Below are 143,319 nucleotides of genomic sequence, written 5' to 3' on the forward strand. Positions count from 1 at the left end.
TTGGGGCCAGTCTTGTTTAATATCTTTATCAATGATCAGGACAAGGTGATCGAGTGCACCCTCAGTAAGTTTACAGATGACACCAAGTTGGGTGGGAGTGTTGATGTGCTTGAGGGTAGGAAGGCTCTGCAGAGGGACCTGGACAGGCTGGATTGATGGGCCAAGGCCAATTGTATGAGGTTTAACAAGGCCAAGTGCCAGGTCCTGCACTTTGGTCACAACAACCCCATGTAACGCTACAGGCTTGGGGAAGAGTGGCTGAAAAGCTGCCTGGCAGAGAAGGACCTGGGGGTGTTGGTCGACAGCCGGCTGAACATGAACCAGCAGTGTGGCCAGGTGGCCAAAAAGGCTGACAGTGTGGCCAGCAGGAGTAGGGAAGTGATAGTGCCCCTGTACCTGCCACTGGTGAGGCCATGCCTTGAATAATGTGTTCAGTTTTGGGCCCCTCACTACAAGAGGGACATTCAAGTAGCTGGAGTGTGTCCAGAGAAGGGCAACGAAGCTGGTGAAGGGTCTGGAGAGCAGGTCTTATGACGAGCGGCTGAGGGAACTGAGGTTGTTTAGCCTGAAGGAGACTGAGGGGAGGCCTTATTGCTCTCTACAACTACCTGAAAGGAGGTTGTAGCGAGACGGGTGTTGGTTTCTTCTCCCAAGTTACTAGCAATAGAGTGAGAGGAAACGGCTTTGAGCTGCGTCAGGTGAGGTTTAGATTGGATATTAGGAAAAATTTCTTCACTGAAAGAGTGGTTAGGCATTGGAACAGGCTGCCCAGAGAGGTGGTGGAGTTGCCATCCCTGGAGGTATTTAAAAGATGTGTAGATGTGGCACTTGAGGGCATGTTTTAGGCGACATGGTATTGTTGGGTTGACGGTTGGACTTGATGATCCTAGAGGTCTTTTCCAACCTTAATGATTCTATGATTCTTCTTTTTAAAGAAGAATCTAACTTTTAAGTTAGAAATACTTTTAATGGAGCCATGGAAGTTATGAGAACTTAATGGAAGAAATGAGAGCTTTTACTGTATTGGAATGGTATGTTGGGTTTCTTTTGATATGTCTACTTCAGAGACTTCAGGTGTGCCTGGCTTGCAGTGAAGTATTTTGCAAAATTCATTTGTACACTTTCTCCTCCAAACATCCACCTAAATACACTTGAATAAATTTTTAAATGGGAAAACAGACAAAAGGGCCTTTCCATAAGCATATTGGGCATAATTGGCTGGGTTTTGGGGGAGTGCGTGGTTGCAGGGGTGATTTGTGTAAGAGGAGATCAAGGACTATCCTGTGTCAGTCACAGCCAGTTCCAGTTGGCTTGGCAATGGACAAAACAGACCCACTGTGCACCAAAACAGAACCATACAACTTTATGGAACCTCTGCAAAAACATTTAAGAAAGGGTGGTAGCTGCTAGACAGGAGACACAAGTGAGATGCCAGAGCAGGTAGGGCAGTATAGCAGGAAAAACACCAAAGGAAAAGAGCTGCCCAGGCAGGGACAGAGAGGAGGAGGTGAAATTCTGAAGGGACTGTAGCTGATGGAGAAACCCACATGCTGGGGAATTTTTATTGTATCCCTTGAGGCAAATTAAACAGACGCTTCTACTTAAGTGTAAAGAGATCTAATTAACAAATGCATTGGACAGAGACCTCCTGCCATAAGTGGTTCTACAAGGAGTCTGCAAAGATGTGGCACCAGCTGATTCCTTATATACACTTGAACCCGAAACAATCACAGAATTACAGAATGGTAGGGATTGGAAGGGACCTCTGGAGATCATCTTGTCCAACTCCACTGCTTGAGCAGGGACACCTAGAGCAGGGTGCACAGGACCACATACAGGCAGGGTTTGAATGTCTCCAGGGAAGGAGACTTCACAACCTCTCTGGGCAGCCTGTTCCACTGCTCTGTCACCCTCATAGTAAAGACATTTTTTTCTCATATTGAGGTTGAACTTCCTATGTTCCAACTTGTGCCCATTGCCCCCTTGTCCTGTCATTGGGCACCATTGAAAAGAGCCTAGTCCCATCATCCTGACACCCACCCTTTAGATATTTATAGGTATTTATGAAATCCCCCCTCAGTCTTCTCTAGGCTGAACAAACCCAAGTCTCTCAGCCTTTCCTCACAAGGGAGATGCTCCAGTCCCCTGATCATCTTGGTAGCTCTCCGCTGGACTTGCTCAAGCAGTTCCCTGTCCTTCTTGAACTGGGGGACCCAAAACTGGACACAGTACTCCAAATGTGGTTTCACTAGGGCTGAGTAGAGGGGGAAGACACCCTCTCTTGATCTGCTGGCCACACTCCTTTTAATGCACCCCAGGATACCATTGGCCTTCTTGGCCACAAGGGCACATTGCTGGCTCATGTCGTGGTTTAGCGGCAGCTCAGCCCCACACAGTCGCTCGCTCACTCCCCACCGGTAGATGGGGGAGAGAATCAGAAGGATAACGCTCGTGGGTTGGGATAAGAACAGTTTAATAATTAAAATTAAAAGAAACAACAACAGAAATGCAATGTAAAGGAGAACAACGAGAGGCACAAAGCCCCGGGGGAGGGGGAAGGGGAACGAACTGCCGAAACAAACTGCACGCGCCGCAGCCACCCACTGTCCGCCGAACAGACGCAATGGTCCAGAGCTGCAAACTGCCCCCCATTAATGTACTGGTCATGGTGTCACATGGTATGGAATGGCCATCCCATTGGCCAGTCGGGGTCAGCTGCCCCCACCATGGCCCTGCCCCTCCCAGCCCTGCCCCTGACACGGGGCAGAGCATGGGAAGCTGGAAAGGTAGCCGACCCCCACAGTGAGGAGAATTAACCCCTTCTCAGCCAAAACCAGCACATTCTCCACCCCTTATTCCATACCATTTACACCATGCTCAGGTCCCATATGATGCAATACAACCGTACCAACCACCACCCCTCCCCTTCCCATCTTTTAACATAATACACAGACATCGTTCCCTTAGTCTATGGACCTTCCCTATAAACGTCCATTAAAGTTTCCATTGAGTTCACCCAGTCCATGACTCTGGGCTCCATCTGCCGCATCAGTCTGTCAGGGTGGGAGAAATGGTGCGTGTGGTGTTGGGTTGCTGCACACCGAGTCAGTCATCGTTCCATCACTGCTGCACTTTGCTTGTTTCACAGTCTATCTTCCATGGGTTGGGAGGCTCGTACTCTGATATCATTGATACAACACAGAGGTGACACACAGTATTATATAGCAGTTCGCATTGTGCCATTCAGTTCATTGGCTGTTTTCGCCCAAAATCAAATCCCCTTGAGGCACACATCGGAATTCTCCATCCTCCCGCATCACCCACCAAGTGCACCCAGGTCCTTGAGCAAAAGCAATCCCACGAACGGGTTTGCCTTTGCCGGAGGCAGGAAGAACCCAGACTGTTTTGCCCAGCATACTTTTTGTGTGCACTACAGGGACTCTATCCCCTTCCACAGTATGTAGGATTTCTGACTGGGCAGGGCCAGCTCGGTTGGCAGATCCCCTCGTGTTGACTAACCACATGGCTTTTGCTAAATGTGTATCCCAGTGCTTGAATGTCCCACCCCCCCACTGCTCTCAGTGTAGTTTTTAACAGTCCATTGTACCGTTCAATTTTCCCAGAGGCTGGTGCGTGATAGGGGATGTGATACACCCACTCAATGCCGTGCTCTTTGGCCCAGGTGTCTATGAGGCTATTTCGGAAATGAGTCCCGTTGTCTGACTCAATTCTCTCTGGGGTGCCATGTCGCCACAGGACTTGTTTCTCAAGACCCAGGATAGCGTTCCGGGCAGTGGCATGGGGGACAGGATACGTTTCCAGCCAGCCAGTCGTTGTTTCTACCATTGTAAGCACATGGTGCTTGCCTTGACGGGTTTGTGATATAGTCAATTTTCCAGGCCTCCCCATATTTAGATTTCAGCCATCGTCCCCCATACCACAGAGGCGTTACCTGCTTCGCTTGCTTGATTTGAGTGCATGTGTCACCTTCGTGGATAACCTGTGCAATAACATCCATGGTCAAGTCCACCCCTCGATCACGAGCCCACCTGTATGTTGCATCTCTCCCTTGATGGCCTGAGGTGTCATGGGCCCACCGAGCTAGAAATAGTTCACCCTTATGCTGCCAGTCCAGATCCACCTCAGCCACTTCAATCTCAGCAGCCTGATCTACCTGCTGGTTGTTCCGATGTTCTTCAGTGGCCCGACTCTTGGGGACGTGAGCATCCACATGCCGTACCTTTACAACCAGTTTCTCTACCCGGGCAGCAATATCTTGCCACAATGTGGCAGCCCAGATGGGTTTGCCTCTGCGCTGCCAGTTGCTTTGCTTCCACTGCTGCAGCCAGCCCCACAGGGCATTTGCCACCATCCAGGAGTCAGTACAGAGATAGAGCACTGGCCACTTTTCCCGTTCAGCAATGTCTAAGGCCAGCTGGATGGCCTTTACCTCTGCAAACTGGCTCGATTCACCTTCTCCTTCAGCAGTTTCTGCTACTTGTCGTGTAGGACTCCATACAGCAGCCTTCCATCTCCGGTGCTTTCCCACAAGGCGACAGGACCCATCAGTGAACAGGGCATATTGCTTCTCATCTTCTGACAGTTTGTTATAGAGTGGGGCTTCTTCAGCACGTGTCACCTCCTCCTCTGGTGATAATCCAAAATCTTTGCCTTCTGGCCAGTCCATAATCACTTCCAAGATTCCTGGGCGACTGGGGTTTCCTACTCGAGCCCGCTGGGTGATCAGTGCAACCCATTTACTCTATGTAGCATCAGTTGCATGGTGTGTAGAGGGGACGTTTCCTTTGAACATCCAGCCCAGCACTGGCAGTCGGGGTGCCAGGAGCAACTGTGCCTCAGTACCAACCACTTCTGAAGCAGCTCGGACCCCTTCATATGCTGCCAATATCTCTTTTTCAGTTGGAGTAGAGCAGGCTTCGGACCCTCTGCATCCCCGACTTCAAAAACCCTAGGGGTCAACCTTGAGTCTCCCCATGTGCTTTCTGCCAGAGGCTCCAGGTAGGGCCATTCTCCCCGGCTGCAGTGTAGAGCACATTTTTTACATCTTGTCCTGCCCGGACTGGCCCAAGAGCTACTGCATGAACTATTTCTCGTTTAATCTGTTCAAAGGCTTGTCGTTGCTCAGGGCCCCATTTGAAATAATTCTTTTTCCGGGTCACTTGATAGAGAGGGCTTACGATCATAGTGGAAAGGTAGCCGCCCCCCACGGTGAGGAGAATTAACCCCTTCTCAGCCAAAACCAGCACAAAGGTCCTTTTCAACGGAGCCGCTTTCCAGCAGGTCAACCCCCAACCTGTACTGGTGCATGGGGTTGTTCTTCCCCAGGTGCAGGACCTTCACTTGCTCTTGTTGAATTTAATCAGGTTCCCCTCGGCCCAGCTCTCCATCCTGTCCAGGTCTCGCTGGATGGCAGCACAGCTTTCTGGTGTATCATCCACTCCTCCCAGCTTGGTATCATCAGCAAACTTGCTGAGGTTACACTCTATCCCATAATCCAGGACATTGATGAATATGTTGAACAGGACTGGACCCAGCACAGACCCCTGGGGAACACCGCTAGTGACAGGCCTCCATACAGACTCTGCTCCATTGATCACGACCCTCTGAATTCTGTTGTTGAGCCAGTTCTCAATCCACCTCACTGTCCAGTCATCCAACCCACACTTCCTTAGCTTGTCTGTGAGGAGGCTATGGGAGACAGTGTCGAATGCCTTACTGAAGTCGAGATAAACAACATCCACTGCTCTCCCTTCATCGATCCAGCCAGTCACACCATTGTAGAAGGCTATCAGGTTGGTCTAGCATGATCTTCCCTTGGTGAATCCATGTTGACTACTTCTGACAACCTTCCTGTCCTCTACATGCCTTGGAGATGACCTCCAGGATGAACTGCTCCATCACCTTTCGGGGATGGAGGTGAGGCTGACTGGCCTATAGTTTCCTGGGTCCTCCTTTGTAGGGGAATAGACAGGGATCGGCGACCGGAAGATTACGGGATGTGACGGAAAGATAGACTCCTCCCCATAGGAGTGGCAGGAACAGGAACCGCAAGAGCTATATAAGCGTGTGACGCAGCCAAATAGACGGACATTTTGTATCCATCATATTGGTGTCTGTGCATCACTGTCCCCAGGGTGGGTAGAGCCCTGTGTCCCGGAGGTATGCGGCCCAAGATAAGTTCTCCCGTAGAAGCGTACAGCTACAAGTGGTGACCCCGACGTGATTAGCGGGGAGGCTTGGCAGGTTCGCCGGGGGGAAAAGAGAGCTTGGGGCAGGCAGGGGCGGGATGGGGAGCCGCAGGTTGGCAGGCGCGCCATGGATTCAGTCGTAAAGGTACTGAAGGGATTGGGGAAGGAATATGGAACTTCTATATCGAAGACGCCTACCTCAAAGGCCATCCAATGGATGATTACGCAGGGGCTCATACGAAGTCCCGCAGACATATTTAATAAGGATAAGTGGGTGAGGATTAAAGAGGAGTTAGCCGAAAGGGCTATGATGGGAAAAACCCAGTACATATAGCTCTGGGGAAAGATACACCGATTACTATTGAAAGCTCGGGATGATCAGGAGACGTGGCGGCAGGCGCGGCGGTGCCTGCACGGTGCTACAGGCGACAGTAGCCCGGAAATAGACCCAGGAGGGGCAGTGGGGACGCAGACAGGGGCAAGCATCGCGGGGGATGGGAAAGAAGGGGAGAGTTCGGACGGAGTAGCCTGGCCAGCGACTCAGTCTGAGGCTCCCAAAGAGGTGGATCGGGAAGCGGCGGTGTTCCCTGTTGAGCCAGCAGGACCTTTAGAGTGCCCCCCCCGCATACCCCTGGGATGATTTGGCACAGGCTCGGGAGCCCGCGCGCGGGGAGAGTGACGTGGCAGCGGACGCAGCGGGAGTGACGGAGCGGAAGGAGAAAGATGACCAGCGCCGGAAGCAGCGCCGGCAGCGGCGCCGCCCTCTGCCCGACCCTCGAGACTGGCTCCCGGGGCAACCCTTGAGATGGGAGTCGGACGAGGAGGGGGATTGGGGTGCCTGGAGGGGAGGGCAGGGGGAGTATCGAACAACTTCGAGTAGCAGCGAATCAGAAGTTGGGGGAGAAACCGATGCCCATATGTGGGAAGAGAGAGCAGCTTGCCTGCGGCGCGCAAAAAAGAGGCACAAAACAGCAGGGACTCGGAGGACCAATCAGAAGGAGGGAGGAGAGGGACCGTCAAAAGGGGAGGTCCGGGGCGCTGCAGCTCCGGAGGGGTCCGCGGAGGACGTGCTGCGGCAGCTGCAGCAGGCTATGCGCGCACTAGGGGAAGTAACTCGGCGGCAGACAGGACTCTCAACGAAGGGGGCGCCCCAGCGACAGTCAGTCGAGTTACCTAACTGGCGGCTGATAGCCAGAGATCGTAGCCTCGATGGAGTAAGGATAGAGATGCCCGGGATCTTCCCTGTCCGATTAGCTCCAGGAAGAGGAGTGGAGTGGACGCCGATAGATGCCAAACTAGTGCGAAGTTTATGGCGAGAAATTAGAGAAAAGGGGCTCGAAGTACCCAAGAATGGTGCAAAGCTTGGAATATTGTATTAAAACACGGCATTGCTTACAATAGCACAGGGCAGGCAATAGTAGAACGCACTCATCACACCTTGAAAGCAAAAATAATACAGCTTGGGGAGGGGGAGGGGTATAAGGGAACTATACCCATAGCAGCTCAGCAAACTATTTTAATGCGTGCATTATATTCGCTTAATCATTTTATACGCGGGCAGGAGCAAGTTACAGCAGTGGAGAAGCACTTTGGCAAAGCTCAAGCAGGCGAGCGCTATCCGCAGGTACGAGTAAGGTTCCCAGGCAGTGAGCAATGGGAGAGAGGATGGAAACTGAGATGCCTGGGGAGGGGCTACGCCGCGGTTAAGAATGAAGGGCGCATAGAATGAGTGCCTGCAAAGTGTGTGAAAGCAGAACTGTGCAAGGATGTACAATGAATAATCCCTTTCTGAGTTGTCTCTTGCAGGGTCTGCTGACATGGATCCTCATGCTAGCCGTACCATTGGGAAAAGAAATGAGCTCCTTGACAAGATCACAAGCAATATTGCAACGAGAGCGACACTGGGAAAGGGCGGCAAAAGAGAGATATAAACTGGAACTGGATAGTAATAACTGGGGGAATCTTGTTGTGTGTAGTAATCATGGTTACTTGTGGGCTACCATTGTTATGCTGTGTTATAAGACAAATCAAAGAGCACCTGCGAGCATTACATGAATATAGACCTGACCGCAATATGTATCCGCTTACGCAAGTAGCTTTGTAGAATTTTAGTAGCATGGGGAGGGGGAGATGTAGGGGAATAGACAGGGATCGGCGACCGGAAGATTACGGGATGTGACGGAAAGATAGACTCCTCCCCATAGGAGTGGCAGGAACAGGAACCGCAAGAGCTATATAAGCGTGTGACGCAGCCAAATAGACGGACATTTTGTATCCATCATATTGGTGTCTGTGCATCACTGTCCCCAGGGTGGGTAGAGCCCTGTGTCCCGGAGATATGCGGCCCAAGATAAGTTCTCCCGTAGAAGCGTACAGCTACACTCCTTCTTGCCCTTTTTGAAGACTGGAGTGACATTTGCTTTCCTCTAGTCCTCGGGCACCTCTCCTGTCCTCCACGACCTTTCAAAGATGATGGAGAGTGGCTCAGTAAGAACATCTGCCAGCTCCCTCAGCACTCACGGGTGCATCTCATTGGGGCCCATGGATTTGCGAGGATCCATTTTGCCTAGGTGACATCTGACCCAGTCTTTCTCAACCGATGGAAAGTCTTCCTTTGTCCCAATTTGTCCTCGCTTCTCTGGGGGGTGAGATGCCTAAGGGCCAGCCTTAGCAGTAAAGACCGAGGCCTTCTCTGTATCCTGCGTTACCAGGGCCCCTTCCTTGTTCAGCAGTGGGCCCACAGTTTCCCCAGTCTTCCTTTTACTGCTGATATAGTTAAAGAAGCCCTTCTTGTTATCCTTGACATTCCTTGCCAGATTTAGTTCCGAGTGGGCCTTGGCCTTCCTCGTTGCATCTCTGCACACCATGACAACATTCCTATATTCCTCCTAGGTGGCCAGTCCCTTTTCCCACATACTGTGATCCTCCCTCTTCCATTTGAGCTTCTCTAGAAGCTCTTTGGTCATCCATGCAGGCTTCCTGGCTCCTCTGCCTGACTTCTTCCTCCTGGGGTTGTACCGATCTTGAGCTCGGAGGAAGTGGTCCTTGAATATTGACCAGCTCTCTTGGACCCCCCTGCCTTCTAGAGCCCTAGCCCATGGGTTTCCTCTTAGCAGGTCTTTGAAGAGGCCAAATTTGGCCCTCTTGAAGTCCAAGGTTGTAACCCGACTCGTAGCCCTGCTTCTACCTTGCAGTATCCTAAACTCCACCATCTCATGGTCACTGCAGCCAAGGCTACCCCCAATTCTCACATCCTCAACCAGCCCTTCCTTGTTTGTTAGGATGAGGTCGAGCAGCACATCTCGCCTTGTTGGCTCCTCCACCACCTGCATCAAAAAGTTGCCCTTGATGCTCTGCAGGAACCTTCTGGATCATGCATGCCTCACCATGTTGCTTTTCCAGCAAATATCAGGGTGGTTGAAGTCCTCCATGAGGACCAGGGCCTGCGATTGCAAGGCTACTTCCAGCTGTCTGTAGAAGGCTTCATCAACTACCTCTTCCTGATCAGGTGGCCTGTAGCAAACGCCCACAACAGTGTCACCCATATTTGGCTGTCCTTTAATTTTTACCCACAAGCTCTCAACTTCTTCTTCTTCCACTCCAAGGCAGAGCTCAATGCATTCCAGTTGCTCCCTCACATAAAGAGGAACTCCCCCACCTCGCCTTGCTGGCCTGTCTTTCCCGAAAACCCTGTAGCCATCCATGACCACGTTCCAGTCATGTGAGCTATCCCACCATGTCTCTGTGATTGCAATGAGATCATGGACCTGTGACTGCACACAGACCTCTATTTCATCCTGTTTATTTCCCATGCTGCGTGCATTGGTGTACAGGCATTTCAGAAAGGTGCTTGAGCATACAGGTTTCCCTGGAGGGGTGCACGAGGACCAATTATAGCCATGCAAACTCTTGAGGTGGTTGGTCTCCTGGTTGCCATCGCATGAAGCAGCTACGGCACCTTTATCACTGCTCAGGTTGTTCTGTCTTATTCCCCCATTGAGTGTGATGGCATTAGCATTGCCAGTTTGTCCCCCTCCCCCCGAGTTCCTCAGTTTAAAGCCCTCCTTACCAAGTTTGCCAGCCTTCTGCCAAAGATTCCCTTGCCCCTTCCAGACAGGTGGAGTCCATCCCTCCCTAGCAGCTTATGGTTGTTGAAGAACATATCCCATTGTCATAAAAGTCAAAACACTCACGTTGACACCAGCCACGTAACCAGGAGTTGATTTGTATTATATGCCTATTTCTAGTCACCCATTTTTCTCCAACGGGTAGTATGGAGGAGAAGATGTCGTGGTTTAGCCCCAGTCAGCAACCAAGCACCACACAGCCACTTGCTCGCTCCCCCCTGGTGGGATGGGGAAAGAATCGGAAGAGTAAAAGTCAGGAAAGTCATGGTTTGAGATAAAGACAGTTTAATAGGCAAAGCAAAAGCCATGCGCAGAAGCAAAGCAAAACAAGGAATTCATTCACCACTTCCCATGGGCAGGCAGGCGTTCATCCATCTCCAGGAAAGCAGGGCTCCATCATGTGTAATGGTTACTTAGGAAGACAAACACCATCACTCTGAATGTCCCCCCTTCCTTCTTCTTCCCCCAGCTTTATATACTGAGCATGACATCATATGGTATGGAATATCCCTTTGGTCAGTTGGGGTCAGCTGTCCCGGCTGTGCCCCCTCCCAACTTCTTGTGCACCCAGCAGAGCACGGGGAGCTGAAAACGTCCTTGACTAGTGTAAGCACGACTTAGCAACAACTAAAACATCTCCACATTATCACCGCTGTTTCCAGAAAAAATCCAAAACATAGTCCCATACTAGCTACTACAAAGAAAATGAACTCTATCCCAGCTGAAAACAGGACAGTATCCACCTCTTATTCCATACCATTTATGTCATGCTCAGGTCCCACACTATCCAGTACAACCTCATTAACCTCCACCCTCCCTTCCCATCCTTTGATAAAATACACAGATATCATTTATCACTCCCTTAGTCTATGGACCACCCCTGTAAAATATCTGTAGAGGGTCCACAAATGCCCACAAAATGTCCATTGAGTTCATTTAGTCCATGACTTTGGGCTCCATCTGTTCTGGTGGTCACTCAGGACAGGAGAGATGGTGTGTTGCGTGGAGTTACTGGGCACCAAAGCCAGCTCAGGTCAGGTCACTGCTGCACTTGCACTGCTTCTTGAAAGGCTTGTCCTCCAGTGGTTCAAGTGGTTCCTGCTGTAGAACATGCAACTCAAATCACAGGTTACAACAGTTTAAAGGTAGAACCATTACAATCTCCACCTCTGGCCCCTTTGGGCCAGGTTATAGGTTTTAACATTGCAATGAACTCCTCCCCTTGCTCCCAGCCTGGCTTGGACTTATCCACAGACTGCAGTCCTTTAGGTTGTTCCTGCTCTGAGTGGAGCCTTACCCAGGAGCCACAGTCTCTCCAGGATTATACCTGCTGTAGCACTGAGTTATCCAGAGCCACAGTTGCTTTGAGATGCACCTGTTCCAGCGTGACCTTCTCCATGGGCCACAATGATTTCAGAGATATACCTGCTCCAGTGTGGCCTTACCCACAGTTGCAGTCCTTCCATAAGTAAAACTGCTCTGTTGTGGGCTTATCCATGGCCACACACTTTTTGGTGCTCCAGCATGACCTCATGCACAGCCACTGATGCTTCAAGGTGTACCTGCTGCAGCACGGATTTATCTACAGCCACAGGTGCTTCAAGGCATACCTTCTCCAACATGGACTTACCCTTGGCCCACAATTCCCTCAGCCCACAATTGCCTCAGAGGTATACCTGCTGTGGCACAGACATAACCAAGGCCACAGATGCTTCGAGATATACCTGCTCTGGCATGGGCTTAGCCATGGCCAAAGATGCTTCAGGGTGTCCTGCTCCCATGTTGTTTCATCCACAGGTCACAGTCCCTTTGACTCGAGTTCACACTGGTGTTCCAGCCTGTCCAGTACAGCAGCACAGAAACAGCAGCGATGCCCTGGCCATCTGCCAGCCCAGGCGCCTGGCCATTGCTGTTATCAGAAAGTTCCCAGGCACAGCAGAGTAAGTTGATAAGCAGTACAGCAAGCAGAGAAAGCAAAAAGCAGCCAGTAACAAGCACTAGACTTTAAGGCATACAGTGTATGTATATATAATAAGGCAAGCAAGCCCCATAGCAAGCACAGAAGCCTGCCAATTAATAGCTAAACAGCAATAACCGCTATAAATTCAATCTAGGGCATTCCAATCAAATCTGTTGTTATCTCAAACCTTTTGTGCCCCACGTTGGGTGCCAAAAAGGACTGTCATGGTTTAGCCCCAGTCAGCAACCAAGCACCACACAGCCGCTCGCTCGCTCCCCCCCTGGTGGGATGGGGGAGAGAATCGTTAGAGTAAAAGTCAGGAAAGTCATGGTTTGAGATAAAGACAGTTTAATAGGCAAAGCAAAAGCCATGTGCAGAAGCAAAGCAAAACAAGGAATTCATTCACCATTTCCCATGGGCAGGCAGGCGTTCATCCATCTCCAGGAAAGCAGGGCTCCATCATGTGTAATGGTTACTTAGGAAGACAAACACCATCACTCTGAATGTCCCCCCTTCCTTCTTCTTCCCCCAGCTTTATATACTGAGCATGATGTCATATGGTATGGAATATCCCTTTGGTCAGTTGGGGTCAGCTGCCCCGGCTGTGCCCCCTCCCAGTTTCTTGTGCACACAGCAGAGCATGGGGAGCTGAAAACGTCCTTGACTAGTGTAAGCACGACTTAGCGACAACTAAAACATCTCTGCATTATCACCACTGTTTCCAGAAAAAATCCAAAACATAGCCCCCTATTAACTACTATGAAGAAAATTAACCCTATCCCAGCTGAAACCAGGACAGAAGATAACTTGGGCACCAATATTTTTCACTTGCTTTCCCAGGACTTTATAGTCTTCCTTAGTTCTGCCCAGGCTCTGGCTTGCAGCGTCATTTGTGCCCACGTGGAAGAGTAACAGAGGATAGTAATCAGTGCTTCTGACAAGTTGTGGCACCCTCTCAGTGATGTCTCGGATCTTAGCTCCCGGAAGACAGCAAACCTCTCGTGACTCCCTGTCAGGTTGGCAGATGGGTGCCTCAGTGCCTTTTAACAGTCACCCACTACAAGTACTCGTGTCTTCTTTTTACGGTATCTACTCTGTGCTGCTGGTACAGTTGCACCTTGTAGACCTTGCTTGTGGGTGTCTGCAGCTGCTAAAGCTACAGATCTGTTGTTGCTGGTGATACTGGGAGGTGGGGGCTGAGGCAGAGGCCTGCTTTTGCAGGTCACCAGGGTCCAAGGTGCCTCCTCCTTCTCAGTGGTGTCTGCTGCAGGAGCGGGGTTCTAAGACCGCCTATCTCTGCCTCAGTTCTACTGATATTACTCAGCCTTCTGTCTCCTGCAACTCAGCCACCTGGCGCAGCAGATCATCAACCTGTGCACATCTTGTGCAGGTACTTACCTTCTCACCAGGTGAGGGGTCGGGGCACTCATTGCAACCTACCACCTGTACTGAAGCCTCCTTCCTTACCATTTCCACCTGGGTGGATGCATCAGACCTCTCTGGGGCATTTGCCATGGGAACACTGGTATTAGCTCTGCAGCGAGTGCTTACCATTCTGACAGAGACCTAGAGAACTTCCTGGGCTGTGGGCCTACAAGCCAGATGCAGCAATCATTGTTACAAGTCAATACTGAGGCATTTCTTATCTTATCAGCAAGGGAACTTTATATGGAGTTGTTCCACCTCCAGCATTCCTGCTTCTATTGCTTAACCTGGTTCTGCAGTTAGGCCTTCTTGCCTACCAGGCCAGATCATTCCTCAGTCTCAAATTACCATTGCTGAGCAGTTACAATTTTAATTTCCCCCTTCACACGCTGGAGCAATTGAGAAAGAAAGAAGGAATGGCAAAAAAAGAACCACAATGCACTGACCCCAAGCTCCTGTGCTGTCTGTCACTTCACTGAAGGGACCGAGTGTAATGTGTCAACAAGGCGAACGGAGACCAGGAAGAGGGGAGGGGAGGTGTCTGGAGAGGAACTGAGTTGTGTTTTCTCTAAGTGTTTATGTATTTGTTCAGTTTTATTTCCCAATACCAGAATCAGTAATCAACTGTTTGTTAATTGGCATTGGCAATAACTTCATCAAAATTCCCTAACTCAAAACTCTTTTTTGGCCTGCAACACACATGAGATCTCATATTTGTGTAGTTCTGTCCATTAAGATAATGCGAACAAGGAAAAGTTAGATTCTGCAAGACAAATCAAAACTCAGAGAAGAATAGATACACATACAAAGATGTACTGTACATGACCATAAATTAACAAGATACAGTGTTACCCTGATTTTATATTCACTATATATCTTTTAAAGGAGATTTTAAATGAAAGCAAAATGAAATTGTGTTGCGACTAGTTTTCAAGCTGTTGTGTAGTATCATGGTTTCAGCTGGGATAGAGTTAATTTTCTTCGCTGTAGCTGGCATAGTGGTGTGCTTTGGACTTAGTATGAAAATAATGTTGATAACACACAGATGTTTTGCTTGTTGCTGGGTAGTTCTTGTACTAGTCAAGGACCTTTCTAGCTTCCCCATGCTCTGCCAGGTGCCCAAGAAGCCGGGAGGGGAGGGGGCACAGCTAAGAGAGCGGATTCAAACTGGCCAAAGGGATATTCCCTATCATGTAACGTCATGCCCAGTATGTTAACTGGGAGGGGCTGGCTGGGGGAGGGAGGCAGCAATCGCGGCTCGGGGACCGGCAGCGTCGGTCGGCGGGTGGTGAGCGGTTGTATCGTTTGTTTCTTGGTTTTTCCCCTTTTTCCCTTTTCCTTTTAATTATATTATCATTATTGCTATTACTATAATAGTACTCATTATACTTATCTTATTCTAATTATTAAACTGTTCTTAGCTCAACCCACAAGTTTTTTTCCTTTAGCTTTTGCTCTTCTGATTCTCTCCCCCATCCCACAGGGGTGGGGGGAGTGAGCGAGCGGCTGCGTGGTGTTTAGTTGCTGACTGGGGCTGAACCACGACATGTAGTTACCAATTGAATGAGTGGTTTGTCATGGACCAGCAGAAGGCAAGTAGTTGATAAAGCCAGAACTCCTTTTTCTACTTTGGTTCGGAGGACCTCAACTCTGAAGAGGACTTCAGCTGGGAAAGGAAAATGCTTCTCCCTTGCAGGACAGCAATACTGTCAAGACACAGACACACAGATAACTTGTCATATAGCCACTAACACGAACATGGTCAAGCACATCCTCATGTACTTTCAGTGCTTACAACCAAGACCAACACCAGCAAAACACCGATAAAAACACTCTGCAAGAGAGGGTTCAACAGCCATTATGACAGATCTTTATTATGATTATTTTTAAAGGCACTGTAATTTGGGTTTAAATTATGTGTTTAGAATTACACTGTCCGTGCTCAGTTATTTGCTGCTATATTCCCAGCAGGAGCATTTGTCTACTTGATGAAAGGCTTGGAGGAGAAGTTACACATCTGTAAGTTGCACTGCATTCTCAGTTTTAGAGAAATCAACTTTAAATTCAATGACATCCCCTCCATTAATGAAAGTGAGAGAACCCCTTATTGGTCAGTCCCACTGGAAATCAAAGGCTATGATCCCAATTCACACCTCTGTACTGTATTAAATGCTTCTAAAGAAAAATAGGGTATTTGACTGTCACAGATTAATTATTAAGAGAAGTCATTGTTGTGGGGTTAACGAACAGGTTTTTATTAATGCCTAAATGATGATCAAATGATAATTACTTGATGATTGAATGACAATTAAATATTAATCAAATTGTGATTAAGCAAGAATTGAATGGTAATTAAAACACTGATTGGCAATGATTTGACAATGATTTAAATGATTTAAAAAATAATTTAGATGGTGATTAGATAGCCATCACTCTACTACTTACTACACTTCTAATAATTAAGCTATAGCTGGATATATAAATGTCCCTAGCATACAATATACCTTTAGGCCTAATGTAAAATGTCATTTACCTCATTGTAGATATCAGATGCCCGGTAAGGTGTCTCAACTTCAAGGAGTAACCTTGAGAGGTGTCCCTGCTCAAGGGGGAGATCATCGCCGTGCAGCCTGCTGCTGTACAGGATTGCTCAGTGGGCTTGAGGGGACTACAGATATTTATAGCGTGAAGTGATTGACTTGTAGTCAAACCCCTCCTTTGGTGTATGTGCAGGAGTGCAGCTGTAGCAATTGTAGTTTTGTCTAGTCCCAGCTCAAGCTGGTATTGTTAGCTCCTGATAAGATGTGGCCTAGATTCCTTAGTTCCTGAGAAGATATGGCCTAGCACAGTTTTCAAGGTTTGCACAGCAGGGCTGATTTCAGTCAGGCCTACTTGTCGGTGATGCCTGAACCAAAGTACTGTTCACTCAGTCAGAGTGAGGGCATCCATGATATTGACTGAAGCAAGTGTCTGTGCATGACTGACAAACACCTTGTATAAAACACATTTACAAACACGTTAAGGTTGACTATAGAAGAGTGGAGGAATTAGTCAAATCATACAGAACAAAGTAGCAGAGTCAAGATTCTGAAGATGTGCCCAATCACTGCAGACCACACAAAAGCTTTATATCTATGCTCAAGCAATTAATTTTTGCCTTCTGCACTTGAATATCAGGCCAATTGATTAACACAGGAATGAAAGTGATTATGCGTTACTTAGTACTTATTTGGGGGGAAAAAAACCCAACCACTATAGAACAAAAACCTTCAAAGCTCACCATTTTCTAGTTTGAGTATTGAATAGTACTGAGTATGAACACTTATCTGACAGAGACTGTAAACAGCTTGTAAATACACCAGAATTACTGCAGAGAACTGCGCGCCTAAGATAACACCTCCACCCTGCCTTTCTTATTGCTTGCCCTGATACCAACCACCTTAGTGCTTATGTAAGTAATGTTATTTGCATAACTCAAACTTATCAAACAAAGCTACTACATTTCCAGGTTGTACATGTCCCCAATTTAAGTTTCTTGCAAAGTCCCACCTAATTCAGCTCTAAAATGCTATTTGAAAGTGTGTGAGCCAGACACTGCCTTCACATTTTAGAGATTAAAAAGCAAGCAGATTCAACTGACGTGGAGCAGTTGTTACTGAATCACAGGAGATGGGCACTTGGTTTATCCACAGTCAACATCAAAAAAGGTTTTAGCATCATTACTGAGCCATAGGTCCAATTCAGTGCAAGCTCAGCTGCCTGAGGAGTTACAAGCTAAAACAAAAGAACAGGATGAACAACCTCCGTAATGTGTGTGCACAGTGTTCAAAGTTTATGTACTTTGCAATACTGAAGTGGAAACTGCCCCATTCAGGACAGATTGCCTCTGATTGGTCTCAATTATTTACCAGCTGGGACCAGTGCTGGGGCTATTCATGTTTTCTCAGACACACTAGGAAAAGAATCAGTATCTTCAAAAATTGTTCATGAAATTTCTTTACTGGCTGTTTGCAGCTACTGTAATAATACACCAGACAATACATTTAAAAAAACATATTTCAATTGTTTGTCAACCATGTTCTTTCAAACTGTGATAATCTAGTCAGTTTGATAGACAAACCCACATGCTCCAGACTATTTTGAAAGCTCAGTGTTTCACATGCCCAGAGTGAAGTCATTTTCTTATGCCATACTACCAAGATCTTATCAAACTGCTCACTGAAGAGGTGCATTTTTGCCACATCCACAAATCCTGTTTCACATATCTGCAATGTAAATTAACAAACAGTCAGAGGTAACCAATTCTGTAATTTTTTGACCTATTTGTTATTGTCATATAAATGACAGAGGGAAGAAGCAAAAATACTGTAATGAAGTAAAGTTTCAAACCGAATTAAAGGACAAATTAAGAGAGTACATACATTATTCCACACCAATCCTCTATCAGTCATAGCTAATAAGACTTATGATGCTAATCCAGTTCCTATTATTAGAGTACTGTATTGCTTTATATAGGAACACATGAAAGCTGTTCTGAATTAAAGAGTTTCCTCTTTCCCCATGGTGAGCTTCTCTCATTAAAGAAAAATGGTTTTAAGTCTTGCAGATAAAACAACACATGAAAATCCTCAGGCCTTCAGAGCACAAAATTGCTGAAATACAGCCAGTATGTGATGGTCCAGTTCAGCTGTAAACAGGAGGTTCTCCAGGGTTACCATGTACTGCTGAATTATCTGGTGATGCTGCAGATAAAAAGATAAACTTTTGTTGTTTTCATTCATCTTCATACACAAGAACAAGCAGAAGAGTCAAGACATACTGTATCACAGATCAAATGTTTTCACCAGAACTAACAAGCACATCTAATTTACACAACGCATTAATCATTGCCAACTGCAAGAATGGAGAGTACATTGAAATCCTGTTTTGAGAAGTACTGGGTTCCCTGTAGCTACTCAGTTCTAATCCTGATTCCAAATAGTGAGTAGAGGCAACTGCACAGATATGCTAGGACTCGGGACATTTGCTTTAGCATTAAGTCATTTTTATGATCAGGGTAGAGACTAACCCATAGAGGGAATTATGCCATTAATCCCATGCAGTTTCCTATCCTCTAACACAATTTATGTTCATGTAAACACAAATAATTTTCTATTACTCTGGCTGTTGCTTCCAGGCAGTTACTTAACTGGCTTTTTACATCTGTTGCCAGATTTAACATAGGAGTTCCAAGCTATATTTTTAAATAGCTATTCTTTATAATCAGATACATACATTTAAAACATTTTCATCCATTTGTTAGGCACTTATTTTGGTATACTTGTTCTCTCAGGACTCTACCCTTACTATAACATGTGGTAAGAAAAATTCAGCTACATTTACAACCACATCTTGATATTGTTTTGCACTATATTCACAATGCAAGAAACAAATCAAGGAGCTCACCCTCCAGTCATTTAGCAAGTCTGTAGCAAAGATGGGGTCAAAACCAGAGACAGACACAGCCAAAACTCACACTAGTCCCTGAAAAAGACTGGTGATGCCAGCTATGTCTGTTCTAATGGAACTGGTAAAAATAAGTGACCAAGCTCAGCTCTCAAATCATGTAAGCTTTTCTTTCCAGCACCTGCCCAAAGCCTTCCAAACCAAGAAGTGAAACTTACCTGTAGGAAGATTTGCTGCAACCTCTCTATACAGCTTTTGTACCAAGGTGTAAATACATCAATCCCACCAGTTTCACAGCGCACTAAGTGTTCAGTTAACAACATAATGAAACGCTATAGAAGAACACAAATAGAATGTTGGTTGAGCAAATCTTTTCAGATGAAAACAGGATACCAGCCTCAGATGAGACAATCCATAGAACATTTGACAGACAGAAGCTTTGAACAGCAACATCAGAATGAATATTTCACTTAGGAGACACTAAGTAGAGTAACTACTTACATTCAAAATACCTTTTTTTTTTTTTGTTTAGGAAATTGCATACTATCAAAAGAACTCATTTTCTCAGGCTCTTGATGCTGAAACAATTCTTGTTTAGGGGAGTTAGGCAGTTCTTGAATTCTTATCCAGAATAAGCCCATCTACCCCTTCCCATGTACTCACCCCAAGAAAATGTTTAAGATACAAATGATGCTGCAAAGACATCACCCATCATTACCTGGAATATAACAAGGAAGAGATTCTTCTGTTCACTCTGGGCTGATTCTACTCTCTCCTGCAAGCGTTCTATTTGCTCTTCTAGAGGTCCATCTTCCCTATCACTACTTTGGTCATCATCGTCATCATCTTCATCGCTTTCTCGCTGTAAGTAAAAATGAAACACAACTAACTGGAGATGTGACTACCTGTGGATTCTGCTAGTATCCATTGGAATGATAAACAGGCCTCTTGATTGACCAAACACAAAGTCTGCAGCACAACTGAAGCTGCTCTGTAGCCTTTCAAGTGCTATATGTTGAGGGATGCTTACTTTATAAATACAATTCATGAAGGAAATTTGGAAGGAAGGAGAATGAGAAGGTTAAGCTGAATCAACTTGAGACAGTGCCAGGATGGAAAAGGCCTGGAAGCAAACAAACAAACAAAGCCAAACAGAAGAACCATGGCAGGTTTGTACCGGGTCTGGCTTGAGTGGAGTTCATTTTCTTCATAGCAGCCCATATGGTGCTGTGTTTTGGATTTGTGACTAAAACAGCGTTGAAAACTGTATTGGGTTTATGTAGCAAGGTTTTGGCAGCAGGGGGGCTGCAGGGGTGGTATCTGTGAGAAGAGACTGGAGCCGCTCTGTGCTGGACACAACTGGTGCCAGCCAGCTCCAAAACAGACCCATCATTGGACAATGCTGAGCCCAACAGAGAAGCTGGTGGCACCTCTGGTGGCACCTCTGTGAAACATATTTAAGAAAGGGCAAAATGCTACACAGCGGAGAGAACTGAGGGAAAAAAAGTGTGAGAAAAAATCCTACAGACACCAAGATCGGAGATGAAGGAGGGGGAGAAGGTGCTCCAGGCACCGGAACAGAGATTCCCCTTCAGCCTGTGGGGAGATCATGGTGGAGCAGGTGGATGTTCCCTGAAGGACTGCAGCCAATGGAGAGGACCCATATTGGAGTAGAGGAAAAAGTGTGAGGAGGAAGGAGCAGTGGAGAGGAACTGTTATGAACTGACCACAACCCCCCATTCCCCATCCTTCCTGCGATGATGAGGGGAAAGAGGTAGAGGAGTCAGGAATGAAGGAGTGAAGTTGAACCTTGGATAAATGTTGGGGAGAAGGTGTTGTTTTAATTTTGTCTTTGTTTCTCACTACCCAAATTTATTTTAATTGGCAATAAATTTAATTTTCCCCAAGTTGAGTCTGTTTTGCCCATAATGGTAATTGGTAAGTGATCTCCCTGTCTTTATCTTGACCCATGAGATTTTCCATCTCTTTTATCCTCTTGTCCTGTTGAGGAGGGGGAGTGAGAGAGTGGCTGGATGGACATCTGGCTGCCAGCCAAGGTCAACCCACCACAACACCACATTAATGTTTTAGCTATTGCTGAGCAGTGCTTGCACAGCATCAAGGCCTTTTCTTTTTCCCACTTTGCCCCTCCAGTAACTAGGCTGGGGGTGGGCAAGAGGCTGGGAGGGGACATAGCTGAGACAGCTGACCCAAACTGACCAAAGGGATATTCCATGCCATATAACATCATGCTCAGCAATTAAAAAATATATATATATATGGAGGTTTGGTCTTCCAAGGTAGCCATTGCTCAGAGAGTGCCTGGGCATTGCTCTGCTGGTGGGAGGTGATGGATGACTGCCTTTGTATCACTTCTTTTTTTTTCCTCTTTCCTTCACTTATTAAACTGTCTTTATCTCAACCCAGTTTTTCTTGCTTTTGCTCTTCCTATTCTCTCCCCCATCTCACTGCAGGGGAAAGTGAGCGAGCAGATGTGTGCTGCTTGGCTGCTAGCTGGGGACAACCCACCACACAGGTTTGAAGACTTGCAAGATGGTTTTCTAGTGGAGCCACAAAAAGACAGTAGGCTGACTATCATCAACAGACAAATAGAAGCTCAGTAACATATGTGTGGCAGACCTTTTTAAAAACTTGTCTAAATACTGTTCCGGGACTCAGATTTCATTCAAGAATATATCAGATATATATCAAGATTATATCAGATCTGCTATCTAGTAATTGGATAAGGAAAAGTCCTACACAAGACAAGTCCTATACAAGGCTCCAAGATGCATGGAGCCTTTGTTGCAGCTGTCTCCTGATTAGGGAGGGTCAAGCACCCTTTTAGCCAGTGCTTGGGAGAGGCCAATGTAAGAGCCAGGCCTAGAAGGCAGCTCCCAGAGGGCATCTCACAGACAGCCAACAGGTGCAGCAGTTTGTACCGAAAGGTGTCACAGCTGAATTTGTAGCAGCATAACAGTCTCAGATATGGTGGTAACATGTCACAGGGCAGATTCCCTAGCAGTTGTTGTAACAGCTGTCCCTGCCAGGGCAGAGGCTTTGACACAGACAGAGCTCTGGATGGTAATAGCACCTCTCCAAGTCCCAAGCTGCAGGGAGAATGCCTGGGGCCTCTGTCTGACACCAGGGGAGAAGGCCCTCTGTTCTGCAAGAGGCATGCTGTCTTGGAGGAGCTGTGCTGCCCACTGGAAGAGTTATGGTAAGAAGTGAGCAGGCTGCGCAGCCTGTGTTCCTCAAACATTATTCCTTGAACCAATTAATCTCAGACTAGCTGATGATTCGTGGCTTGTGCCAATCCTTTATATCCATTGTGTTAGCAAGGGCCATGTTACCCATCTCCCAATATGTTGTCTGGATGTGTAAAAGCCTTACTGAAATTAATTAAAATAGACCTTCAAAGTTCTCTTCTTCCAAACAATGATTTAGATCAGGAGGAGGGAAGCTCAGGACAGGTGAGAAAATTTTGCGTCAGTGCTGGTAAACATTTGTGGTGCACATCTCAAATCAAGATGAGAAAAAAATTGCTTCCTCTGCCATGCTCCTAAGCATGGTGCCAAACCTAACTGTAACTGGTGTCTGATGTGACTCTGGTTTTCCTATTTGTTTGCAGTTAGAATCATACCAGGGAAACATCTGCCCCCTGGCTGCTGGAGTCCAGCCAGCACCGACAGCACAGGAGTAGCTGAATGGAATTAACGAAGGCTGGCATGAAGACAGCAGCCTGAACCTTTTTCAGTTGTCCAGTGTTTGTGTAAGGTGCTGTTAGTTCTTAGGTCCATTAACTTCCAGAGAAACAAGCAAGTAGAAAAATGATATGCATAAAAATTATAGATATAAACAAAAAATTATTTAATGGCTAAAATATTCCCCACAGTGAATAAACTCCAGAAATCTTTCCAGTCAAGTGCTTTAATATTTTCCCCTCCAGACTTTTTAATGGATTGTTTAATGCTGGTTTTTGAATGTCCTCTGTGAGTGCTAAACAGCTGCCTACTTCCCTTTGTAGGGCCTGTCCTGCTATGCTTGAGACCAGGCTCTGGAACTGTGAATTCCTTGCCACAATTTCTTGGGGAAAAGATATTTCAGAAAAACAGACACAAGCCAGTACCATGACTGGAGAGGAAGGATGCCCCTGGAGGAAATCCAGAAGCAAAGTAAGATCCAAGACAACAGAAAACAGATGAAAGTGGAGGAGGAAGTGCTGAAAGACAGGCAAACAAGCCTGTCAAGTGGCTTTGACATATTTGAGTGCCCACCAACAAAAAATGAAAGTGAGGTGTGAAAGCATGTGGGGGTCAAGGGTTGGGGCTATGGGGAGAAAAATCAGAGGCAGTTGGCAAAAAATACAATCTGTGAAGTTTTTCACAATAACAGGTCTTCACATAAGATACGAGGTACTAAATGACTACTTACTAGTAAAATCTGAAAGTAACTAACAGAACCTACAGTAAACTTGAGTATGAATTTGACTGTTCCTATTACTACCCAATAATGTAACAGAAACCAAGATTCAAAAAACAGAGTGAAAGAAGCTCATGTTGGAACAAAAACTTATAAGAAAAACCTCGAATGGTGCAAATGCATGTGAACTTCTTTAAAGGCTTCACTGAATTCTCAGGCTCTAACAGCCTTTAGAAAAACATACGAAAAATGTGTCAACTTTAGTGTCCTAGTACAGCATGTGTAGATATGCCTCCTGACAGTATTTTTATACAGCCCCTCCAAGAACCAATTGCATGTCAGTCTGAAACGTGACAGCCTGCAGGTTACTTAGTGTCAAATATATGTATAAAAAAAATTAAACAAATTACTCTTTTGTGCTGTCTTGCTAATCTTGCCTTGGTCTCCTCCAGTTCTTTGTGAATCTTCAGTACATGCTTGTTCATTTTACGAATTGTGGAATGTAAGATTTCCCAGACATACAACCTAGGAAAGATGCAGAACCCAAACCAGTAAATTGCATGCTGTTTCAAGACAGAAAATACACAGGTCTGCTATAACTCTCAACTCTTTTTATTCAAATCATCAGAAACAGGGCAACTTTCTATTGCTACAGAGCAAGTTAAATTAATAAACAAATAAAGAAGCACCCAACACTGATGTGGGGGAAATTTACAACATTTCATCATTATTACCCAGGATGTCTACTGGAGTGAGCAAACATTCAATATTAAGAAAGCATATCACTCACTTCTTACATGTACTTTGCACTGAATAACCAAACTAGTGCTTTATTTCAGAATAATTCTGTAACATTGCTAGCATCAAACTGCCAGGTCTAAGGATTTTTCCCACTCTCAGTAAGCAATATATCTGAGGGTGATGCAGGATACATGCCCTAGGTGCAAGCCAAGATTCCACCAGGCTAGCAGCTATATGATAGGGTTAATGGTTCTTGTCCAGAATCGGTCCTAGAGCTTCTCCTTCCATTTTGGCAAACTTACAGGCTTCTTGCATGAATCTTGCTAGCATAGCTTTTTGCAGGACATAGAGATGCATGCTGCAGCTCAGAGGAAAATACTAAAGCTTGTGTTTTAGGGAAGCAACACAATTTTATGTAGAGTTTAAAGCAAAATAATGAAAGTAAAAACTACAATTATTTTAAGTTAAAGGATTCTAACCATTTAAAATAAAAAATCAGATAAAAAGCAACTGAAGATAGAAATTCCACACTTATTACCTAGTAAAATCACGTGCAAGTTCTGAAGAGAAGATCCAGTTTGCTACTGCAGCACAATCAACAATCTGTGTTCGAATCATCTTATCCACAAGAACAGCAATCATCTACATTTTGGGAAAGACAAGATGGTCATTCCTACCACAAGAAACAGTTAAGTTTACCTGCTGCAACATGGAGTCTGTGAAATTACTGTGGGCTAAGGTACAGCCAATGCTGGGTTGTATGAAAAGCTATTAGAATCAAGTTTGGTTTTATGCAACTTTGCAAATACATTAGTCAAACTAACGGGTGATTTCAAACACTTTAGGAAGCTAGTACTGCTTAAAGCAGACATCTCATTTGCTGAACCTAAAAATGCTCAAACTAGGGGAGCTGTATCAATCATGCCAAGTATGCATTCACATTTTAACAAGTTGTCTTTACTCCTCATGAGAGTGGTGACTTCACTTTTCACTTAAGTGAGTACTTCTGCTATTCCCAAGAGCAAAAAAGAACTGAATTTTGAGACAAGGCATCAGAGAAGCAAGTCCCAGTAGTCAACATTGGAGTATCCAACCAGAAGACGTGTTCCTGTTACATAACCATAAGGTAACAGCAACTGCTAGCCTACTCTCCTTGGACTGCAACAGTCCCCAACCACAACTATATGCTCTTTCCTGCGGGACCTCTTCATTTTAGAATGAAACCAGCACTGTATATAAGTATTTACTACAGGACACTACCTTGATGAGGCTTATGGGAAAATCAAGCAGGTAGCTACAAAAACTATCTTGTGATTAGAACAGCTTTGTGCCATTCAGAAAAAGGGGCCCATCTTAATGATTCATGTACTCTATACCACAATACTCAAGAAACTCAACCTGCAATGTATTTATTCTCATAATCATCCTTTCTCAAATAGGGAAGTGTAACAAGGCTCAATTTAAGGCAGAAAACTAAATTAACAGAATGAATCAGAGAACTCATGACTCATCAATTTCCAAGATTGCTTCCTGTATGTATTCTTCCTGGCATTATCCAGATTACCTAGTTTGAGCCTTCATGTAACACAGACAGAGGAATTTGTGAAAGTATTCAATCTTGATGTCAAAGCTTCCCTTTATGACATTAAAGCCTTTGTGCCCCCAGAAAATAGTTGAGGCTGTGACCATCCATATTTTAAAGGTTGATATTTGAATATGTATATATATATTTAATCTCTGCTTTTTTTTGATCCTTTTATTTAAGAAGCTATTTTACAATACCTTACCTCTCTTTCAGGACATGACTTTTAAGAATATTAAAAGTAATCTTTTAGTAACCCTAGAAAATGGGCCTTAGGCCCAGTAGCAGATGCAAGGATTCTCCAGCACTCAATTAGATTACTTTTGGAAGTCTGGCTCATGCAACTCAGGCACCAATCACTTCCAGATGTAATATCATATATTACACACCAGGGAGAAATATGCAAATAACTAATGCAGAAAAATTGAACACAAATTTCTTACTGATCTCCATTTATAAAACAATGACAACATGGGGAAACAACTGCTGTAAAAAAATTGCATGTTTTAAACTGAGGTATTTTTCATAGTTCTTTCAGCACATTATTTCATCAGACTCAGGAATGAACTTTAACCCTTTAACCGCAGTAGTGTCACAGACAAATCTGTTCTGAGCATTGGTTGAGAGCAGATTTACTTGCTCTGTCTGTGCATAACACTGATTCCAACCTGGTATTTTTGGCTCATTGCAATTGCTAGTTAAAAACCATACAAGTGCTAAATAACCAGGTTCTCTCTTCAGCCTACTTCTGTGTTACAAGACCTACATCTTAAAAAGCATAAAGTATGAGAACGCTGTTCTAGTATTGAAATTTTGAAGAAAAATAGGGTTGGGTTTGTTTTGGTTTAAGTTATTCTCGTGTAAACCAGAGCATAGCATAAAGCTGAAAGTCTTCTACACTAAACTTTTAACGTGAAAGTTTCACCGATAGAGAATAAATTTGATGTCCAGTTTAAGGCACTTAATAGTAGTAAACACAACTTCAATTCTTTTAAATACAAATAGGCAGTAAACAGTATTTTTAAGTAAACAAAGGAAACTGTAATGCTTTATATTTTAACATGACTTTGTGTGAGTGGAAATGTCAACAAATATCTGCCGTTGATGCTCTTACCTGCGGATGATTCTTCCAAACCTCATATACAACTCTCAGGACATGGAGTTTCCCCTCATCACTTTCAGCAAGTACTTTGAAGACTTCATGAAACCTTTAAAGAAATATAAGTAATCAGTGGAGGGGTTAGGATCAGGGCAATGAAGCAGGAGACACATAGTAAGTGGTTTAGATGGTCCCAACATTTTCTTTTGGCCAATCTGCAACAATTCTGGAAAGGCTACCCCCTGACAAATAGAACTGTCCTGAGTTTAAAAGGTTGCAGAGGCAAGACAACTCCTAAAAGCAATGTAACCCTGCCTCAGGGCAAAATTACTCCTCAAAGCTAGGCTACAGTTCTCGTGCTTTTAAATGCAGGAGAGAACTCTGCTGCTCGATGTGCTTATCTATATGCAGGCAGAGTGAAATTTGCTGCTTTTTGTGCCTTGGACTTTACCTATTGATAAGTGTTTCCACAACCATAGACCATTATTCAATCTCCCCTCTACTGAGGAAAGCACTGAGAGCATCTACTTCAGTAGTTAGGCTGACTATTATGTCAGTATTCGCAGCCCAGTTTATGTAATGTAGCTATAAAGTTTCAATAGCTCCTTTTGACCTTAGAGATATCACTGTTGACATGTAGCAGTGAAACCACCAGAGCTCTGAATAGAGTCCTGCTCCTTATGTTACTGACTATAGGCTAGCAACCATCATTTGTTATAATCCATCATCATAAATCTTCCATGTGTAGACAAAATCAAGCTTTTACATTTGTAACTTATATAAAGTTGTATAAATAGAAAGATAATTCAGTAAGACACATGACCACCTCTTTCATACTGAGACAGTTTAACAGCATCAAATGTTAGATGTGCCAACCAGGAATGAGGCACTCCTGGACTTGCTATTCACAAACCGAGAAAACCTGCTTTGTAATATCTCGGTTAGTGATAGCCTTGGCTGCAGTGACCACAATATTGTGGAGTTCGGGATCCTGCTGAGTGCACTGAAGGTCAGTTCTAAGACAAGGATTCTGGATTTTAGAAGAGCAAACTTCAGTGCACTCAGGGTTCAGTTGGGAGGGATTCGATGGGAAGCTTCCATGGAAGACAAAGGAGCTAGTGAGAGCTGGGAATTCTTCAAGAACTCTCTATTGGAAGCACAAAGCCAGTTTATCCCCTACAAAGGAAAAGGAAGTAAGCGGAGCAAGAGGCCCCCATGGCTCAACCATGACCTCCTGGGTCTACTCAAATCCAAAAGGGAAGCACACCAGAGATGGAGAAGTGGAGGATTATCTATCGAGAGCTACAAGGGCATTGCCAGAGTGTGCAGAGATGCAGTTAGAAAAGCAAAAGCCCAACTCAAATTGAAACTGGTCATAGATGTCAAAAATAACAAGAAAGGTTTCTTCAGACATGTCAACCATAAGCAGAAAAAGAAGGAAAACATAGGCCCGCTGATAAACAGAATAGGAGAGTCAATCACCAACGATGCAGAAAAGGCAGAGGTCCTCAACACCTTCTTCACCTCTGTCTTTACCAACACTGTTGGGTCCCAGGCTTTGGGAACGAAATTGCCGGTTGAACCAAACACCGACCCACCAACAGTGAAGGAAGAGTTAGTACATGAATTACTACAGGAGCTTGACCCCTACAAATCAATGGGCCCTGACGCCATCCACCCGAGGGTGCTGGGAGAGATGGCTGACATCATCGCAAGGCCACTCTCCATAATCTTCGAGAAGTCATGGAGAATGGGGGATGTCCCAGAGGACTGGAGGAAGGCAAATGTTACCCCTATCTACAAGAAGGGCTCGAGGGAGGATCCGGGTAACTATAGGCCCATCAGCCTTACTTCAATCCCTGGGAAAGTTATGGAACGAATCCTCCTGGGGGCCATCATAAGTCAAATGAAGCACGTGATTGGGAAAAGCCAACATGGCTTCACTAAAGGCAGATCGTGCTTGACAAACCTGGTGGCCTTCTATGACAAAGTGACTTGCCTGGTTGACATGGGGCGGGCAGTGGACATTGTCTACATGGACGTCTCCAAGGCCTTTGATACAGTCTCCCCACAGTCTCCTCCTGGAGAAACTGATGCGTTATGGCCTAGACAAGTGGTCTGTGCAGTGGGTGGGGAACTGGCTGACAGGCCGCACCCAAAGGGTGGTGATAAATAGCTCCTTTTCCAAGTGGCAACCTGTCACAAGTGGAGTCCCCCAGGGATCGCTATCGGGCCCAATGTTATTCAATGTCTTTATAAGTGATCTGGATAACGGCATCAAGTGTAGCCTGATGAAGTTTGCGGATGACACCAAGTTGAGTGGGGAAGTAGATACTCCAGAAGGGAGAGCTGCTCTGCAGGGAGATCTGGATAGGCTGGAGGAGTGGGCCAGCAAGAACCTTATGAAGTTCAACAAGGAGAAGTGTAAGATCATGCACCTGGGAAAACATAATCCGGGAGTGCAGCACAGACTGGGATCCACCTGGCTGGAGAGCAGCTCTGTGGAAAGGGACCCGGGAGTCCTGGTGGACAGAAAGCTCAACATGAGTCAATAGTGTGCTGCTGCGGCCAAGAAGGCCAACAGGATGCTGGGTTGCATCAAAAAGGGCATCACCAGCAGAGAGAAAGAAGTCGTCATCCCGCTCTACTCAGCGCTTGTCAGGCCACACCTGGAGTACTGTGTACAGTTCTGGTCCCCTCTATACAAAAAGGATGTGGCCAGGCTGGAAGGGGTCCAGAGAAGGGCCACCAAGATGATCAAAGGACTGGGAAGCCTGCCATATGAGGGCAGGCTGGGAGAACTGGGTTTGTTCAGCCTTGAGAAAAGGAGGCTCAGAGGGGATCTCATCACCATGTACCAGTACTTAAGGGGTAGCTACAAAGAAGATGGAGACTCCCTTTTTACAAGGAGTCACATGGAGAGGACAAGGGGGAATGGATACAAATTGCTCTTGGGGAGATTCCGATTGGACACCAGAGGAAAATTTTTCACAGTGAGGACAGTCACCCATTGGAATAATCTCCCCAGGGAAGTGGTTGACTCGGCCACATTGGACACTTTCAAGAGTCGTCTGGACAGGGTGCTGGGCCATCTTGTCTAGACTGTGCTCTTCCTAGAAAGGTTAGACTAGATGATCCCTGAGGTCCCTTCCAACATTTGATTTTGTGATTCTGTGATCAAGTATGCTGTGTCAAAAATAAGTTATTTTCATCTCATTTTGCTTAAACAGTTGCAGTCAATCCTCTAGAAGTTAAAGCATGTCTTTAAGAGCGTGTGCTCCAAAAATATTCTAGAATAAATTTTATATTGCTTAGGTATATTTAAGAAGTTGTGAGTTGATTTTTTTGAAATTATTTTTTATTTAAAGAAAAGAAAAACACAATGACAACTGATTTTGAGTCATACTGGTTGTTGCAACACACTGTAGAAGACGTGATACTGTCATGAGAGGTATGCAGTCACTCAACATGAAGCAATATCACTTGCTCCTCAGGACACTCAGCAAATGATTAATTTTAAAATTAACTAATCTACCAGCTGTTCCTTCTCCATGATGCTCCAAAGTACATTATACTTGTGAACTCACAGATGGAGCCAGCCAAATGGGTTTAGGAAAGGTTCCCCCCATGCATACACTATATGGCTTTGTACATTTAAATATGCATCAGTCTTTGGAATACAGAATACACAGCAAAGAAACAAACCACCTGATCCACTCTATGGTGGCTTCCCAGCACTTCAGATACTAGTAGCATAATGTACTGTTGAACAGTTAAGGAAGAATAGGTAAGGCTTGATGTGAGAGAAAAAAAGCAGAGCAAACTACAGTAAGTACATTTTAAAGCCATCGGCAGCAGTATTCCTCTCCCATTATTCTTTGGGGTCTTCTAAACATAAAATTCATTAGCATCACAAAGTAGTCAAGTACTTGCAAGCACCTCCAGGACAGGCAATAAGCTGTCTGCTGCACTGTGACCATTATCAGCTCCAACTTTTCTTCCAGTCAGGTAACAGCTCTTTGTCTCATGGACTTTGTAAATCTAAATAAAGTTCAGTAATGCAAATGAAACCGAAAACAGAGAAATGCATGGCTTGAGCAATAACTTTCCTCTTTCAAAGGAAAGCATAGATGGAGTGCCTCGTTTGTTTGATTTAGAAACTATCATTAAGAGGATGTAATGGATTTACAAGTAGCTAATCCAGTCACTACCTAGGATGTTTTTCATTACACAGTGGGTGTTTCTCAAGACTTTGCAGTAGTATGCAGAAAGAATCATAACACACCACACTTGTTAGAAAGATTACTTAAGACTTCCTATTAACTCTATATTTTAGATAAATTAAATTTTCATAATTAGGAGTCACATACAGAAATATCTACACACTTAATGAGTTGATGAACTGCCACACAAATGATCTCCTTCCTGTTTGTTTTTTTTTGTTTGTTTTGTTGAACCAACTGACTAACCTGCATGTTATCGATTGATTTAAACACAACAGCACAACCCAACAGCAGTATGCTTGTGCAGGCAACTAACTCATAGCACAATACCTTTTGTTACTAACAAAAGCAAGGTGAGAGCTGGGTTAAAGGACATCTTTGTAGGCTATAATGAAGGGTACAAGGGGATTTATTTCAGCTCAATTTCTTACACTTACTTAGCCAGAGCACTGAAGGAGTGGCTGAAAGACTTCGCAGCTAGGTGGAGCAGAGTCTGTACAAAAACTTCTATTTTCAAAGGACTGAAGGTGAATCCTTCATCTGCAACTTTAAATAAAGTTAAAACAATAAGTAATTCAAGTAGAGGTTTTAAGTTGCTCCAAAATATTTAAAGATAATTTTTGTAAAGTGAATTAAAACAATAAATGCAGTTTCAGCAACTGGATTTTGCAAGGCTGAACAGGGAGTTAGTAATTATCTTCTAAAAGGGGCAGATCTTGGGACTTCCATCTATCATGGAGAAAACATGTAAAAATAGTTCCAGGTTAATGAGAAATAGCAGCAGAGAGACAGCTATGCTAGCGGCATCTAACAGCACTGATGGAGAGAAGCAGGAAACAACAGCTGAAGACACTGCAGAAATCTGCATTGGGCCAGAGACAAGGCAGGCCATAGAGAATGGGAAAGGGGGAATGGATGAGAAGAGAGGAAGCTGTAGATTATTATAATACAGAGGTTGGATATTTGTAGTGGTTGGGGAAGGGAGGCACCAATTGTGCATAGGGAATGTGGAACATGAAGTGAATGGTTCTGAATCCCCTGGACACCGCTGTAGACCTGCTGGCAACAATGGGTAAGAAAAGGAACATTGATTACTATGTGGTCTTTATAGCAAATCAAGGAAAACAATACTGGCTCTCAAGCAAAAAAAGGCTCACTGCTGTTCTGTGCCTGCATAACAGAACACTTACAAGTATTGCAGTATTACCCAAACTGTCCCTATGTTTTAAAGATCACTCCTCAAACCTGTAGGTCACACTCCCCAAGAGCACACTGACTTTGGAAATCAAGCATTAGGTGGGGCTGGACCAACAGGAAAGCTGGAAAGAACTTGAGCAAAGTCCTATCGTGAGAATGCCAGTTTCATTTAGATCTAGGGAAAGCTAAGATAGCCAGGGTGCTAACTTTAACTGCCATGGGACTATATCAACAGGAGGCAAGCTCTTAAGTAGGGCAAAGGCTGGGACAAAGCTGACACCATGAAAAGAGCTGCTCCAATGCTGAAGGCAAAGGAAAAACGTTTAAAATCCTTCATGCCACCTCTGTGGATAATTAGCAGAACCCACATCAAGGGCCAGGTTGCTTCTATTAACTAGAACATACCTGCCTCTGTACATGTCAAGAACAGAAGAAACACCGACAACTATGTTACTTCCATTTATTGTTAAACTGAAACCAACTATTAGAAAGGAAAGCATACAGTTCAATTATTAGCAGAAACCATAACTGCAGGACAGCAAAATGGTTTAGATACAAAACTAATGACAACCTTGCAATGCCTAATATCAGATGTCCTTACCATCATCATCATCCTTATTTGGATTAGGCACATCTCTTAAAATGTTGAAGATTTCATCATTACTGGCCTTATTTTTAATTGCAATCGTTAAACAGAGTGCTACAGTATACCCAGGAAGAGACCCTAAATGAAAACAGAAAGTTCATATAATCCTTTTCAAGTCTAGGATGGAATGAATATTTTTACATCAGCATGTTTCTCAGAGAAGCATGTACATTTCCCAGCTATCCCCAAAACTTGCTGCTCCCAGTACCACTGTCCACATGACCATTCCATAAAATTCATCAATGGGTTTCCTATTCTTCAAAAATTCAAGCCCTTTTCTAGCACCTTCAGAGTTGAGGGGGGAATAACTCCCCTGATTAAAGCTCCATTCTAATTTCCATCAGCTTCTTGAAAATGCAATACTTACCTGCTTTTTCTCACTTATCCCTGCCTTTGATAATGACAGATCCTTCACATGATTTGCTGCCTCTTTGCTTGTGTCATTAAACCAAATTTGTTTAGTAAAATCTTTTATTAAGTGCCCCATTCATTCAAAAACAAGTCCATATTATCTTTTGCTACATTCATTTCTGTACAGTATTCTGCCTGAATGATGGAAATAAATGAAATTTTCTTTTTTTAGACTCCTGGCAAACCAAAGCAATGCTGTAGCACCTAGACTGCAGTCACCTCAGCATGATTTAAAAAAAAAAGTCTAGCTGTATTAAGTTATTTTTTAAAAAAAGGTTTAGATTAGAAAGATCCAGACATAGCACTAGATCAAAATCGAGCATATTTATGTCAGCTGAGTTCTCCTTCATGAAGTTAAGTGACTTGACACTCAAGCTAGGACGTTCCCTTGCTTTGAAACAATTTGCTTGGAATTGAAGTTTCAGTAACTTAAATACTTACTATTGCTTTCATCTCCATATTTGTAAATACACACTGGGTTTGCAGGACTGAGGACAGAAAAGCTTGGAGGAACAATGTCTATTATTCGCTGATGGTAGGAAAGCCTACAAAAGTAAGTTTCACAGCAGTAAATTATAATGGCATATCATCATCAGGGCTGACTCAACTCACGGATTTAAAATATTTTTCCTATTTTTTTAATTTGGACTGTGCAAAAAAAAAAAAAATCAAAACATTTACTCAGTTCAATGGTAGTTCCTGACAGGTAGCAAGAGCTAACTTAATCAAAACTTACTAGTAGATGCTTAATACTAGAATTTCATCCTCACACAAGTCTAAGATGCTACAGGGACAACTGGTAAAATACCAGTATTAAAAGTGCAGGGGGGGAGAAAGAGAGAGAGAGGAAAACGAATTAAAAAAAATTTAAACCAAATGGCTTCATTTTACCTTCCATATTTCTTACCTTACAAACACTGAATTCCTCTACTAAATTTGCAGTAAAATCAAAAAGACCCACAGACAAAATGAAATCTTCTTGCAGCACAACAATTTCACACTTCATATATTAAACTCTCGCAAAACAACAGGTAAAACTTTTTCCATGTAAAATACTGAATTACATAGATTCTTTGAAGATTTTGCTCTTGCACTCTCCTATAACCCCCATTTCCACAATCGTTAGCCCAATCTTGACAGCTGTTGTGCTTTTGCAGCTTCTTTTTAAGGTCCATGAGAATCAGAGATGCCCAGAACAATCAAAATATTTATCTTAAACTAGAGATATAATAACCCCCCCATTTCTGTGAATAACCACTGTTTTCCAGCAAATTACCTGAACTTTTGTTTTCCTTCCCTGCCTGCTCTATTATCAACTATTTTCACCTATCCCCAAGCAGAAAAAGTAAAGCCTTCTTAATTTGTACCTAGAAGCATGAACAAGTGGGATGTTGCCTCCACTTGCTCCACCTGTTTGTCCCCCAGTCTGCTAGGAAAAGCAGTGCCCTACAACAGATACACTAGAACAAAACTGAGCAGACAACAGAACAGACTTTAGCTAAAAAAGCTAACTGAGAAAATATGTATGCTTAAGACAAGAGCCACATTAAAAGGAATGCATCATTCCCTGGAAGTAATGGCCAAACTTCAATTTAACGTAACTACAAAAGCAAGATGTTCAGAAGTCTTACTTACCTCATGCATTTTTCCAAAACCTCTCTCACAAATTTGGATTTGGGCTTCTCAAGGTCCTGAGTAAGACAGTCTGACCTATCAAAAAAAAAACCACAAAAACCAAACCAAAGAAAAAAAGAAAACCAACCCCAAAAAACCCCACACGATAATTTCTAACAAATATATTTGTGTTCTAATCTGTTTTGGTCCGATGCAACAGGTACGGAACATTCACTGGATAATCACAATTCATAAAATCATTCAGGTTGGAAAGAATCTCAGGAGGCTACCTACTCCAACTTCCTGCTCAAAGCATGGTCAACAATTAATTCAAACCAGGTCACTCAGGGTTTTGTCCAATCAGTTCTGAAAACCTCCAAGGATGGAGATGCTACAACCTCTCTGGGCCCCATCTCTAGTGCTTATCCTCACAATGAAATATTTTGCTTTATATCCAGACGGAACTTCCCCTGTTTGAATTTACGGCCACTGTGTCTCATCCTCCTGTCACGCACCTCAATAAGGAGACTGGCCCTGTCCTCTCAGTAACCTCCTCGTAGGTATTAGAAGGGTGCTATTAGATCCCCCTGAAGCCTTCTCTTCTCCAGGCTGAACAAGCACAGTTGCCTCAGCCTCTCCTCATAAAGCATGTGCTGCAGCCCCCTGACCAGCTTGGTGGCCCTCTGATTAACTCCCATACCAGCTTCTCAGTGTCCATCTTGTACTGGGGGGGCCAAAACTGGACACAGTACAGATCTAACAAGTGCCAAGTAAGGGGGAATAATCACTTCCCTCAATCTACTGGATGTATTCCTGTTGACATTGCCCAGGATACTGTTTGGCCTTTGTCACTGCCAAGGCACACTACTGGCTTGTGTTTAACCTATTGACCAGCAGGATCCCCAAGTCCTTTTCAGCAGAGCTGCTCCCCAGCCAGTCAGTCTCCCACCTGCATCATTGCAGGGGGTTAGTACATTCCAAGTACAGGACTCTGCACTTGTCCTTGTAGAACTTTGGGAAGTTCCTCTTGGGCCATTTCTTCAGCCTGAATAGGTCCCTCTAAATGACAGCCCTGTCCTCAAGCATATCAACTGCACCCCCAAATGTAATGTTGTCTGCAAGCTTGATGAGGGTGCATTCTGTCTCCTCCAGGTCATTGATAAAGATCTTAAACAAGACAGGTCCCAGGACTGACCGCTGTATTACTCCATTTGTAACCGGACTCCAGGTAGAGTACAAACCATTAACCACTACCCTCTGAGCCTGACAAGCCAGACAGGTTTTTATCCATCTAGACCATAACAATCCAAACTGGACTGAAGGATTCTGTAGGAGACCACGTAAAAACCTGTTCTAAAGTCAAAGTGGATGACATTTACTGCTCTCCCCTCATCCACAAATGTAGTCCTTTCATTATACAAGGCAATGAGGTTGGTCAGGCATGATTTACCCTTGGTAAACCCATACTGACTGTTCCCAGTCACCTTCTCATCCCTTGTGCTCAAAGATGCATTCCAAGAGGACTCGGTCCATAGTTTTCCCAGGGGCCAAAGTGAGACTGACAGGCTTATAGTTCCACAGATTGTTCTGTTGGTCTCTTTTGAAAATGGGTGCAACATTTACCTTTCTCCAATTACCAGGGACCTCTCCTGATCTACACAACCTTTCAAAGACAATAGAGAGCAGTTCACAATGAAATCAGCCAGGTCTCCCAGAGCCCTCAGGTGCATCCCATCTGGTCCCATGAATTTGTATGGGTTGAGATTTCTCGAGAGATTCCCAACTTGATCCTCTTCCACTACTGGTAATTCTTCTCCATGAACATTATCTCTAAGCACAGAGGCTCGGGAGACCATGTTTGTGAAGAATCATAGAATCATTAAGGTTGGAAAAGACCTCTAGGATCATCAAGTCCAACCGTCAACCCAACAATACCATGTCGCCTAAAACATGCCCTCAAGTGCCACATCTACACATCTTTTAAATACCTCCAGGGATGGTGACTCCCCCACCTCTTTGGGCAGCCTGTTCCAATGCCTGACCACTCTTTCAGTAAAGAAATTTTTCCTAATATCCAATCTAAACCTCACCTGACGCAGCTCAAAGCTGTTTCCTCTCACTCTATTGCTAGTAACTTGGGAGAAGAAACCAACACCCGTCTCGCTACAACCTCCTTTCAGGTAGTTGTAGAGAGCGATAAGGTCTCCCCTCAGCCTCCTCTTCTCCAGGCTAAACAACCTCAGTTCCCTCAGCCGCTTGTCATAAGACCTGCTCTCCAGACCCTTCACCAGCTTCGTTGCCCTTCTCTGGACACGCTCCCTCTTGTAGTGAGGGGCCCAAAACTGAACACAATATTCAAGGCATGGCCTCACCAGTGCCGAGCACAGGGGAACTATCACTTCCCTACTCCTGCTGGCCACACTATTCCTGATACAAGCCAGGGTGCTGTTGGCCTTCTTGGCTACCTGGCCACACTGTTGGCTCATGTTCAGCCGGCTGTCGACCAACACCCCCAGGTCCTTCTCTGCCGGGCAGCTTTTCAGCCACTCTTCCCCAAGCCTGTAGCGTTACATGGGGTTGTTGTGACCAAAGTGCAGGACCTGGCACTTGGCCTTGTTAAACCTCATACAATTGGCCTCGGCCCATCAATCCAGCCTGTCCAGGTCCCTCTGCAGAGCCTTCCTACCCTCAAGCACATCAACACTCCCACCCAACTTGGTGTCATCTGTAAACTTACTGAGGGTGCACTCGATCACCTTGTCCTGATCATTGATAAAGATATTAAACAAGACTGGCCCCAATACTGAGCCCTGGAGAACACCGCTCATGACCGGCCGCCAAGTGGATTTAGTTCCATTCACCACAACTCTCTGGGCTTGGCCATCCAGCCAGTTTTTTTTACCCAGTGAAGAGTACATCTGTCGAAGCCATGAGCCACCAGCTTCTCTAGGAGGATGCTGTGGGAGACAGTGCCAAAGGCTTTACTAAAGTCCAGGTAGACAACGTCCACAGCCTTTCCCTCATCCAATAGGTGGGTCACCCTGTCATAGAAGGAGATCATGTTGGTCAGGCAGGACCTGCCTTTCATGAACCCATGCTGATCCCCTGGTTGTCCTGCACTTGCCTGGTGAGCTCACTCAAGACGTATCGCTCCATAACCTTCTGTGGTACCGAGGTCAGGCTGACAGGCCTGTAGGTCCCCGGATCCTCCTTCTTGCCCTTCTTGTAGATGGGCATCAAGATTGAGGCAAAAAAGGCATTGAATACCTTAGCTACCTCTGCTGTCACTAAATCACCTGCCCCATTCATTTACTGATAATGTAGCAGCAGAAGCTCTCATTGCCCTTTATGTCCTTTGCAAATTTCAATTCAAGTTGAGCTTTAGCTTTCCTAATACCATCCCTGCATGCCCAGGCAATGTTTCTAAATTCCTCCTTTGTAGGCTGTCCTTGCTTCCACCTCCTGTGCACATCCTTTTGGATTGGACCTCAGTTATGATCTCCCTGATTAGCCAAGCTGGCTAATCAGGGACCATTCACGTACTTGGAGGAGGGTGTCCTTAAAGACCTGGCAGCTCTTTGGAGTTCCTTTGCCCTTCAGAGCTGTCTCCCATGGGATCCTCCCTACCAGTCAGTCCCCTGAATAAGACCACATCTGCTCTCCTGAAGTCTAGGGTCTGTACTCTGCTACTCTCCTTCCTCACTCCCCTCAGGATCTTGAGCTCCACTATTTCATGGTTGCTACAGCTAAGGCTGCCATTGATTGTCACATCCTCAACCAGTTTTTTCTTGTTAGTGAATAGCAGATTCAGCTGTGTGTCACTCCTACTTGGCCCATCCAGTACCCATGTCGAAGTTATTCCTGATACCCTCCAGAAATCTCCTTGACTACTTGCATCCCTCTGTGTTGCCCTTCCAGCAGATGTCAGGGAGGTTTAAGTCCTCTATAAGGAACAGGGTCTGTGATCCATAGAATTACTCCAGCTGTTTAAAGATGACTGACTGCTTTCTAATCCTGATCAAGTACTTTGTAACTCCCACCATGGTGTCACCCTCACTGGCCTCTCCTCCCATCTTGACCAACAAGCTCTCAATCAGCCTATTGCCCATTCCATAGAAGAGGTCCACGTATTCAATCTGGTCCTTCACATAGAGGGCAACTCCCCTCCTCTTCTTCCCTGCCTGTCATTTCTGAAGAGTCTGAATCCATCCATTACAGAACTGTGGTTATAATGAGCTCTCCCACCACAACTCAGCTACTATCACAGCTCTTCATCTGCACACAGAACTCTAGCACTCTGTTTCCCAGGCTGTGTGCATTTGTGCACGGGCACTTGAAGGGGGCCCTGTTGTCCTGCTTTATCCTTCCAAGTGATTTCTCGTTCTCATCACCCCACCCCATGTACTTTCCACCCTATTTTCCATTCACTCATGTCACTTCATGGTATGAACTCCATCACCCAACATACCTAGTTGAAAGCCATTCTCACCAGGTTGGCAAGCCTGTTGGCAAATATGCTCTTACCTCACCTTGTTAGATGGATCTTGGCTCTCCCTAGCAATCCTCATTCTTCAGAGGGACCCACAGTCATAAAAGCCAAAGTGCTGCCTGCAACACCAGCCATGCAGCCAGCTGTTAACTCACAGAATGCATCCACTCCTCATGTAGGTTTGAGAATACCACTTATGTCCTTCACCTTTCTCCTCAGAACTCTGTAGTTATTCTTGATATATTCCAGGTCTCCCCTGGCAATGTTATTGGTGCCCACATGGATGATCAGCAAGAGGTAATAGTTCAAGGGCCAGACAAGTCTTAACAGTCTCTCCACAACTGTCCTGGATATGGGCCCTTAGCAAGAAACAAACCTTCCATGACAGCATGTCTGGTCAGCAGATGGGTACCTCCATCCCCTGCAGAAAGGGATCTCCAACCATTATCATCCACTGCTTCCTCCTGGCACTAATGCACAATTCATGCCCAGCTGGCTCTGAAGCCTCCCTTACAGAGCCTGTTCCCCTGCATTAACTATTACAGGACCGTACCGATCCTATAAGTTCAGATCTAAGGGCAGAGAAGGAGCCTTTCTCCTGCTCCAGAAGTTACAAGTCTCTGGCCTCCCCCATCTTGGTTATCTCCATCCACCACTGGTTTAAGTGTAGCTTCTTGCTGTCCCTTCTTCCTTGCACTATGTGGCTCAGGCCCTGGTCTTTGCAAGGTCTCTGTGCAGACCCTGTTGATTCATTTACCTTTCCTAATGCTACAACAGCCTGCTCACCTCCTTACACAGCTCCTTTACCTGGCAACTCTGCTCTTTGACCAGAGCACACCTACCACAAGCAAAACTACGACTACCTCCTGCTTCAGGCAATTCCTGCAGCCCCAGACATCAGCAGTAACATTCCTCCTCTAAAGCTGAAACAAGGTTTTTAATTTACCAGGGGTGTTGTTTCCGACTAGTGCTGGGGACAGAGCCCTGTGGCACATCACCACCATTGCTTTACGGCCCTACACTGTCTGGAGCTCCCTGGTGTGCTGACTGCCCTGCTAACTGCTTGTTTTCTGTACTCTGGGAGCTGCATTTCTGCTTACCAGCTAAACAGGCATCATCCACAGCAGCTGAAGAGCAGATTATTCCCTAGTCAGCAGACTGTTTTAGACTTTCATGTTTTACAGTGTACACAATTTGAAGATAAGGAGCCAGTCTATCACTATTTCCTTATTGGCCATTAGCAATCTTAGGAATCCCATCTTCATAAAGTAACTTTTTGAATGGCTTCTCCAAAAAATTAAAGCAGTGTTTGCTCTGCTGGTTAACCACTTTCCCGAGGAAACAAAGCTTGTGTCATTTCACTATGTTCATCCCTCCAAACAATTTCTGGGTTCTTAGCTTATATTAAATACATTTCAGAGAAAGAGAAGTCTCAAAGAGTTATATTCTTAAAAAAGTTTTGTGAAAACTTGCAGTTTGGCAGAGGTATCTCCACATCAATGTTCCCAACAAGGGGAATGCAGGCAATGAAAAAACAGCTATTTGGAGGCTCCCACTTGGTCAGTCAACACAAACAAACTTGATAAGCAGCAAACACACAACTCCCAATTGACACAACACAGGGGCCATAAGCGAATCTGAAGTAATGCATCACATACAGGGCTGCACCCCTCTTCCCAGAGGCACCTAGGCACATTGGCTATGGGATGCAGGTATGGCAGCAGGCTGCAGAAGTTAGACTGTAGGGAAGACTAAGCCCCCAAGTAATCTTTCTTTATATGTGGGAGCAGGACAGGATGGGAGTAAGCAGAAGGCACAGTACCTGGAATACAAGGCTTTGGGAGAGCTATGGTTAGGCACTGATGGGGTGCAGGGAGCTCCTGCTAGAAGCCAAAAGATCAAGATTCAGGGGGAGGGGGGTGCGTGTGTCATGTTAGGATGGCACTCAGAGAGTGAGGTTACACATATGAATGCAGGGAGCCAAAGGGAAGGAGAGTCACGGCAAATTACTGAGAAGTAGGAAAACTCTTCTGAAAAGCTTGCAAACAACTGACTGAGGTGATAAAGACAAAAATCTACAAGCAAATTGGGTTTCCACTGTTTACAGAACACAGTACTGCTTGGATATTCATTACAAAAAACTGGGATTGTTTTTATAGTGACTAAAGGTTATCAACCTTGTCTACCAAGGTGTCATGGTTTTAGCTGGGATAAAGTTAATTTTCTTCACTGTAGCTGGTATAGTGCTATATTTTGGATTTAGTATGAGAATAATGATGATAACACACAGATGTTTTAGTTGTTGCTAAGTAGTGCTTACACTAGTCAAGGACTTTTCTAGCTTCCCATGCTCTGCCGGGTGCACAAGAAGCCGAGAGGGGAGGGGACACAGCCAAGAGAGTGGATTCAAACTGGCCAAAGGGATATTCCATATCATATGATGTCATGCCCAGTATATTAACTGGGGGGAGTTGGCCAGGGGGAAGCAGCAATCGCATCTTGGGGACTGGCGGTGTCGGTCGGCAGGTGGTGAGCGGTTGCATCACTTGTTGTTTAGTTGGTTTCCCACCCTCCCTGAGGTTTCACCTCTCTCTCTCGTTATTTTCATTTTCATTATATTATTATTGTTGTTGCTATTATTACTATTACTATATTATTATTTCAATTATTAAACTGTTCTTATCTCAACCCACGAGTTTTCTTACTTTTGCTCTTCTGATTCTCTCCCCCATCCCACAGGGGTGGGGGGAGTAAGCAAGTGGCTATGTGGTGCTCAGTTGCTAACTGGGGCTAAACCACAACACAAGAAATGGTAGTAAACAGGTAGGGGAAGAAGGGTCAAAATTGTTAGTGGAAAGCAGTTAACAGAACCACTATGTTGTGACATTTGCTGGATAAGTTTGAAGGTTTAACTTCTGATGGGAGACAGACTGACTTACCAATCTTCCCAGCTCCAACGGAACTGAAAGTTACTCAGATGGTGGGAAAACCAGTTAATAAACCTTTTTCAAAAAGAAGCAAACTCTATTAAATATCAGAACTGCAAAGAAAAACAAAAAAAAAAATCCCCACAAACCCCCTAATTGACAAGCAGAATATATCTATAACAAAATCTCAAAGATAAGCCCAAACTCTCCAATCTGTAGTCATTAATGCCTTAAATAGACATCAATGTTGACTCATACAAAAAAAGGCAAACTGAATTGAGAGTCAAAAGCCAACCTTTATGGACGAATGTGCAGTCTCTCTTGTTCTGGTGCATATATAGGACTAATGACTTATTAAAATAAGCAGTGAAAAAAAACTTAGTGCAAGTCTACAGATTTTCACATTCTTGCACAGTAATTTTAGTTCTACATAATGCAGACCACTCAATCTGCAGAAACACCATTGTTCTTTTCCAGCTAGCCAACCTTCTCATAAACCCACTTCCAACCTTTTCCTTCCTCAGGCCAATAGGGAGGTGAAAGTATTGCATAACAGAAGAGGGTATAGATGTGGAAGAGTTGTCATAGTTTTCATAGCTGCACTGTATAGCTAATCAGACTAGTGACTTGAAGGAGAATTTCTGGGGGAAGAGAGGCAAGGGGTCAGTCCGTCCCTTACCTTCTCTTCAGATGGCTCAAGTCTAGAGCCCCAAAAACATTTTGTACAGAACCAAACTGTTTATCGAGGATTTCAGATGATCCGTTTCAAAAATGCATCAATATCCAATGCACAAGAAAAATGAGAAATATTTTCTGTTGTCCCCGAAATACATACTTACCTGTCCATACATGTAGTATTCATTGTATCCAAGCGCATGTAAAGCATTTCTGTGGCTTGTGCAAGCTGCAAGTTTCTTATTAAAGTTAACAGAGAAGCATCTGAAATCGTATGTTACTCTCTCCATTTTTCAGAGGTGATTGCATCAACTCTCTACTAACAGCTCCCTGCCTCTATGTCATGACTTACCCCATTTTGAAAAGGCCACGGGAATAAATAAATAATGAAGCATGCAGTTTTCTCCAATAAGTAACATATATTCTCTAATCCAAGTCTGGTTTTCTTCCATTAATTATAGCGAGACCATTAGCTGCCTTTACTGGAAGACAGAATCCCCACCATGAGACAACAAAATCTGCATACTAATGATATGAATAGACATCAATCTTGCCATGGACCACATTTTTATGATCTCACAGTTTTAGCTTCACATGCTCCTGTTGCTGCCTAATCAACAGACCATCTTTGCTCATCATTGACAGCTCAAGAAAGTACATCCACACTGGCCTGACCCAAAGACCATGGCCAACCAACCCTGATTCTTTGTTGCTGTATCCCTATTGATACTTACTGCAATCAGGTCCCCACAATTTTAGGGATAGTTTCAGTGATTACTATGTGGTTACAATCACTGGGTGATTTCAAGCAGTAGAATAAAAGATTGGGAATGAAATTACCAGTAGGTATGTCTGTTAGTCCCCTCTTCTCAGTGACTGTAGTTCATTAGCCACAATCTAAAACTACAATGAAAAGGGGCCAATGCAACGCCTGGAATTAGCTAGGAGCTGATTCCTCACCTTCCTTCCTCACCATTAGCTACTCTCTGACCTGAGAGATTATTATTGACTTTATGAATACTCCTAGTCCATTTCAGTGCAAACTCAAACAGGTTAATTTATCTACTACACTTTGCAGTGAAATGGACTGAGCACCCATACCGCCATTACAACAAAAGATTTAAGAATATTAATAATTTCCTTTCCTTTTCCAGGTTTTAATATGACTACAACCATGCCACAAGATGCCCTAATGTAAAACCAGGGCTCAGAATCATGCAAGTTATTTATCCTATCCCTTGGCTACAAGTGGGCTCCTCAAAAAGATCAGATGAAGAACTGGAACAAGGTGTCTCAGTTTTCCTGGTCTGCAAGCTAAAGAACAGGCTTAGATGTGAATGCAGGCTTTACTTATGACTGTTGAGCTGTGATATTCCTTCATGTGAGGAGTGTTATTGGCAACGTTTCATACAGCTAAATATGGAAAGAAGGAAAATTTATTACTGCTGACATTTATTGCTATTCCATCTTGTACAGAACAAAAGAAAAAAATACTCCATTTTAAAAAGGCTCTTTAGCAGCATGAAAAGGATACAACTTGTGGTAAAGAGCCAGGCTGGAGTTTACACAGTTCAATGAGGAGTGCTGTGTACATAACCTCAATGTGTGGTGGAGATGGAAGCTGAAACAATTCTGCAAATATTACCTATGTGGGAGGAAAGCACAGAATCAGAGCACAGTCAGACTCAGCCTGCACAGTCCTGAACTTGAGAACAGCAATGCACACATTCAGCAATTAAATAACAAAACAAGGCCCATTTTATTCTGTCAAACTCATGTTCTGGGAAAAAGAGGAGCTTCAAAAGATAGTGCAAACTCTTCACCGTACTAATATAAGCCTCCTTAATTACCACTATCATTTTAGATTAATGCCATGCATAAGACTAGCATTATGCAACAATTCTGTTATGTCTAGTAAATACAAACAAACAGTGTAGAAGTGTGCACTGAGTTATAGCATGAGCTAACATAACATTATAGCAGAATCTGAGGCAGGAAGGAAGTGAGCAAGCTAGCTGAATTAATCTGCTCCTGACCTAGGAAAGTATTAAAAGAAAGATAAGCATTTAACATGAAAAAAACAGTTGCATGAAAGTGACGTATGTACCCTTCTTATAGCACTGTGTTTACTTTACTCCCACCTAAAAAGTTATACAAGGGTATTTGCATGTCTGTTAGGCAAAAAACCTGCTCTTATCCTCAGGATACAAAACAGGGGGAAAAAAGATAAGAACTGATCTACTTGAGGCATTATATAGGACCATGTTTTTGAAATTCATCAAGTGTTCATTATCAAATGTTCAGATACAAGTTTCAAACTGCCATATCATACTGTGGGGGGGTGGGGGGAGAAATCACCTGGCTACCTGGAAAATCAGGGCACTGATAACATACACAGACTCTGTAAAGCTTAAGTTCTAAGTTAAGTTCTAAGTTCTTATGTTGTTTTGACACTTTGGTTTCACAGACACAAATAATACCAACACATACATCTATGTGGAGCTATTAAGAAAAAGGGGCCACACTCCAGAACGTTTTGCACAGACTACAGAATAGTATGGAGAATTCTGGGCTTGTGTCATGGTTCTAGCTGGGATAGAGTTAATTTTCTTCACTGTAGCTGGCATAGTGCTGTGCTTTGGACTTAGTATGAAAATAATGTTGATGACACACGGCTGTTTTGCTTGTTGCTGGGTAGTGCTTGTACTAGTCAAGGACTTTTCTAGCTTCCCCATGCTCTGCTGGGTGCCCAAGAAGCCGGGAGGGGAGGGGGCACAGCTAAGAGAGCGGATTCAAACCGGCCAAAGGGATATTCCCTATCATGTAACGTCATGCCCAGTACGTTAAATGGGAGGAGCTGGCCGGGAGAGGGAGGCAGCAATCGCAGCTCAGGGACCGGCAGCGTCGGTCGGCGGGTGGCGAGCAGTTGTATCGCTTGTGGGTTTTGGGTTTTTTCCCCTTTTTCCCTTTTCCTTTTTATTATATTATCATTATTGTTGTTATTATCATAATCATTATTATCATTATTATTTTATTCTACTTATTGAACTGTTCTTAGCTCAACCCACAAGTTTTTTTCCTTTTGCTTTTGCTCTTCCGATTCTCTCCCCCATCCCACAGGGGTGGGGGGAGTGAGCGAGCGGCTGCGTGGTGTTTAGTTGCTGACTGGGGCTGAACCACGACAGTCCTTTTTGGTGCCCAATGTGGGGCAGGAAGGGTTTGAGACAATAACAGTTGCTGGTCACAGCATTGATTCATCTGTTCTCAATATTAGTTTGTCCAGTCTATACCATGCTGATTGTAAAGTACACATAAAAAATTGCTGTTGTTTTTTGTAGCTTGCTGTACTCTGCAGTGATTAGAGATGTTTTGCCTAGGAGATTTGTTATTAAAACACTGGCCTTGAGCCAGTGAACCCCACACACGATTAATTCAGTCACCACTCAAAGTGGGTTTATTTGAAAAGGGATAGATTGCTTTCAGTTTATATTTACTACTGCCTTGCAAATAAAGTGTTTTAGCATTTAGTAAATATCATTTATGCAAAATTATATCTATTGTTCTATGTCCATCGGCAAAGCAAGGGAAATCTCTTAGGGATGTTTATTACATCATAGATGAAGGCAATGTATTATCAACCTGACAGGCCTTACAAGGAAATAACAATAAGCAAATGGAATGCAAGGCTACATAATTCACACTGAAGTTTAAAACACTGCAGTTCTGTTGAAAACATTTCTAAACAAGAAATAAAGTTAGTATTCCAAAATAAATTCAAATACTTGGGAGAGAAACCAAGGAACTTAGCAGTTATGCTTAAACGGTTTGTATATCAGCTTTCCATTTCTTCTCAGTAAAGAGATGGGTAAGGAAGGACAAGCAGGAAGGTTGCCATCTGTGTAAGAAAAAAAGATTGATTGCACAGAGCTGTCTTTGAAAGACAGCAGTGCACAGGTTGAGAGCTTATGGGTGAAAATTAGAGGCCAAGCCAACAAAGGAAACCTCAGGGATGGTGTCTACTATAGGCCACCGGATCAAGGGGAGGATGTTGACGAAGCGTTCTTACTTCAGCTACCAGAAGCATCACACTCGCAGGTGAAGAGTAAAGTCAAGACCTTGAATTTTAGGAGAGTGAGATTTCAGGTGTTTAAAGAGCAAGTGGATGGGACCTCCTGGGAAACTGCCCTCAGGGATAAAGGAGCAGAAGGGGGCTGGCAGGTATTCCCCTGGAGAGACTGTGGCTCATAGATAAGGCTCCACTAGGAGCAGGGACACCCCTAAGGGACTGCAGTCTGTGGATAAATCCAAGCTGGAGCAGGGGCGAGGGGAGTTGTTCATTGCAATGTTAAAACCTATAACCTGGCCCAAAGGGGCCAGAGGTGGAGATTCTAATGGTTCTACCTTTAAACTGTTGTAACCTGTGATTTGAGTTGCATGTTATAGGAATTGCTATAGCACTAACCACCTCAACCAATGGAGGATGAGCCTTACAAGAAGCAGTACAAATGCAGCAGTGACCCAACCTGAGCTGGCTTTGGTGCCCAGTAACTCCATGCAACACACCATCTCTCCTGTCCTGAGTGACCACCATAAGAGATGGAACCCAAAGTCATACACTGAATTAACTCAGTGGACATTTTGTGGACATTTTATGAACATTTTAGAGGGATGGTCCATAGACTAAGGTAACGATATCTGTGTATTTTATCAAAGGATGGGAAGGGGGTGGTGGTTGTATTGGATAGTGTGGGACCTGAGCATGACATAAATGGTATGAACTAAAGGAGTGGAAAATGTGCTGGTTTTGGTTGGGATAGAGTTAATTTTCTTCACTGTAGCTAATATAGGGCTATGTTTTGGATTTGTGCTGAAAACAGTGCTGATAACGCAGAGATGTTTTAGTTGTTGCTAAGTAGTGCTTATACTACTCAAGGACTTTTTCAGCTTCCCATGCTCTGCTGGGTGCATGAGAAGATGGGAGGGGACTCAGCTGGGATAGCAGATGCAAACTGACCAAAGGGATATTCTATACCATATGAAATGATGCTCAGTATATAAAACTGGGGGAAGAAGAAGGAAGGGGGGGGATATTCAGAGACATGGTGTTTTGTCTTCCCAAGTAACCATTATGCTTGATGGAGCCCTCTTTCCCTGGAGATAGCTGAACAACTGCCTGCCGATGGGCAGTAGTGAACGAATTCCTGGTTCTGCTTTCCTTGTGCATGTGGCTTTTGCTTTACCTATTAAACTGTCTTTATCTCAACCCACAAGTTTTCTCACTTTTACCCTTCTGATTCTCTCCCCCATCCCACTGGGGTGGGGGGAGTGAGCAAGCGGCTGTGTGGTGCTTTGTTGCTGACTGGGGCTAAACCACGACATGCAGTCAGTCCTATCTTTTCTTAACTACTTCTATGTGTAATCTCACGTTCTATTCTGTGCATATGTGTGCTGCAAGGACTAAGTGCCAGGTACTAGTGAGGCAGGTGAATTTGGTGCCAGCAACTAGAGTCAGATGAGGATTGTACGTGCCCCTGGCCTGTGGTTGCTGCAAGTGGGAGTCTCAGTACCAGCAACTGGAGTAGGTGAGGATCTCAGCTTCAGCTACTAGGATGGGATCATGGATTGCAGCCTGTGTGCCTGATGCTAGCTGCTGGGGGAAGGAGGGTAGGTGGAGAATTTGTATCTTCCTCAAACCAGGTGTGCATAGGTGCGTATGTGTATAATTCAATAGCAAACTCCAAGCTGGACCTACTGGCGAGCAGGGGACCCATGGAGCAGGTAAGAGAGGCTGGGATTCGGGCAGGGGTATCAGATGGACAGAGGGGTGTAGTAGTCTAGCCGGCAGCTCAGCCCCACACAGCCGCTCGCTCACTGCCCCACCGGTAGATGGGGGGAGAGAATCAGAAGGGTAACGCTCGTGGGTTGGGATAAGAACAGTTTAATAATTAAAATTAGAAGAAACAACAACAGAAATGCAATGTAAAGGAGAACAACGAGAGGCGCAAAGCCCCGGGGGAGGGGAGAGGGGGAACGAACCGCCGAAACAACCCGCACGCGCCGCAGCCGCTCACTGCCCGCCAACCCGACGCCGCGCCGCTCCTGAGCCGCAAACTGCCCCCCTTAATATACTGATCATGGTGTCACGTGGTATGGCACGAACCTGCCATTGGCCAGTCGGGGTCAGCCACCCCCACCATGGCCCCGCCCCTCCCAGTCCCCCACCACGCAGCGGCAGAGCGCAGGAAGCTGGAAAGGCAGCCGCCCCCCACAGTGAGGAGAATTAACCCCTTCACAGCCAAAACCAGCACAGGGGTCATGCAGGTACTCAAGGGATCTGTGAATGTGAGTGTGCTCGTGAATCTAGAGTGTCTGTGTGCCTTCATTAATGACCTTCTGTCTCTGACAGGAAAGAAGAGGAAGGGGTCTTGGCTGTCTGTACTTATCACAGAATCACTACTGGGTCATGTTCAATTTTGTGTCCACCAGGACCCCCAGGGCCTTTTCTGCAAAGCTGCTTTCCAACTGTGTGGCCCCCAGCTTTGGTGCACGGGGTTGTTCCTCTGCAGTGGCAAGGCTTTGCACTTCCTCTTGTTAAACTGCATGAAGTTCCTGTCAGCTCATTTCTCCAGCCTGTTGAGGTCCCTCTGGATAGCAGCACAGACCTCTGGCCTATCAGCCACTGCTCCCAGTTTTGTATCATCAGCAAACATCCTTCTGAGTGTATACTCTGCTTCATCATCCAGATCATTAATGAAGATGTCGAACAGGACTGGACCTAGTAATGACCCCCAGGGTACACTGCTTGTTATTGACCTCCAACTAGACTTTGTGCCACTGATCACAACCCTCTGGGCCCAGCTGTTCAGCCCAGTTTTCAATCCACCCCACTGTCTGCTCATCCAGCCCATACTTCATCAGCTTCTCTATGAGGATCTTATGGGAGACAGTGACAAAATACAATATCTGCTGCTCTCCTGTCATCTACCAGGATTATACCCCCTTAGTGAATCCATGCTGACTACTCCTGATTACTTTCTTGTCCTTCATGTGCCTGGAAGTGGTTCCCAGGATTAGCTGCTCCACCACCTCCTCAGGGATCGAGGTGAAGCTGACCAGCCTGTAATTCCCTGGGTCCTCCTTCTTGCCCTGCCTGAAGACAGGAGTGACATTTGCTTTCCTCTAGTCTTCAGGCACTTCTCCCAATCGCCATGATTGATCAAAGGTTGAGTGTGGCCTTGTAATGACATCTGGTACATGTCAATGTCTGTGAGTGTCTCTGGGATACATGCTGCATTGGTCCTGACTGAGAGACTGTTGCATGTTTAGGAGTTAGTGATTGAAGGGGAAATTCAAATTGTAACTGCTCAGCAGTAGTAATTCGAGACCAAGGAACGATCTTGAGAAATGAGATCAAATTGTGGGAAGCCAGCAGCAGCAGCACCAGCAGTTGTTGCCACATGCCGAGAGGAGCGTGAGGCTTGTAAGGTCTTCTGGGGGTGCTTGATGGGGTTTCTAGGACCCTGGCACCCTTAGGCTGCGTGTGTGGGAGGACCAGGCGGCAGGCGACAGGTCTCGCGAGAGGGGCAGGTGAGATCTGGGTGGTGCCAGTGTTCTTTGCAACTAGTTCAAACCTCAGGGTAGGGAGCTGACATGCAAACAGGGAGCAGAGTCAGTTGGGAGGGGCGTCAACACTTCGTGTGGCAGTTTGTGCGAGAAGGGCGGTGCCCGTTGCCAGGCTGGGGCCTGCTCTGCTCACCACCACGCTTAGGCTACAGCCCTGACAGTCACGCCAGCTAGCTGGTGGCTGTGCAAGCCTACCCAGAAGCTTTGAGGTCTCCAGGGAACCAGAATTGAAAGAATTACATCTTTCAAAAGAATAATTTATAGGTGGGTTTTTTCTTTTTTTTTTTTTTTCCAGAGAATTATAAGGAGACCGTGTCCTCCTGAAAGAAAATGGTTTCCACCTACCACAACTGCAAGGCTGTGGCTGCAACCCACATGGAAGCACTGCAGCCTACCTATGCTGAAATCTCCACCCAAACAGACCTCCCAAGGACTGATAGAGCTGTCCAGACCTCAGGCTTCATGGAGCTCCAGTACCTGGAAGTCCCCCTAGCACCTGAGGGCAGCGGTGGATGTTATAGCTACAGGTGTGTCCTGCTAGAAGAACTCTTCAAACAAGTAGCTACATTACAAGAGAAGCTCAACAGGCATCTGGTAATGTGAGTGAGATAGAGATACATGGTATTGTACGCTGTCCCAGGCTGAGCGACAGCCCTGCCTTAAGGCTGTGCAAGGGGAAGGTAAGCCTGAATTCAACCTCGAGCTGACTGACACAAATAACTCATGAGATGAAGGAAACTGGATGCTTGTCTGTGCTTGGGGTAGAAGGAAGAACCCTTCTCCATCTCCTGAAATGTCCCTACATAACAGACAGGAAGCTCTGGGGTTGGAAACTGAGGAGCAAATGAGTAACGGACAGGATCCAGGACAAGGCAACCATGCCAAGCTGACCCAAGCACCCACCCGCATTAGAACCAGTGCCACCAGAAAAGCACGTATTTACTATCCAGATGATTTGCTGCCTGGGTGTGTAGGGATTAGATCAGGAAAGCTGAGGCACAGCTGGAGCTGAATTTCACAAGGGATGTAAAGAATCATAAGGAGGGCTTCTACAGGTGCATTGGTCAGAAGAGGCGAAAGAAAACGTGTACACACACACAAACACACACGCCCACTCCCATAAATAAGACAGGAGATCTAGCGACAACCGACATGGCGAAGGCTGAGGTAGTCCACAATTTTTTTTTTGCTTCCATTTTCTCTGGCAATCACTGTTCCCACATCTCTCAAGTCCCTGAACCTCAAGGCAGGGACTGGGGGACCAAAGTCCCTCCCATCGTAGGAGACGATACGGTTCAAGGCCACCTGAGGAACCTGAACATACACAAGTCCATGGGACCTGACGAGATGCATCCCAGGGTCCTGAGGGAACTGGCAGACATAGTTGCTAAGCCCCAGTTCATCATATTTGAAAATCCACGGCAGTCAAGCAAAGACCCCAGAGAGAGAAGGGAACATCACACCCATTTTTAAAGAGGCAGACCCTGGGAATGACTGACCAGTCAGCCTCACCTCTGTGCCCAGTATAATCATGGAGCAGATTCTCCTGGAAGCTATGTCGAAGTATAGGGAAGACAGCGAGGGGATTGCAGAAAGCCAACATGGCTTCACCAAGGGCAAATCGCGCCTGGCTACTCTAGTGGCCTTCTGCGATGGAGTGACTGCATCAGTGGACAAGGGAAGAGCAACTGATGCCCTCTACCTGGACTTCTGTAAGGCCTTTGACATGGTCCCCCACAACAGTCTTGCCTCTAAATTGGAGAGAGATGGATTTGATGGCAGGACTGTTTGGTGGATAAGGAATTGGTCAGATGGCTGCATCCAAAGAGTTACAGTCAATGGCTCAATGTCCAAATGGAAAGCAGTAATGAGTGGTGTCTCACAAGGGTCCGTACCGGGACTGATGCTGTTTAATATCTTCACTAATGACATAGCTAGTGGGATTGAGTTGCGGATGCCACCAAGCTGAGTGGTGCAGTTGATACTCCAGAGGGAAGGGATGCCATCCAGAGGGACCTTGGCAGGCTGGAGAAGTGGGCCCGTGTGATCCTCATGCAGTTCCACAAGGCCGAGGGCAAGGTCCTGCACCTGGGTCGGGGCAGTCCCCAATATCAGTACAGACTGGGTGACAAGTAGATTGAGAGCAGTCCTGCAGAGAAGGACTTGGGGATAGTGGTGGACAAAAAATTGGACGTGAGCCGGCAGCGTGTGCTTGCAGCCCAGAAAGCCAATTGAATTCTGGGCCACGTAAAAAGAAGCGTGGCCAGCAGGTTGAGGGGGGTGATTCTCCCCCTCTACTCTTGTGAGACCCCACCTGGATTACTGCATCCAGTTCTGGGGTCCCCAGTACAAGAAAGACATGGACCTGTTAGAGTGGGTCCAGAAGAGGGCCATGAAAATGGTCAGAGGGCTGGAACACCTCTCCTATGACGAAAGGCTAAGGAGAAGAGAAGGCTCCAGGGAGACCTTATTGCAGCCTTTCAATACATAAAGGGGGCTTATAAGAAAGATGGAGAGAGACTTTTTACCAAGGCCTACAGTGACAGGACAAGGGGTAACGGTTTTAAACTGAAAGAGGGTAGGTTTAGATTAGATATTAGTAAGAAATTCTTTACGACGAGGGTGGTGAGACACTGGAAAACAGGTTGCCCAGAGAAGTTGTGGATGCCCCATCGTTGGAAGTGTTCAAGGTCAGGTTGGACAGGGCTTTGAGCAACCTGAGCAAGTGAAAGATGTCCCTGCCCATTGCAGGGTTGTTGGGCTAGGTGATCTTTAAAGGTCCCTTCTAACTCAAACCATTCTGTTAATATAAGAATTTAATCTATATAAACTTTGGTTATTTTCAGATTTGATGAGTTTCTGAATCAAATAATTTTTCAGGGCCTTGAAGTGTTCTGTTCAACCATGATCTGCAATAACTGTTTTTGGAAGGAATGTGTAACTGTGCAAAAAGTAATATTCTGTAAAACAGTTGTACAAACACCTGAGGTGTTAAGGTCCCTGAAAATACTTAGATGTTAACAGCAGGAAAACTTTACTAACTCTAAGATTTCTCTTGACTGAACTTGAAGTACAGAAAGTGTCTCAAGCTCACCAAAACTAAGTTTCAGGGCATTCAGAATATTTGGTTTTTTGGTGCAAAGTTGAACTGTCAATCCTGTCTTGATTAAGGTAAGCATTCCACAATCTTATGACTTCTTGCAATTAGCTCTGAATTTTATTTCTAGTTACCTCTCTAAGTTTTTCACGTGACAATTTGCTGTTATTACTGCAACCACTTTTTATCTTTTAACTTTAGACAGGGGTTTTTGAAACAACTTTTATACAGCTCTGCATCTTGTTAGCAGTCCAATGAAAGGAGGCAGCAAGAGGAAAACTACAGTCCTATTCCAACATATATTTATGATTTTTTAAAATCCTCCAACTTGAAGGAGAAAACATACCACTATTTCACAACAAATGCCTTTCAGGGGCTTGGTATATAATTCATCCAAGTGACTTAGAAGATCACTAAAAAAAGACTAACTTAAAAGATCTTGCAAATAAAAGTTACTTAAGTGCAGTCATCTCCAGGACAGTCTAGCACATCAGAGTGATTAACACAGAGAAACATTCAAGAACAGCTTGAGAAATACTACAACTTGGAATGCTGTTGCACCGTAAGATCCTGATTCCTGAACAATGCTCCTAAACATCACATAAATAAATTAATAACAATAGTAATAGAGAGTTTAATTTATTATCATCTAACCTGTTCAAAGCCGTTGCACTTTAAGTCAACAGGATAAGACTGCAGACTCCTAAATCATACTGTAATTTAATAGATCCATCATAGGAGTCAATTGGGGTTTGTTTTATTAACAAAATAAATAAATAAATAAATGTAATATAATAAATTATTAACTTAATTTATAAGTTAGTAAGTTAACAAAATTATTTATTTGGAAATAAAGAGGTTATCTGTAAAACACATACCTCTACTATGTGGTAGTTCAAGGGGATCTTATTATTTCCTGGATAGCTCAACAACTGTGCAGCACTGCAAAACAACAGATGCATTTAGTTTAAACTGGAACACAGCAAATATTATGTAGATACTAACCAGACATGAAATACTTAATTCTCTGTAAGAGTTTACCCTTATGAAGCAGGTAAAATAAGCAGACCTCAAAGACTGAAATTGTCTATTTATCCACAGAACACATACAAAAAAAACCTGGCACAAGCTCTTAACAGCAGTACCTGAACCATGGTTCAGAGAGACACATTTCGTCTCCATACCCAAGCAATGCTTGAACGCAGACTGCTAAACAAAACACAGTTTTACATAAGCCCTCATGGTGACCTGTGATGCTGTCATTTGTCCACTAAAGGACAAACTACATTGGTATATCAGGAAAAATTTAAAAAATAATAATCCAAACAATAGATTTGCTTTCCAGTCATTCTCAACCCAAACTAATGGGCTACAGAAGACATATTAGTGTTACAAATGAATTGATTAAAAGATACAGCATCTATTATTTATAAAAAGTAAAACCAATATTTTTTTTCAAATTTTAGCTCTCTAACACTTCTTATAACCTCCCTCTAGTCTTACTTTCTTGGGGAAATAAAGAAGTCCCCTACATTAACTTCAACAGCACTAGATTTCTAATCTCTGCCAAGTCAAAAAGCTGTATCTGAAAACCTACAACACAAATCTGTGTCAAAAACACTATTCCTGCCCAATTTTTGCATGGTATACCAAGTTTTCTGGCTCTTGCTTGGAAGCACAAGAGAGCTAAGTATCTGTAGTAAATTATCTGGGTTACCAATTACCCATATCAGATATTATTTCAACAGAAATGAAGAAATCTAACTGGAATGTTGCCTGGCAGCAAAAAGAATTGCAAGAGAAGCATTAAGAGTGGCCTCAGTGGAAAATGAATAGGAATGTCTGAGTGTGAAAGCACCAGAAAGAAGAGAGGGAAGGAAGGCCCTGAGTACATCCACCCCCCAAGGTTTTGCTGCTGGACTGTGGTAGGTTAGCCTTGGCTAACAGCCAACACCGCACACATGGCCCACCCCACCCCACCCCCAGCTGTTCACTCACTCCACTCTCCCACGAGATGGGGAGAAAACCAAAGGAAGATGAAAACTTGTGGATCAAGATAATGACAGTTTAATAGGGAGAGCAAAAGCTGCACATGCAAGCAAATAAAAATAAGGATTTAATTCACTACTTCCCACTGGCACGAGGATGTCCAGCCACTTCCTGGAAAGCGGGGCCTTAGCATATGTAATGGCTGCTTGGGAAAACAAATGCCATAACCACGAACGTCTTCCCCTTCCTCCTCCTTTTCCCAAACTTTTATTGCTGAGCACAATGACATATGGTACAGACTATCCCTTTGGTCAGTTGGGGTCAGCTGTCCTGGTTGTGTCCCCTCCCAGCCTCTTGCCTTCCCCCAGCCTACTTGCTGAGGGGGTAGTGAGTAACAGAGAAGGCCTTGACACTGTGCAAACACTGCTCAGCAATAGCTAAAATATCAGTGTGTTATTCAACACTGTTTTGGTCGCAAATCCAAAGCACAGCACCATATGGACTGCTATGAAGCAAGTTAACTCCAACTCAGACAACCGAGGAGACATGAGGAAGGGAATCCCTTGTCCTTGTCAATTCAAGGAATCTTGAACAGATTACCTAGATACAGCCATCTTGGTGCCCGATTGCTGGACAGACCACTTGGGACTCACTCATGTTTTAATGCCTGAGAGGGCAAGTGTGAATGAGCTTTACTTCAGTTTTATTTTAAAATAAAGCCATCTTCCCTCCCCATAAGGTCTCTCATTGAGATTTGCTACACTATTGCAACATAATTTCCTACAGCTGCATAGAACTTTAAATAATAAACTTTGTTGACACTGTACTGGCTCCCATGCAGACCTAGCTCAATTATCCCTTCCATATAATTCCAAAAAGAAGAAAAAAGAATGGGATGAAGAAGAAGCAGGAGCAACAAGAAACTTCCAGTCAGAGCCAGTTCAACACTCATTGTGCTTGTGCTGGAAAGCATGGTACAAACACACTGAGAGTCTCTGCAGCACTGCAAAGAGTGGGTCTATGCCACCCTCTGTAGAGAATCCTGGATAATCCAGGATGCAATCATCAGGGTGCCTCAGCCCTACTGAATTACATGAACGATCCATGATCAGGATACTCCAGCCTCACATTATTCCAGATAACGGCATCAACCATAGTCCACTGAACACTTCAGGAAATGCTGAATTTCAAACTTTTACTTAAATGTTGTTGGAAGCCATGATCGTATATGAACAGTGCCGGGAACCCATAACAATAAGCAGCATCTTACCAAGTCTTTCTCTCTTTCCAGTGGGATTTGATGATGCAGTGGAGGTTTTCTTCTATTACAAATCTTTCAACAGAATGACTGCCAGGCATGACAGGGCCCTATTAAAATGGAATCAAGATTGATGAAAGACCACTGTAGAGAAACACAGTTTTTTCATACGCGCGCACACACATATATAAATAAAAATAAAACTTGACAGATTGAATTAGGCATTCATGGAAATTTAACACCAACAAGTTTTAGAGTCTAAAAGACAGGCTTCAAACTTCAGTACAAAGTTACCAAATACAACATTATCATAAGAAAAGATTTTGGATTTTTGTACCAGATTTGTACATGAATCATGTAAAAATCTTATAAACAAATAGCCAGCTATGATTTCAACTGCACCCACATTTACAATGAAACAGTTTTGGTGATGTTCATAGTTTTTTAATTTCATGTACAAGATTTAAGTACTTCTATATTTAGGCAGCTAGGACCATGTTAAATAATTGACCTTTTGCGCCTTTTGTTTCTTCAAGTTACACGACATTATTATACATCAGGAGTGTATTAATACACGCTTCATCTTTTCCAGTTACAGCACAGATCATCAGTGATCTGAGAACTGACAATGCAGCCTGCTCTAGTTGCAAAGTAAAAAAAATTGCAGCTTTACTCATCTCAACATTCTGTCTTTATGCTGGTTATAAAAGCACAGTTTAACAGCTAGCTTAGCAAACATGCTTTACTTCATAATTAGTCCACAGCGTGACTTAGCTGTATATTTACTGTCTGTTACTATGCATCAGCTGATGCAAGAACTCAAGCTGCAAGAACTTGACTGCATACCAATACCCTATTATCCTTTACAGTCTTGCAAAACTAGACCCAAAGCAACAAACCTACATTTATATCAAGTGCAATACTTGCAAAAGATAGCTAAGATAGCCATTTCATTGGCTCTGAGAATTATCTTCCAAACCCCCAAAAGAAACAGTCCCAGAAACATCCTAAAAAGTAGGATAGAATGATTTCATAAGCACATTGTTAATTCTTTGTAATATGCTCACGGTTATGTATCAATATTCCAGAAAATACAACTAAATGGCACTGAGATTACTATCTATTTGCTCTTCCAATTGTGGCTATGATAACAGCTCTGTTCACAGAAAGGTGGAAATTTTGACTAGGCAAGGGCAATATCACTGTAAAACTAAAGAACCATCAAGCTATAAAGCATGCAGGAGCAAGCATATGCCATACTGGTAGAATGATGTTGCGTGTTAAAGGGAGCACAGATACAAATCAGATCAACAAGCTAAACATGCAAATAAGTAACAGAACCCTGATGGATTGAAATTCCAGGCCTAAACAGGGAAAAGACATAGTATTTGACTACATGACTGACTGTGACAACAACATAGGCTATAACATGCTGAGTAAAAAAAATACACTACTGCATTTTTTCATTTTACATACTTCGCTTCAAAAAGAGTATTATGAATAGAAGCTAAAAGGGGCAGCTAAAACATTCCATTTTTGAGGGTGGCACAGAGACTATTTAAAGTTACTGTGCAGCAAATGCATACTATTTACTGAGAGAGACTTGCAAAGAGGCAAAAAGGAATAGACATGCTAAACAGTAGTACAAGAGAGGGAAGCAAAAGGAATCCTGAAAGCTGAAGTTGTGTCTAGATGAAGACATGCCAACAAGTGATTGCCCACCAAAGAGTTCAAGGAACTTGAGAATGAAATAGCTGACCTATTAAATGGGGTGCATATCCTCTCATTCAAAATCAACCTGATATCTAATCAACTAAGACGATATCAATTGATATAAGGTCTTCCAGGAAATTGCAAACCAGCAAGGCTGACTTCCATATTGGGCAAATTATTGAAAACTATTTAAAAAATAATAGCATTAGGAGGCATAAGCATAAATGCTGTTTGGGGAAGAGGCAGCACAGCTTTTGTAAAGCCAGGCCTCTCAAACTTATTGAAGCTCTCTGACAAAGTCAACAATCGTGTGTAGATATGTGAAATGTGGCTGACAGCCTAGCTGGATCTTCAAAGGGTTTTCATGTAAACTAAGCAACCACTGTATGAGTGGAAGTCCTTACACAGATAAATAACTGGTTAAAAGATAAGTGAGTGATCAGTTCTCACAGCAGAGGAGGGTCACCAGCAGAATCCCACAGGAATCTATCCAGGGACCTGTGCTGTTCAGCAGATCCATAAATTATCTGGAAAGGGAGCAGGCATTGGATATGGAAAAGTTTGCAGATGCTGCTTTTAAATAACTTGGTAACAAGGACCATCCATGAAAAATTGCAAATAAAAAAAACCCATCCTTGATAAACTTGGTGTCTGGGTGTTAAAGCAGAAGGTAACCATAAAATGACTGGTTGACTTTTGCTTACGGATGTGAAAAATAGACCAGCTTCACATATCAAGTGGTGAGCACTGAACTGCCCTCTATTGTTCAGGAATGCAAACTTGGTTGTGACATAGTTTTATATAAACCATATCTCAGTATTCAATATCAGACTGGACTTATCGGAAAAGGAATAGGGAACACCACTGTTCCCATTATGCCACTGTATAGGTTCATGGTGCATCCACATCTTCCATTCCGTATGCAGTTCTAGTCATACTCGCCACTCTCCCCACCCCCAACAGACTATAGCAGTATAGCAGAACTGGAAAAGTTTCAGAAAAAGGTGATGACGGTGGCTTAGGGTATAGAACAGCTTCTGTATAAGGAACAATTAAACAGGCTACTATCATTCAACCTAGAAAAGACACAGTTGAGCAAGGATATGCTAGAGATTTTATAAATTATGAATTGCCTAGAGAGGTTGAAGAGAACAAATGTTTCTTGTCCCTTCCAAAGCAAGAATTGAGAGCCATGAAGCTAAGAGGTGGAAAAGTGCTTGGGGAAAGCATTTTCCTTTCTTCCCCTATGCCTACATTTTCTTGTCAAAGCATCTGCTCTTGGCCACTGCTGGAGACAGAAAAACAGGCTAGATGGACTTTTGATCTAACCCAGGTCAACTACTATGTTCCATGATCTATTATCAACCAATTTGAACAGATGGGTAGAGGATAGTCTTCAATGTATAAAGCTCCTATAAGCAGCTAGGCTGAAGAAACCCAAGCCACCATCCTCACAGAAGGAGAGGCTGCTACCTGAACACAGTTATGTTATTAGTCATCAGAGAATCCATTCAAGACATATCCTTAATGAAAACATCTGAAAGTCACTTATTAAATGTTAAGCTTCAATAATCTACCTGTCAACATTAACTCTGTGATCTAGTTAATCTCTCCAAATCAAAATGTGATTACTGCTAACTTTCACAGCGATAACTATTCTAGGAGAGGTGATACTGCATCTTGACCAGCACTGCCTTGTAACCCCCCACTGCGCATTCAGTTCCACCCCAGTAAATACATACCTCTGGGTCATCTGTGTAGTCAAACATCCGAAAAATAACTCTTGGCATTGGGTACACTGAATCTTCCGTGTGAGGTGGAGGAGTAAATGGAGGCAGGTTATGCTGCAATGCTTCACAAAGAATACTGTCAAAGGCAAGGTAAGGCCTCAGAATGTGTCTTTCTTGCCAACGGTCTTTTTTCAACTTCTGAATCTGAGCCCAAAGGCAGTCCAAGTACTGAAGGAAAATACATGAAATATCAGATATGCTGAATTTTATAAATGAACTTGTAGCTCCCTGTGATGTATGGACTATCAAACATTTAGGTAAATTCCTTATTGCATTCAGGAAAAAAAAAAGCAGCTACTTAAATTGCTTATTAGAAGCCATCTAGTGATTCAGCAAACCAAGAGACAACAGCTCTGAGCAGCAATCTTGCTCCTAATTTCACACATTAAAAAGCATCTGCCATTTTACTAGTAAAATAAACACCAGATTACAGTCCAGGAGTCCAAGTGTGACACACAAATTCACTGCATCAATATTAATTCAGTCAACGTTCATTCCACCTCCTAAAAGACCCACATTATTTAAATATTACAATTAAAGATTTAAATACAGTCTAAGAGATACCAAATTGGGGGGGGAATGGTTAGTACAATGAGAGCAGGGCTGATGTTCAGAGGGACCTGGACAGTCTGGAGAAATGTGCTGACAGGAACCTCATGCAGTTCAACAAAGGCAAATGCCAAACCCTATACCTGGGGAGGAACAACCCCAGACACCAGTATATGCTGGGAGTTGGCTAGCCAGAAAGCAGCTTTGCAGAAAAGGACCTGGAGGTCCTGGTGAAAAAGTTAAATGTGAGCCAGCAGTGTGCCCTTGCAGCAAAGCAAGCCAACCACATTCTGAGCTTTATCGGGAAGAGCATAGCCAGCGGGTCGAGGAAAGTGATCCTTCCCCTCTATTCAGTACTTGTAAGGCCACATATGAAGTGCTGTGTCCAGTATTGGGCTCCTCAGTACAGGACAGACATTGAGTGGAGTGAGTCCAGTGGAGGAAAAAGTTAAAGTTAAATAAAAAGTAAAACCACCCCATATCAGCCACCTCTCCCCTCTAATACTTCTGGTTTAATTATGAAAGAGGGTGCAATTAGTGCTGCATAACGCTTGGATGTATCTGTTTAGCACTTTCTAGAGTTGTAAAAAGCAAAGCCACTGCAGGAAGAATGCTCTAAAGGTTTTCTTTTTGAAGAAGGGAAACATTTTAATGGGTAAATTACACCTTCCTTCTCCAAAAGGTACTTTCAGTACAGAGCCTTATAATCCCATTTCCCAAAAATATTATGTTCAGTGACCATCCCTCATTTAGCAGCATTTCCTAAAGGGGACTGTCACCAAACAACAAAATGCTCTCCCACTCACCCAATGCAGCTCTAAGTTTTAGCCCAAGACTTAGAAGAGAACTTTTTACCTAGAATCCATTTGGAATACAGACACACAGGAGGGCCAATCACAAGAATTAATTTCTTTTCTTAAAGCACCTTTAATTTTAAATTTCCAAAGAATACTTCAGCCAAATAATTCTTTTAAAGCATCTTTTAAACAGTACAAAATAAATAAAGCCTACTTGCCTCCTCTTGTGGATGTGGTTTATCAGCAGTCCAAACTTGTAACATGGGTACGTGAATCTTCTGGCGACGCCTGTTTATACAGGAAAGAAAACCTAACACTTAAAAAGCTGATTTAAGAAAGCAATGTTTTCTTATTGTAAGTGTACTACTATTTGGTCTATTGAGCTGATGAGGTCTGCAGTAGTATAAAAACAGGTTTGTGAACATTTAAATTATCACTAACACCTAGTCTCAATGGCAGTGTTAACTCAAATCACTTAAAGACACACACAAACAGACACACAGACACAGGTGACCAGCAGCCTAGTCATAACAATGCAGACATATATGCATCAAGAAAATATTACCTTCAACATACACACAAAGGTTGAGAGTGATACTTAAGTAGTTTAGATTCATGAACCTCTCCATCTATTTTATTTTTCAGGGTCTTTTCCTCACAGCTGTTTGGGTCTAAGAATTTACAGTATTTCTAAATTAACAATAATCAAAGCTATTGACTCATACTTGAATAGGTACCAGAAAGAGTATATTTTTATTGGTTATAGCTTACTTCAGATAGCTTTCTGTGTGGGACAAGAGGCGATCTATTTCAGCATCTTTCTTCTCATACAACTCTCTTCCAACCCAAGGCAAAGATGACAGAAATGCAAACACATACCAATCGCATCGTACCTACAGGAAATAAATTAAAAAGGGATTTCTTTGACAAACTTATTGAATTTTTCTCAATGCAAAGAGTAGCAAACCCAGGAGTATTTAAGGGGATGTAGAGATCAACTCCACTTAAATCAGCAATCAATACTTGGGATTACAACTGTACGTCAGTTCAAGTTCCTGAAGATGTGTCAAGAGGCTGTTTGAAAACAGGAACATATAATTCAAGAGGCAGACATTTAGACATACAGTATATTTGGAGATCCACACAAAAACCCTTTTACAAAGCCTCTTCATTCAAAGTTACTAATGCCAAGTTTCTTGAAGAATTTCTTTTAAAATTCTTAACAAAGAAAAAAAGTGAAATCGAAGTTGAACTTAGCTATCAGCAGAATGATTTAAGAATTGACCCTTCCATAAAGTAGGCATATGCAACCCATAAGGTGCATCACTGTTACAGGGACCTTAACATAACCTATGAATTCTTTAGGCTATTGCAATGCACTTATCAGCAAAGAAAGAGCTAAAACCAGTTTCCATAGTCCACGGTGCATTAGCTGGATCGGCAGACAAGTTAAAAAACATATTCTTACCTGAAAGATGTTATATTTTACTTGGAACATGACATGCACACATAAAAGAACAAATATTACTTTTAGAATCTTTCTGCAAACTAACTATATATTACAACTGTTCAACAGACTTGGCAAAACCCACTATTATATACTTGCCAGAAGCAAAGGAAAAGAAATTTGAGTTACCTCACTATAGAGGACTTAACTATTTCACTGTACGCATGTATTGTCTAACTCACAGGATCCTTTTATTCATGCTAAGTGAATGTTTTATTCATGATAAAGTGAAATTGTGTAAAAACACAACAACACTTGAGTGGCAGTTACTATGCTTACTTGCGGTATATCTTCCTCCTGTGTCACACTCACAAAGTTCTCAAACATGGCCACCATTGAAGGTGCAGCTATTACGTGACAATTCACAAGATCAGATAGAAAACGAACCTATGGAACAACAAAAAAAATGTTAATTTTTTAAATTAATACTCTTGCATTCAACTACAGAAAAAGAAATACGCATTAATTCAACTTCAAAGGAGGTAGGGGGAAAGGGATGGACACAGAGGGGGGAAGGGGGGAAGAGGGCACAACAGAGCAGCGGGGAATGGATGGGGGACACAGTAACAGCTGGAGTAAGAAGTGAGAGGGAGACACAGGGCACATAACAGAATGTGTCACAGGGTGGGAGCATGAGAAGCAGCAGCAATAACACGCAAGCCAAAACACATGAGCTAGAGTACGTGACAGGGTGGGAGCTTGAGAAAGAATGAGCCAGAGGAAACCAATGGTTGACAGCTGAAGAAAGAATGAGTGAGACACAGAGAATGCAATCCAGTGCATGATAGAGCACATCACAAGGAGGGAACCGGAGAAAGCAGGAGCAAGAAAGCGAGCCAGAGGGTGTGAGCCTAAGAATGAGTGAGACACAAGACATGAGCCAGAGCACATTACAGGGTGAGAAAGACCAGGCGAGAGGGTGAGACACAGGGCACAAGCCAGAGAAAGAAATAGCCAGCACATGAGACAAAGGGCAGGGCCCTGCGAGCAAGAGAGCGTGACATGGGGCAGGGGCGAGAGTCAGAGATAGACACATAGGGAGTGGGCAAGGTGTGGGGCAGGGGAGCTGCTGGGGGTGAGAGACACAGAGTATGCAAGACTGAAGATGGAAATTAACTTTCTGCATGTATCCAGAAGAATAACAGTACACATCAGTGTTAAATCAGTATGCTGCTCATACATGACTGTCATACAAAATACATTTCTACGGTCACTTATCCATAACTTGAACTAGTTTCATACAGACAGACCCTTAAAACCACTGATATTGTCAGGTTTTAACAAGACACCAAACTAATAGTATGCTGTTAACCAAATGGAAGTAGTTTCAGAAGGAGACAGCACTGGAAATTACCCACTAGGGTCTTCATTACTCACAAGCAGGATGAGCATACAGGACTGATTCCTGACACAACAGGAACAGTATTTGTCTCTGAGAACAGTAGAAATGAATAGCTTTCATTCACCTAGATTCTCCTGTAGAACAAACTGGGGTGGGGGGGGGTGGGAAGGAGAAAACCTCTGATTTCCTGAGAGTTAATTTGGCTATGGGAAATTTCACACATAGTTTAGAGGTCAGTTTTGCAATCATTAGCTAATTTTTCATCGCCTTAGGAAGGAATACCACACACTTTCTCCTGGCATGTCTATGGAACACTACATGGGGATGCCAGAAAAGACCATGTCGCATACAGAAAAACTCCAGTCCCTCTGGATGTCAAAAGGAAGAGTAAGTAATATTGGGTGGGGACAGGGAGAGGAAGACTAGGGGAAAAAGAGATGTGAAAGATTCTACTTACTAAGTACTCAGCTTCATTATACATGTTGACTTTCAAACATTCTTTGAGCTGACGAATCATGGCTTCTACAAATTCCCCACCAAAGTTGTAGTTCCTGGCATTCAGCAGCCCAACTAATGTTGTGTAAATGGTAAGCTTTTCTGGTAATAGACGTGCACTGATTTAAATGAAGAAAAACAAGCATTTTGTTTATTTATCACATGCCAACCACTGCATTTACATAGCATCTTTGAACCTGCTTTGTATAGGTTACGCTTCTCTTGTGTTTAAGCAAGGTAAACTGCTAACCTGACATTAATTATGTGTCCTGTGGACAAAAGGTTACAGAACATCCTTTTTAGGACTATAATCCTTTAGGAATATATACAATACTTTTAACTACATTTCAATACATTTTCTCTTTAATTATTTTAACTCATAAGCATTTAGGATTATAGTAGGTTCTAAAGCCTATAGCAACTACAGTTTAAGACATTTAAAGTACTTCAAATACTTAAACTTCTCTATTTAGCATAGATAACAGCACCTCCCAAATCTTCTGCATACGTACACAGTACAAAGAATTCTTAATATCTTGCTTTTATAGTTTGGTAGATCAGCTTCCAAGACACCAGCTAGACCCTCCAAGTTGCTCTCCAGAGAGGAAGTACTCTAAGAAAGAAAAGAGTGTCTTCTCATCAATCAGGTATATCAACTATCCCCACAGTAACAAGTGGAAGACAAGCTAATAGGATAAAACAAAATATTACTTTGCATTTTCTTTCTGTTAGAAGTAATGATTCAAAATCCACTAGGAATTCACAATTTCTCTCATTTGCGAGAAATAAGAAGCAAAAATGACTGAGAGCAGCTTCAATTGTGACTTTTCCACAGCAAGGACCTCTAGTGTTTTCCTAGGAAGTAAGAGTTAACATCACTTCAGAGGTCTTTCAGTAACTGAATTAAACATTATATTAATGACAACAGGGGAAGTGAAACAACTACATAGCTTATACGTGGCTTAAATTAACGTATAAAACCCATCATATTTGTTGTCACTCTTTTTTCTACGCTTGTTACAAGCGCCAAACCCAGCCAAGCCCTAAGATCAGTTGCGACAGTGGTGGGGTCTTTTGTTGTTTGTTTGGTACACATCTCATTAGTTTCCCTCTACTCCTTGAAAAAAGTGGAAGCAGTGATAAAGTTCAGAGCTGGAATGATACCTTTTCACTAGGTATACTTCAGCACTGTATCACAGAGTTCACATTTAAGAATTTTCTTTTTAAAACCCCAGGTTTGCAGAAGCCAACAATTTTCCAGCTAGGAAATTTCCAATGGATTTTATTTTTTGGATCATTAATGTTCTATTAACACATACAAACATATGAAACAAAGACAACAATGTACTATGTTTGAGGACCCTAAGTCACAAAACAATATGAAAATATTATTTATACCTTTTCTCCCACTCTGCATATTAAAGATTCAAGTCTCTCCTCAATTTCAGATGGCTCAGACGTTCTCCTCCTTTTGTGAGGTTGCCCTGTTTCAATACATTAAATATGTTATTTGCCTGCTGTGGTAGGTTGACCCCAGCCAGCAACCAAGCACAAATGCAGCCACTTGCTCACTCCCCCCCCCCCCAGCAGAATGAGGGGGATAATAGGAAGAGCAACTGAGTAACTGAGATAAAAGTTATTTAATAAGAAGGGAGGTAGGAGGGAAACAAGTGATACAAAGGCAGTCACTCACCACTTCCCACCAGCAGAACAATGCCTATCTGAGTGACAACCACCTTGGAAAGATTACCCTCAAGTTTTATTGCTGAGCATGGCATTATATGGTATGGAATATCCCTTCGGTCAGTTAGGGTCAGCTGTCTCAGCTGCGTCCCCTCCCAACATCTTGTCCACCCCCAGCCTACTTGCTGGAGGGGCAAAGTGGGAAAAAGAAAAGGCCCTGACACTGCAAGCACTGTTCAGCAACAGCTAAAACATTTGTGTGTTATCAACACTGTTTTGGTCACAAAATCAAAGTACAGCACCATATGGGCTGCTATGAAGAAAGTTAATTCTATTCCAGCCAGACCCAGCACACCTGCTTATTCTAAAAGCACTCTCTAGATACTTTTACCATTCCAGCAACATACTTCTAAGAAAAAGTCCTGACAAAGCATTCAGAATTGACCCAATAAACAAGAAAAAAGTATAGCCATATTACTGATGACCTAAATAGTTAACACTGTAGCTGCCTCAAATTTAGAAATAATTCTGCATTTCTGCTACAGCATGAGACAGTATATACGAGATTAACTGGTAACTGTAAAGTATGTTTAGTTTCTGTGTATTTTGTTAGTCCTTTATAACACCTTCTTCAACAACAACAACAAAAAGATATTAAGAATCATTGCTTATATTTTTAGGGGTTTTTTAAGCTTAGAAAAAAACTACACATCAAAACAATTAAAAAATAAACGTGTGATTAAAAAACAGTTTATCTTTGCAATCAAAAGCTGAAAAAGCTAGTCGCAAAACTGTCTAACTCTCCGCTCACACAGATTTACGTTATTAAGAGAAACGGCATTTGCTTCAGTTTCTGAAATCGGTCGTTCTCCACTCTCAATGTTTTCTGACTGTTTTCCATTAATCCTCTACAATATGCAAGAACACATCATTCTGACTACACGTATGCAGAGCTGAGTGCTCTGACCAGTTTACTTTCACCCAGGACGCTCCCTGTATTTGAGGCAGATCGAAGCAACGGCTCAGGACAGTCTTTAGCTCGTTACATAAGCCAATTCCTTGCACCAGAGCGCCCTACAAGTCCCGACAGAGAACCAGGGTGAGCCGCCACCACCCCCCCAAGCCAAAGGCGAGGCAGCGCCGTGGGGAGTCACCTCAGCCGAGACCTGCCCCTCCCCCAGCTCTAAGGATGACACAGCCCCAAGCGCCGGGCACGCGAAGTCCAGACCCTGGAACTAACTCGCTCACTCCATCCATGCTTACCATCGCTCTCGTCGCTGTGCCGCCGCCGCCGCCGCGACATACTAGCACCTCCCCTACGAGAAATCCGTGTGTGAAAGAGAAAAAAGCAGGATCACTATACCCACAGCAGAAGAGAGGGAAGAGCACTATGTAAAGACCATACAACAGGGATCAGACTATTCTCCTCCGCTTGCCCCCTCCCTACTTCCTGTTCCTCTCAATCTTCTTCCGGGGTAAAAGAGCAATAGGAAAAGCTCTTTCGTAACTTCCCGCAACTCTCTGGGAAATAGCTCCATTCTACCTGTTTCTCTATAGTACAAAGACATTGGATGATTTCTAAAATGGGGGAAGGAAAAGACACAAAGTTAGTGAATTTTCCATTAAATAAAAAAAAGTTTTATTTACTTTTACTTGTGCCTGGTCTCTTTTGAAGGCTTATATTTTGCCCACTGCGCACGTGAATTGTCTTCTGTGGGCCCTGCCCCTGGGATACCTTACTGATGCCTGGTTGTAACCAGAGTGATGAAGTTAACCAAACATGGATGCTGCTATACTCCTTGTACAGCCCTATCCAACTGGACATCAAGACTGGAGACAATCAGTGTATTCTTTGATATGTATTTTAGTCATTAGTTACTCATTAATGTGAATGAAACAACAGACAATGTGTTTCTGTCAGAACCCCTCTTTTAAGGCTCAAAGCCTAATTTTTAGGTCCCAAACCCTCACTTTTCAGGTCCAAACCTCTGTTTTAAGGATTAAAGCCTCATTTTTAGGTAGCAATGATTCAGGGAATAAATGGTTGGGCGTTACTAATGCAATCTAGTGTAGCTCAAGAAATGTTGGGGCCCGGAGCCAAAACTTAGCCAGGATAATGAGGTACCCTTGTGAGAAACCATAAACTAGAGTATTGTTTATTAAGACTTATGTCGAGATTGTGAGAAACCATAAACTAGAGTATTGTTTATTAAGACTTATGTCGAGATTGTGAGAAACTATAAATTAGGATACTGCTTATTAAGACTTATGCCGAGATTGTGAGAAACTATAAATTAGGATACTGCTTACTAAGACTTATGTCGAGATTGTGAGAAACTATAAATTAAGGTACTGCTTATTAAGACTTAGGTTGAGGTCAAGGTAGAGGTCATGCGAAGAATACCTCCCAAACCACCAGATGTCCAGACTAACCAACAGAGATAAGGAACTGAAGCTTGCGAAGACAGAGATAAGAAACTGAAGCATGAGAAGAATACCTCCCACTATTCCTTTGAACATGGAAGTAAAAAATGTATAAAAAGAGACTGTTCGAACTGCTCAATACGGCAGTTGGTGGAGCGCAGACTCCCCTGCCGTCCAGCGCTGTATTTGCTCATATTCTACTTGCTATAATTAATAAAATTCTAATTGGATTCTGATCCATTGTGGTCTCAATTTATGACAATCTTGGTGCCGTGACTCGGATAAGGAACGGTGAGCTTCTGTCCTCCGGGGAGGCGCCCCGCGGCAATCCGCGGCCCCGCGACCGACAGCTTACCTCAACCTTACCGACGAACCTAAATTCTAGAATGATGAGCAAAGGAGAAACCGGTAAAATCCCATAAAAATTCTGTGCACGGGAGTCCAGACGAAGACGCAGGGTGCGTAAGTATATTGCGAATTTGGTCGCAGGTTTACCGTTCGGGCGGGATTGGGTTTCCTGGAATATAACAAGTGAGAGGTTCGCTATATTGAACCAAGCGAGTGTGGACCCTTAAGTACTGCGTTTCCCATCTCCCGCGAGGGACTGGGCCAGGAACAAGGGGAGCGAGTGAGTGTATGTTTGTGGATATTCCAGAAGATGGGGGCGAAGGGCAGCAAGCCTTCGACTCCCATGGGAAGGGTACCCACTGTACCTAAGAATACCCCTCTGGCATATATCCTAGACAATTGGAGATATTTCCCTGGAACCCTAGGGAGAGATAAACAGAAAATGATAGAATATTGTACTAGGATATGGGGAGGGAAGAAGATTTCTAAAGATGTCTTTTGGCCAGTCTATGGGTCAGAAAAAGACTGGGTCAGACAACAATTAAACCTCTGGGTTAATAATAAAAAACCCCTTAACCCGGAAGAGAGTCAGTATGCGAAAATGTGGCTAGAAAGACCGGGAGCTAGACTTTATCCACTGAATGAAGTGAAAACTAAACAAAAGAAAAAGAAGGAAGAGTTAGATGAAACCCTTCTAACCCCCCCTCCTTACATTCCTCCTCCTGCTCCCACAGCCCCTCCAGAGGTCCCCAGAGCGCCCACCCCCCCACCAGAATCAGAACAAGGGTCTCCCCCTCCTCCTAGACGCGTGACTAGGAGTCAAAAAGGGGCAGCTCAGATGTATCCTCTAAGGGAAATGCCCATGGGGGGACCCCAACCTGTGATTGGATATATTTCTGTACCCCTAAGCTCGGCTGACCTACGAGATTTTAAAAGAACCGAGATGGGAAACCTAATTGAGGACCCACTCGGAGTGGCAGAAAGATTAGATCAATTTTTGGGACCAAACCTTTATACTTGGGATGAGATGCAATCTATCCTTGGTCAATTATTTACTACCGAGGAAAGAGATATGATTAGACGAGCAGGAATGAGACTGTGGGATGCTCAGCATGCCCAGGGACCCCAAGCAGATATTAAATGGCCACTCCAAAAACCTAATTGGGATAATCAGGATCTGGTGCATAGAACTCATATGCAGGACCTGAGAACTATAGTAATTCAAGGGATTAGAGAAGATGGTACACCCCGTGGCTCGAAGCAACCGAGTCGACGGGCGAGGCAGAGGAGAAACAAACTGTGGAGAAAAGAACCAGAACAATGGGACGCGAAAGCAGCTATGGTCGAACTTCCCCAAGACTGGTAAAAGTGTACCTAAGTTGGCAAAATTGACAGACACCCTTTTTCCTGGTATACCGTTAGTTTTATTATTGATAATAGCCCAAGCAAATGGAAAAAGAAACCCTCATGAACCCATAAACTGGATAATAACAAGCATACAATATCCGAATAAGCCAATCCAAGCACAAACAGATGGGAAAACAATTAGTTTTAAAGTGAGCATAGAAGACCTGATTATTGACCAAGGCCCAGCAGGTCCAAGTAAAGCAGTTTATATATGCCCAGCATTGAACCCTGGCAAATTATACTGTAATTCTCCAGGCCATTTTTTTTGTCCATACTGGGGATGCGTCACATGGGCCTCTGATTGGTCTGCATCCGGGGACCAAAATTTAGAAATAACAAAGTCACCGCTTAATTGTAAGACAACAACATTAAGGTGGAATTCGAATCCGAAAACTTATAATTGTATGGGCATCGATATAACCATAAAAGATCCTAGTCAGGACTTTTGGCTTGAAGGAAAATTTTGGGGAATTAGATATTACGAACAAGGTGCAGATAGAGGGGGAATTTTTCAAATTAAGAAGGAACCGATGCCCCACAATCCTTTGCCAATAGGACCAAATTTGGTCCTGAATCCGCCCACTTCCTCTGAAGAAAGGATGGCCCCCGTAATTGTCAGAATCCCTTCCTCAGGCTCTCCTTTGAAAACAACTAATAACGCTGTGACTAAATTCTCTTTATCCAGAGATTTAGAGTCGTCAGAATCCAAGAACCCCTTATGGGATCTAATGCAAGCCTCTTATCATGCCCTTAATGAAAGTAAACCAAATTTAACTGAAGAATGCTGGTTATGTTATAATATTAGACCACCATATTTAGAGGCAGTTGGAAAACCAGGTATGATTCAATGGTCTAATGGTTCAAACCCACGAGAATGTCCATGGGATGACCAGAGGAATCATACGCAAGGAATTACTATTCAATTAGTAACAGGTCAGGGAAGATGTATAGGCACAGTGCCCGAAAAGTATCAGCCTTTGTGCAGCCGAACAGTCACTAACACCAATATAAAGAAACACAAAGATAAAAAGGACAAATGGGCTATCCCGACACCAGGAGCTAAATGGGTTTGTTCAGACATCGGAATAACGCCTTGCCTATCCTTAAACGTGTTTAATGAATCTCAGTTTTGCATACAGGTGATTATTGTTCCTCGTCTAATCTATCACACCTCTGAGGAGGTGCTACGCCACTTTGAAGGAAACCTGAATAGACAAAAACGAGAGCCAATTACGGCGATAACCCTAGCTACACTGCTGATAGCGGGTGGAGTTGGAGCAGGTACAGGCATAGCCTCCCTGGTGAAAGGTCAGGAATTACAAAGTTTGCAGGTGGCTGTAGATGAGGATTTAATAAAAATAGAGCAATCTATTCAAAATTTAGCCACTTCAGTAAAATCTTTATCAGAAGTGGTGCTGCAAAATAGGAGAGGATTAGACCTATTGTTCTTAAAAGAAGGAGGGTTATGCGTAGCTCTCAATGAAGAATGTTGGTTTTTTGCTGACCATACGGGAGTAGTCCAAGACACCATGTCTGAACTCCGGAAAAGGTTAAATCAACGTAAAAAAGATCGTGAAGCGAGCAAGTCATGGTATGAAAACTGGTTTAATGCTTCACCTTGGCTAACCACTTTGTTGTCTGCTTTAGCAGGACCGCTTATTATATTGATTTTAGGACTTATATTTGGACCTTGCATATTACGCTGTATTTTACATTTTATTAAAGAACGATTCGACATAGCTAAATTGCTTATTTTGACTACGAAGTCTGAGGCAAAATATAAGAGTGTATCTATTAATGAAGATGACGATTGTTGTGAATGCGTTATGCCACATAAGAACTATGATTGTAATTGTGAGATATTACCTTGTGAGTGTTATGATAAATGTTGGGATTGTGGAAGAAGATTTGCCTGCAGTGTCGAAAATGAAAGTAGTGTCTAATAAACAATAATAGGATAAAAAGAAAAAGGGGGGATTGTGAGAAACCATAAACTAGAGTATTGTTTATTAAGACTTATGTCGAGATTGTGAGAAACTATAAATTAGGATATTGCTTATTAAGACTTATGCCGAGATTGTGAGAAACTATAAATTAGGATACTGCTTACTAAGACTTATGTCGAGATTGTGAGAAACTATAAATTAAGGTACTGCTTATTAAGACTTAGGTTGAGGTCAAGGTAGAGGTCATGCGAAGAATACCTCCCAAACCACCAGATGTCCAGACTAACCAACAGAGATAAGGAACTGAAGCTTGCGAAGACAGAGATAAGAAACTGAAGCATGAGAAGAATACCTCCCACTATTCCTTTGAACATGGAAGTAAAAAATGTATAAAAAGAGACTGTTCGAACTGCTCAATACGGCAGTTGGCGGAGCGCAGACTCCCCTGCCGTCCAGCGCTGTATTTGCTCATATTCTACTTGCTATAATTAATAAAATTCTAATTGGATTCTGATCCATTGTGGTCTCAATTTATGACACCCTTAACAGGAACAGCCTGCACGATGACTAAAACTTGTTGCTTTGGGGGAATCAGAAAGGCCTCAAGATAAGAAGTGCCTAAACAAAGTTATGATGACATTTGACCTTAAGAAAAGCAGATGTACAGAGCTATAGAGATAAGGAACTGCAGAGCAAACACTAAACCAGAACAGACCATCCCTCAAAGACAGTATATACGTGATCTCAGAACTGAGTTTGCGCAAAAGCAAAGGTTAACTAGCGGACACAGTGAGGAAGAGTATGTCCTTCATCCAGAGACCCCTGACGACCACCCGGAGACACCAACAGGCATGTGCAAATAACATTTGCATATGATGAATATGTATATCTTTTATCGGAAAACTAATGAATATGTATATAGAACGTGTACTTAACCTGCACAATTAGATCTGACGGTATGCACATTAGGAGGAGGATCCCCGTGCATCCAGCACCGTAAATAAAGAATGCCTGCCTTTTAACACTACATTGGTGTTGCGAGTTTTATTCCCGATTTCGGTGACATGGTGACATCCCAAGGTTTCTGGTAGGCTCCCAGACACAAGCCACATGAACTTTGATGATCTGACAAGGTAAGAAAATCCCTTGACAATTTGAAAAAGTTACTTGCTGTAAAGCAGGTTTGCATCTGGCTCACACCTCACATCATCTAGCACAAGTTCAAATTTCTCTTTTTTTAAAAATGAAAATTAGACAAGTGTTACTTTGAGGTAAGGAAAAGACCTTAGCTTTTAATCTTCCTTTAATCAACTGATTAAGATCCCCTCTATGATTCATCCAGTTTCCTTGAACTCATTCCCAATTTTGTGCACCTTTCACAGCTGGTTACACCTGCACAAAGCGTTACTGCTGTGCTGATACAGAATCATTTGCCTCCATTTTACATTGGTATAATCAGTGGCAAAGATGGGGACTTTATAGGATCAAACACCACCCCCCCAAAAACTGTATTTTTCCTGCAGTGTCAAAGCAGACTTGTGCTAATGTTACTCAACACCTCATCTCTATAAACAGACATGCAGCAAGGAAAGCCAGCAACAGGAGGGAGTAGGAATAAGTAGGTCACATTCTTCATAGATCCATTTTCTCCTCCCTTGCAGGTATGTTAAGGGCTCAGATATGAATAAGTAGATGCACAAAAATCTAACTGCATGTGAGGGAGTCTAGCTTGTGCTGCTCAGAATGCATCCAAAAACTATCCATTTGAACAATTTGTGTTTCTTTGTTTAGATAATACAAGTAACTGGATTCTTAGGATAAAATTTTTCAAATTTAGCTTTTAATGAGACACTAATGTGTCCAGAAAACAGTTCTTGTGTCTAGTGTGTTAAAAGAAAACTGATCACAATATGTTGTAAGCTACTGACAGAGATGTACTGTATAGCACAGGTTAATTTATTTTGTCAGGTTCCCAAAGAACTACAAATGTGGGAGATGTCCTAACTTTAGCGTATAATTCTCTCTTGGAACTAAATGAAAAACAGATGTGCTAGCTCCACAAAGGTTTTTTTCACATCTCCTTGGAGAACATTGGCTGCTTTTTGAGGGGTTAATGCTAAAACCATAAATTTTTTTGTGCTGCCGAGTCTAAAATCCTCTTTCTATCTGTTCTAATCTGTCATGTTATGGGCAACAAGATAGGAGAAGTACTGCTATGTTACTGTGAGGTGAAGGACCCAGGAAAGCTCTGGCAAAAGGCTCAATGCGAACAGCTGCATCTCACTGGTAAGGTAATCTTTTAAGCAGCAGCAGTTACTTTCTTTACAGAGATTTGTCTTTGCTTAGTGCAGGATAATGTGTTATATGGAGAGTAAAATTGTAATCTGTATTGTCAGGCATGAAAAGAGCAAAATATCTGACAACTTAGATCAAATCATAGGAATAGCACTACTCATTACTGCATAATATCCTTGTTTGCTTAATTCCTCAGAGACTAGAGCCAAGGAGGTCAGGTCAGTTGGCTAGGGTTCTTAGGCTCCCTGTATAGTCAGCGAGGAAAGATTCCTCTAGAGGGCAAGTCTGAGCAGAAAATTAAACTTCTTTGAATTGCCTTCTCAAAGGAGTCTTTCTTTCTCTGTGCTGATAGTGGGAGAATGGTCTCCCCAGGCTGAACTTAACCATTGTGGTTACCCCTGAAGTTACTCAGTTGCACTACTGACACTGGAAGATATATTTTCTTGCTTGGCTGGAGTATCTCCAGAAATATCTGCCTCATTTCCCTTTTGTAGGGGAATAGACAGGGATCGGCGACCGGAAGATTACGGGATGTGACGGAAAGATAGACTCCTCCCCATAGGAGTGGCAGGAACAGGAACCGCAAGAGCTATATAAGCGTGTGACGCAGCCAAATAGACGGACATTTTGTATCCATCATATTGATGTCTGTGCATCACTGTCCCCAGGGTGGGTAGAGCCCTGTGTCCCGGAGGTATGCGGCCCAAGATAAGTTCTCCCACAGAAGCGTACAGCAACAAATGGTGACCCCGACGTGATCGGTGGGGCGGCTTGGCAAGTTCGCCGGGGGGAAAGATAGCTTGGGGCACGCAGGGGCGGGACGGGGAGCCGCAGGTTGGCGGGAGCGCCATGGAATCAGTCGTAAAGGTACTGAAGGGATTGGGGAAGGAATATGGAACTTCGATATCGAAGACGCCTACCTCAAAGGCCATCCAATGGATGATTACGCAGGGGCTCATACGAAGTCCCGCAGACATATTTAATAAGGATAAGTGGGTGAGGATTAAAGAGGAGTTAGCCGAAAGGGCTATGATGGGAAAAACCCAGTACATATAGCTCTGGGGAAAGATACACCGATTACTATTGAAAGCTCGGGATGATCAGGAGACGTGGCGGCAGGCGCGGCGGTGCCTGCACGGTGCTACAGGCGACAGTAGCCCGGAAAGAGACCCAGGAGGGGCAGTGGGGACGCAGACAGGGGCAAGCATCGCGGGGGATGGGGAAGAAGGGGAGAGTTCGGACGGAGTAGCCTGGCCAGCGACTCAGTCTGAGGCTCCCAAAGAGGTGGATCGGGAAGCGGCGGTGTTCCCTGTTGAGCCAGCAGGACCCTTGGAACGCCCCCCGCTCCCCCCCCCCCATACCCCTGGGACGATTTGGCACAGGCCCGGGAGCCCGCGCGCGGGGAGAGTGACGTGGCAGCGGACGCAGCGGGAGTGACGGAGCGGAAGGAGAAAGATGACCAGCGCCGGCAGCGGCGCCGTCCTCTGCCCGACCCTCGAGACTGGCTCCCGGGGCAACCCTTGAGATGGGAGTCGGACGAGGAGGGGGATTGGGGTGCCTGGAGGGGAGGACAGGGGGAGTATAGAACAACTTCGAGTAGCAGCGAATCAGAAGTTGGGGGAGAAACCGATGCCCATATGTGGGAAGAGAGAGCAGCTTGCCTGCGGCGCGCAAAAAAGAGGCACAAAACAGCAGGGACTCGGAGGACCAGTCAGAAGGAGGGAGGAGAGGGACCGTCAAAAGGGGAGGTCCGGGGCGCTGCAGCTCCGGAGGGGTCCGCGGAGGACGTGCTGCGGCAGCTGCAGCAGGCTATGCGCGCACTAGGGGAAGTAACTCGGCAGCAGACAGGACTCTCAACGAAGGGGGCGCCCCAGCGACAGTCAGTCGAGTTACCTAACTGGCGGCTGATAGCCAGAGATTGTAGCCTCGATGGAGTAAGGATAGAGATGCCCGGGATCTTCCCTGTCCGATTAGCTCCAGGAAGAGGAGTGGAGTGGACGTCGATAGATGCCAAACTAGTGCGAAGTTTATGGCGAGAAATTAGAGAAAAGGGGCTCGAAGTACCCAAGAATGGTGCAAAGCTTGGAATATTGTATTAAAACACGGCATTGCTTACAATAGCACAGGGCAGGCAATAGTAGAACGCACTCATCGCACCTTGAAAGCAAAGATAATACAGCTTGGGGAGGGGGAGGGGTATAAGGGAGCTATACCCGTAGCAGCTCAGCAAACTATTTTAATGCGTGCATTATATTCGCTTAATCATTTTATACACGGGCAGGAGCAAGTTACAGCAGTGGAGAAGCACTTTGGCAAAGCTCAAGCAGGCAAGCGCTATCCGCAGGTACGAGTAAGGTTCCCAGGCAGTGAGCAATGGGAGAGAGGATGGAAACTGAGATGCCTGGGGAGGGGCTACGCCGCGGTTGAGAATGAAGGGCGCATAGAATGGGTGCCTGCAAAGTGTGTGAAAGCAGAACTGTGCAAGGATGTGCAGTGAATAATCCCTTTCTGAGTTGTCTCTTTGCAGGGTCTGCTGACATGGATCCTCATGCTAGCCGTACCATTGGGAAAAGAAATGAGCTCCTTGACAAGATCACAAGCAATATTGCAACGAGAGCGACACTGGGAAAGGGCGGCAAAAGAGAGATATAAACTGGAACTGGATAGTAATAATTGGGGGGATCTTGTTGTGTGTAGTAATCATGGTTACTTGTGGGCTGCCATTGTTATGCTGTGTTATAAGACAAATCAAAGAGCGCCTGCGAGCGTTACATGAATATAGACCTGACCGCAATATGTATCCGCTTACGCAAGTAGCTTTGTAGAATTTTAGTAGCATGGGGAGGGGGAGATGTAGGGGAATAGACAGGGATCGGCGACCGGAAGATTACGGGATGTGACGGAAAGATAGACTCCTCCCCATAGGAGTGGCAGGAACAGGAAGCGCAAGAGCTATATAAGCGTGTGATGCAGCTAAATAGACAGACATTTTGCATCCATCATATTGATGTCTGTGCATCACTGTCCCCAGGGTGGGTAGAGCCCTGTGTCCCGGAGGTATGCGGCCCAAGATATGTTCTCCCGTAGAAGCGTACAGCTACACCCTTTCTCTTAGTGTTCCATTTCCCAGGACCTTTCTTCTAATGTAGAGTGTGATTTTTAATTTTTTTTATTTATCACAAACATACACACATTTGCAGATCCCTCGGTTACCAGCATGGCCCCTCTGTCTGCCCAGTACACCTGCACAGATCCTCCTACTCGCCAGCTGGTCTAACTTGCAGTTTGCTAGTGAGTTACATGCACATACCTAGTCTGATTCCAGTTGCGGGCACCCAGTCCACTCACGCCAGTCCGCCCAGTAGCTGGCACTTAGTCCTTGCAGCATGCATACACACAGGATCGAGAATGAGATTACACAGGGAGATAGTTAAGAAAGGATTTAATAAGAAGACAGGATAGTTTGCCGTGATCAGGCACAGGGCTCAGCCAGACAAGGGTACTGACTGGCCCCATCTTACATGCAACCACTCCCTTTTATACCCCTTTTGTCTACCCCCATGTCATGGTTTAGCGGCAGCTCGGCCCCACACAGTCGCTCGCTCACTCACTCCCCCACCGGTAGATGGGGGAGAGAATCAGAAGGGTAACGCTCGTGGGTTGGGATAAGAACAGTTTAATAATTAAAAGTAAAAGAAAGAACAGTGGAAATGCAATGTAAAGGAGAACAACGAGAGGCGCAAAGCCCCGGGGGGGGGGGAAGGGAGGGTAGGGGAGAGGGGGAACGAACCGCCGAAACAAACCGCACGCGCCGTTGCCGCTCGCCGCCCGCTGACCCGGCACCGCGCCGCCTCCGCGCTGCCACTGCCCCCCCTCAATATATTGGTCATGGTGTCACATGGTATGGAATGAACCTGCCATTGGCCAGTCGGGGTCAGCTGCCCCCACCATGGCCCTGCCCCTCCCAGCCCCCCTTCCCCGCCACGCAGCAGAGCGCGGGAAGCTGGAAAGGTAGCCGACCCCCACAGTGAGGAGAATTAACCCCTTCTCAGCCAAAACCAGCACATTCTCCACCCCTTATTCCATACCATTTACACCATGCCCAGGTCCCATATGATGCAATACAACCGTACCAACCACCACCCCTACCCTTCCCATCCTTTAACATAATACACAGACATCATTCCCTTAGTTCATGGACCTTCCCTGTAAAACGTCCATTAAAATGTCCATTGAGTTCACCCAGTCCATGACTCTGGGCTCCATCTGTTGTATCAGGCTTTCAGGATGGCAGAGGTGGTGTGTGTGGCGTTGGGTTGCTGCACACCGAGTCAGTCATCGTTCCATCCCTGCTGCACGGCTTGTTTCATAGTTGATCTTCCATGGGTTGGGAGGCTCGTACTCTGATATCATTGATACAACACAGAGGTGACACACAGTATTATATAGCAGTTCACATTGTGCCATTCAGTTCATTGACTGTTTTCACCCAAAATCAAATCCCCTTGAGGCACACATCGGATTTCTCCATCCTCCCGCATCACCCACCAAGTGCACCCAGGTCCTCGAGCAAAAGCAATCCCACGAATGGGTTTGCCTTTGCCGGAGGCAGGAAGAACCCAGACTGTTTTGCCCAGCATACTTTTTGTGTGCACTACAGGGACTCTATCCCCTTCCACAGTATGTAGGATTTCTGACTGGGCAGGGCCAGCTCGCCTGGCAGATCCCCTCGTGTTGACTAACCACATGGCTTTTGCTAAATGTGTGTCCCAGTGCTTGAATGTCCCACCCCCCGTTGCTCTCAGTGTAGTTTTTAACAATCCATTGTACCGTTCAATTTTCCCAGAGGCTGGTGCATGATAGGGGATGTGATACACCCACTCAATGCCGTGCTCTTTGGCCCAGGTGTCTATGAGACTATTTCGGAAATGAGTCCCGTTGTCTGACTCAATTCTCTCTGGGGTGCCATGTCGCCACAGGACTTGTTTTTCGAGACCCAGGATAGTGTTCCGGGCAGTGGCATGGGGGACAGGATATGTTTCCAGCCAGCCAGTCGTTGTTTCTACCATTGTAAGCACATGGCGCTTGCCTTGGCGGGTTTGTGGGAGTGTGGTACAGTCAATTTGCCAGGCCTCCCCATATTTAGATTTCAGCCATCGTCCCCCATACCACAGAGGCTTTACCCGCTTCGCTTGCTTGATTGCAGCCCATGTGTCACCTTCGTGGATAACCTGTGCAATAACATCCATGGTCAAGTCCACCCCTCGATCACGAGCCCACCTGTATGTTGCATCTCTCCCTTGATGGCCTGAGGTGTCATGGGCCCACCGAGCTAGAAATAGTTCACCCTTATGCTGCCAGTCCAGATCCACCTCAGCCACTTCAATCTTGGCATCCTGACCTACCTGCTGGTTGTTTCGATGTTCTTCAGTGGCCCGACTCTTGGGGACGTGAGCATCCACATGCCGTACCTTTACAACCAGTTTCTCTACCCGGGCAGCAATATCTTGCCACAATGTGGCAGCCCAGATGGGTTTGCCTCTGCGCTGCCAGTTGCTTTGCTTCCACTGCTGCAGCCAGCCCCACAGGGCATTTGCCACCATCCAGGAGTCAGTACAGAGACAGAGCACTGGCCACTTTTCCCGTTCAGCAATGTCTAAGGCCAGCTGGATGGCCTTTACCTCTGCAAACTGGCTCGATTCACCTTCTCCTTCAGCAGTTTCTGCTACTTGTCGTGTAGGACTCCATACAGCAGCCTTCCATCTCCGGTGCTTTCCCACAAGGCGACAGGACCCATCAGTGAACAGGGCATACTGCTTCTCACATTCTGGCAGTTTGTTATACAGTGGGGCTTCGTCAGCACGTGTCACCTCCTCCTCTGGTGATAATCCAAAATCTTTGCCTTCTGGCCAGTCCATGATCACTTGCAAGATTCCTGGGCGACTGGGGTTTCCTACTCGAGCCCGCTGGGTGATCAGTGCAACCCATTTACTCCACGTAGCATCAGTTGCATGGTGTGTGGAGGGGATGTTTCCTTTGAACATCCAGCCCAGCGCTGGCAGTCGGGGTGCCAGGAGCAACTGTGCCTCAGTACCAACCACTTCTGAAGCAGCTCGAACCCCTTCATATGCTGCCAATATCTCTTTTTCAGTTGGAGTATAGCGGGCTTTGGACCCTCTGTATCCCCGACTCCAAAACCCTAGGGGTCGACCCCAGGTCTCCCCATGTGCTTTCTGCCAGAGGCTCCAGGTAGGGCCATTCTCCCCGGCTGCAGTGTAGAGCACATTTTTTACATCTTGTCCTGCCCGGACTGGCCCAAGAGCTACTGCATGAACTATTTCTCGTTTAATCTGTTCAAAGGCTTGTCGTTGCTCAGGGCCCCATTTGAAATAATTCTTTTTCCGGGTCACTTGATAGAGAGGGCTTACGATCAGACTGCAATTTGGAATATGCATTCTCCAAAAACCCACAACGCCCAAGAAAGCTTGTGTTTCCTTTTTGCTAGTTGGTGGAGACATGGCTGCTATTTTGTTGATCACATCCATTGGAAACTGACGACGACCATCTTGCCATTTGATTCCTAAGAACTGGATTTCTCGTGCAGGTCCCTTCACCTTACTTTATGGCAAAACCAGCTTTCAGAAGGATTTGGACTCTTTTCTCTCCTTTCTCAAAAACTTCTTCCGCTGTGTTGCCCCACACAATGATGTCATCAATGTATTGAAGGTGTTCTGGAGCTTCTCCCTGTTCCAGTACAGTCTGAATCAGTCCATGGCAAATGGTAGGACTGTGTTTCCACCCCTGGGGCAGTCGATTCCAGGTGTACTGGACGCTCCTCCATGTGAAAGCAAACTGTGGCCTGCACTCTGCTGCCAGAGGGATTGAGAAGAATGCATTAGCAATATCAATTGTGGCATACCACTTGGCCGCCTTTGACTCCAGTTCGTATTGAAGTTCTAGCATGTCTGGCACAGCAGCACTCAACGGTGGAGTGACTTCATTCAGGCCACGATAGTCTACTGTTAGTCTCCACTCTCCATTAGACTTCCGGACTGGCCATATGGGACTGTTAAAGGGTGAGTGGGTCTTACTGATGACTCCTTGGCTCCTCAGTTGGTGAATGAGTTTATGGATGGGGATCAGAGAGTCTCTGTTGGTGCGATATTGCCGCCGGTGCACTGTTGTGGTGGCGATTAGCACCTGTTGTTCTTTGACCTTCAGCAACCCCACTACAGAAGGGTCCTTCAAGAGGCCAGGCAAGGTAGACAGCTGTTCAGTTTCCTCCGCCTCCAAGGCAGCTACACCAAAAGCCCACTTGTAACCTTTTGGGTCCTTGAAATACCCTCTCCTGAGGTAGTCTATGCCAAGGATGCACGGAGCCTCTGGGCCAGTCACAATGGGGTGCTTCTGCCACTCATTGCCAGTTAGGCTCACTTCGGCCTCCAATACAGTTAGCTCTTGGGATCCCCCTGTCACTCCAGCAATGCTGATGGGTCCTGCCCCTATATAGTTTGATGGCATTAAGGTGCACTGTGCGCCGGTGTCCACTAAAGCTTTATACTCCTGTGGGTCGGACGTGCCAGGCCATCGGATCCACACAGTCCAGTAAGCCCGGTTATCCCTTTCCTCCACCCGGCTGGAGGCAGGGCCCCTCTAGTCCTGATCATGGCAGTCACAACTCACTTCCTGTAAATGTGAATCAGGAGTCCCTCTATTACACTTAGAAATAAAATCAGCGCTTCTACTCCTCTGTCTGGGGACTTGCTCGCTGGAAACTGGAGCAGTAGCTTTCCTGGAAGAGCCTCCCTGAGTGACTGTTCTTCCTTGCAGTTCATGTACTCGTGCCTGTAGGGTCGAAGTAGGCTTGCCATCCCACCTCATCATGTCCTCTCCGTGGTCACGCAGGTAGAACCATAGGGTGGCCCGTGGTGTGTATCCCCTTCTTTGAGCCAAAGGACGCTTATTCCTAACAGCTGAGACACTGCTCTGTCGAGGTGGGGAGTAGGACAGATCTTCTTTGAGTTGCTGGACCTCTTGGGATAGTTTCTCCACAGCAGAGACAAGCGAGGAAGAGATATTTGTGTCGTAATCCTGGAGTCTATCTATCACCTCTGCCACCGTTGGTGTCTCGTCATCTTTCCAGGACATCACTGCCAATGAGTTTGCATGCAAAGATGGTGCGCTCCGTACACACTTCCGCCACATGGGTCGTGTGCACTCGGCTTCATCTGGATCTTTGGATGACCGTTGATCATCCAGGTCACCATAAATCACCTCAAGCACAGCTAATTCCCTTAGATACTGGATGCCTTTCTCCATAGTTGTCCATTTTCCTGGGCGATATGTAACATCTTCTTTAAAGGGATACCTTTCCTTCACTCCAGACAGGAGTCGCCTCCAGAGGCTGAGGGCTTGTGGGTTTTTTTTCCAATTGCTTTGTCAACGCCCCCTTCCCCAGAAAGGGATCCCAGTTGTTTGGCTTCTTTTCCCTCTAGTTCCAGGCTACTGGCCCCATTATCCCAGCATCGGAGCAGCCAGGTGACAATGTGCTCACCTGAACGAAGGCTATAATCTTTTCACATATCTCGCAACTCGCTTAAGGACAGGGATCGGGTGGTCTCTATTTCATTTATTACTTCTCCCTCCTCTCCCCGCGATGGCCCTGGTTCTTCATCATCTCGTTCTAAACGAGTTCATGTCCGCTTCCAATATTTCATCTTGTGTATGGGGGCAACTGATACTGGTACGGGTTTATTTTCTGAGCTAGCTCCGGTACTTGTTGTGGGGGTTTGAGTGGCTGCAGTGCCTGTCCTCAGGGCTGGAGTGACTACAGTGCCAGTCACTTTGCATTTCAATCCAGAGACCTTCTCTTCCCCCTGGGGGCACTGAATACTGTTGAGCAGGGCTCGGTATGCATGGGCCAGGCCCCAGCATGTTGCAGTGATCTGTGTCTCTCTGGAGTTCCCAGCATAACAACATACTTTCTCCAAATATTCTACTAGTTTTTTAGGATTCTGCACTTGTTCGGGGGTGAAACTCCAAAACACTGGGGGTGCCCACTGCCCTAGGTATTTGCCCATGCTATCCCACATGCCCTGCCACTCGTAACTATCAAGCCTCGGGGCAGATTTCTGGGTGATATTCTTAAGTTGCTTAGTCAAAACCAAAACAACATGCCCAAAAACTAACAATAAGTGCACCTTAACCACCCAAGGATGTTCAAGATACAAAAACGTTGTTGTAACAAAGGCACAGGCATCGTAGAACAAAGTTGCAAAGGTATTATTCTGTATTTCCTCCATATAAAATCTCTCAGAGGAGGAGGTATAATTGTTAATTGCCTCAACAAGGTGGTATCCAAAGTACAGTAACGGTTTCAGGAAAAACCCCAAATACCAGATAAAGCTGAAAACAAGTGTTTATATAACAAATCTTGTAGGCAAAACATTACTAATCACAGCAGAACACAGCAGACTCAACAAACTAACACCGATTTTTAACACCAACTGCAAAAAGGACAACATGGTGCTGTGACCAGCAGCTGTTGTTATCTCCAACCCTTGAGCCCCACGTTGGGCGCCAAATAGACTGTTGCAGTTTAGCGGCAGCTCAGCCCCACACAGCCGCTCGCTCACTCCCCACCAGTAGATGGGGGAGAGAATCAGAAGGGTAACGCTCGTGGGTTGGGATAAGAACAGTTTAATAATTAAAATTAAAAGAAACAACAATAGAAATGCAATGTAAAGGAGAACAACGAGAGGCGCAAAGCCCCGGGGGAGGGGGAAGGGAGGGGAGAGGGGGAACGAACCGCTGAAACAAACTGCACGCGCCACAGCTGCCCGCCAACCCAACGCTGCGCCGCCTCCGCGCTGCCACTGCCCCCCCTCAATATACTGGTCATGGTGTCACATGGTATGGCACGAACCTGCCATTGGCCAGTCGGGGCCAGCCGTCCCCACCATGGCCCTGCCCCTCCCAGCCCCCCCCCCCCCCGCCACGCGGCAGAGCGCGGGAAGCTGGAAAGGTAGCCGACCCCCACAGTGAGGAGAATTAACCCCTTCTCAGCCAAAACCAGCACACCCCACTTTGTTCCTCCTTGCTCCCCCTTCCCCTGCGCATTTACCTCATCAGTTGGCATAGTTCCACTGACCCCTTCCAAAATCCTGGACCTGCTTCTCCTTTTGACTTCCACAAGGAAATTGCTTCAGAGTCACTCCCAGTTCTCTGCAGTCTGTACAGAGGTGAAGGAAGAGGAGTGTTCCAGCCCCATCATTCCTATCATGCACCTTTACTCCAACCACCCTGCCCAAAAGAGGACAACACACCCCATATCTTTATCCTTGCAATGTGTTCTTGTGCTCTCTTCCTCACTCTTTCTTAAGACCCTGGCTTAGTTTGCACTGGCACAAATGTCTGGGTTCATGGAGTTTCTGTTGTCCCAGGCTCCCTTTAAGGTGCACTGCTGATTCCATGAACCAGATACCCCAGGGATGGTGACTCCCCCACCTCTCTGGGCAGCCTCTTCCAATGCCTGACCACTCCTGCAGTAAAGACATTTTTCCCAATATCCAATCTAAACCTCCCCTGATGCAGCTTGAGGCCGTTTCCTCTTGTTCTATCACTAGTGACCTGGGAGAAGAGACCAACCACCCCCTCACTACAGCCCCTCTCAGGCAGTTGCAGAGAGTGATAAGGTCTCCCCTCAGCCTCCTCTTCTCCAGGCTAAACCCCCCCAGCTCCCTCAGCCGCTCCCCAGCACACTTGTTCTCCAGACCCTGCCCCAGCTCCGTTGCCCTTCTCTGGACACACTCCAGCACCTCAAGGTCCTTCTTGTCCTGAGGGGCCCAAAACTGAGCCCAGCATTCAAGGTGGGGCCTCACCAGGGCCGAGCACAGGGGCCCCATCCCTGCCCTGCTCCTGCTGGCCACACTATTGCCAACACAAGCCTGGGTGCTGGTGGCCTCCTTGGCCACCTGGGCACTGCTGGCTCATGCTCAGCCGGATGTCAGCCAGCACCCCCAGGGCCTTCTCCGCTGGGCACTTTCCAGCCCCTCTGCCCCAGGCCTGTAGTGTTGCATGGGGTTGTTGTGACCCAAAGGCAGGACCCAGCACTTGGCCTTGTTAAACCTCATACAACTGACCGCGGCCCATGATCCAGCCTGTCCAGATCCCTCTGCAGAGCCTTCCTACCTAAGGTCCCTCCACCAGCAGCATGCTACGTAATCCTGATAACCCTTATGTATACTGGTAAGACCCCCTTAGTTAGCTGGGGTGTTCCATGCTGGCAGGACCTCCCCAGAGCTGCACTGTGCACACAAGCATCACCTCATATCCCCGCTGGGGCTCCATGCTGGGCCCGCTCGAGGCAGAGCTGGACTGACAGATCCTGATGGAGCAGTGCCTGCAGTGGGGCCCTCCCTGCCTACTTTGCGGGACAGCTAGTGGTTACCAGGCTAGATGTGGGCTCCTTCAGCTGCTCACCCAGGCCCTGCGGCCTGGGGAGGGCCCCGCCATCTCCTCAGGCCCCATCGCCAACTCCTTGGGCCCCACTGCCACCTCCTGCTCAGGCCCTGACATCTCCTCGGGCCCCACCATCACCCCTTCAGGCCCCGCCATCAACCCCTCAGGCCCCGCCTGGGGCGATTCATGACACAGACTCCATATTCATGCACAAGCAAAGCCAAAAAGCCATTTATTCACAAAACAGCAGCCTTAATATAGTCTGCTTCCTGAGCTAGTATTTTTCCCTTCTCTCCGCCTCTGAATGTGTTCTATCACACTAGCTCCACATATGGTATAAACATAGATAAGCGCGCTCTGCTTTGGTGCTCCAGCTGTGCCCCTGACCTTCTGTCCCACATATCAAGGCCTCAGTTCTGTGTTTTCCTGTGGGTTGTTTTTCTGTCCCACGGCTTGCATCCAATAAGGGCGATGAGATCACGGGAGGCCAAATTCACTTGTTCCACCATTCCCCCTTCTTTTTCAACTATCAATATGGTTTTCAGAGATTTATCCATTAAACATTGTAAGCATTATAAGCATGGGATACAGATAACAATACACAAAAACATTCCAATGCAAAAGATTACATACTTCACGAGGATTTTTACCCATTCACCCAGGTGTAGCTTACTAATGAGCTGAGCAAGCCAACTCCAATCACAGTCCATTTGCAGTTTCTGCAGGTTTTTTTTTCTCTGGCTGCTGAATACTTTTGTGAATAGATTCAGAACGAAAGCGTCTTGACTTATGGCTTTCGGCAGTGTTACCCAAACATTGTTAGATGATGGCAGCTTGGGTAACCCTGGCCAAGAACATACCCCGTTTGTTGCTGTACGCTTCTATGGGAAAACTTATCTTGGGCCGCATATCTCCGGGACACAGGGCTCTACCCACCCTGGGGACAGTGATGCACAGACATCAATATGATGGATACAAAATGTCCATTTATTTAGCTGCGTCACACGCTTATATAGCTCTTGCACTACCTGTTCCTGCCACTCCTATGGGGAGGAGTCTATCTTTCCGTCACAGCCCGTGATCTTCCGGTCGCCGATCCCTGTCTATTCCCCTACACCCGTTACATGAACAGATTATAAATACAATCAACAAACAGAGTGTCTTCATTTTCCTTCAGCAGGGTTTGGTTCTTCCGATGCGGAATTTTCTGTTGAGGGCTGATACTGATACAGCCGGACAGAACGGGCTGGGATCCAGCAAGGTCCTGACCCTGTGGGGACACAAGCATAACCTCTCCCCCATGTTATTAGGGGGAAGGGACCCTCCGTTATCCCAGATTCTAGATTTCGTACGAGGACCTGCGCCTTTCCTTCAATGCTCTGCTGGTTTGTTGGCAGAGAGATAGTGTCGGCTAATGGGGGGACCTGTATCGGAAAAATTAAAAAAGTTAAGGACATACAGTGCTTTTGCTAAATGCTCTTGTGGAGTTAAGGTTCCAGCTCCCCCGCTTCGTTGTAACAACATGCGTTTTAAGGTGTTATGTGCTTGTTCAATGATGGCTTGCCCTGTGGGAGAGTGAGGGATACCTGTGATGTGTTTCACCCCCCAAGCTTGAAAAAAGGTTAGTAGACGATGTGAGAGATAGGCTGGGCCATTATCGGTCTTAATTATACGTGGGATACCTAAGGATGCAAAGGCACAGGTAAAGTGTTTGATCTAGCTGACCAGGAAAGTCTACTAAAGCCGTTTGAAAGTCTAGAGAAGTTTGCATCAAATACTGTAACATATGTGACGACACTGGTACAATGATTCTGGCAATATCTTGTCCTGCTAATACTCTGAGTCGTTGTCGTCCTTTCATAATTAGCAGGGCAAAGCTTTCAGGACGCGTCATGACGGTCTTATGTAACTGATTAGCAAGAAATATCTATGCGATTATCACTAAGGGGTCATTGCGTGTTACATCCCACTGATAAAGCAGTGCATATGGCTGGGCAGATGGATTCAAGATGACTAGTTGAAAGGGTAGTTCAGGACAGACGCGATCTGCTTGACGCGAAGCGATAGCATCAGAAACCTTTGTAAGTGCCACTGTCACTTCAGGGGTTAAAACGCAAGGTGATAAAAGCTCAGGGTTGCCTTTCAATAGAGAAAATAAAGGGCTTAATTCATGAGTCATAATACCTAACAGAGGTCGAACCCAATTAATAGTACCTAAGAGTTTTTGTAAATCGTGAAGCGTCTTGACATTAGTTTGGATTTTTACATGTTGTGGCCTGATTTTTTGTTCTGTTATTCTCCACCCTAAATACTGCCATGGGCTCGCCTGTTGAATCTTCTCTGGTGCAATTTGCAGACCGGCTTGCTTTATTTGGTGGGATGCAAACACTAAGGTCATTTGCATATATTCTTCAGATTCTGCGGCTATAAGGATATCATCCATATAGTGATAGATAAGTGCTTCAGCAAATTGTTCGCGTACTGGGGATAGGGCTTTTGCTACAAACCATTGACATATCGTAGGGCTATTTTTCATGCCTTGTGGCAACACTACCTAATGATAGCGTTTGTGGGGCTCACTAATATTAATGGAAGGGACTGAAAACACAAATTATGGGGCATCGTTAGGATGCACAGGAATTGTAAAGAAACAGTCTTTTAAATCAATAATAGTAAGATGCCAATTGCGGGGGATCATGGCAGGCGACGGCATGCCTGGTTGTAGCGCGCCCATATCCTCCGTTACAGCATTAATTTTCCTTAGGTCATGTGAAAGACGCCATTTACCATTTTTCTTCTGAATTACAAACACAGGTGAATTCCGTGGACTCGTGGTAGGTACTATGTGTTCTGCACATAATTGTTCGTCAACTAATTCATGTAAATGGCACAATTTGACAACAGGCAGGGGCCACTGTTCCGCCCATACTGGAGTTTGTGTTGTCCATGTCAATTCTAAGGTGGCTTGCGCTGCAGTGGCCCTCAGGATAAATTTGACCCAGTTTGCACCCCCCACTGACTCATACAGTCCCTTCCCCATAATGTAATTGGTGCTGCTAATACAAACGGGAGCACCGATGCTACATGTTTGTCAGGCCCTTCGATTAATATCATGTGTTTACTCTGCAAAGGTAAAGCATTCCCACCAATTCCAGCTAAAGCTTCCCCAAGTTGCACCAGAGGCCAGTCTTTAGGCCACAGTTCTTTAGAGATGACAGTGACATCAGCACCAGTGTCAATAATACTGGCTAATCATATAGATTTCTTGTCTTTCGCCGTCAGGGTACAGTGCAGCGTGGGGCGTGTGGCACTCACTGTTTGGGTCCACAAAGTATGTGGGGCTCCTGTTGATCCAAAGCCTTGACACCCTCGTACTGTGTTAGTGGTTTGCGGGGGGTGGGCATTAAAGTAGACTAACTGGGCTATTTGTGAGCCTTGCACAGTAGTGCAGGGTGGGGTGGGAGTCCAGGCCATAATTTTGATTTCACCAGAGTAATCTGAATCAATAACACCGGGTAAAACAAATCGCCCTTGCAGGGTTGTAGATGAGTACCCCAATAGGAGAGCACTTCGTTGTTGACCAAGGGGTCCAAAGACTCCAGTAGGGATTAAATGGACTGCAGATGTTTCTAAGGTTATTGATCTGGAGGCTGCCAGATCCGCTCCGGCGCTCCCCCGGGTACTGGCGTGTAAGTGGGTAGCGCTTGTGGGGAGGCTGGTTCCGGACCTACTTGTGTCTTTGCGTGGTGCCAGGGTGCGCTCCGCAGTTGGTTTCCTGAGAGTGGCTTCCCATCTTTATTATATTTAGACCGGCATTGATTCGTGTAATGCCGTCCCTTTCTACACCTCGGACACACATTAGGAGATGGTATTCGATTTGTATTCGGACAGTTTTTCTTGAGATGGCCAGCTCATGATCCCCAGCGGCTAATGCCTCTCTACGGATCACTTGCCATTGATCATGTGGGTCAGGGGGCTACAAATCAAATTCTTTCTCTGGGTCAAAGGGTCCAGAATCAAATGGGTAATCAGGGTCATCATCACTGTTCAAGGACCCTAGGTAAACTTGAGTCTTACATCGGGTGCCTTTCCTTTTCTCTGGGAACTCAGATTTAGCTGGCATTTGGGGTGGGGGGGCAGTGGGTAGGGCGGTGTCACGGGGAGCAGCGGACTCACACTCTCCGGCATCTCGGTAACTAGCTTCCTGCTTGCGCATAAGCTCTAATATTTGCCTCCAGGGAGTTAAGAGCTCTGCCGCAATTTTATCCGACCTTGTTGCTCTATCCCACAATTTAACTCCTGCTTCGTCCCAAGTTTCAGAGTTAAAAATGTTAAATGCATCGACCCCCACTTCAAAATTCTCTTTAATGACTGCGGGTCGATATCAGCCTTGTGTTTTCGTAGGAATCCCTCCATTAGGCTCAGTACTGACTTCTCCTCGGACAATATATTACTCCCCATAGTTTCCCACAGCTCACCTCAGTCGATGAGGGATTGCAGGCGGCTCCTGCTTCCTTTCAGCAGCACTTCAGTCCTGTGGGGCTCGCCACCGGTTCACCTTCTTAGGTCGATTTGTAGCTCCTGAGCTAGTATTTTTCCCTTCTCTCCGCCTCTGAATGTGTTCTATCACACTAGCTCCACATATGGTATAAACATAGATAAGCGCGCTCTCCTGCTTCGGTGCTCCAGCTGTGCCCCTGACCTTCTATCCCACATATCAAGGCCTCAGTTCTGTGTTTTCCTGTGGGTTGTTTTTCCGTCCCACGGCTTGCACCCAATAAAGGCGATAAGATCACGGGAGGCCCCATTCACTTACTCCACACCCGCCATCATCCCTTCGGGCCTCACCATCGCCTCCCTAGACTCCGCGATCATCCCCTCAGGCCCCAGGCACCTCCCGCCCTGCCCGGGAGGCCGCAGTGCGCACGCGCTGCACCGTCACCGCCCGCCCCCGTCCCGGCGTGCCCCGCGCGGGGCGCGCTTTCCTCACACAAAGGTGCAACGCTGGGAAAATGGCGGCGGTGACGGAAAACGCTGGTGGTAAAATGGAGGAATCGGTGGCGACGGCGGTGGCCCCGCCACCGCCTAACGGGGCAGGTGGTGCCGCGGATGCGCCCCCCAAGAGGTAGGGTGTGTGCTGTGGGGCTGTGCGACCGCTTGGGCCTGACGCGTCATATGCGGCCTTCCCGTGCCGCGGGCCTGGTCTGAGCCGGGCTGACGGGAAGGGCCCGGGCTGGGGCCGCCGCCGCCGCGAACAGGGGACTGTGGGTGGGGCCGGGACGAGGGCTGGGGCCGCTACTGGGGCTAGGGCCGCTTTTGGTCTCCAGGCGCGGCCTGGGAGGCCGGGCGGGGCCTACCCGCTGCGGCGCGGAGAGCGGCGGGCCCGGAGCCGCCCCGGGACGGCGCGTCCGGGGGCTCACGCGGTCGGAGCGGGGAAGGAGCCGGTTCCTCGTCCTGACGCTTTGTACCCCGGGGAACGGTGGCCAGGGTGGATCTCTGCCCATCGCACTTGGAAAATGTTTCTGCTGGGTCTTAAGGAACAACTTAAAGCCTTCCCTAGAGGTGTAGGCTGTGCCAGCCCTGCAGGTTTTGATGGCCGAAGTTAATTACTCTTTGTTCTGTCAATGTGAGGTTGTAATAGTAAAGTTTTTCTCAGGCAGTCATTTTTCATACTACTGCCACACTTGGAGCTAAGTGTGCTTTGCTTCATGGTTGATTTACCTGTGGAGTGGCTTAGGAACACAAGAGACAAACGTCACAAGAGCGAGAGCTTGAAGGTGACAGTAGGTGCTCGGTAAGGGTTGTGTGTCTCATGTCAGTAGAATGTTGCAGAAATTAAAAACGTGGAGGGGTTACATTTCAATTTCTGTAAATGTGGGAATTGTAAGCAGAAAAAGCTTGAGTTGCTTGTTGCTTTCCTACATTAATGCGTTAGAATTTGGAAAACTTCGTAGCTAGCAAAGCTTTTTTTTAAAAAATACCAAATCTGTGGAATAAAGAACACATTTTCTTCAGCTAATTTTTGGTCCTGGGCCTTAAATTCTGTGGAGATAAGGATCAGCATTTTGAACCTGATGTTCTGTGAGTAATGTTTCAGGCTTGAGGTCAGATTTGTTTATCTGCCATTCCTGAGGTGTGTTACATAGCTGTGTGTCAGTCAGGCTGCTGGTTGCCCAGGCATGCTGCGTTTCTGTGTTCTGACCCAGAGCTAACAGATGTGAAGAACCGAGGTTGGCTTGATGGTCTGTAGTGAATTGGAGATAATATGGGTGTGGTAAAGAGATGGTGGTGTGTCTCAGTTTGAAAAACCACCCTTATCTGCCTCTGCTGCCTGAGTTTGTGGATCGTGTTTCATATAACCAGGAAGATAGTCAGCTTTCCAAATGTCCCTTTTTGGGAAAAATCTCTGTGTAATTCCTCCCCCCACCCCCACAAAATAGTTAATCTGTGCTTATGGCAACCAAAAAAAATATTGACATATGCAACCCTTCTTATACTCTTCCTACCAGGCAGAAACAGGCATGCCTCTTCAGGAGTGGAGGCAGTCCTGATCCCGGTGGTGGGGATCTCAGTGCCACCATGGCACAATGCAGTGACATCTAACACGTTAGCCAGGGCTGGGAAGGATCTTCTCATTATCTTCTCTCATCCTCACATTGGGTAGTTGGTATGTGGAGGTTGTCTTAGATTCTGTTATACCTCAAAGTTCAGTCTTGGTGACTGCAGCAGAGCCTGCAGCTCTAGGTAATATGTAATTGCTAATTTGTCATATATGAGGAGATGATTTCTTTTCAGAAGTATAAGTAAAGATGTCTACTTTTGTTTGGATTTGTTTTTTCCTGGCCCATGTTATACTTGGAGTCTCTCCAGAGAGTTCATCTTTTTATCTAGGTGCAATTCTATTTGTAATATCAAGCTCCATGTGGCAAAACTAACACGTCTACAGTGATAATGCCAATGTTCATGTGAATGTATTTTCAATATCCTTGGGTGGGCAGAAAGGGGGATCTGTCTATACTAGATTTTGATTCTTAGTGATTTCTGGTACACTACTTGGGTCTAGGTGGCATGTTTAAGAAATCTTGCAGATGAATGTGCGTAATAGTTTGTCTCTTTGGAGGAAAAAATAGCTTTCCTTTCAGTTCCTCCTCCTACACACAGCACAAACAGGAGAATTTTTCTTTAGTCTTGATGAAGCATTTCAGTTCTGTAACCCAAGGGAAAAAATCAGAATAGATGAAATATCTTTTGAAAGTAACTACTTAAGTGCATTATTTTCTGTAGATCTTGCGTTAGCCTTGGTGTAAACAGATCGTGGTTACTCAGAGTGGTTCCTTATTGGGATGGGCAAAGCTGCTGTGGGAATTCTGTCTTGCCTGCCCTTCCAACTTAGGGATAGTCACAGGCAGGCATGGTGTATTTTGGAAGTGATGTGGGGTTCATTTGTTCCTGCTGTCTAGAACTCCCTTAAAAGAAGCCCTAAACACTCGGGGGTTTTTTTTGTACTTGGTTACCGCATTTCTTAAGTGATCTCTGTGGACATGTGCCTGCCTGTTCTTGTCCTTTCGGTGTGTGAAACCCACGGAGGTGGTGTCTGAAATTCTGCAAAAGAAAAACAAAAACAACTTTGCAGCTGAAGTAGTTTCTTGACATTTTTTTTGACCTGGCTGGATTTTGTTACACTGACTATGATAAGGATACGTCCTAGGCTAGTGCTTGCCTTTAATGTCAGGTGCTGTGGCTAGTCTGAATTCTTTCCAGGTATATCAAAGCTTGAGGTGTTTTTAAGCTGACTTGGGAGCATTAAATGCAGGATTGCAAAATGTCTGCATCATACTGCATTACTTCAAAGCATGTTATACAGCAGTTCAACCCAGATGGGAATGTAAATAGTTCCAGTTTGAGGATTAACCATAAAAAAAACTGGGTGTAGCTTTTAACACAAGCACTAAATTTTGTGTTATTTCTTCAGCCAAACAGAAGTTAAAGTGTTAGAAGAATTGTCCTATTTTGAATCTATTTTTAGGTTTTTAACTACTTTATCACTCAGGAAGCCTTGAAGTTCAGTGAGGGAAAGTAAAAAAAAGTGTCACTTTTTTATTAAATATTGCACATAACTGAAGAACACTCTTTTATAGACCTCTTTTCCAGCATATTACTTAGATGCAGAACCTATGTCTCTTTTGACATGAAGTGATACGTGATGGCCAGCTTCTGTTTGCAGTTATGGCTGTATCCATAAAGTACAGTATTTTTGTGTGTTTGCTTGTGAGAGATCCTTGTGGCTGAACAAGTGTAGGCTGCTATGTAATAAAAATGGGGAACCCACTCAAATATAAAACTTCACGTCTGCATAGTTACTTTTTGTCCCTGCGGTGGTTGTCTGGTCAGCGATTGAAGGGGTTCTAAAGGAACGGTCAGTGTTGATGCAGGAGTGTGTTCACATCGGAGCCAGAATTTCTGATGTGGCTTGGATTTTACAGGGCTACAGAAGTCTTAAGTTGAGCAAATGCTCAGTGTGTGTACGGATAAGTTTCAGAAACTTTACCAGCTTTTTTGACTGATGTGTTCTCATGAATTCTTTCTAAAGATGTATTTCTGCATCTTTTCAACCAGCACAAAGTGAACAAGGAGATTAACTGGATTAGTTAAGGAAATCATGTCAGGCTGAGGCTGAAGTATTTAATTCTTCTGCTTTTTTCAAATACTGTTATTCAGCGGCATCTGTGTCCTGTTAAGACCTGATGGTCATCTAGGTTGGTTGAGAAATGGTCTTCATTTCTAACTTTTTAATTTTTGACATTTAGAGCTGGTATTCTGAAATGGTTAGAAGAACTATTCAATACATTTGTTGGGGCTTTGAATTTGTATTGTCTAAAAACTGTATCAATTGGAGGAGAAAATAATTGTTAGGCAAGAGTCATTGACCTGAGTGTTTAGTTAGATACAAGATTATTTTGTTAAAATTCTTCTAGTGTAAGACTGCCAATGTGGTGGGTGACTATATTACTTGACTTAAAGGTGTTTTAGTAGTATAGTGTGCTAAGGAGAAAATAAATAGGGTGGACATCTGGTGAGGAGGCAGAGTGAGGCTTGGTCGGCTTTGAAGTTTTCCATTTCATAGACTGAATCTCTTTATTTATGCTGGATAAACGTGGTAGAAAATAGTGGGTTCATGACATAAGTTGCTGCTGTTAGGAAATATTTGTTACAAATCACTGTGTAGCCCTGGTACTGTGCATACCAGCTTTGGTTGAAAGGTGTACAGTCTTGCAAATAATGTGAATGGATGAAACTTTGCAAGTTTTGATTTAGTTTTAAGAATGTAACAAGTTATGTTCCAAGAGGTGGTATGATATTGATCAAATGCCAGAGTAGTTAATGTGTGTGATTATCTTTCTTTGCTTGCAGTGAAGGTGAACGACCAAGCCAAAATGAAAAAAGAAAAGAGAAAAGTGTCAAAAGAGGAGGAAATCGCTTTGAGCCATATGCTAATCCTGCAAAAAGATACCGAGCTTTTATTACAAATATTCCATTTGACGTGAAGTGGCAGTCTCTCAAAGACCTAGTCAAAGAGAAAGGTAATGTACAACTCAGGTGGCCAAGTGATGTCTGTCATCTTACTTGTGGCTGACTTTGTAAACTTAAGAGTTGAAGTTCTGGGTGGACTTAGCTCCAAGACCTTTGTAAAAGGTCTTGAAGCCTTTCTGGGTGTTGCACAACATCTGCTCCCTGGCAGCCTTCCAGGTGGATAGTTCCTTTCTAGGCATGTTGGCATGTCGCTAATAGTGCTTCATTGGGAGATTTAAAAGTTTTTCTTAAGGGGGGGAAAAATGAGGCTTTCATCAGATTTTATCCTTGACATGCAACAAAACTTTCTGAAGCATTTTAATGTCTTTTGGGTAATAAAGGTAGTTAGTTACTGCTGATCTGGTGTGTGTCTATATAGCTGTGTCCCCAAACTTGGTAGTGTTTTGTGCTTAGATAAAGATCCATACTGCCATTTGGTAGCAGTCAAATGTATTTAAGGGTGACCTGCAAAAAACAAAAATCAGGTTTGTGCTTTGGCATGTGCTGAAACACAGTTAGGGCTTTGGAAATCATGTTCATGGTGTTTCCCCCTTCCCCACTTCTATTTAACTGTCCCATGTGAATGGGAGCTGCCTTACTTTGACCTTAGCATCTTTGTCTCCTGAAGAAGGTGAAGAAATTGAGCTGACTACTCTCAGGTGGTGACAAGTCTAAATGTAGTGTGATTTCTTTAAGCTGATGCCCAACTTTCTAGTTTTCGAGTCACCTCGGAAATGCAGCGGAGTGGCAAGAAATTACTTGGCTTCTCCATCGTTAAAATGTCTCAAAACAAGTTAAGAGTAACTAATACAACCATTCCTCTTGTGGGTCACTTCTGAAATACATAGCATCAGTCATAAATGTCTCGTAAAATAGCAATCAGTGTTCACTTGCGTTTGAACTAGGTAAGGAATGATAGTTGATGTGTTCACCAGGTGTGGCTGAAGGAATGGGAAAACAAATATCCAAACAGTTTTAAAATGTTTGTCTTTGGAGGCAAAATGGAACTGAGTCTGCGTAACAAACTTCAGGACTATAAGCCCTGGGAAAATTCTATAATTAGAGGCCATGAAATGTTGATGCTTGAGATTCAGCGATGGCTTTCTGTAATATGAAGTATTATAGTCTTAAAGACTGCTTTAACAGATCCTAATTATGAATGGTCCCTTGTCTTAAACTTTGCTTTCACTTTGCTACACAAGATACATTGGTTATTAAGAGTACCTGTATGTGTAGATGTCTAATTTTAAGTACTATGTTGAATTCCGTTCCAAGTGTCTTGTGGTTTCTCTCCAGTTCACGTGGATGGAAAAGTGGTGTGAGATTGTTTCCTGCCTTGCTGTTCAGCTACTCATTCCAGCAGATACTCCTAGGGGAACATTGAAACCTCTTCATTCTGTCTGCAGGGCTTGTTATGCTAAACACTGAACAGCATTGTTCTTGGTTTTTGGGACTGCTTGTTAAAATACATCAGTCCAGATTTGCTCTGTAGTTGTGATTCATTCTAATTAGTCCCTGACTTCTACCAAATTGGTGCTCTTGTGCTGTGCTTGAACTTGCTCAATGGGTACTTCTTGATACAAGGCATAGTAGTTCCAAGAACCAGGAATGTGACCGTGGAAAAATCTAAACGTTAGAATTCTTGGTTTGTAAGCATAAAAATTACAGGCCAAATGTTCAAGGTTTTGGGAGCATGTGAAACAGATCTGTACACAAAGGGTAAACATAGGTGTTTCATGACTGCTCCATCGCTGGGCAGTTGTGAAGACTTAAGCTGTTGGCAGCAATGGCATAGCAGGTTGCTGAACGTAGGAGTTCACTTCAATCAGCTGGTTTGCGTCAGTAAGTATGGTTTAGGAGACATGAGCTTTGAGGTCTGCTAACACTTCTGCAACCTGGTTTTTTCAGATGTGTACATCTGAAGTCTTCTAAAAGTGACATCTCTCTCGAGTAATGCCTTGGTTCAGTCATTTCAGTGTATTTGTTGGTGAAACTCAATTACAGGTATGCAGTATGACACAGTTATTAATGAAATTAAAAAATGTTCTTGTTTGAAACTCCCTTGTATTGGCTGACAAGCACCAGGTTCTACTAAACTGACGTAATCAGCATTGATAACTGGCAATTGGTGAATGGCTTCAGGAGAAGAATGAGGCAGTGGTTCTTCAGCATGTAAGTGGAGTCTAAATGTAAACTTGATTGAACGCTAAATAGCTGTCTCAATCTGTCCCCAACAAATGGCTCTGTCTTAGGGAGAAAAATGGTAATGCTTCATGGCAGCTGGCGTAAGTGAGGTGATACCACATGATAAAAAAGAACTTGTATTTGAATTTGAGATGTTCATTGGTTCCTCTAGGAAATAGAGGTTTGTATTTTAAACCTTTTTCCTGGCCAGAGTAGCAAGGTGGCGTACAATATGAGGAGAAAGATTAGCTGTCAAATGAGGCAATAATTATGTTCTGCTCTGTTGCAAAGTCAGGAGCAGTTGCAGTCAAGGCCATGCTCATGTCATGTTCAGAGATTCCAGGACACCCCAGAGACTGCTTGTGTCAGCACAGTTGTACCCACGTTTGCCCAAGGCAGAGCTGTAGTATGGAGCAGGCATGCTTCCCTCTTTGTATCAAAACCTGGATGTGTGAACAGATGTAATGAAAAGAAGCGACAAAGCTTTCCCCCCATAAACTTTCTGTGAAGAAGAGCAGCTGCTAAACTCTGCGTGCTGCCTTCTTTCTTGTTCTGTCTCCAGAAGTTTTCAGAACCTTTGTGGCCTCCTAATGATGCAACTCTTGCCCTCTTGCTATTGTACCTAATCCCAGATGTTAGTACTGGTGAGCACTTTTGTTACTTCAAAACTAACAGCTGTTACAGCTGTATTCAGGTACTGGAGTTACTGGAGAGTCCCCTGGATTTCAGTGCTCAAGATTCTGTTGTAGTGTGAGCTTGCCCTGGCAGACTGAAATTTTAGGTGGGCAAAGAGAAAAGGATGAGTAAGCAGTGTGGAAGTGCTGTTCTGCATCTGACTTATTCCCCCTTACTTTCAGCAGATATGCTAATGAGCTGCTCTGTTTTCATTGGCCTTAGCCATCTTTTCGAGGAGGTACTGTCCATTGTCAGTGGTTGCAACGAGCTTTTTTGCTTCCTCTTTCCTGCCTGGGCTCTTAAATAACCAAAATTACGCATGTGTTTTTCTGAGTTCTCTCATGCAAAAATGAGATTTCCCTTCCCCTACTGTAAAAGAATAGCTTGTGAACTTTTCTGTGTGTCTACTTTGGGAAGAAGGATTTTCTTCTCCCCTTTAACTAAAGCTTTGTACATGTATAAAATGTGTTTCCTCTAGCCCCAGCCCAAGCCTCCCATGTAACTTTTTAGAGGTTGTCTGTCAGGAGCTTTAAATGCTGTAAATGAAGGGAGCTATGACCAGTTCTGAATGGCCTCATGTTGAAAGTATTGGGCTTGTAATGGCAGGGTCCTCTTGAATCAGTCACGTTGCTTGTAGTTCTTTACTTCTGAAGATTATGGAACATCCATATAGTTTTGGTAATGTTTTGGGGGGCTGCCCTCTCTACTTAGTATTTACTTTTGACCCTGTAGGCCAAAGAAATTACCATTACATAAAGCATTTACCCCTTTTCCAGTTTCTGTGCTTTTCTTCTTGCTGAGACTTGCCTCTGTACCCTTCATGCATTTCAGAGCTTCTTATTTTGTCGCTAACTATTAAAATCATCAAGCTGACATCTATGTCTGAGTTTGTTACCCTAGTTACTTCCCAGATATGCCTTTAGGGCTAGGTGAATCTGTCTGAGCTGTGCCTCAAGTCACCATATGGATGTACTTATTCTGAGCTTCCTGAACAGTCATTGGAGAATATCTGAATGCTGACAGACCAACCTGGCTTGAACATTGTGGTTTTCCATGCAGATAAGCTTCTTTGGAAAGTAGATATAACATTTGAGGGTAAAAACCTGATGGCTGTAATAAGTAACACTGGAGGTTCCTTTGGTTTATATTTCTAGTTATTGCAGTGATTTCTGCTTTAATCTCCTGTTTTAAGAAACATCAAGTTTCTGAACTTTCTCAGGTGTGATGTTTAAAATAAGTAAATTGGTCTGCTCTAACTTAAGTCTTAAAGCCAACATGGGGAACACGCACTAACATATAGCTGGTATTTTCTGCAAGTTTTATCTCCTTTCGGAGGCTGGTCTGGTGATAAACTTGACTTCCTTAAGTAACAGTCTCTTGGGCTTGAATGGAATTTGTTCATTTGTGGATATAGGATATGTTTCCTGATATAAGCCAGCTGTTCTCTAGCAGAAGGAAAACCTGCCTGGATCACTGGGTGTTTCTTTTGCCCTCTAAAGCAGGTTTAGTACATGGATATCTGCTGTTGGTACTTTTCCATGGCTTAATTGCCTGTGTGCTGTCATAGGCTACCCTTGTCTTCTGTTCTGTTTTATCCCCAATGCCCGAAGTTTTGATATACTGTGGTTTGGGATCTAGAAAAAAAGCCAAATAAAATGTGACATTGTTTAAAAACAAGTTTCCTTTGCCAGCCTCAGAGTAGTCTCCTGGAAGAAGTGTCACATTGAATTTTTACATGTTTTTCAAGTGAGAAAATGCATTTTTGTTGCAGTTGTTCTGTAATCCAGACTTGGTGTCTTGGATACTGAGCTGTCACGCTATTTGTGTCATTCCCCTTCCCCCTGCTTTTTTAAAAACTTGGCTATTCAGGAAGTTCAGATGTCCTTTGAAGGAAAACAGCTACCTCAAGATGCATATTTAGTTTTTAATATAGGTGTCTGTAAGGCTTGAATGTGAAGCACTGGGCAAAATTGGCACATACTAGACTTTCCAAGTGACAAACAATTGCTGCTGTGATAGACTCCTAGAAATCTTTTGGTTCAGAGGTTCGTTACAAGAGTAAATTTTAAATTGTATTTAATATGTTCAAGCTTGGCAAACTTCTTTGGAAGTGCGTGTGTGGATCTGAAGTAAGAATTGTAGCTGAATTCGATTAGTGGTTGGGAGAGGAGAGCCCTCAATCCAGGGGCTCACTAGTGTTTTCAGGAGCAAAGTCACAGATGTCTAACCTGTGACTTCTGGCCTCTATGAAATGGAGCGGTTTTGTATTGTAGGTAATCTGGGAATTTGTTGTCTTACTACATAAATTGTTGAATCACACTTGCATTCTTGATCAAAGTTTGGTTGGATCTGGTTGCTGCTCTTGAGATGGATGGCTTCAGAATATCTTGGTAACACTGAATATTTGGACTCGGTGCATGGCTGCCATGTACCACCAAGGACCAAGTCAGGAGGGCTGTTTACAGTGTGGTTCCTTTCGCTCCACAGACCATGGAAACAATTCCATGTATACTACATGATCTCATCCTGTTCAGATTATAGGATGGTATTAGTTTTGTTAGGCTTTATTTAAAGTAGTATTGTTTAGATAGTGAAGCTATAATCGAACACTCTGATCTGCCCTGTCCCTTTCAAAGGGACTTGCTTATTAAGCCTCTACCAGCCCTCAAACACTATCCTTATAAAAACATGAATGGGTCAGAGTTTGTTTATTCTGTCTAGCTAACTGTTCTTTGGCTGGAATGCTGATGCTGCTAAATTATTTTTTTAAAATAAGAAATGGAGATCTACAAAAAAGTAGTGATTTCATTAAGCATTCCTTTTCTTCCAGCTTTGAGAGAGACCTTTTAGGATGTTGATTTTGTATAATGACACTAGGTGTCCTATAAATGACTGGTCCTGTGGGAGGGCAGGCTGAGCATGCCTCCCTCGCAATAGTCTACTTCTTATTAAGGGACAGAGAATGTGGGACTCTAGTTCCTTGCTCAAAGCATACTATTAGTACTCAGACTGGGTCATGGTTTCTCACGAAGACTGTTTTCCACCTGTCAAATAATGCAGCTTGGAGTCCTTCTGTCTTAAACTTTAAGAGCTAGGACTTGTAAAACCAGAAAGAAAAAGTAAAAAAATATTTTCTTTGATTTTCTGTACGCCAGTCACTTCAAAGGCAGCAGCCATCTCGGTAGTTGTATTCTGGAGGCACATGTTGTGGTTATGTGGTCCATGAAAAGGCAATCCTAATCTTGTGAGGAAAGGTGCAGATGTAGTTTTCCAATGCCTTTTGCCTGTTGCTGCAGACGGTTTTGTCTTGAGAGCAAATATGGCAGACTGCTTAATGCCACTTAGTGAAGCTAAAAAATGGACTTTGGCTCAACAAAAGGCTAATAAACTGCTGAAATAAATAGTAGGCAGCCATCAGTGATCTTTTGGCCTCTTGGTTCAGTGCGACTCCTTTTTTTGGAAGCTTATCTTTAAATCCAGATTAAACCAAAAAACATTCAAGTTCTGGACTGTGGAGACGAGATTGCGTGTTATGTGAAGTGGAAGAAACTTGTTCCTGCAGACTTTCCCATGGCTTTGGATTGCCTCAAGTAATGAGTGGGTACTAAAGATCAAGGAAACTGATATTGTGGAAATAGCTGGCTCTTGAAGTGGAGGAAAATCAAGAACATGTTTAACTCTTAAGACTTTACTACATACCTGTAATTGTTCAGTTTTGTGGTCTAGCGAACACGGAGTGTTTCTGGGCTTTCTTATAAGGTAGAGGCTCCATACACGGTTGTTGATTGTTCTAAATTCCCATTGTTTTCTTGGCTTTTCTCCCTTGGTATATGTGTCGTCTGGAATCTGATTTGTAGTTGGTGAGGTAACATACGTGGAGCTCTTAATGGACGCTGAAGGAAAGTCAAGGGTAAGTGTTTGAGAGATTTCTTCTGTGGATTTTCTACATGACAAATGTAACTGTATGGTGGCGTGGAACGAAACAAAGGAAGGTAGAGAGTGTGTATGCTTAGTGGCTATAACATAGGATTGCTTAAAGCTTCTTTTGGGGTGGGGAGGAGGTGGGATGGGGCCTTGTAAACAGCGTTAGGGTGGTCTTCCACTGTGCTTAGTTGGCGTTGTCTGTTTGAATGACCCATGGACCCTAGCAGTATGTAGAGTGGCATGGAATATTACAGTAATACTTGTGTTTTGGAAAACGTCAGTGTAGTGGTTTGCTGAATTTGTAAGGCCAGTGTGCAAAAGCAGGTTCTGTAAACTATACTTCTGTGCCAGTAAACAGAAATCAATTCCTAAATGTAAAAGTATATTGCCTTCATAGGTACTTAAGTCCTTTAGTCCAGGGAAAAATAGTAGGAGCACGCTTTACTGGAGGATATGGATGTAGGGTGAGAGAATATGGCAAGGGTTTTGCTGTATGACAGAGAAGAGCAGGTCACATGAAGTGTGTGGTATTTTTCTTGGAGAATCGGGACTTAGTTCTGTTTGTTACAACTTCAGAAACTACAGTTTAATCCTCTTAATGCATAAGAAATTATATCTTATGGAATTCAAGTATTGAAGGCTTTATTGGGTAAGACTACCCTTATTTTCACTATTAAGGCTAACTAATGTGATTTGACTTGGGGGGGGGGGGAAAGCTGTTTTGTGTGTTGTGCTTTTACTTACTTTGTTTCTGCTTTCTTCCCTCTCCTCCCTGTTACTCGCCTGTGAAATCATCTCATCAGGGATGCGCGTAAGTTCACTTAGGAATTTATAGTAAGAAATGAGGAAACTCTTAAAACATAAGCAATGTTCTTAGATGTCTTGTATCCCCACAGTGTTGTTGAATTCAAGATGGAAGAAAGCATGAAAAAGGCTGCAGAGGTTTTGAACAAGCATAGTCTTGGTGGAAGACCATTGAAAGTGAAAGAAGTAAGACGTGCATCTGTCTTTTCAGTATGTTGAATTTGAAGGCGAAAGGGTAGTTCTTAGTCAAGATTATGGCTGGCTCATTTGAGGATAAGAATAATAGTCAAAAAGGAGGACTCATCAAATAGGGTTAAAAAAGACAGTCAACCTTTTTTTTTTTTTGCCATCAGCATGCATTGCTGAACTTAAGTTTGAATGTGACTGTCAAGAGTGAACTTGACTTAAAGAATAGATGCTGATGGTAGCAATGCAGAACTCGGACAAAGCGAGAGTTTGGCTTTAACTGCAGGTATATTTTCTTTAGTGATTTGAAGAAAAAACCTTCACAAATATTGTTTGTTCTTGAATGCCTTCCCTTTTAATTCTGCACCATAACGACTGTATTCTACAAAGAATTCCGTGGAATAAGCTGGTTTCTGAAATACTTCAAAGATTTACTTCCATTTTAATGGCTTTGCTACTGTCAACCAGTATGACATGCTCAACTGTACCATGAGTTAATTCTTAACCACTGACAAGTTTAAAGTTTTAGTCCAACAGTTTGGAAGTTGTAGCTGTGTTGAAGGGTCAATTAAACAAAAATAAAAAGGGACTTATTTCAGTGTTAGCATTGACTCTTGGCCTTAGGGTATGGGAGCTATGTTCTTGGCTAAGCAGGCTTCATGTCCTGTCCTGCATTGCCCACTTAATGGTGGGGGGTGAAGGATGCCTGCATGAGTATAAGATAGAGAATGTGTGCAGAAGGTCTGCCCTTAGCAACCCGCTTCTTGCTGTAGTTGGAGGAGTGCTTGGGAAGAAGGATGGAGACGGTGAGTGGCAGCGCTTCTCAGATCTGGCAGATCTTGTAAGTAGAGTAATGAATTCTGGGGGCAGCAGCCACCTTCTAGGCGCAAGCCATCTTCCAGCACTACTGACCTCTTGCTACCCTTTAAAGGAAGGAAATGGTGAAATGGGAGGTTAGAAAAACAGAGTTGTAAAAAGCTGTTGAGAGTGGGCTGTGTCTGGGGTCAGTTTTCCTGTTAATGATAGACCATTAGCACGGGAAGTCAGGTTACCCTTTGGCAACCTGAGAAGAGGTGGTTGTAATTTGCCCAACTCTTCATGAAACTGTTGTCATACTTAAACACTTTTTGTCACAGAACAGAAATGATACCTGAAATTGGTGAAGAAGCATTTTACCAGGATTTAGGGACTTTAGCAACACCTACCCTAGCCAAGTGCCCTGGTCTGACTGCGTGGAATGAATTAAGTTATTGTGGATGACCAGTAGCATCAGTTTTGCCACCTGTCTGGTCCACACCTCTCCTTGCTGCCTATCTCGCTGCTGAGGAGCATGAAGGCCTTCAAGTGACGTAATAAAAATTCATGGCAGAGTAGATAAAGCTCATTGCCTGATCAGAAGACTTTAGTTTGTATGACAACTGCTCTTGGCTTTCTATTGGAGCTAACCTGGTTTTAAGCAATACCGTATTTTAACAGTGAAATAGTAAATTTAAATTGAGAAGTGACTTGTATTCACTTTAATGTGTTCTCCACCTCAGACTAATATAATTTTCTGTAGCTGAAATAATCATGTGGAAAGTTATCCTTTCTCCAGTTTTCAAAACATGCTATTGTTTAGCCTTAAAATTCAGATCAAGATTCAAATTAACTCAAATAGCTTTTATTTTTAAAGCATCTCTATTTCTGAATAACTAATTCTATTTGACATTTCACTTTCTTCAACAGTCTTGTGGTGCTGGTGCATTTTGCTCACTGAATAATAAATACAGTGTGACATTTCCAACCTAAGTAACATAGGTTCACCTTGTATTGTGAAGGTGCTTACATTCACTTTCAGTATAAAGCAAAGTGACGATAACTAATCTTATTTCCTTCCTTGAATTCTTCATCCTATTCTTCATGTTCTCTAGCATGCCCTAAAATTGTGGGATTATGTAGTAATAGGGGGATACATTAAAAGGGGTTTTTTGGGGGGTTAGAAAGCCAGTGTGTGTGTGTGTGGAAATGCATTGCCCAAACCAATAGTCTTGAAATTTTACACACTGTATCTTGTCTCATAAAGAAGTCCAAGTGCAAGGTACTTGAATTGTTGCGTTGTTTTGAAGATGCCAAGAACCTTCCCAATGCCATTCTGGGTTTCAGTCTTTGGAACAGATGTAGCTGTGAGGTTTATTGTTGGTATTGAATAGTAGGTGAACACTTTCAGAATCAGGGGAAATGCATGAGTAGGAATAACTTGATAACTTGAAGGGTGCTGGCATATTGGCTAAAAGAAAAAAAAAAAAGTGGATGGCAATGATATGTGAAATAGTTGGCTAGAGATCTGTGGGGAGCAGATAGCCCTGTATAAGGGGAAACCCTGTCATCTTTTGACAGTTTTAGCCATGCCACTAAATCCCCACACATTTAGTGGAGTATAGAGGGAACCGAGTATGTTGTTACTTTTTTTGCAGGATCCTGATGGGGAGCACGCCAGGAGGGCAATGCAGAAGGTCATGGCAGCAGCTGGTGGAATGGGAATTGGTCCAGGCCCAGGTGGCCCTGGCATGATCAATATCCCGCCTAGCATACTCAACAATCCCAACATACCCAACGAGATCATTCATGCCTTACAGGCAGGGAGGCTGGGAAGCACTGTCTTTGTTGCAAACGTAAGTGCTGTGTAATCTGTGAACAGAGTATCTGGGTCTTAACTGAGTTAAATCTAGTAAATTAGAAGAAATGCCTTAGACTTTCAGCTTTGTTCCAGTAAAACTGAGTAGTAACTTATTCTGTGGCTAGCCTTGTTGATTCTCTGCACCAGTGAAGCTGTAAATTAAGATGTATTCTATATGTTATGGTGTCTATTAATTTGTATTTTTGAACAAAGCCAAGAACATTGCATTAAGCTCTGTAGCATTCTTTATGCTATTTAAATTTTATCCTATCTCTGTGAAGACTCTTCGTTTAAGAGTGCTTATAGTGGGAAAGGAAACGTAAGAACACTAAAACTCTCTTGATGGAAATCTTTCTCATACTTCCAATATCACTTGTCTTCTAGTTGGATTACAAAGTTGGTTGGAAGAAACTGAAAGAAGTATTCAGCATGGCTGGTGTCGTCGTTCGTGCAGACATACTAGAAGACAAAGACGGGAAAAGTCGTGGGATCGGCACTGTCACTTTTGAGCAAGCTATAGAGGCTGTTCAGGCTATATGTATCCTTGAAGAGTAATGATGGTAAATAGCAGGCAAATAACTTGGTGAACAAAGCAGGATGAAAATACAAATTGTAGGTTTACAAGTGAGGATATTGCTATGGCACAGAAAGTCAAGCCATTGCAGGGGATGTAAAATGTAAAGAAAACGGGAAAAGCGAAAAAAAGTCTGTCCTGAAAGAATTGTGGCTGTTTGCTCAGAGTAATTAACAAAGTGGATTCTCTTTCCTACATGGATATGTGTCTAGCCCCAGTAATAAATGCCTGTCTCTAGGCTGTAGCTAGTATTAAAATGCAATTTCTGAGGGAAGATTTCCTGTGGTGGAGGTAAGGGAGGAATGCAACAGGTCCATTTGCAATGTAGGATGGCTCACCCTAGTGTGTTCCTCTGTTCCCTGTATCCTGACACACTCCAAGCAGTGGTTTGCTATGTGGCAATCTACAAAACCCAAACCAAACAACAACAAAGTACGGATACTACTGTGTACGTGATCTCTCAACTTGTGCCTTTGGTATGGAAAGGAGAAAAATATTTCCCTCTATCCCCTCCCAAAGTTCCTCTTTCTATTTGAATGTTAATTCCATTCTGCATGTGCACCTAGTAAGTTAAACTTTGTGGGAGCAACACTTGTAGAAATTTCATGATTCACTAGTGTGGCATGCTTCCAAATTTGACTATTTGTTGATTTGAAAATGTTGAGAACTTTGGCATATGTTCTTCTGGTTTAAACTTAAACACCTAGGCTGGTTTGGAGTCCCATTTTGAGTGATCTCTTAATGAACTTAACCAGAAGAGTATTTTTAAGTCATGTTTTAATTTTAAAAAGCTGTTCTTTGAATATTTAGTTATTTGGATTTCAGACCTCTTTAGTTTTGGAGAAGGCAGAAGGAACTTTGATAATTTGAATGATAGCTTAAGCAACCTGGAGATGTGTGGTTTTCTGACTGGGTTTTTGTACTCGGCATCAGATAGCACTGAGAGCTTTAAGACTTTGTGTGGTCCTAGTGCTTGAACAATGATCCTTAATGAAACAACAGCGATGTTTAATGGACAGCTGCTGTTTGACAGACCGATGCATGTAAAAATGGTAAGTATGTTCGAATTCATAGGGCTTTTTGAACTGGGAATTGTGCTCCTGGGTTTGGATGATGTGTGGTTTCAAGGTTGGGTCGAAATATGGGGAGGGGAAGTGTGTGACTTGCCTAGTTCCTAGTGATGTCAGCTCATGCTATTGGGGAAGGTTAATTATGATTACTTTGCTAAAAGACAATCATAAATACAGTAAAGATTGCTTTAAGTTTCTCTTTTAATTAAAAAAAAAGGCAAGAAATAATTTCTTTCTTTTCTCACAAACTTTAATGTATTGAAATGCGTTTAGGACGAACGAGCCTTTCCCAAAGGAGACTTCTTTCCTCCAGAGCGACCCCAACAACTTCCTCGTAAGTCTCTCCTACATGACTGAACATGTTATGTTTTTTATTTTGTTGTTTGGCAACTGGGGCCTGATCCCAGCCCCAGTAAGACTCTGCTTCAAACTTTGGAAAGCTGGGATCCAAATGGTCTGCATAGTATCAAAGGGGGAAATAGTAAAGAAGAGCTGCTCAGTCTTGCCTTTTTTTTTTTTTTTGGGGGTACTACTTTCAGCTCATAGCTAGAAACTTGTCTTAAAACAGCATCCCATTCACGTTCTCAAGGCTTCCAAATCTCTCAATTGCAATTCAAAGACCCCGATGCCTTGTAAAACTACTGCTAATAGTGGGTTTTAATGGACACATAATTAATCAGTCAATAGGGAAAAATGTGCCTCCTTTTCCATGATGGTATTCTGGGTATCCCATGTTTTTTCTTCAATTGAAAGGGCTGAATTGAGGACCTGAGAATCTTCCAGGTCTTCAGGTTTCTAAATGAGATCTTATCACCGTATATAAATATCTGAAGGGAGGGTATAAAGAGGGAGCCAGGCCCTTTCGGTGGTGCCCAATGACAGGGCAAGAGGCAGTAAGCATAAACTGAAACACAGGAGACTCCATCTGAATGTAAGGAAACGTTATTGTGCAGGTGACCGAGTGCTGGAACAACAGGTTGCCTGGAGAGCCTGTGGAGCCTCCATCCTTGGGGTTATTCAAAAGCTGTCAGGACACGGTCCTGGGCAGCCAGCTCTGGGTAACCCTGCTTGAGCCAGCGGGGTTGGAGCAGATGGCCTCCAGAGGTCCCTTCCAACCACAACCATGCTGTGATAAGATACTGGAAGTATTGACCAGGAAGAGCCTGCGTTGGAAGGGAAGAGCTGGAGGTGGGAGGACACAGGCTTGATTTGCTTAAATACAGCACAACCGTAAAGTGTGGCTGTTAATGTAATTCTGTTAATTCAGCCAGTTGCTGTTTTCTTAGGTTTGGGAACCAAACCTCTTGTGTGCTGCTAACGTACACAACTTCAGTGATCGTCAATCAATCATCCCTTAATTAGTTCAGTTTCTGTGTATCTGTCAAAGCCTTATTCAGCAGCAGTATCATTCATGGTTTTTATTGCTGCCTTGATTTTCTGTAATGGCATACCTCTTTTTCAAGAGAAAGTCATTGGGTTCCAACTAATTATCTTTGTATAAAACTCAAAAATGCCAATGGAAGCCTGTTTCTTGGCCTTTATTGGGGTGGGGAAGGGGTATCCTGTGTTGTTTTAAAACAAGATTCAACACTTCCTCTGTGTGTTATGCTGAGCTGTAAATGAGGAAGTCCTCTTTGCATAGGCAAAGAATGCCATTAAGCTGTTTTGATGCAAGTGCAAGCAGAGAACTCTTCCTTCCTGATCAACTATAAGGAAAATATGAGGGCTTTTTCTTCTTTCTTTGGACTGGGGAATCCTTAACTCATTTTGGGTACAGGAAGAGTCAAAATTATGACTGGGAATGATATACTTTGTTTGCTTAGAGAAGAGGCTGGCTGTGTGCTCTGAATTCTATAGGTGGCTATCATAATGACAGGTTGAACTTTGTGGTTAAATTCTTACCTGCAAGGGAAGAACCTTGGCAAAGGTGGAAATAAGCCATTTGTCAATCAAGGGTAATATTGTGCAAAGGTTAGATGATCTTCATACTAAATTGCCCACTCTATTCTCCTTAGATTGAGGAGTTGCACAAAGTAAGCAGTGTTCTAGCCAGTTATTTTTCAGGAGTCAGCTTAAAACCAACCAACCAAGTTTTCTCAGTAGTAAGATGGAAAATGGATTATGAGGAAAAAAAATTTGAGATAGTTTTTAGTATATTTCAAGACACACCTACTCTGGATTTACTATACACTTTCATGCTTTAAGTACAAACCCCAAAGTGGGAACACAGCAAGCTTTTTTGGAGAATGGAAGTCAATTACTTAAGAATAAAACTTGCTGTTTTGTCAAACTATGGAAAGAAGGCTTTTTTGATATCTGAATATTTTCTTCAGATGGTCTTGGTGGTATTGGCATGGGATTAGGACCTGGAGGTCAACCTATTGATGCAAATCATTTAAACAAAGGCATGGGAATGGGCAACATGGGACCTGGAGGTAAGAAGATTACTCCTATGCTTTTGTTTCATGAGAGCTTTAAGCTATGTAGAAGGTAGATAGCTTTGTTTTGCCTACACAAAGTTGAAGTGTCTTAGGAGTGTTAAAGCTAAATGAGTTTTTGTTCAGCTAAGTAATGAGCTTGATAATGGAAACTTGAATTTAACCAACTGCTCCATATTTTTTTTCCACTGTGGTCAAGGCACAGCTCTCATTTTCTGACTCTTGAGCATGAGCAGCAGACACTGCAAATATACATTAAACTTTTAAAACCATCTGTCACTTTTAACACTTATTAGTGGGCTTGCAAATCTTTGTTTAGGGTATGTTTAAATAGCACAAGTTTTAAAGAGCCACCTAAAAAGTAGCACACATTCAGCTTTCAATTTATAAATGCCTATGGGTTTTTCCCCTTTGCTGCTTTATTTTCTGAGAAGGAATGTTGCAATCTACTCCGAGTTATCACATGTAAGCTCTTCAGTACAAACTGTGGGCATGTTGTATGGTCTCTATTTCTACAGCCAGTCTAATGGCTGAGCTTTTATAGAATTACGTCTGCTATATAAAGCTTTCTCTTTTATTTTGAGGAATGGGAATGGAAGGCATGGGCTTTGGAATGAATAAAATGGGAGGTAAGCTGTGTTTTTTGACATGTATATAGCTCGGGCTTTCTGAAAGTCATGTAAACTTAGCCGTGTATGTTCAGCAGGCATTTGTGTTCTTTGAAACCATCACCGATTCCGTAATAACTTGTTCCTTTTCAAGTATCGATAAAACTGCTGTAGGTGTATGGGGGAAGGGTTAATACCTCAGATAAAACATGACCAGTGTTTTTTGTCATATGACTTGTTAAAACTGCCCTTGGCTTTGGAGATACGGTGTGACCAAATCCTGGCCAAATCTTGTTTTGTGAATCCGTGATAGAGTTGTCTTGGTGCCTGTGGAAACGTTCTGTGATGAAAGCAGCTTATGCGGGTGAAGTGTGATGTTAAGTTGAAATGCATTGCTAACAAATCCTTGACAAATATTTTCTTTTAGGAATGGAAGGTCCTTTCGGTGGCATGGAAAACATCGGTCGCTTCCCAGCTGGGATGAACATGGGCAGAATGAGCGGTAGGCATTAGTTTTTTGTACGTCCAACTCCTGACTTGTGGTCTCTGAAAGTGTAACACCGGATAGATTCTTTGGACTGGTTATTTTCCTCTTCTCAGCTTTCATTGGAAAAACTTAAAGCTTACAGCTGACATGGTGTCAGCAAGTCACTCATGGCCTCTGAGCTGTGGAAAACAAGTGATTCGTTGAGGTTGTCTTGAAGGACTAGTTTAGAAAGAGATAAACCGTGCTCTGTCTGCAAGCACCAGAAAGACTTCTCCAGAGCAAAGTAGCTGCCTCAAATGTGTTTGTCCATATTGAGAGGAGTTCTGCTTCTTCTTTTTTTTATCTCAAGAAGACATGCTAAAATCATCAGGAGAATATGATTAAAAAAAAAAAAAACAAACTTGCCCTGCTGTTAATCTTTAAAAATTATGCCTGTATTAAAGTGTTCTCTCAGGAGTCATTCAGACACCCTGAAGAACACATCAAACTTAATCTTTTCAGAGATGGATCGTGCCATGGGTGGAGGATTTGAAAGAGAATTTGGAAGAAATGAAATGGGAATGTCTCGTAGCTTTGGAGAGACCTTGGAGAGAGGAATAGGTAAGTGCACTAAGTGCTTTTCATATCTGAACTGTACATTAAAAAAAAATATTGTGTGTCTGAAAAAAGGGTATATTTTCTGTGCACTTGCTGTAATAGTTTGGTTTTGATCAAACTCCTAAGAGCTGTATGGAAGGCAATGGATACTCTAGTAGTGATCTGTGGGGCTGTGTAACAGAATTTCAGATGGAACAGGAAGCCACTTGCAGACTAATACACTGCCTTGTGTCTTGAAACTTCATGCTAAACTTCCGTATATGTGTGTGGCGTAGCGGAAGGTTCTGAATTATGTGTGACCCAGTCCTGTCACTGTCTGTGGCCTAGACAGTAGGGAGGAAAAACACACTGAAACCTCAATTTCCTTCCCTTCCTCCCAGACATTTTAGGAATCTGGTATAGACTCACACATCAGATGGTTGAAGAGAATGTTCTACTGTGTCACTAAACAGTAAAATTAGTGCTTTTCTGTTGGTCTCGTCTCTTGAACCCCAGTGGGAAAAGGAAGACTATCAATATAGTAAATAACTTGGTGGAAAATATTACTTGAACTGAGCAAGGACAGTGCAGTGCTGTTCTGTCTGTAGCAGCTTTGAGATGGCAAAAGGTATTAATCAGGCTTTGTGGAAAGATTAGAACTTAAATATTTTTAATATCATCTGTGAGCATCTGTTCCATGTGTGTACAGCCTGATTCAGCCAGTTCCTGTGATTGCTCTGTTAATTTGATGTAACTTAAGCTCATTTTTAAAGAAAGTGAAATGCAGTACACTGTTGCTGATACAACTCAGATGACTTCTTATAAAATTGGATCTTGGATGCAAGGAAAGGTGATCTTTTTTTATAAGTCATTAAAAAAAGTCCTTACCTTAAAGTCAAAGTTGCAAAGCAAATACAGCCTTCAAAAAACTCAAAGCACTAAAAGCAGCAATTCAGTTACAGTAACTCATTACATTATGATATGTTAAAAAAGCAATAAAAGTAGTTTTGAGGGAGATAATCTTTAAATAGACAAGCAATATTATGCATTAAAAGACTTCTGAAAAAAGATTACTGGAAGACTAGAAAAAAAATGCTTTTAGACTGTCGGCTTTGCTGGCAGTCGTCCATTTTTTTTTAATGCTATTGGTAAGATACAAATTTTTTTTCAGTGAAAACAAAGTCCCACTCCTTCCTGCTGCCCGTATAACGTTTAGCTTTCTAGCAAGTTGCCCAATGACTCTCTGGAAATATTGGACTATTTCAGTAAAGTAGTAGTCAAAACTACTGAATTTCTGAAACAAAGCTGAACCCAAATCTCTCAAAGTTGGCAGACTTCCCCCCTTCCCAACTTACAAAATTAATTTTATCTGCTTAATGGCTGAATCACAACATTTAGTAACCAAGAGTCGGCTCTGCCTGCCAGCACAGGAGTGCAGTCTCCCTTTTCTGGGAGACTCTAAAAACAAATGCACAATGCGGCTGGCTTTCAGCTGAAGAAACACTAAGTGTTCGTTGCTGGTTTTTCTTCATTTTAAAAAAAAAAGCCCACTTGCACCAGTACAAACGTCATGTAACCCCAAACCATTCTGTGTTATTTAAAGTACTACTGAAGCTCAAAATACTCAAGCAGGATGAGTGCTGTTCATAAATGTTGTTGCTTCAGTTTTCTTGAGCATAGGCTCATCTTAGGGTTATGAATCCTGTTTGCATTAAAGGTATGTAGATAAGCACACACTTTCTTCGGGGCTTTTTTTCTCCCCCCCCCCCCCCCCCCCCCCCCAATAGGTATCACGCTCAACGTGATTATTTCTTTTACAGTGCTGCAGTGCTAAACTTGATTTGATAGATAAGCCAAGATCCTTTGTACAGCAGCAAAATGGCCTAAGCTGTAGGGGAGTGATTCTCTTGGTGCAGGAACTCGAAGACTCTGTAGCAGAGTCAGGACAGCTCAGTCAAGGGATTTTATGTAGCAGCTATAGAAACCCTGTTCTTGTGTTTTATGGTTTTATGGCACAGGCAACCTTTTTATATTTCTTTCCACGCAAAAGGCCAAGTGCGCTTTGTGACTGTATAACGGTCATTTTCCTGCGGTTCTTATGTGGAATTTACTTTTTTTTTCTTGGAGCTCTGATGATAAGAGGGCTCTTAGGTTTGGGCAAGCTTTTCTTGTAAAAGTCTTCCTGGCTTGGCAAAAGCAATCTTTGAGTTGTGTGGCAAGGGTGATGTGATTTCATTCTTCTTCCAAGCAATCTATATTTGAACTGTAATTTCAGTTACTAAATTACTACTCTTGCTGTGTAATCCCCAGTGTGCTGCACAGGACACCTAGCAGCTAGGATTATATTTAAAATAACTACTTTTTGCCATCTGAACTTCTCCTAGGTTTGCGTATGCCTTCAAAATTTTCTCCTTTGTTTTTTTTTTTTTTCTGTAAGGCTTTCTTTGTGCATACAGAAGTTAAGCTCCTTATCAAAGGGATAAACTTTTTTCCATCCCAACTGCAGTATGTGGTCCAATGAGAAGACTGCTCCCCTAAATCATGTGTTGTAGTCATGATGGGCTGCCTAATTGACAACAGTGCTGCTCTTACCATCTGAAACAGAACTTTGCTTCGTATTCCACAGCAAGGGAGTGCACAGTGTGCAGTCACTTTTCCGAATGATGATAAAGCTTGAAAGCATTTCAGTAGTGTAAGCATGCATTAGTGGGTGTTTTTGTCCTTCTCTGATTACTGATAAACTGTGTTGTGTTCCAGGTGGTGGAAATGCCAGCATTCCTGGGATTGAGAGGATGGCACCTGGCATTGATCGTATGGGCTCAGGAATAGAAAGAATACCTTCTGGGATGGGGCATGGGATGGAGAGAGTAGGGTCAGAAATAGACAGGATGGGTCTTGTTTTGGATCGCATGAGCTCCAACGTGGAGAGAATGGGTTCAGGAATTGATCGGATGGCCCCTCTAGGCATAGATCACATCGCTCCTAACATTGAGAGGATGGGCCCAGCTATTGAGAGAATGGGTTCTGGCATAGAAAGAATGGGTTCTGGAATAGGCTTTGGTATCGAGAGAATGGGCGCTGCCATCGACCGTGTTGGCACCACTATGGACAGAATGGGATCAGGTGTAGAACGTATGGGTTCTGGCATGGATAGGATGGGCATAGGCATGGAGCGTATGGTCCCTGCTGGAATGGGAACTGGAATGGGTCAGGTCATAGAGAGAATGCCGGCTGGTTTGGATCGCATAGGTGCCACTCCTATGGAAAGAATAGGAATAGATCGTATGGGTGCTGCTGGCATGGAGAGAATGGGCTTGGAGCGCATTGGAGCCACTAATATGGAAAGAATGGGTCCTGCTATGGGACAGGGCATGGGAGCAGGCATAGATCGAATGGGACTTGCAATGGGAAGCAATTTTGAAAGACCAATGGACATGGAACGTGGAAACTTTGCAGGCAATTTTGCAGGCTCCCTTGGAGGAACTGGAGGACCTGCAGCTGGGGTGGCCAGAAAAGCCTGTCAGATATTTGTGAGAAATGTGAGTAGCCTTATTCCTACCTCTCCTTCCTCCTGACATTAATTGGTACTGATGTATTGATCTCATCTGTGCTCGGTTGACTTCAGTCAGAATATCTAATACTGGGTGCTGCCAAAGGTGGAGGAGTTAGGTAGGCTTTTGTGAGTTGGAGCCATTTCCTTAACAGGAGAAGGGCTCCCAGCATCTCTAAGTGAAGATGCTGAACAACAGCTGTCCCTGGACAGAAAACAAGTTTTGGAGAGTTGGTAGTGTTTGCAAGAGGTTCAGATCCTTAGTAACAGTCTGTTCTTCTCTTTTCACAGCTGCCTTTTGATTTTACGTGGAAAATGCTGAAAGATAAATTTAACGAATGTGGTAAGTTACTTTATCCCTGGTAATTACTCTGAGAATGGAATATGAATTAAACGGGAACTCCTGGTTCTATATGTCCCTGACACTATTATCTCAGCTAAAATGTCACTTAGACAATACCAGATCTTAACTCTGACAAGCATTGTGAGGATGTTTACCATCCCAGCTGTTCCAGCAAGAAAAGAAATAAATGCCTGGCCATTTGATAACCCAGTTAACATGTGCTTTTTTAAAGTGTTTGTTCCCTTCTCCATCTCGGGGGCTGGGTTTATCACGTGGATAGCCTCTTTGTAATTGCAGAAAGAGATGGGAATAGGGGATATGGAAGTCCTGAGAACTGCTGAAAAACATTTGCACAGATTCTCTTCATCTAAACGAACACAGTTGTCTGGGAAAACTGTGCTTAAAAAAAAAAGCCCAAATTGAAAGAATTCTGAATTCAGCTACTGACTGTTGAGGTGTGCTGCTCAGCTTCGGGCAGTTTTTTCATGGCAGTGGTTGCTGTGCCCAGACCTTGCTCCCCAGTATCTTGTGCTGCTTGTCTGATGGCAAAACCAAGTCCCAGCCTCATCAGTTATGACATGAAGTGTGTGTTGACCAGTTGGATAGGGCCTGTTAGCTTGTGCTTTGCTCCATTCATCTCCTTCTGGTGCTGCTGCTTGAGTGAGAATTGAAAGAACTGCTTGGAATTAATTCACTTCTTAAACAAAGAACAATTCTTTCAAACAATGACTTGGTAAAGTTGTCCTGCAGCTTTGTTTCAAGTAATGGTGGCTTCTGAAGGTACACTTTCTGTGGCTTAAGGTGGAGAACTGTGATTTGATATAGAGTTACGTGGTACCTGTGAGGTTAAATGAGACCCTTTCTTTTCTTTTTAAGGTCATGTGCTGTATGCTGATATCAAGATGGAGAATGGGAAGTCTAAAGGATGTGGTGTGGTTAGATTTGAGTCCCCAGAAGTAGCCGAGCGAGCCTGTCGTATGATGAATGGGATACAGCTCCGTGGGAGGGAGATTGATGTGCGAATTGATAGAAATGCTTAAGTAGTTGCCTTTTTAACACTGATACCAGATCTTTCAATTTTTATTTTTTCCTGTTAACCATTTTAATTTGACTGGATGTAAAGGTGTTTAAAAAAAATTCAGTTGCTTTCTGGAGTAATTTTAATTACTTTTTTAACAAATGGATTTCCATTTTACTGTTTTTTGCATTGAAACTGCAATGTGCACAATCTTTTTTTGTAGTTGTGGCATCTTTTTGACATTACGGATGTAAACAGTATGACTTTGATAATAAATGCAAGTTAAAGATTTCAGTCACAGCATCAGTTACTGGCCGCACATCCTATGCTTGCAAAAATATCTGTTAACTGAGCTCAGTAAACTAGAATTTGTATTCTTTTGTGAAGTGTCAAGAAAGAATGTTCCTCTTGGTTGTCAGTTTATGACAGTATGAATCGATCTTTAAAATAATGCATTTGTGCATTCATTTTAGTGTTTGAATGTCTTCGGGGTACACGGGGGCTTCCTGTTCCTGTATTTGGACCTAATCAATGACCACTCTTAGCAAAAGGCTGGTAGCTTTTTTTTTCCTCCAGTGGCAACGCTGATTTAAAAAATAAAATAAAATGTCCTCTACCTTCAGTTGTGTCAGTGCCATTCTGAAGGCCTGAACTGAAAATGGATTTAAAAACCTCTTTAAAAAAAAAAAAAGTGTAGAGTATTTCCATGGGAGCCCTGCACACAGGTATGTCGTTTCCAGTCAGGGGTGAGGTGGAAGGCAGGAGGTGTGGGTTATTTCACCTCCTGCAACTAGTTTTAATGACACAAATGGAAAGTGATTATTTTTGAGTGGGAATTCTTGTAGTGGGAGAGCTGAAGCTTTATGCCAAAGGGAGGATTTCTTGCCTTTAACCTTGGTTTGAGAGCTGTGTAGCCTCCAGAATTAAATTTTTTGTAGTCATGGGAAATAAAAAGCTGTTCTTGTGGCCTCGGTTCTGTCAGCAGGACGTCCCTGGCTCTGAGGCAGCGGTACCCATTGCCTCTCAGTGATCTCCCTCATTGAGATGTATCAGTGTCATCTCGATAATGAGGACTGCTGCTCTGAAAATTCCTTACCAGGTTCTGTTGCACAAAGCTGTATCTCTCTCAGAAAGCCTTTGGAAGTGTAATCAACTTGTAATTAAGGTAAAGCTTGTCTGGCTTTTCTGGTGGAAGGTCACCTGATGGTGTCTGTACTCTGCTTTGATACTGCTGAAGGGTGCTGCAAGAGCCAATGTGGTGTTAGAAATCTGAACTGTGGAAGAATAGTGTGAGTGAGGTGTAACAATTTTTAGAGCTACTGTCTTGGGGGGGAAAAAAAGTCACAATTCAATCCTGGTCTCTTAACCCATTTTCCCCTCCAGCCTCCTCCCCATGAGTTTTGAGGTGATGTGCTCTCATCCATGCCTTCTGTGTGCTTCGAACCAGTGCATTTTGGTTTCACCATTGCTTTCTCAATCAAGAAAATCTTACATAAGGCAGTCCCTCCTTCTCTGCTCTCATACCCCTCGCTGACACCTGTGGCAGTGCTGGGGCAATGGAACTGCTGCATTCAGTTTTCTTTTTTCAATATATTACGGTTCATTACTACAGTTTCCTTTTGCAAAGGCAAACTGCAGCCGGGAGTGTGGGAGACTCACCCTGGCCTCACTCTTGCGGCAGACGCAGCCCTGAGCTGTGTTCAGGTGGGAATGGCCCCGGGGGGGGGGGGGGGGCGCGCTGTGCCGCAGGGAGCACGTGCTTCGCTTCGTGTTCCGTACTTTGGAAGAGAAAAAAAACCCAAATCCCAACGGAACAAGAGGATTTTGCTTCACAAGGAAAACGTTGCATTAAAGCGTTCTCGGGCTTTCCTGGTGGTCACGCGGCGGCGCGCGGGAGTGACGTCAGAGCGCGGCGGCGCGCGAAGGTCACGGGCTGGGCTCGGCAAGATGGCGGGGGCCGGCGGCTGCCGGGTGAGTCGTGCCCTCCCCGAGGGCCGAGCCGCGGGGGGCGCGGCGGGAGGCCGGCCCCGGGGGCGGGGATGCCGTGAGGGGAGCGCCGTGGCGGGGCCGGGCCGGTACGGAGAGCGCCCAGTGCTCTGGGCCGGAATGGCGGGTGCTGCTGGGGGAGGTGGCCCTGTGCTGGGTTTCCCCCCTCATCCCCCGCCCGGCCGTACCGGGGCCACTGAGGTGTCGGAGCCACTGAGGCGCCGGAGGTGCTGGGGTACCAGAGCCACTGAGGTACTAGAGGTGCTGAGCTAATGGGGCCGCTGAGATACCGGAGGTGATGGGCTGCTGGAGGTACTGGAGCCGCTGAGCTAGAGCCACTGAGGTACCGAGGTGCCGGGGCACCACGGAGGGACCTCCCCGGCTCGGGCCCTGCCCTGAGAGCTGTCAGGGCCATAGTGAGGGTGCCCAGGGGCAGGTGGAACCAGGTACTGGCTCCTCTCCCTGCTTCAGTGTCCCTGCTTGCACTGCCACCGAGCTCAGCAAGGGGACAGCCCAGGCCAGGTTGGCCCAGATGGGTCTTGGAGCTCCCAGAGTCTTCACAGAGCTGTCAGTGATGCTGAGCTGCTCCGCTGAGGGCCTCTTGCGAGGTTTAAATTTAAGCATGAGTTTTTCCCGTGTTGAGCAGGTGAATGGATGTGTGAACTGAATGCAAAGAATCTGGCTTTAAAAGCCACTTTGTGGAATGACATGCTTTGAAGATGGTTGATCTTTTGTGCCCAAAGTTAAACATGGGATTAAGCATTTCTGCTTGGTAGCGTGGAAGAAATGTGCCTTTCAGTCAAGAACTGCAGTCAGTTCAATCTAGCAGGCAATCTGCCCCAAGTTTTAATGCTGTTCTTAGAGTTAATATAGACTTTTTAGGTCCGCATGTAATGCATAGCTTATTCTTACTTGCTACAAAGCCTGGCCTCAGTGATGACTTGGGCAGTAAAGTTCAAGGAGACTGTGGAGGGTGTTTCCTTCCTTGATATAAACTTGACACTTTAAAGTTCAGCAATCCAACTTAGGTATAACTACCAGGGCAATAAATCAGAGGGAGCTCAATTTAAAAAATGTGACTTAATAGATGTGTAGAAACCAGTGAGTTATTGTAACGCCTGTCTTTGGGCCAGCAGGATATGTGGGGCAATCACTCCAAGTCAAGTCTGGATTTAGCTTGTGTTTGGCAGTGCCGCCACTGAAGCCACAGGACCGGATGGTGCAGCTCTGTACAAAAGCTTTTCAACATCCAGGAGCCTGATAAAGAGGTGGACTTGTTAGCTTGGATGCAGAATTAAATATTCTCAGTTTATAAATAATTTTCCAAAGTCTTTCAATGGCAAAGCGTGTTTGATTTGTCCACGTGTGGGGGGTTTTGTATTTTTTAGGGTGAGCAGTTTGAGAGATGGTCTTGCAGAGAAAGAGCTTGGGTTGCATGGTTGGGTAATACAAGGCCCATCAAGAACAGGAGGTTAGTTTGAGGTGAAAGGTGCAGCTCTTGCCTGACTGGAGGCCAAGGATAAGCTGAAGAGATTTTCCAGACTGCGAAGAAGGAGCTAGGTCAGTGCTGAAAGATGATTTTAAGGGAATAAAGGCAAGAAACTATGAGCTCTGCATACTCTGCTTTCAGTATAGGATGGTGGACTGAAAGATTAGCCACGCGATGCAAGAATTTGCAGCTTGTGACCTCAGCAAGGGGCAGCAGAATTTCTCAGTGATCGTTCTGTGATCTAGTGTATCTTTTTTGTTCTGTGACTTGAGGCAGAAGGTGTTTGTCTCTGACTTCAGGCAGAACAAATATATACAGAGGGGCCCTGGGTTTCCTCCACAGTTGGGAGAAAGTTATGTTTGGAGCCAGTTTTCCCAGAAAAAAAGATATGCTTCTCATCACTAACAGATGTTTCAGCTCAAGGGTGGGTTTACTTGTGCATCACCATTTCCATAAAATCGGGGTTCTGTGAAACACGTACGTTTTCTCAAGTGATTGTGAAAAGTGCATTGCCCCGTTTTGGACTCCGGCTTTGGTTTTATCAAAATCAGCTTGTAAGAGGAGGTAGTGCTGCTTGAACACATAACAGTTTTTATGGATGACTCTTAGCAAACAAGGCTCCATTGTTGCTTGGCAGCACTTAGGATGTGTTCCCAGAAGACCAGTGAGTTTTGTCTATTCACAGTATTCTTTCTGTTCTTCCTTGGCTCTTTAGGGCCATCTTATTGTTTGATTTATGTGATTGTGACATCTTGTATCGTGCACTGACCTAAGCTTATGTTTTCATTGCAGAAATGTCTCATCAGTGGCATATGGCTTATATCCAGAAGATACCCAGTTCCTGCAGTCCACAGGGGTGCGGTGTATAGAATGAGCCGGCCTGTTTTAGAGATCCATCAGGTTGGTTAACGGCTGAATTTTTTTTATTTCAGGCCAAAAGTGGTTTCCCATTAGAGTGCTGATCTGCGAGATGTGGGTTTGTTTCTGAGAAGCACCAGTTCTAGGCTGAAAGTTTCTACTTTTTAAGATACGTCTGATGAACTCAAGGGATTTTGTAGTAGCTGAGTCCAAGTGACAGAGTTCAGGAGTGGTGCTCTGGGAGCTTCATCCAGCAAATTGTTTAAGCCTGAACTAACCTCTGGAGTTAAACTTTCTCTGGAGAAGCCTCTTTTTTTAATGGCTATATAGATGTGCTTCACAGGGCATTAGAAATGTGTTGGACATCTGGCTCTTCTGCGGGTAAGCCACTTCTTTTCCAAGGTAGCGGTATGTTTCCACAACATTTAATATGTTAGAAGTGACCCAGTGCTTGGCTTAAGTAAATCTACCTGCTGGTTTTGATACTTGTTTAACTTAATGTCTCCTTGGATTCTACAACATGTAATGATTTTCTTTAGTCTAGATGCTATTCTTCTGGAGGAAGAAAGGGTTTTATATCAGGTTTCATGGAGAACGTCAAACAGGAATTAGCAAAAAACAAGGAGATGAAAGAAAGTATTAAAAAATTCCGAGATGAAGCTAAAAAGCTAGAAGAATCTGATGCGCTTCGAGAAGCAAGGAGGAAATATGTAAGTCTTCCTCATGAATTCCTTCGATGTTTTCGTTGCCCGGTCACTGAGCTATTACTGTTCTGAATGTAAATTTTAATCTTTCTGCAAATGAGCTGTTTAGTTTAGCATGCCTGTTTTTATGAGAAGTTCTGCTTGGCTGGAAATACTGATGGGTAAATGGGTGCCTTAGAGCGGTGTTTTGGGTTTTGTTTTTTTTTTTAGTGGAAAATCTTTCCAGCTGACCCTTCACTGAATTTCCCAAATAACAAGCAGATAAAATAATGAGACATTAAATTTAATGTTGGCAGTATTTAAATACTTCTTTTGCATTCTTTGAAGAAGCAGCATTACTTGGAAAAATGAAATGCTGACGCTGGTTACTCAAGAAGCGTGCTCCCTAAGATGTAGCTCTCTTTGCCCTCAGTTACAGTGTAAAGGAGCGTGCTATGTGCTAAACTGTTTTTGAGTATTTTCTGTCCTAATAGTTACGTGCAGCGTGCTTTTTTTTTTTCCCCCCCCACAGAAAACCATTGAATCTGAAACAGTGAAGACCTCAGAAGTGATTAAAAAGAAACTTGAAGAAATAACTGGTACAGTTAAAGAGGTAAAACGCAGCTATGGAGGAACCTTTGCCTAAGGCAGTTCTGCTCTAAGGTTGTGTGTTTTGTGTGCATTTGAATTATCACTCTTTCTTTTTTCTTGGTGAAAGGTGGTTACTATTCCAAAGATGACCACTAATCTGAGTCTTTAAGGCCAGAGTCATTAACAAAACGGCAGCAAATAGTGTATGATAGATTTCTTATTTAGTTAGTGTATTGTTTGGTGATTCCTCTCAGGTTTGGAGACCGGAGATGGTCCTTGTGGTTGTCTGGCAGTAAAAAAAAAAGCCTCAGGGTGGTTATTCCACCGGAGGGCAGTTAGAGCAGTGCTGGAAGATCACCCTGGAAAGTTGTTTAGGAGATGTGATGCTCTTCACGCTGACACCTTTTGCTACAGATACCTTTTGCTACTAATGTGATAGGGCTTCTGGCTTCTTACTGCATGTTGAAAAAGACTTGTGACATCAGAGGCTCCAGGTGGTGTAAGTAGAAGTGCTGGTGGTATAGTTGAAGTGCTCTCCTCTAAGTCAGCATGCTGGAAGTGATCCCATGGCTGTGTGTCTTGAGAACAACAAAATGCCCGGAGGAGCAGGCATCATTTGTACCTAACAGATATGAATGTCTTCCATTCTAGGCTCAGACTTTAAAGATCACTGTGTCCCTGTAGATCTGCTTTTAAGCAACTGAATTCAAGTTATTTTTTAAGCTGGGACTAAGCACTGCAGCTTGTGTTCATTTACTTCGTTTCTTGTCCAGGTTCATCCAGGCAGCAGATGTATTTGAGTGTTTAGTATGCTTTGACTTTTATCTCTGGAGTAAATTTCTGAGGAGTCTTCCTGGTCATTTAAAATATGGAATAAACCAGGTGCATATGGCACCTGTAGAAGCTGATCTCCAGTGTGACAGTATCTGAATTCAGCTGGTAGAAAACTGGGCTCTTTGGGCAGTCCTCAGTGGTATGCAAGACCTTTTATTCCTTATTCCCTCTTTTCTGCCTCCTCCTCAGCATGGGCACCATTGTGGGTCCACATCCATTCAGCACTTCCCCCCATTGCTTCCAGAGGAGAGAGGGGATGACTCCCAGGACAGGGCCTGCTGCTCTAGTAACCCAGTGATTCCTGCATGCTCAGGCTGCACCAACTGCTATGAGTCTCCAGGGCTGCCAGGAGGAGGAGGAGAGAGCAGATCCAGGAGAGGATGCTGCCGGTCTTACTCCCTCCATTGTGGCAGAGGTGCCTGCTAGTCAGCTGGCTCTAAGATCTGCTGCTGGGTTTATTGTTCGCCTTCCTTCCGCTGTAGACCTGTCAGTATCCGGGAGGTGGCACTGAGCTAGGAGAATTGGAGGAGGGCTGCTGTTGCAGTCTGCCACCCTGACAGTTACTGCCAGGCATCCGAGTCTTGTTTTTCCCTCCTACTGATGACAGTAATTAAATCAGCAGTGACTGAAAACTCATTGCTCTTTCTCTTAAAGGGAGTACAAGATTTTCTGCAGTAAGTTACAGCTGAGACATATTTGAGGAGGCTATTCCTTATCTGTCAGTTGAAGTGCATGAACTTCATGTTCATAGCTAGGCTGCTTCAGAGCAGAGTGAACTTAGCCATTCTCAGCAGTGATTTAAGACCAAAGCTGGTGTGGTTGTTCCCAGCTCTGCCTGGAAAACTTGCAATCAGGTGCAGGATCCCCACTCAGAAACAGCCAGCCAAACACTAGGCTTAAACTCTCTGCAGTGTGAAGCTGGTGTGGACCCGGTCCCCGCGCTCTACTGTGCTCCTTCACTTATTCCATCTAAATGTGCCTTGGTGTAGCAGCTTAACTGTGTGTACAGTTAGGAGCTGGCCATAATGCTCTTTGCTGATGTGGACATAACCATTACCTTTTCAGTACTGTTGAGGGTGCTGTAAGCATCTTTATTAGCCAACTCCCATTGAAAAACAGGGAAAACCGTTTGGTTCTGTTATCCTGTCAGTTCGCTTCCTCTGAGGCCGTGACTTGTGACCCATCCAGCATTGGTTGCCTGCTGCCAGTGGGATTTCAGAGATCCTTGAGGATCTGATGTGTGCTGGTGCAGAATGGAAGGGCGACCAGCTGCTGGCAGAGTCCTTTTAACCTCTTGCATATGAGATCCTGGCTCTGTAAACACAGGCAAAGTGACATCTATGAAGATGTTGGACTGAGAAGAGTGTCCCCTAATTTTGCAGGAAGAGTTGCGTAGCAGAGAGCTATCTCTGCCTTCTCTTAAGAAGCAAGAAGTACCTGGTTGTTACAAAAGAAAGGGCTAGGGTATTTTAACTCTGACATCATTGGTACTTCTTTGATGTCACAAAAAATACATATTTTTTTTAAGTCTATTGGTAGCAGCTATTACAAATGCGTACGGTCCCATGAGCAGCCAAATTTGTTGTTCTGCACAGAGGTGCTGGATGATGCTGCAGTGCCAAACCGCGGTGTCCCGGTAAGTCTCCCCTGTGACATGTAACGGTGTGTTCACCTTAGGCTTGGTTAGTCTGGTCATGTGTGCATTAGGTGGTCTTTAGCATTCACAAAGTGGAGTTATTCAAAATAAGTTTTCACCTGCGTCACCTGAAATGACCTTTTCTTTCCTGTTTTGTTTTGCTGCAGAGTTTGGATGAAGTAAGTAAGAGTGATGTTGGCCGAAAGATAAAGGAAGGTGTGGAAGAAGCAGCAAAAACAGCAAAGCAGTCTGCAGAGTCAGTGACAAAAGGAGGTGAGAAACTAGGCAAGACAGCAGCCTTCAAAGTTATTTCTCAGGTATGTAAGTCCTGTGCCTCTGTAGGACCCAGCAGTGTGGCCACAGCTCTTTAACATGGAAATTATGTGCGAGTTTGTGCTGAGTATAAAATTAAAACTGTTACAGCAAGACCTTGTGAGCCACTGGAGTAAGCTGATAAATTCAGGAGATGTATTTGCAGGTCTAGCATTCACTCAACAACCCTAGAAAAGTGTAAGTCCCAAGTAGCTGAGATTCTGCTAAACGTGTTACTGGAAAAATTGGTTGCTCTGCTTGCAGAGTAGGGTGGTAAATGTCTTTGGTAGACGGGTACCGGTGGTACTCTTGGGAACTACCGACTGACAAACTGGCATGCTTAAAGCTCTCCTTTTCTAGAAAAATATAGAAGCGCTCATATGTTTTGATGTCACCCGATCAACTGGCAATTAGCCTAAAAAGAAGCATTCCCCTTGGCTGGTTTCTCATGCCTCCTCTGAAGTATTGGCTTTAGCCCTTATATGAGGAGGTGCCAGTTTTACTACACAGTAAAGTGTAAAAAAAACCCTGTATCTTGTAAATTGTGGGAAAAAAAGCAAAGTAAAAGGAGTATCGGTTGCATCAGTTATGTCAGTTCTCCTCTCTCTGTGTTTCTAATAAGGTGTCATCTGCTAAAGGTCACTTCTAGCCATAGCTGTGGATTGCATTGTACACTTTTTTTTTTTCTTTTTCTGTAATGAAACCTGTTATCTTACCCTGACAGCCTCCTAATCTAAGAGCTGTTTGTTCCTTCTATGAAGCAGACTGCTAGGCCAGACCTTATAAGCAGGCAATGATTTTATAGGACTTAAAATAAATTTTTTGAGGCTTAAAGATTTGTTTTCCCTGTAAATGGATAAACCTTTTGATTCATTGTCAGATTTAAGTTAACTGAGTCACAGAGCTTTTACAGGCCACGAGCAGCTCTTGTAGCTTTGCTATACTTTCTAGTGTGTATGTAGAATTGAGAATATTCAGTCTACTGCTTCAGAAAACCAAATACCTTATCTTAGAAATTGTAGTAATAGTCTCATTTTGAGATCCCCCTTGCTTCAGTATTCAGGAGATATTTGTATAATCTAGAGCTAGATAATATCCGTGGGGGCTTGTGTCTTGTTCTGTTCTTTGCCAGGTCCCTCAGATGATCTTTATAGTCAGGAGGAACAGACTGAGCTTTGGAGCTTTTCATTTCCTTATCCTTGATGTTTAAAGTCACTTAAATTCCAATTTCTGCTTCCTGTCAGATCTCTGGCATCTATTCTGCCTAGGCCCTGAGCACTGCTGTAACTTCCTTCAGGAAGGAGTTGCGTTGACTTTCAGGAGGGGAGGACGGCTTGTGTTGGCAAAGCTGTGCTGGACGCTTTGTGTGTTCTTCAGAAAATTCTTGTATAAAATAAAAGTTGAAAAATGACAGCCCCCATAAAGCCACATGGTGCTTTGGGCTACATTAACATGCCCTCAATAAAAACACAGATGGGGAAAAAGTCGTATATAGAGTATATATAAAACCCCGTTCTGCCTGCATGTGTCTAACTGTAATAGGTCAGTGTACTTACTGTGCAACAGGTCTTTTGTGGGTGCAGTCACTAGAGAAAGCACTGCTCAGAAGTTCAGTAATAAAAGCAGAGCAGCCAAGGTGAAGGAGAAACACTAAAAATGCCTAAAGTCCAAATCCCTATTGAAGTGTACGACAAAATTCCCAACGGCAGTTGCAGTAGGGTGCAGCTTCCTCTTGGCAAAATGTGAACTAAGGATGTAGCTGTTCGCTGTTGAGGTGTTACCAGTCCAGATTTACCGATCCTTTTCCTTGATGTAGCCTTACCCAAGAGGGAGAATATCTCCCACCTCTCCTTTAGTATAAGCTGAACTACTGTGATTTCCCCCCCACCCCCATCTCATCTCTGGCAAAAAGTTTGCTTCGAAGCTATTTTCTCAGCTAGGTGGTGTGTGGAATTCTATAAAAAGTGAGGCTGGTTTTTCTTTTGGGGGAAAGCAATACTCCCATTTGTTTAAGCTTGGGCCTAGAGCCTGGATTTTATTGACCTTTCAGGTGGCTTTGCAGTTAGTTGTTGGTGTCCTGAAGTCTTTCTTTTCCCCTACTTTTGGATACTAGGGGTCATTCTTCCTTTTACCTGGGGCTTCTCGTTCTATCAGCAGCTGCTGTCTGCTGTCGAGGGCTTTTAAGTCTGCCTTCTCTGACTTGATTTATTCCAATTGAAACTCTATAGAGGTTACCCCTTATCAACCGTCAGGTTTGACTGTGTCCATAGCTTCTAGTATATTGTTTTATTCGTCAGGTTGATTCACTACAACCATCCATTTGCTGTCCTAGACTGTTAACTTCTTAAGCAGGAGGCCTTGGTGCTGCTGTGTTTGTCAGTAGACACCAGCAAAGAAACACTTGCTGAGTAAGAGAGAGGAGAATAACCCATGGTCTCTTATCTTCCCCCCCCTTTTTTTTTTGTTGTCTTCAGCAGAAGCAATTTTCAGTTTCTGGGAAAGGGTGGGGGGAATGGTAAATCGATCTAATAGAGTTATTTTCCTTTCAGGGAGTAGAAACTGTTAAGAAGGAAATAGATGAAAGTGTTTTAGGGCAGACTGGTCCTTACAAACGTCCGGAGCGACTACGAAAAAGAACAGAATTCTCAGGCGAGAGGATTAAAGAGGAGCGAATATTTGAAGCTAATGAGTACGTATTGGATGTAATTTAGCGTGAATATTTCTGTATATAATTTGATAAAAACTTTAAAACTTAACTACAGGCCAGGGATGGTTAAAATCCAAGTGCTGAAGTGAGGCTGTGGGGTGAGGCATGACCTAGCAGACCAGGTAGGTCTGAGAGCAAATTTCCAGTGTAAGTTGATGATACTGAATCTTCTGATAGTGAAATTGGGCACTTAAAATTATAAAGTGGGCACAGAATGTTCTGACATGAACTTTTGACTTGCACATGTGTGGTGTTTTCTCGGTTCTAACACCTTGCTATTGAATTACATTTGGCAGGACTGGGTCTGAGCTCCTTTGCTTTCTCTACCGCCTTGCTCCACTAAGTTGTGTGTCTCTTATGTGGTGTGTCAGCCTCAGTGATACCGCGTGCTGCAGTGATATTTGTCAGGATGTCCTCCTTTTTATCCTCACTCGGGTATAAGTTCCTTGTTCACAAGTACCCATCCATGTCTTCTGCACTTTCTAGGGAGGCCATGGGTGTGGTGCTGCATAAGGACTCAAAATGGTATCAGCAGTGGAAAGATTTCAAGGACAACAATGTGGTCTTCAATAGTAAGTGTTCCAAAGACAAAGGAGTAGCACATTATTTCCCCTGTTCTGATTCTTGCTGTGTTGGATCTGATGCCACCCGTGTGACTAGTCTCAACATAATGCAAATCTCAGCCATTTTTTTTTTGTTGTAGCTGTTGCTGTGAGGTGGTGTGAATGGGAGGTAGGCACAGTTGACAACACTGCAGCTTTTCCAAGCTGCTCCATCTGTGTCGGACCCCTCCCCCAGTCAGGCATTGGTTTTGATCAGTCCCTGCTCCCTGTAGGTACCAAAACCTGCTTTTGCCGTTGCTTAAAGAGAACTGAACTCTCTTCTTTTTTTTTTCTATTTGTTTTTTAGCCAGATCTACTCTGGCACTGGGAGGAGGCCAGGGCACGCATGCATGTGTGTCACCAGGGAGAGGGCAGGCAGATCTCTTCTTCCTGACCTTGAGCTTATAAGGATGAAAAATGTTGTCTTCAGTGAGCTGCTTTGTGTTGTTGTCATCTCCTTAGAGCTCTGGAATGTGTGGGACTTTGCCTTCTTTCTGTTTTTATTGCAAAACCTAAAAATACTGAATATCTGTACTGCAATGGACAATAACTTTTGATAGTTATCTAGACACTTAATGTTTCTGAAAGGCATAAAGAAGCCTGAGACCAGAATCCTTCAACAAATCAAAATAATCACTGCCAGTGTACTGCAGGGTAAATGACTTAAGGAGCAAAAACATCGTGTAAAAGTGCAGCATATAATTAACTTTGGATTGTGCATCTTCCCAACTTCATTTAAAGCAGAGTTCCTTGTGAGGTACCCAGGAATGGGTCTTTGCATCCCATTTGTTAGCCTGTCCAAGGAGAGATGGTCAGAGCCCCCAAAACGCCCCACATGTTGCATCCTCCGCTCCTGTGCCATCTGCACGAGCTCTGTGCATTCTCTAGGTTTTATGCGTATTTCCAAGATGGTGGTTTTGCAATTCAGGCAATGCTGCAGGTGTGGCTGCACTGGGCTTTACAGTGTGTGCTCTCCCTTAATGTGCCACCTGTACCAAGAACACTGTTTTCTCTGGAAGGAGCGTAAGCTTCGGGGCAGGATTCCAGCTGTTAAATGATGTGGTGGGAAGATGCTTCCCTGCAGGGCCCATTATCCTGCAGCTAACTTCTGTGGTCCTGGTCCATCTGATCATGTCCAGAGACAGATAATGGGTTGGTTGAGCCCTCTGTTAAAACAATGCCTGCTTGCTTAAATGGCTTGCTTTTCTTTTTTTTTTGCTTCACCCCCTGCCCTTCTTTCTGCCTTTGAGATTTTGGTTTGCAGGAGTTCTCTTTCCCCATCAATGACTTATGTAGTTTTGTGACATGCTTGGCTTGCTTTCTTATCAAGGTTGAGAAGTACACAGAGCTGCTTAAAAACTGCATCCTTACTGATGTCTTGCTATTTTATTGAAAATTGGCATGGTTTAAGGTCTGGTCTTGATTTCTCCCTCCCCAGTTAAGCTTTCTGGTGTGGGTTTCACATCCTGCTACCCCTGTAGCAGGGTGCATCAAGGGGTGTAAGCAGACTGTTACTGGTGTAAGCACGCCTAGTGTATTTTCTGTCTGAAAATCTGCATAGAAGGTCCAGAGTTTCTAGCAAGTGAAGCCAGAGAAACCATTGTTCTCCTAGTGACTGCTAATGATGTTAAGAACATGGCAGGAAGATGAGGAGAAAAGTAACTGTTGAAATTGAACCTTGTTAATCAAGAAAGAGATTTAGAAGAGAACTAGCAGATTTGACCTGCGACCCATTGCATGTTGTTTCCTAATTTAGCAGTATAGTGGAAGAACACTGCTGCTCACATCTCCTCTTCTTTCAGGGTTCTTTGAAATGAAAATGAAGTATGATGAAAGTGATAACACATTCATTCGAGCTTCCAGAGCTGTCACAGACAAAGTCACTGATTTAATAGGTAACGTTTCATCATTGCTGTGAAAGCGCATCTCTAGCCTTTTAGCTTTGTTCCTGGTGACTCTTAGTGCGTTGTCCTCCATGTGTTACTAACCTTTGAGACAGACTCTGGAACTTTACAGTATTTTGCATGGATCATTGTCCAGTATCATGCAGGGTAGCAAGCTGCTGCTGGCTCAGAAGTGCAGTGTGATAACAAGTACTTGTATGAGATAAATGTCAAGCACAGCCTAAAGTCTGCAGTTGTTCCCAGGTGACTCTTTCCTTCCCTCTGGTATATAACTAAAGGTCTTTCTCTTGTTTTCTGACGACAGTTGTTGTGCCACCGGTCTCATGGAATTCTTTTATTAGGTGGATTGTTCTCGAAGACAGAAATGTCTGAGGTTTTGACAGAGATACTCAAAGTGGATCCATCCTTTGACAAAGATCAGTTTTTAAAGCAATGCGAGCGTGATATAATCCCAAATGTCTTGGAGGTAAGGTGGGGTAGAATATGATACATTTGTTTTATTTTTTTCTTTTACTATGACATGGAAGAATTTTCTTGTCATTCTCTGATGCTAAAATTAAAAGCTGGGACAGTATTTGCTTCTCAAGCATCCAGCTTTGCACAGAACATGAGATAACCTTGGGAAAAGGAAGTTGGATCCCACATAACAATTTAGTTTAAAACCATATTTCATAACTTTAGTAGACTAGCAAATTTGTTTTCTGGCCTCAAAAACAGCTAACCGTCTTCTCCCATGAGAAATGATGTAGGCATCAGAAGGATCAAACTGAAGTAGGTGAATGAACAGTCCTGGGCAAATGGTGATATCAAATATTGATAAGGGAAAGAATGTGCTACGTACTACTGGATTCTAAGTGATCTGTAACTGCTTGGGAAGAAGACCATGTCATGACAAACGGTTCAGTGAAAATATTTCTGGCACTAGTCAAGGAAGTATGTGGAACTTAACATTTTTAAAGATTAAAGAATAAAACCACTCAGGGGACAGCACTGATGAAGGATGTGACCTCAAGTATAAATGGATATGGTTCCTCTCACTGTAATGGTATGTCAGAAAAGACAGAGTGGAAGTAGGGGATTTGAAGTACAGAAGAAATTGTTTTGAGAGATTTGTATGAGATTGGAAATACTGAGGCTTGAGGAGATAAAACAAATGCTGAGAGGGAGCAAAGTGCCATTTTGTCATCCTACAAATCAGTGCGGTGAGTGATCGTATCTCAAATTGATACCTGCTAATGCGCATGTAGAAATATTTATGACACTCCTAGTCATGAGGTAGCATTATAGGATGAATAAAAGATAATGTGGTGCTTACGGATGCAAACGTCCAAACTGATGCGGAGTTAGGTTTTGTCACTGCTGTCTTTGTAGTGGCTGACTTGTGACTGGAACTGTAATGTCAACAGTGAAATAAGACAGACCTGTCATGGTGAATCTGCCTTTACTAATGGTGCCGTGTCACCACAGCAAGCTGTGAAAAATGGGCACTTGACTCTTTGAGAATAAATTTTTCAAAGGAGAGTGTTTTTTCAAACTGTAGGCAGCCAGCTTGCAGATGCCATCAAGTATGAAGAGTTACAGGCATTATATTGAAAAATACCCTACCACATACAACTAACTTCATTTTGAAATCTGCTAAGATCCCAGCATCGGTCTTGTTATGAATTTCAGGTGTTTATTACACAGTGTTTTAGAGAGAAACTTTTTCATGAGTTGCAGTGTGATTCTTCTGTTCATTCTGTGCCATGAATTTTTCACAGACTTGAAAACTGTAGATTTACTTCTGGTTTGTGCTCCTGCTTATGTTAGATGCCACCTCCCAGGATTTCTGTGTAGTGTGCATTCCGCTGACTTTTTGGACAGGAAGCTTTAAGACAGCATTTATCTTAATTATTGAAAGGTTTATGTACGTTTGACTCAGTACGAGTCTGTTTACAGAAGTTCATATTGCTGTTCCTCTCTGGAGCTCCTGTCCTCCTTCAGCATTTCACAAGATGTAGGATTTAAAATAATTTGCTGCTCGAAGTGCAGATAATTTCAACTCTCTGATATAGGAGGTGTTTTTAAATGTTCATATTTTATTTAATTTTCTCTTTTAGGCTATGATGTCTGGAGAGCTTGATATCCTCAAAGATTGGTGCTATGAAGCTGTAAGTAGAGCTACTAAAAAAGTCTGAAAAGCTTATGATTCTCTTTTGCAAGTTGGTGTATTGTGCTTTTTTTGCTTGCAAGCTGTCTAGCTGTTGTCTCTATGATGTTGCTTACCTGCTTTGCCCGGCTGTTTCCACATCTAACATGTTCCTACTATAAAAGCCTAACGCAGTCAAGTGTACATGCTGGACTTCCAGAATAGTCTGGGTACGAGAAGAGAGCTGTTTGGAGACAGATAGTGAATTGAGTGCTAAACTCTAACTAGCTCCAGTTCTGCACTGCCCTTGGTTTGGATGAGCTTTAGTAGAGCCTGTGTCCCAGATATGGGGTGAGAAGGTGCAGAGTCATTTGAGCTGACCCAAAAGGGTGGTGCTTTTCTGCTTAGAGTCAAGTTGTCCCTGGAGCTACTGTACAAACACAACTCCACTGCAACATCCTGACAAATATTCCTGGCAGGCTGAAATTATTCTGAAATAGCAGCATAGATAATCTGCAGCCTGGATAATCTCACTGCAGAAAACTGAATTTTGTTTTGTTGCACAAAACCTGGTTTTATTTTTGTACTGGGATAGATTTTCAGTATGGGATCCACTTCTTGAAACAGTGAATATGAATTGGTTGCAACTTAGTGATTGTGTTATTGTCCATGTAACCATGAAAGCAGATCCTTTCCTGACAGCATAGATGGACACTTGTTCGGGTCTTCACTCTGCTCCAAAACAATTGTGTTGTAGGCAGTGCAGAGCCATAGTTCTTCTGTTTCTAATGAATTTAATGGCTTGAAGTGAATGCTTTCCTTACTGATCGCCACCACCAGAGGGCTGGAAATGCACACGCTGGAAGAAGCAATTTTTTGTATTTAATTTTTTGTGATTAGCATCTTTGTAACAATATTGCAGTATGTAAGGGAAAGATATTTAAAGCAGTTTGAATGTGAAGAAAGTTCTTTATTGGTTCAAGGAACCTTTGAAATGACACCTTAAAATTCCTCTCAAATCTCTAGAGGGAAGTAGCAGATTCAGTTTATAAGACAAAAAGCAAAGCCTTCTAAGCTAGTTGTAGTTATGAATTAAGCTCATAAGTCAAGAAGCATCTGTAAAATAAGCCAAAGGTGGAAATGGGAGTCCCGTTAATGAGAATCCAGGAGATAAAGGCTCTTGAACAGAATCATGCCACAAATGTGAAGTTTGTGGTACTGGTCACTGAAGTGTTGGAGTACAAACCAGTAAGGCAAAAACTTACTTAAGTGGCAGGTATACCAACTGAGCTTCAGGTTGCTGCCAGCCACTGACTTAGGTATAGTTTGTGGCTCACAGAGCTGTGCCTGCCTGCTGCCCTCAGAATCCCTGGTCTGTAACTCCAGCCTTACTCTAGTGACTTTGCCAGTACGCTTCTGTAGGATATTTGCATTTAAATGCTTGTGATGAAGGTTAGAAGATCCGTGGTGCGGAAGGTAGGTAGGGACTGCCTCCTGTTTGTTTATACCTGCCAAGAATATGGTGATAATGCTGGAAGCAAGTAGAAATTCACTATCCCCAACAACAGTTCTCAATGCATAAATAATAAAGCATATGTGCATGTATCTAAAAGAAGTCAGGAAATGCTGGTCTGCCTCCAGGGTCTGGCTGGGTTTTAGGAAAATAGCTTGGTTCTCAGACTGTTTCTCCTTGTCTGCATCAAATCAGAATTGCAAGTGCCTTGGCTATCAGGTGCACTCGGTGTACGTACTCCGTTGTGAATAATGGATCTGTTCTGTCCAGTGGCGGTGGGATTTTTAGTGAGAATTTGGTTGTGTGAAGCCCAGAGCGTTTGATGTCACTGTTTGATACTTTGCAAGGCATATGTGTTCAACACATTTGCAAAAAACTGACTTTTATTCTTATCTTTTTTGATGGTTCTCTCTAAGCAGAAAATGCCATCTTTTTTCTTTTTTGTGACAGAACAAATTCAAACATGTAACATAAGTTTGTTGCTTCATTTAGACTTACAGTCAGCTCGCTCATCCAATCCAGCAAGCCAAAGCCATGGGTCTCCAGTTCCACTCCAGGATTCTTGACATTAACAACATTGATGTGAGTGTCCTTTTTTGTATTTTACCTTGGGGGATGAATTAGAAACTCAAGACCTGAGGAGGGCTTTTCTTCTTTGCTCTGACTGCTGTTTTTTTTTGCCTTGTGCTACTCTGGTATTTGCCATCTCACCTAACAGATCACCGCTGCTGGAAGGGAGAGCTTGTGGGGCTGGTTTGCTACTGTGTGATCAAGCTTAAGTTACAGCATTGTGGTTTGTCTCCTCTCTGTCAGGGCACCTTGGTCTTAATCACCAGCGTATAGATTAAGAAAGGCTAATAATAAAGGGAAATAGCACTGACCCAGTGCTTTCCTGAAGGGCTTTCTTGGTGCTTACTCTGGATGATAATGCGCAGTACTTCTGTGACTCAAGGTTGTGCTTGCAGGAATGGCTATTAGAGAGATTTAACTGCTGATTTAACTGCTGTTCCGGATGGCTCCTGATCAGTAGGGAGGTGATGGCTGTGCGTGGAGCCGCTGCCTCCTTAGGAGCAGTGTTGGTAGCTGGGGACTGTGGCCAAATGTCTGCACAGTCATAATGCTCTCCACGTTCCCCTTTATGGAGGAGCCAGAGGTGTTATTGTGGCACTTAACAGGAAGTCTACAGTAGTGCTTTCATTTAATTAAGTCTTTAGTGTCATCTGTCACTGGCGCCCCAGTTTTCTTTTGGATCTTTCTTTCCTTCAGTGGCAAAGTTAGCTCAAAGAAATTACCACTTTTAGTCAGACTTTTCATATCCCATAATCAGCTCTGTCTCAAAGGAAATCTGCAAGGGGAGGAGGGGAACAGGGCAGCTGTGCACAAGTGCTTTAAAACATGTGTGGAAATAGTCTGAGGTCAGATCAGCTGTTTGCCTTTGTCATCAAAGGTTCTAACTCAAAGGCAGCAACATTCACTACAGGCTTCTGTTGGAACCAAGTATTATGGTATACTTGTCCAATATACTGCAGCTGTGCAGTATTATCCTCAATAAAATTATACGCTGGATCCATTCAGTTACTGTAGAGCCAACTGCAGGGTCGTTCCTGCAGGAACAGAGAACACAGAGCTACTTACCAGGCGCCTAAACCTAGAGGTAATCTGGGCTGAGGTAAGGAAGCTTTCAGGTAGAGATGGAAATGGAGCATGGTGATACAAGGGTGTGTTCAGAAAGTGAGAGCTGTTCCAGATGTTGGGTGTATTGGCTGGCCAGATGTTTCTTACTTGTGGTTACACCCGTGCAAGACAAGAAGTCAGGAAGAATTCAGCAGCCATTGTGGAAAACTGAGAGAACAAAGTCGAATGCAGTTGGTGGTTTGCTGAAAGGAGGACTACTGGTGGCGACGTTTCCCTCTCTGCAGCCCCGTGCAGGAGCCTGTCTTCTTGTGCCCACATCGTTACAAAACTGGAGTGGGTGCAGGAGAGCTCCAGAAACATCTGAGCAAATGCCCTGCAGCAGGAGACTTAGTTTGACCTGTGCGGCCCTACAAAAGAACAGTGGGAACTGACTTGATTAATGTCCACGTATCTTCACAGGGAGCAAGAATATCATCTGCAGGGCATCTCCTAACAGAAAGGCTAATGTCTGGTCCTCTTCCTAGGACTCTCTTGCCTTTTGGTCTTGATAGGTTTCTTATTTTCTCTCATTTGTCAGGGTTCAGAGGAAGCCATTCCTGCCTCTTCAGTAACTCTGAATATTAACTGCAAGCATGTGCCAAATGAGCAGGAAAATTTCTGTGGTATCTGCAATTCTCTTGATTATCTTCAGCAATAAATAATGTGGTCTAACAAAATTAAAGCTATGGAAGTAATAAACACGATGGCTTTTTTCTAAGCATCTTATTTAAATCAAAGGTTTTTCTGTATTGTTAACGTCTGGGATACTTGATTTCATTGTATGCTAAATAACCTTCTTCCTCTGTAGGCGTTAATTAGTGTAGAGCTGTGCACGGATTCTGAGTGGTGGCTGGAAAGACATTTTGTTATTAACTTGTTTTAGATTCCTGTATTTTCGTATGAAGTTTCTCAAGAAAATTGCATCTTCTTAGCTGGAAAATGACTGATATGGAACATAAATGAGTGCCGTCCTGTTATGCTGTCTGTATTGCAAGAAAAGGGGATAAAGGGTGTTGTGTGTTTAAATTTTTAAATGTGTTTCCCTAGAGGAGATTTATGGGAGTATGTTGAGTGATCTCATACAGAAAAAACAGTTCAGTGAGGTTGGGGGGGAAAAAACCCAGAACAAAGCATTTAGAAGATTTAAGGGAATTCACATGCCGCAAAGTTTGCGGCTTTAAAATTAAAACCAAGTCTTTCAAACATAAGCATCTGAACTCATGTTCCAGGTACTTGCTTAAGCACTCTCTACTTCACTAGGCAACTGCTGCCTTTAAATTTAACTGAATTTTGGATCTTTGATATTTCTTAGGACTGTTTATTTGGCTGCCTAAATGTAGTTTTAAGTATGTGACTTATGAAACGGGGTTTCTGAACTTAGTGTGGGAGGAGTGATATAAATACTGCCTTGATCATAGAGTTTTTTTGGGATCATAGTACTAAAAAATAAAGCAATACCAGTTTGGAAGTCCCATAAGGGATACAGCCCTATGTCAGTGATACCGTCTTCCTCCTCCTGAAAACCACAGGCAAAATTATGTTGTCAAATTAGCCGTGCCAAGTGGTGTCATATAGAATGTCTGTCATGGAAATTGGTCTGACAGAGAGCTGTGAGGTCTGGTTTTCGATACTTGGGTGGAAGGCATTACGCATTGCTGAAGGAGTCAGGCCAGTTCCAGAAGTTCAGTGAGGACTGGGATGGTGTGAGTTACTGCAGAATGAGGTAATGGTTCCCTCAGGTTAAGCGAAGGAGTACTGCAGACTACTGTGCTGAGCTTTCCTCAGGGGAGAATTAAAAAAAAAAAAAGCCTTTGTGAATTATAGTTACAGTCTTGTAACTGTGTCTTGTGATACATTCTTTATTATGTGATAAAATGCAATGTTTTTGAAACAGTATCTTTCATATACAAAAGAGTATAATCATGCTACCTTAGGTTTGAGGTAGAATAATTAGCTTTTTGGGTAACATAGCCAGTAACTCCAGTTACTCAAGAGCAAGTTATTATTCTGTTGCATACCACATTCCCACCATAGAGACAGAAAGAGGGTTGTATTTTTTAAGAGAACAGTTCTGGGAAACAAAACTTAATTTTCCTTTTCTCTTTGCATTTCAATAAGTTCTTTAAATATTTAACGGAGTGACCTTAGAATAGAGAAAAAAATCCTGTCAAACAAAAGGTTCTCACCATGAAGTCTTTCTGTTACTTAGTTCTTTTTATCTCATTCAGTACAACTTCATGTTGAAGATTCATTTAAAAGCAAGAGAAGAAACTTCAGTTGATGTACTTCCTTCAGAAAATGTCATTTTTTTTAAGATCAGAGTTTCTTTTATTTTTGGTTTCTAATTTGGCAATAATGGAACAGAGCTTGTTCATGTTTCCCAGATTTTTAGACTTGGAGAAACTGTGAAAACGTTCAGAGCAATTTTAGGAAAGGTTTTGGGGAAAATGCTGTGTAATAAAGACTACAGCATCAGTATTGACAGAGCAGGTATAACCTGATTAAAATAACTAGACTGAGCTCAGGGAGAAGATGGGATCATTAGCCGTGTCAAACCATAGCAGTTGTGTTAAATACTTGATGCTTTTACGTTATTCTGCAGAAATTGTCTGTTTTCTAATGGAATTTTCTTTATTGCAGCTGGCAATGGGGAAGATGATGGAGCAGGGACCAGTATTAATCATCACTTTTCAGGCTCAGGTCGTGATGGTAGTTAAGAACCAGAAAGGGGAGGTGGTGGAAGGTGATCCGGTAAGTGATGCTCACCAGCTGTATATGGTTTCCCTGGACCCGCTGCTAGCCAGCTCACTTGTGGATTCTTCTAGGTGCGTCTCAAGCAGCGGGTATCCACACGTACCACATTCACTGGTACGCATAATATTGCATCTTGTGGGTGAGGTCTTAAACAGCCCACACTGAGCCGAACCATTCCTGTCAGACTCTGAGCTCTACGACCCGTTAACCGAGAATTATCATATATGAGGAGAGTCTGCAAACATCTAGAATGGACAGAGAAAGGGATATTTTAAATTCACAGTGAGGAGAGGAGCTGGAGCTATGACCACTGGCAGTGCTTTCACTTCCAGTCATTGCTGTGTGCAGCCAGCATGCTCCCTGCCTGCAGCTTTCCCCTCTGAGTTCTGCTCCTTTGGCACCCTCTGAACAGAATTGAACTGTCCTGCTGTCTTTTAAAGCTCCATCACACAGCTTCCACCCGATCCTGTTCTTTTTTTCTCCCTTTTCCTTTCCTAAAGGGCACTGTAAGAGCAGAGCGCAAAGATGTTTGGTAAACAGGGCGGGAGCTGGAGTTAAGTCATTTGCAGGAAATGGGGAAAGTCACTGTAAACAACTGGAAGCAGAAGTTCATGTTTTTGGCTGCTGCCTCCCTACTCTAGTACGAAATATCTTATAGCACTGCAAGCCTTTACTTAGTGAAACTCTCCCATATCCAGTTGTGTTGAACGCTGTATGTGGTACAGAATTCTTATGAGAACCCCTGGCACAGGGCAGTTTGTGCAGCAAACCTCTGGCATCTCTCTGGATTGTACTTTGCTGTGGTTTAGCTTTTAACACTGCGAGCCCAGCCTGCATGTTCTTTTATGAGTGATGCTAGGCTGAGCCTGTCAGACGACACCGCAGAAGATGCTTGTTACCAGGGTTAATGACACAGCACGCTTGAGGAGCCCATGTGTTTTCTGGAATACCTTTGTTCTCAAGTGACTCGCTATCCAGACAGCTCTGGCTTGTATTGTGTCTGTACAATATTTAAGCAGCTTTATATATAATGGGGGACATCGTGAGATGCCTGGAGCTGGCAGTTTCTAGCAGACTTCCATTAAAATTAATACATGCATTTAAGAAATATTGGCTTTTTGCAACTGTTCTCTTCAGTCCAGGCTATAAGTTTACAAAAAAAGGGACTAATTTTAATGATGGGGCCCATATGGACTGATATACAACCTGTCACATCGACTGCAGGGGAGGAACAGCTGATGTAGTGATTTCTTGCATTAAATTACTTCATTCCTAGAAGATAGATATTGATGTGATAATTATTGTACAGGATATCAAAGTCTGTCTGCTGTCTGATTTCTCTGGAGCAGCAATAAATCAAGGAGATGCATTAAAATTCTCCATTGGAAACAAAATTTCAGCTTTAATCAAATGTCAGATGCAGGCCTACTGGTTACTATGATTTGGTGTTAACTGCTGAGCTGCTCCTGCGGAGTATCGAACAAATGACATTCTAGGGAAAAGGAGCCTCAAATTGTAAAGTCTCTAAATAGAAATCGTATGCTTGTAAATGCTGCGGTATTTTACCTTGTTGCAATTGTTCAAGTTCTCACCGCTGTGCTGCGAGCTTACCCCCGGTGAGATGTGGGGAGACCGGGCCGCCTCGGCTGGACCAGGCGTTGTGGTGGTTAACGTAGGGGATCCCCATGGAGCACCACAAAATCGATCTGGGAAAATGAGGCCTTAGACAGCCCATCGAGCAATGCTGCGAAGTCAAGGGCAGCTTTTTAAAATGAGGTTCTGAAGGACTGTGAGACAGGATGCTGTTTGTCATAGCTGACTGTGGGATTAAAGGACAAATTTTTGCCTTGCATGCATGGCCGTGATAGAAATCTGTCTTTGGGAGTCCACACAGGTTTGCTGTCCCACTTCTGTGAATATATGCAGCCGCATGCGCTGTATGTTGAGGATTGAGATGTACCCTATTAATAAAAGCACTGGATCAGAAAACCAGAAAACTCCCCGCTTTGGAAACACGTAATTTTTATGTTTCACCACGTCTCATTTCCAGGAAGGAAGCTGTGCTACTTGTTCAGCACTGCTTGCTGTGAGATCACCAGCAACTCTAAGCTTCTCTGCTATTCATCCCTTCAGAAATCCTGTGTTCAAGAACACAGACTTCTCCAGATGTAGCAGAGCTTGGATGCTGAAGTGTATGATTGAATTGCCTTTCATGCACAGTCTTAGGAAATGGACTTTGAAAATCACGAATAGCTAAAATCATACAAATTAAGGTTCTGCTGGCAATGTTAAATCAGTTATGTTACCCACTTCATCTTGAGCTTATACTTCGTGTTTTATAGTCAGGAAAGATCTCTTAGCATTGCCGTGGCTCATACATCAGTGTACAGCCTGTCTTGGGCAGGCAAAAGTTTTATTGTTTTTCTTCTCTTGTTCCCTCCGCTCTTCTCACATATCCCAAACATCTCTATGACTCAAGTTCTCAATCACTTTTAATGCTTCTGAGCAGAGTCGAAGCAAATTCATCTTCTGAAGCACTGAGCAAGAAAAAAAATGACTTTATGATATGTGATGTTTCTAAAGCATTAGTTTTCTAACGACTGGTCTGGTACAGAAAGTCCCCCCCTCACATTTATGTACCTAACTTATAACCTATAAAGATTCACAGATTTGATCAAAAATGTAGTAGTGAAGTGCACATCTGGGAGCTGAGCACTCAGTGATACTTCCTTATCTGAGGGAAATGCTTTCCATGGTTAATGGTTAAATGATAAAATCAAACTAACCTTTGATTTGCGGAACAGATCTGTGACACCGTGCCGGATCTGGGCTCCTGGCAGGCCGGTCTCTGATGGGGCAGTGTCACCTCTCTCCCTGGGGAGGCAGAGCTTTGTCACAGGTAGCTGAAGTGACTCTTCAGGGAGTTGTTTTCATAAGACCGTGAGTGATGGCCTCGGGATGTGCCGAGATACAGCTTTCATCCTTGTACACTTATTGTAAAAAAAAACACTGGCATTCTCATTACATCCTGTTCCATCAAGGATTAAAAAGCTTCTAGTTCTGTTGCAGTCTGTAACCCTGAATGGTGAAAGCGCTGTCTGCACAGCAAAGATTTGATTGCAGAGTTAGTGTGTGTCTGTGGCGAATGCTGCGGCTGGACTGGGTATGATCTGATTTTCATTGATAAATGTTGGGTTTTTTAGTCTCTGTCTCTCCTCAGACCTGGTGATGATAATTTCTGGTTAATTTGAGCTGCTCAAATTAAAGCATAAGAGCTAGTGATGTAGCTGTGGGGAGGGGATGCAGCTCACAGGCTGATGTGGGAGAGGCAGGAAAGAGCCTAAACTTGATTGAAGGTTACAGAGAGCAGTACAGCCTGGCGGCTGAACCAATTTGAAACCAGAAATTTATATTTAAAAACAAGGTCAAATATCATCAAACTTGGCAGTGGTGCCAGTAAATGTGTGTGAGCCAGAGATATTTGGAAACCCTAGTTATGTTTTTGGAAATAAAAAGTTTTTCTGTTCCTGACTGTGTTAAGTTTCCAACCACAGTCTAGTAGAAGTTGCTGGAGCTGTCCTGATTCGGGACCTTTGGGCTTAGAAGTAGAGAGCAAAATCACAAGAACAGTCTCTGGAGGAAGTGTGGAACTTGTCCCCATCAGCTCTGAGCTAGGAGGTCTGTGATGATCACACACACTCTAACAACAGGATTTTCCTTCCAGGACAAGGTTCTGCGGATGCTGCACGTGTGGGCGCTCTGCAGAGACCAGGACGAGCTCAACCCCTACGCTGCGTGGAGGTTATTGGACATTTCCTCGTCGAGCACTGAGCAGGTTCTCTGAGAAGAATTGCATCCAAGGGCTTCCCGTGCCTCTCTTGAAGCAGTGCCATCTCTGAACTTGCATCACTCTGCTGTACGATGGACTGTGGGGGAAAGAGGCTAGGCTGGTTCCTTTCCAGAAGAACAGGCTGTTCGGTGTGCCCTCGCTGTACCATCCCCTATAATGAACTGGACGAGTCTGATGTATCTGCCTTATGCTTTGCTGTGTAGTATTGCACTGTAAGGAT

General features: G+C 44.0%; 3 protein-coding genes across 8 annotated transcripts in view; 2 read left to right on the forward strand and 1 right to left on the reverse strand.

Annotated features, from left to right (window-relative positions):
- Positions 1 to 10,598: 10,598 nt before the first annotated feature.
- LOC135316388 (nuclear cap-binding protein subunit 1-like) lies at positions 10,599 to 68,498 on the reverse strand. 3 transcript variants are annotated; one of them, XM_064469646.1, is made up of 25 exons: positions 68,299 to 68,498; positions 66,751 to 66,836; positions 65,865 to 65,965; positions 65,315 to 65,471; positions 63,795 to 63,902; positions 62,780 to 62,901; positions 62,227 to 62,296; positions 60,615 to 60,830; positions 57,172 to 57,269; positions 54,791 to 54,854; positions 44,727 to 44,837; positions 43,357 to 43,421; positions 42,530 to 42,592; positions 35,123 to 35,197; positions 33,929 to 34,032; positions 33,032 to 33,154; positions 31,671 to 31,779; positions 27,026 to 27,119; positions 24,868 to 24,971; positions 23,999 to 24,113; positions 19,885 to 20,028; positions 19,385 to 19,498; positions 12,703 to 18,463; positions 12,061 to 12,245; positions 10,599 to 11,437 (listed from the first exon to the last, which is right to left on the reverse strand). In XM_064469646.1, the coding sequence occupies exons 1-23, from the start codon at positions 68,336 to 68,338 to the stop codon at positions 18,350 to 18,352; spliced, it is 2,397 nt and encodes a 798-aa protein (XP_064325716.1). In that variant the 5' UTR covers positions 68,339 to 68,498; the 3' UTR covers positions 10,599 to 11,437; positions 12,061 to 12,245; positions 12,703 to 18,349. The 3 variants fall into 3 exon arrangements, with proteins under 3 accessions (XP_064325716.1, XP_064325717.1, XP_064325715.1); XM_064469647.1 differs by having other exon boundaries at positions 10,599 to 11,434; positions 12,061 to 18,463; XM_064469645.1 differs by having other exon boundaries at positions 12,061 to 18,463.
- A 35,480-nt stretch (positions 68,499 to 103,978) lies between these two features.
- HNRNPM (heterogeneous nuclear ribonucleoprotein M) lies at positions 103,979 to 118,200 on the forward strand. 4 transcript variants are annotated; one of them, XM_064469649.1, is made up of 13 exons: positions 103,979 to 104,079; positions 104,165 to 104,282; positions 106,712 to 106,909; positions 107,299 to 107,452; positions 108,491 to 108,540; positions 108,832 to 108,892; positions 110,892 to 110,993; positions 111,581 to 111,625; positions 112,032 to 112,106; positions 112,593 to 112,691; positions 115,425 to 116,206; positions 116,509 to 116,560; positions 117,437 to 118,200. In XM_064469649.1, the coding sequence occupies exons 2-13, from the start codon at positions 104,181 to 104,183 to the stop codon at positions 117,598 to 117,600; spliced, it is 1,884 nt and encodes a 627-aa protein (XP_064325719.1). In that variant the 5' UTR covers positions 103,979 to 104,079; positions 104,165 to 104,180; the 3' UTR covers positions 117,601 to 118,200. The 4 variants fall into 4 exon arrangements, with proteins under 4 accessions (XP_064325719.1, XP_009507103.2, XP_064325718.1 ...); XM_009508808.2 differs by having other exon boundaries at positions 103,982 to 104,079; positions 104,165 to 104,258; XM_064469648.1 differs by lacking the exons at positions 103,979 to 104,079; positions 110,892 to 110,993.
- A 1,254-nt stretch (positions 118,201 to 119,454) lies between these two features.
- TIMM44 (translocase of inner mitochondrial membrane 44) overlaps positions 119,455 to 143,319 on the forward strand; it is a 24,403-nt gene continuing 538 nt past the window's right edge. Inside the window, exons 1-13 of the mRNA XM_064469279.1 lie at positions 119,455 to 119,549; positions 121,846 to 121,953; positions 122,451 to 122,621; positions 123,127 to 123,207; positions 125,823 to 125,972; positions 128,517 to 128,656; positions 129,161 to 129,246; positions 131,079 to 131,171; positions 131,522 to 131,646; positions 133,280 to 133,330; positions 135,314 to 135,403; positions 139,136 to 139,246; positions 142,974 to 143,319. The exon at positions 142,974 to 143,319 is cut by the window's right edge and continues 538 nt beyond it. Coding sequence (XP_064325349.1) covers positions 119,526 to 119,549; positions 121,846 to 121,953; positions 122,451 to 122,621; positions 123,127 to 123,207; positions 125,823 to 125,972; positions 128,517 to 128,656; positions 129,161 to 129,246; positions 131,079 to 131,171; positions 131,522 to 131,646; positions 133,280 to 133,330; positions 135,314 to 135,403; positions 139,136 to 139,246; positions 142,974 to 143,093 — 1,350 coding nt within the window. The 5' untranslated portion in view covers positions 119,455 to 119,525 and the 3' untranslated portion in view covers positions 143,094 to 143,319. The remainder of the gene's footprint in view (positions 119,550 to 121,845; positions 121,954 to 122,450; positions 122,622 to 123,126; positions 123,208 to 125,822; positions 125,973 to 128,516; positions 128,657 to 129,160; positions 129,247 to 131,078; positions 131,172 to 131,521; positions 131,647 to 133,279; positions 133,331 to 135,313; positions 135,404 to 139,135; positions 139,247 to 142,973) is intronic.

This window comes from Phalacrocorax carbo, chromosome 19, assembly GCF_963921805.1.
Source record: "Phalacrocorax carbo chromosome 19, bPhaCar2.1, whole genome shotgun sequence".
Taxonomy (NCBI): domain Eukaryota; kingdom Metazoa; phylum Chordata; class Aves; order Suliformes; family Phalacrocoracidae; genus Phalacrocorax; species Phalacrocorax carbo.

Coding starts and splice junctions, on each gene's coding strand:
- LOC135316388 (XM_064469646.1), bottom strand. CDS start 68,338: ATGTCGCGGCGGCGGCGGCGGCACAGCGACGAGAGCGATG. Junction 65,472..65,864: donor TTAAGAATTCTTTGTACTGT/GTACGTATGCAG, acceptor CATTTAAATCAG/TGCACGTCTATTACCAGAAA. Junction 31,780..33,031: donor AAATAAGGATGATGATGATG/GTAAGGACATCT, acceptor CTTTATTTAAAG/TTGCAGATGAAGGATTCACC.
- HNRNPM (XM_064469649.1), top strand. CDS start 104,181: ATGGAAGAAAGCATGAAAAAGGCTGCAGAGGTTTTGAACAAGCATAGT. Junction 107,453..108,490: donor AGAGGCTGTTCAGGCTATAT/GTATCCTTGAAG, acceptor ATGAAACAACAG/CGATGTTTAATGGACAGCTG. Junction 116,207..116,508: donor GTCAGATATTTGTGAGAAAT/GTGAGTAGCCTT, acceptor CTCTTTTCACAG/CTGCCTTTTGATTTTACGTG.